We start from the raw sequence: 115,755 nt of genomic DNA on the forward strand, positions 1-115,755 counted from the left end.
AGTCCTGTAAATAACGTGCCAAATTATCGAAAAAAACCATGTACATTAATGAAATTATCGCATGTCCTTGAATTTTAAAAATTCAGCAGTAAACACCATGAATTTTATTAACTTTCTCAATATTCCTATAACAAAATATTCTAATATCTTATAAATAACGGAACACAAAATAAATACTTGGAAAAACTGAGAAATGTTAAAATTTGTGATACTTACCGTTAATCTTCAAAATTGCAGGACAAATTGGAATTTGGCCAAAATTCATCGTAGATTCGTAGTTTTTCACCAAACAATCCATTTCTCATGCATTTTCATTTTCGATCAACAGAAAACTACAAAGATGAAAGAGAGTTAGAGAGATAAGATGAACTGATGAAGAACCCAAGGAAAATTGGCGCTTTGAGCCCAAACGACGCCGTGTGGCCGATGATAGCTGCTGAAGTCAGTTGAACTCCATTGGATTCAAGCATCAAGTGATCGTTGACATAGGGTTGCATCCACGTTTTCCTCATCCAAAACAATCAAAATCAAAGCTGAAAATTAAGATTTTTACTTTGATTTTTCTCAATGAGCTTGAGAATTTCATTCCGATTTATTTAAATATTTATTGGCGACACACTATTAAGATTCGCTAGTTCGCTACAATCATATTTCAAAATAATCTCTAAAAATATTTCGGATTTATTAAAATACTTATATGTGATTTTGGAAAGTCGCGTGCTAATTCGTGGCGACACACCTATTAAGAATCGCAATAGCTAAAATATTCCCACTACATTTGCAAATTATGAAAGGGAAATACTCTAATAGTATCATGATAATATCAGTTGATAACTATTTTAAATTAATAGCCGACAACTATGTCAACAACCTATGTTATGGATATTCACTAAATGTAGTTGACACATGTCTGTTAACATGTATATTTACATATCAACAGAAGACATACGCATACATTTAGTTGGCATACAAATGTATCCGTGTTGACATCTATAACGTAGGTTGTTGACATATATGTCCGTTATCAATTTAAGATAGTTGTCAATCTAAATGGACCCAGTTTATAATTTATTCATTATTTGGCGTATCTTATCATTCTATGTGCGATTTTCCCATCTAATAATATAATTGAAATAATATGATATTTAAATCACAAATTAAAATAATAATTTCGAACTAATAATTAAAAGATAAGAAAAAATCAGTATAATAAATTCTCAAATTAATGACCAAGAAACTTGACATGATCGCATTATCAAATAATATTCGAATTACTCATAAAACACCATTAAAACGAAGAAAAATAATGTAGTATGTCGAAAATGAGCATTATTAGAAACTAGTAGTCTTGTGCGATTAAGTTGGCGGTACTGTCAACCACCTCAATGCAATGCGCCAGCGCCAACCTTTCGTCGTGTATCCCGACCACCAACGTCTGATTCGTCTTCTTCATCGCGATTCCTTTGGTACCCTAACGAATAGAAAAAATTTGGAGAAAATTAAACTTAAAGAAATTGTACTAAAAATATAAAATTTGATTAGAGTGTTGAATGGACAATAATGGCTAGATTATAACCATAATGTTTGTGCATCATCTTTGAGACCTGAGGAAATCTTGTGTTAAAATGGTATGACACATCAATATCAAGTTTGTGTATATCTAATTAGTGTAACATATGTTGTCTATGTGTGTGGATTATATATACATATATTTTATATTTACAGGAGATGAATATTTTGATTGAAATTAGCCATAATAAATAAATTTTTTAAAAAAGTACTATTACCTTCTCTCCACTAATTACATCTCTTTGATTTCCCTGTATAAAAGTATACTTAGTGCCACCAATGCGTAGGCCTTTTTGAGCAAGTTTTCCTGGTTCCTCAAACGCTTCCATGATTTCAACTATTTCTTTAATTTTAAACTGAATTTAATTCCACTAATCAAACAAAAAATCATTGTATAATTCAACTGTAAACTGAATTTAATTCCATAAATCAAACAAACAATCGTTGCATACTTCACACCTTCCAAAGTTATTCAAATCAAGACATAATATTAGCACATCATAACAAAATAAAATAATTCTCCTATATATATATCGAAATCATCCATTTCAATTACTAGATGTCCTATAAATAAAACATGCCAAATTATAGAAAAAACATGAACTTTAGTAAAATTATAGTCCTTACTAGCAATGGCGGACCTACATGGAGGCATATATAATTAGGGATGTCAGTTGGGCTAACCCGCCTGAGTTCGGGCCAATCCACTCGAGTTTTCGAGCTATATGGGCGCGGGTTATTCGGGTTTTGAATTTTTTGGGTTATAATTTTTCGACCATAACCCTAATCTTCGAGTTTCGAGCTAACCCACGGGCTATTCGGGTCAAAAGTGATCTTACGTGCTACTTTCTATCAAATCCAATATTCTAACTTATAAAAAAACAGATTGTCGCAAGTAGTAAAGTATTACCAAAGTGATCAACAGAAAGAAAATAATAACAATAGAAAATAGAAACAAAATACATAAACATATCGCTTAATTAGTAGCACACTTGAATCTGACTACAATTAAATGAAAATCATGCATATCAATGGAATTGAATGACATTTTTAATTATATACCCGAAAAATAAATTTTAAGCAATTAAAAAAATAGTATAAATAGTAGTATGTCAAAAAATAGTACTTCATATCAGCCATATTTCATATAACCCTAACCTTCAATTTGATAGAGGAGACATAATTATCATATATACTTCATATAGATATATAACCCAAAATTTTAATCATATTTTTTTATTTTAAATGCTCAACCCATGGGCTAACCCGCAACCCACTCGGGCCAGCACGCATAACCTGCTGACCCGAACGAGCTTGCCCATGTAGCCCACTCGAGTTATTCGGGTCGACCCGCGGGTTTCGGGCTAGATTGACATCCCTATATATAATGTTGATTTTTGAGGTATACGTGTTTCAAATTAATGATATAGTTGAATTTATAAGTTAAGTGTATTGAAGAAAGTGATAAAAATTAAAGGATGGGTTGTCTTAGAAAATGACAATTTCACACAACTGAAATCTGTGGAAAATGTCTATCATTCCCAATCCAATTCTCGTGATTTTCATTTTCGATCAACAGAAAACTAAGAAGGTGAAATAGATTTAAATAGATAATTAAGATGAAGAACCGGAGGGAAATTGGAACTTTGAGCCAGAACGGCTCCGTTGTGGCCGATGATTGCTGCTGAAGCGAGTTGAACTCCATCGGACTCAAACATCAAGCAACGGTCTAGATAGGCTTGCCACGTCGACATTTTCTTCTTTAAAAAAAATAGACGAAAATTTAGATTTTTTGCTTTGATTTTTCTCAATGAGCATGCGATTTTCCTTCGAATTTATTTAAATATTTATAGGCGATTTTGAAAAAGTCTCATGTATTCGTACGTAATCTAAGAATAATATCCGCAAGAATCATATTCATACGTTTGAAAACTTTCTTGTTCATGCGTAATTTATTAAGAATCATATAGAATCACATTTCGAAATATTATACAGTATTCTCTAAAAATAGTGTACTTTCTTTACAAACAAGTACTCCAGATATTACAAATATTACTATATTTGAAAATTATCAAAGAGAAAATACTCTAAAATTAAAGTGGTGTCTAAGATAAAATTAAAAGTTCATGCTGATATTATCGTTGAAAATTGTAATCTAGTAAGAATCATGTTTTTGAAATATTACAATCTCTGAAAATATTGTTTTTGTAACAAATAAAGAGACACAACAAATATTCCCACTACATTTCTAAAATGAAAGTGGTGTCTAAGATTTTGACCATTGTATATGAGACAACTAAAAAACTAAAAAGTTGTAATTTTTATATTTTAATTTTAAAAATTATCTTATTGATCACAACTCAATGAAATATTATGGTTGAAATGATAATTGCATAGATTATTTTGTAAATCAATTAATAAAGAGTATTTCGGATATCAAGTTATACAGACTAGATTACAAAGTAAACACTATGGTGGTGATAGGTTGCCAAGATAAAATAATACCAATATATAATTTAGGATTGAGTTGTGAGATTATTTTAATCGGGAGTTAGCTATGACTAATTATCCCTTAATTATTCATCTAAGATTAAATTGTGAGATTAAACTTCATGAACCAAACACACTACGGACACGTTTGGTTCAAGAAATGAGATATCACAAGATAGTTATAATGAGACGGAGTTTTCGAGCCGGGGTAAAGATAATGTAAGATAGTGTAAAAAGTTGGATATTTATAGAGTTGTTTGGCTTATAAAACATCTTTGGTTTTGTGTCTAGATAAAAGTCGAAAAGGCAAAATTACCCTTACATATTATTATCATTATTAGTATATGTTTTAGTTCATTTAATTGCCAATGCTTTACTTAATTTTGTAAATTTAAGATTGATTTATTAAATTTCATCATTAGTGGCAATTTAGGGCAGATTAGTAATTTAGCAGTACTGGTTAATATACAATTCTATTTATATATTTTAATTAGCTACTACATTAATACACGATTCAAATGTTTTAGTTAATTTAGCTTAGTTCAGTCATTAAAAACTATGACATTAGTCTTGAAAAAAATGCAAGCTCGAGAACTCAACAGATATTAGCCCAAACAAATTAAACAAGAAGTTGATGGAGCAAAAGTCTAACAAATTAATCGAACACTAAAACACAAAGAACATTTTATTTTTGCAAAAAAACATATGAATTAATCCGATCATATAAAATCCAGTTATCTTCATTATTTCAATTTACATAAAATTAAGGCCTATTCTATATTGATCCTATTTAAAACCTCACAAAATTACCCCAATCCAAGAAGTCAAGAACATAGGAAAAACTTTGGCTCAGATTCGATTGTGAATCGTCACAACCCACAACCACCACCCACTCGAATCAGAATATCCAACAACCGAGTTAGCCTACGGCAGCCATGGAGCCACTACCACCAGCGGCATCAACTGCCGCTACACGATGGAGAAAATGACGATTGTCATCGGTCGATGGCACCATCGGAAAAATATGTTGCGAGATGAGAGGGCTGACAAAGTAGAGAGGGAAAGGCCGGTGAAGTTGGGAGGGGAGAGAGGAGAATGGAAGGCAAACAATCGAGAGGGGGATAGAAGGGCACACCAAATTGAGGTTGAGAGAGAAGTGGAAGAGAGAGAAGAGGATATAATGGAGAGAGAAATTTTAATACAACTAAACTTGCTTTATCGCAGGGGAGGCAGAGATTAATAACTGGACTATACAGTGAAAATAACGCGGTTCGAGATGGGCCGACAAAAATTAACAAGTGCCTCACTTTTTTCTCATTTTGCAAACCAAACATCAATATTACACTGTTTAAGCAATATAAATTGTCTTTAACTTGACTAAACATATTAACCAAACGACTCCTACAAATTTAATTCTGGATACAATCTTACAAACCGAACACCCCCTATATATAACTATTGCTAGATTATTTCGTAGATCAAACTAGAGAGCACGCTTTTAGTTCATAATACTAATTTGAAAACACGAAGTGGATCTAAACACTATTATAGTGAACTAAATCCTTCACAGAGTAAATCATTTGAAGTAAATCGCTCTTATAGCAAACTTAATTCGTGTTATCTAGTTATGCATTTAAAATTAGTTATAAAGGATCATCTTCATGATTTCACGTCTTGTTGTTTTAGCAAAGAATATATAGTTTACATAATACTATATGTAATACTCCTGGGCTGAGCTTCAGATGGTTCTGGGCCTAGGCCGGGCTCGGGATTACAAAATTTTCCAATTGAAGCCCATCTTAACTAATGAGTCCAGCCCATGCCCATGCCCACTTCATTTCACTGGTGAGCCGGGCTTGGATCGAGCTGAGCCGGCCTAGTTGACAACTCTAGACGGTGGGAGTATTTATCATTACTTGTAAAATATTTAAATTACTAGTTGATAAAGGCAGTTAACATTACTCATCACTACAAATCTACTATAAAGTAGACAACAGTAGAGTGAACTAAATAGTCTTCTTTTTAATTCCAATCCGATTATATTTTTCCTCATACTTCATCAATGTTTATAGCTAGTGCCTATGCACTTTAAAAATTTTCACGAGAAACTCGAATCCTTCCTTTTTTAAACCAGAAATTATTTATTCATGAACTAATAAATTTTTCCTTCTCTACAACAATCGAGAAGAAATAGGTATAGATTTGCGTGGGAGAGAGAGAGTGTGTTTGTTAATGGCGACGCAGACCAATTTCCAGATGAAGGTGACGGAAGGACAGCTCGGTTACGTTCTCCAGGATGTGCCTCATATCACCGATTATATTCCCAATCTTCCCGTACGTTAGTGTGTGTATATTGTTTGCATTGATGATATGCGTATATGAATCTGTATCTACTGTCTTCCGCGTAGTGCTGGATAGCTGTATTTGTTTGGATGTTGCGCGATCGCGCCTGCTGCGTGGTAGTGTGTGTTCTGGTGGATTCGTATGTGGAGAATCGATTCGATTCTTATGAGTTTAGAGGGCGAAATGATTGGGGATACTGAGCGAATGTTAGCTCAGTTTCAGCTGCAGGATGTTGAAGTGTTTGCAATTGCAGCACATAGTGACGATTTTATTTAATCTGCTTAATTAAGTTGCTGATGATTTTATTCTGTTTTATTTGATACGAGTATTTGTGAGATGCAGTTAACTGCTGGATTAATGCGTAGAGCTGATGCTATTTAATGATTTTGTTTTGTTTGTTTTAATATCGTGCTTTTGGCTTGTATTGATGGGGCCCGCATGAGAGTGTTCAACTGTTCATGATCTCGTGGAATTAGGAACTAATCTGTTGTTGCATTAGTTAATGTAAAATGTGGATTTAAGCTAGAGTGCATAAAGGACAATTTTATTGTAGCATATGGTTATTTTTTCGTTTGAGATAGGCAATTACTACAATTTTTTTAAGCTAGGAAGAATAAGACTGGGACATGAGATAAAATAGGAAGTACAGAGAAACTGAAGAAGTGAACATTGACATTGGTTCTTTAATTGTTTGGCAGACATATCCCAATCCGCTACGCTCGAATCCTGCATACTCAGTTGTCAAGTGAGTTAACCACACTTTTCTCCTTCTCAAATGTGTGCCTTCTGGTTTGATGTTCCACATCTGATCCTTTCTCTAAGAAAAAATATAGAACATATTAACACTTTTTTTTATGATTTCAGGCAGTACTTCGTCGACATGGATGATAGTGTACCTCAAAAGGTGGGCACATTTGTGTTTTAAAGAAGGTCTTAATTGGAGTATATTTTTCTGTACCCCATACTAGTCAAAAGGTAGACTGTTTTTACCGTTCTCAGACCAATTATGCTTCTCTATGAAGATTGTTGTTCACAAGGATACTCCAAGAGGGGTACATTTCCGGCGAGCTGGTCCACGTCAAAAGGTAAATGTTCCTTTTTCTTGTATTCAAGTCATTAAATTTTGGGAACTCCAGTATTTGAATGCGTCAATGTCAAACAGGTGTACTTTACTCCAGAAGAAGTGAATGCTTGTATTGTGACATGTGGAGGTCTCTGTCCGGGCCTAAACACAGTGATCAGGGAGATTGTGCATAGCCTTGATTATATGTACGGTGCCACCAAAGTCTTGGGAATTGATGTAAGTTTTATTTGTTGCTAGTTGCAATGTTTAACAAGGTGTTACAAATAGGTTATAAACTTGGTATGGTACTAAATATTCTCAAAGTACTCTGGCACTAGTTTATCGTGTCTTCTTGTTTGTGATGCGTATTTATTGTTGTAAGTTATTATACATTTGATTAGGAAACTACATTATTGCTTTGACCACTGCTTTATAAGGTAGTACTGCTATATCCTTTCTATTTTATGTACTCCTAATGCATAATATATTCTGTTAGGGAGGTTACAGGGGATTCTATTCAAAGAATACCATTCCTTTGTCACCTAAGATTGTAAATGACATACATAAGCGTGGTGGGACCATCCTGGGAACTTCCCGAGGTGGTCATGATACCGTGAAGATTGTTGACAGCATTCAGGACCGTGGATTTAATCAGGTAAGTCTTGACTATACTTTCTATAACTAGAGGGATTTCTGTTGATGTGCCATTCACTCTATCCACTTAGCAATGCACTAGATATCTGCTGCACTGGACTTCATTATGGAACTGATGAAAAGATGATGATCAGGTTTACATAATTGGAGGGGATGGCACCCAAAAAGGAGCAGCTGTAATATATGAGGTGATCTGATTTAGTTCCCCTGCTAAGTAGACCAACAATTCATGATTTTACTTTGTTTTTCTTTGTTAATTCTAATGAGTTATGAAATGATTTTGACTTGACCCTCTAACTATCTTTTCTAAATTATGTTTTATGAGAATTTATAAACTTTTGAGAATCAATGTTACGACTTCTTTAATAGTACCTCAAGTATACTGCCTTCTATTATACAGGCCGAAGTTACTGACTCCATAGTCAGTTTTAGTGACATTTTTCCAACAAAAATCTTCATACTATGTGTATACTGAAATTTTCAGGAGATTTGTCCTTTCCCTTTTTTTTCGTTTTCCAGGAAATTCGTAAGCGGGGTTTAAAGGTTGCAGTTGCTGGAATTCCCAAGACAATTGACAATGACATACCGGTACCTGTTATTTATCATTTATCATTTATATGGTTGTCACTTTTTTCTCTGGATCATCATATGAATTATCTAGATGATGCTTTCAACTTGAAGGAAAAAATTCCTGAGTGTCAAAAGCCTTAGCTAATATAAAATCGTGTGAATGCACAAGTAACTTTTCTTCACAATCCCAATACCTATTCTCTAAAGACCAAATATTTGGTTAATCTCAGCTAAACCGCACCTTGTGTTCCAAATATCGTGGTTAACGTATGATGTTCTTCTTGCACTATAATCCATGTGAACATAAACCGTGTTGGTTCTAGTTTATGAGATTAACTTTATCAGAAAGTGATGGAAATTGGAGGTTATAATGTTTGGTGTATTCACTAGAATTGTTCACTTTGGGTACTGACAAGATTCGGTTCAACTGGATTCTCATATCAGGTTATTGACAAATCATTTGGTTTTGATACTGCTGTGGAGGAAGCTCAGCGTGCCATTAATGCTGCACATGTTGAGGCTGAGAGTGCAGAAAATGGAATTGGTGTAGTGAAACTTATGGGCCGCTACAGTGGTAAAAAAAATTCCTGCAATTATACCATTGACTGATATAATCCGATATTTTATGCTGTGTTTATTATAATTTTTATTGTGACCAAGTATAAGGAGTAAAATATACAAGAAGAAGCAAGATAGATATCCCTTTCAAATGACAGAAAACTGTTGATACTTGAGAAAAATCAACTCGCTCCTTCAAGATCTAAAGTTATTTTGATCATCTTGCTAATAGCCTCTAACTTTGATCAATTACTTGTATAGGATTTATTGCAATGTATGCTACACTGGCCAGTCGAGATGTTGACTGCTGTTTGATACCCGAGTCCCCATTTTATTTAGAAGGACAAGGTGGACTTTTCGAATATATTGAGAAGAGGCTTAAAGAAAATGGACACATGGTCATTGTTGTTGCTGAAGGAGCAGGAGAGGATCTTCTCGCCGCTAAAAACGAACAGGATGCTTCAGGGAACAAGCTACTTCAAGATGTCGGTTTGTGGCTTTCTCAAAGAATTAAGGTGTGGATCTTTCTATATTTGTTCTCTGACAAAATGCAAATAACTGGATGGAAAACAATTAACCAATTCAGAAACACTTTTCAGCACAAATATATACACTATCGAAAGCTGTAATAGTTTTTATCCTTTACTTTGTTAATTTGGTTTTCCCAATTATAGGAACACTTTTCAAAGGAAAAAAAGCTTCTCATCACTCTAAAATACATAGGTCAGTTCAAAGGATTATCTACTTGTCCTATCTATTGGAAATAAGAAACTAACCCACTGTTTTCATAGATCCCACTTACATGATCCGTGCCATACCGAGCAATGCATCTGATAATGTGTACTGCACACTTCTTGCTCAAAGCGCCGTTCATGGAGCCATGTCAGGTTTTACAGGCTTCACAAGTGGCCTTGTGAATGGCCGGCATACATACATTCCTTTCAATGTAAGTCACAATTTCTTAAGACAGCGGTCATCATAGTTTTGTTAAAATAAGTTGTACGTCTCTTTCGAGTGTCAGGAAGCAGCCTTGACTTATAAGGGTCTTAGTTTACATCATTTAAGTGAAGAAATTAATTTTGTTTACAGTTAACATTGTGTTCTCTTATGCTTAACTTCCCATTTTTTAAATAATGAAGTTTTTATGCTGAGGACTTGTTATGATATGGAGATGACATCAAACTGTTTTCTGCGCAGCGTATTACTGAGCAGCAAAACAAGGTTGTGATAACTGACAGGATGTGGGCGAGGCTTCTCTCTTCGACAAACCAACCGAGCTTCCTCAGCCATAAACTGCTTGACAAAGCCAAGAAAGAACAAGGGCCTCAATCTCAACTGATGGACGATACGACAAATATTGCAGATGCGAAAACAGGTAATAAAGAAAAGAGCAATAAATAGAAAAGTGGTTTGATCCTCTCTCCTCGACTACCTCTCCCCTGTTTTGCATGATCTGGCTGCAGCTTTGATTTAGGATTTGTACAATAACATGTTAATGGGGTCGTGTATGAATACTTTTCTTCCAACTTTACCAGTGCCTTGGTTTTTAAGCTTGTATTTATGTGTCAGTATTTTAATTGTATAACACGTCGATTGGTGTCTAACAAATGAATGTTGATTATATAAGACGTTAGTACTTTTGAATTTCTATGTTGGATTTCTTTTATTTCCTTGAGTTTTGAGTCTGTATAGTTTGTTCGTATAAAATAAAATTTGTGTGAATTTGAAAACGATGTGCCCATTGCATTAGTTTGGTTGTGTGCTTATAACATTGACTCCAATAACTTGCTCCATAATTTAGAGTGGCATATTAATTTGAACTTTAGTGTTAAGTAATTAATTAATTTTTTATATCCATATGAGGTTTAAGTAGCCACATGTATGGCTGGGGAAAAAATACTGAAATGCCGAAATACCGACCTTATCGTACCGAAAAAATACTGAAAATATCGATTTTTCGGTATACCGTGATTTTCAGTACGGTATGATACCTTATTGAAATATTTCGGTAAGGTAAAGGTATGAATTTTTATATACCGCGGTATACCGCGGCATACCGAAATTCGGTATATACCGTAATTTAAGGTATATACCGTAAAATATGAATATAATAATATATAAAGTATTTTATATATTTTTAAATTATAAAATTTATTGTGAAATATAATATAATATGAATAAAATATACTAGTATTTAATACCCCGTATATTATTAAAATTACTATAAAATATAAATAGTGTTCTAAAAACTCAAATATTCAATTTTCATTGATATTGAAAGTAAGGTATACCGCAAAAGTATGGTATACCGAACTTTGGTACGGCATACCGAAAATGAGGTACGGTATCGGTATGAAAATTCTCCATACTGAAAATAAGGTATACCGAAGTTCAGTATACCGAAAATTTTAGTAAGATAAAGGTATGATTTTTTCGCATACTGAATTTACGATAAGGTATACGGTATGGTGGTTTCGGTAAGGTATATCGTACCTACCCACCCCTAGCCACATGGATACTACATCTTGCCAAGATGGTTAAATCATTTTTTTACAACAAATAAAAAAAAAACTAAATATTCGACTTCAAAACCAAAAATGAGAAAATTTTGTAGTAATTTTTTCAGTTATATCCATCATTTATCATGACCAATGAGAAAATACATAACCAACTACTTAATTTTGGAGCCACAAACATTCCAAATCGGGGTTGGGTTTCAATTTTCAAAATTTGAAAGTAAGTAACTAACTATAGACAGTCAAATACATTCATAAAGGACCATTATTTATAATTCAATATGATTTAATGTCAAACTAATGTGAAGCCAAATACTCCATCTAAATCAAATATCTTGAGTACATATAACGGCAAGATGCAGCAAAGAGACGGCTTCATGAAGCCTTGGTAACAGCATGATCGAACAATGGCTGTCTACCGTTTTTTGGCAGCAAGAACACGGGCAGATAGGGAGGAACCACAAAAGCCAGCACCAAACCAAGCAGTATGAAAACTACAACGTACCAAGCCTCGTGGGGAATACCCATAAACAGTTCGTCACAAACTGCAGCAAAGATGGAGATCGGTCAAGACAATCAAAGCCAGCTGTGTTTTTATGGAAATATATAGTATAATCGAAGTGCAGAAAATAGATATAGAGGTAATCTGTGAGCACGTAGAAACATTGTGAAGAAGCATATGCACAAGAAACATTGCAAAGAGATGGTGTGAAATTGGTAATTTTGGTAGAGCATAATAAGGCTGCAGTAAAAAGTTCTGGAGCACAAAATTAAAAAAAGAAACGATGCAGAAGTTTCTCTTGGTGTAGAAAACGAAGAGCATTGGAATAGAAAACTGGAGTACCTATATTAAAAATGATATATTCCGTTTCCTGCTTCCCTGGTATCGCAACAACCCCTTCAGGTTCCACGTTCACGAGAACAGACATTTCGCCCTAAGCCAAAAATACCAAAGTAGTGAACATCAGCATACAAGAATATGAGGAGACGCATTTACAGGTAAAACAAACCTGTTCAATCAATGAGGTGATTCCATCTGTCTTGAAAATTATCTTTTCAGTGTTGAGCAATTTTCTTCCTTGATTCAGACCCAAATCTGGAGCACCTCTTTTTAGTTGCAAAGAAAAACTGGCTGGTATCTGTTATTCCTTCAATGTAATTAGGTGATGTTGTCAATGAATCCCAAACGGCATAACATTTGAAAATGGCGCACATACAGAAGAAGGATATGATATCTTCACTTCATACCACATCTGAGGTTTTAATCCATGCAAGTGGTAGAAGCGAGCCCCATTTTGTAGCGCCAATACTTCCTTGAAAAGCTCCACACCAACGCGCAAAACTTTATCGTCAGTCACGCTGAAAACATAAAAATGTTTTATTTACAAACTTTATAGTCAAAGATTATATGATTATTAGTGACCCCCTAATTAACTACTCCTAGTGGAATAGAAGTCTGTATCATGTTGTTGTGATGACGAAAACTACAAACCAAATGAAGCCAAATCAATTTCTGTTTCGTCACCATATCCATCAGTATCTTAGTTTCTGTTATTCATCAGTGTAACAGGAGTTGCCAGGATCCAAAAACAGTGTGATTTCTTAGTTGTTAGTTTGGCATAAGAAGATAGTTTAAATAAAACTTAGAAGCAAATAAAATCTCACATCACTTTTTATACAACAGGTCTATCTGATTCTCACAACTATGCAAACCTAAGCATAAATGATGCGAAGCATTTTTCCTATACTTTTCCCCCGTAGACTAAACATTTCTATGTTAATTATAACTCACCAAGTCGTGCTTTGAGTGTAGTTTCGGGTGTTAGAAGCTGGAAGTTCGTCGGAAATGCATAGCTGAGATTCCAGAGAGTTCGCCCGGTCGGGCGATTCTGAGCTTCTAAAACGCCCGGTCGGGCGTTACGCATGAGGATTCCAGAAAGTTCGCCCGGTCGGGCGATTATTGACGACACAAAACGCCCGGTCGGGCGTTTCCCCACGATACCTCCAGAAGCCTTTCGCCCGGTCGGGCGATTATCCCTTCTAATTTCGCCCGGTCGGGCGTTTGGTGGTTCAACTGTATTTCAGCAGTTTTCTCGGCAGTTTTGCGGGGGAAATAAAAAGAGAAAGGACGGATTTAAAAAAAAGGGGAAGACAGAAGGGAGAAGAAGGAAGAAGAGAAGAGAAGGAGGAAAATCTACCCGACACTCCGACGATCCGACTCCGCCATCCAATTCTACTCCGAAAGAGCATGCCTTCTACGGTTTTAATCATTGAATTTATCATGTATCAAGGCTAGGCTCATTTGTTGCTCCAAGTTGTGAATTAGACTCGTTAGAATGCTTCTACACTTTTGAACTCACGTTTGATATCATTGATTGTGTTTAATGCGTAATTCTATTACTTTAGAGGCATCTGTTGTGATAGATATCTAATCCTTGTTTATTGTCTCTTTAACATAGACATGGATGGATTAATCAATTGTTATGCTATCAAATTAAAATTGTTCAGAGGATAATTTGATAGTGGATTAGGTAAGCTCGTATAGTAGTTGATGTTAGATTCCCGCGCTTCCGCAGGAGTTGAATGCCTTCGAAAATTAATTCATGGAACAAGTGTTCAGCTGACTGTGAATTATACGTCGCAAACATGTTCAGTGCAAGCGATTAGGTTGATAAGTTAATCCCAAATTTGTGTGTGATAAATGTGTAGAATGATTCGAGTCTAAGGAGCAACTTGGAGTGACCTGTTTTTCTCGTGTTTAAAATCCTTGCGTAGTTAGTTTGTTAACTTAGTGTCATTAATCATCAAAACCAAAAATCGAACCTTTTTATGCTTTGTTTAGTGTTAAGTTTTAATAATCATTCCCTTCCCTGTGAATCGACACCTAAAATACTACACACGAAGCTGTATTCTTGCAGTTAGTGATAATATTTGGGTAATTAAATTGAACTTGCGTGCGAAATTGATCTGTTTTACAAACCAGTATTATCCACATCAAGTTTTGGCGCCGTTGCCGGGGAAGGCAATCGATTATTTAGCTTATAGTTTGTTTGTTTTTATTTTGTTTGATTTTTCTTTTTGAGTTTTATAGGTACATTGTTCGTGTTCTACGGTGTGATAGCCATCTACCACGTCCGGACTTGAAGACGAAGGAGTGTATTCTTTTAGGTAATTTTTAGCTAACTCTTAGTTTAGTTTTAGGTAGTTTTGTTTGCACACTAGCACACACGTTTTATAGGACTTACCCCGAAGTTGTCGAGAGGTCTCGCTTTCGGTAATTAGGAAATATTTTATGCTTGTGCTTGGTGTATTTTCTGTTGTGTAGGTAAAAATAAAAATAAAAATAAAAAAAGTGAATGCACACGCGATCACAGGGTACACCACCGTTTGGGTTGCTCTGTTATCAAAGAAGAAGAGTTAGAGGATCGCCTACTGAAATCTTCCCGGACTATCCGAGTCCAATTAGAGGCAACTTGTTCAGCGAGCCGAGTACAGAAAGAGATTCAGAATCAGAAAGTGAGATGGCAGATAACAATGAGATACCACCACCTGTTGTGAGGTTTGGCGATACACTGAGATCGGGAATTGAGTACCCCGGAGAGTTTGCTTATGCGAACAACAACATCAACATTCCACCTCACTATATTAGTTTGGTGAATGGGGGGAATCTTTTCCATGGACGGGATGATGAGGACCCGGTGAGCCACCTCAATGCCTTCTACGAGTTGACGAACTCTCACAGACCCCCGAATGTGGAACACAATCTAATCAAGAGGGTCTTATTCCCATTTTCTCTGAGGGAGAAAGCAAGAGCTTGGTATGACTCTATCCCGGGCTACAACATAGCAACGTTCCAAGAGTTGAAGACGTTGTTCCTCTTGGAATACAATTCTCCTATGAAGATTGAGAAGTTGAGAGAGGAGATCACCTCTTTCCGACAAAAGTATGACGAGTCCTTCGCGGAAGCATGGAAGAGATTCACGGAATTGATAAGGAAATGCCCAAGTCACGGACTAGCTCCGGGGCATGACCTTTTGAAATTCTACAAGGGACTCAATAATGAAGGCACGGGACTAGTTACTGCAGGCTCTAATGGAAACCTGGATGACTTAACGCATGAGGAGGTGAGAGCCTTATTCCAAAGGTTGGCTAACAATCAACGGAACTGGCACAACCCAAGGAGAGCAGCGGAGAAAGGAGGAGACACATTCGGTGCTACAAAGGATGCAGAGAGAGTATCTGCAATTGAAGCTCAACTGGCGGACATTAGCACTCAAATGTCGTCGATGACAAAGGCAGTTAAATCTCTTCAACTGACTCCTCAACCCCAAGCTGTGACGGTGATGAGATGTGGGTTGTGCCAAGGCGGGCATCATACTGATCAGTGCCCAAGTCTTCAAGGACCACCTGTGGAAGATGTGAACTATATTGGCAACAATCGCCAAGGGTTCAATCAAGGCAACCAATACAACAATCAGCAAAATTGGAGACCTCAACAAACGGGATGGAATCAGGCTGGTCCTAGCAACAACTCGGGAAATCAATGGAGGAACAACACTCAACCGCCGGGTTATGAGAAGAAGCCAACCGTCGAGGATCAGTTGGGGCAGATTCTCTCTTTCATGACTAAGAGTCAAAAGGAGAACGAAAATTTCAAGGAAAGGACGGTGGAAAAGTTTGGGCAGATGGATGCGACAATGAGGAATCTTGAGACGCAGATAGGGCAGCTTGCCACGGCATCACACACGAGGATTCCTAACACCATCCCGAGCAATACCGTACCTAATCCGAGAGGCAATGAACAGTGTAAGGCAGTGGTCTTGAGAAGTGGTCGTGAGTTGGATTCAACACCATCAATGGACGGCCAAGGTACTTCCGGCATCTCACACGCAGGGGCGGATGAGATGTTAGGCTTGCATTCCTCGCACGCAGGGGCGGACGAGGCATGTAAGGGAAGTCCCGCGTTGGTGCAGGGTGCCCAACATGGTCAAGAACAGGCTGCATCCGGCAGCAAGGAAAATGGTGTAGAAGCCGAGTTAAGTGAGAAGTTTTTGGCAGAAAAGAAGGGAAAGCAGAAAGTAGAGATGGGATCAAATGGACAGCTGATGACAAGTCCGGCATTAGACCCGAAAAGCAAGTTCAACTTCCCTGATCACATTCCTCCTCCACCATATCCACCGAAGAGGAAGAACAGAGCTCCAAAGGAGAAAAGCTTCGAGTGGATGATGAACGTGATTCGAAAAGTGAATGTGGATGTATCGTTGGTGGACCTCTTCACTAATTTCCCCAAGTTCTCCAAGTTCTTTAAGGACATGATGGCAAACAAGGAGAAACTTCAAGACGAGGGAATAGTGGCATTGAGCATGAATTGCTCACAATTGATTTCGGGAATGATGCCCATGAAGAAGAGGGATCCGGGAAGTTGTGTGATTCCTTGTGAGATAGGCAACACAATTTTTACCAAATGTCTATTGGATCAAGGATCGGGGATCTCACTGATGGCATTGAAAACAGCACGTGCCATTGGACTGGAGAACAGAATGGAGCCCATCGACATTGCTCTACAACTGGCTGATCATTCCATTGTGAAGCCCACTGGAATAGTAGAGGATGTCTTGGTCAAGGTAGACAAGTTCGTCATCCCCGTTGATTTCATAGTATTGGATATGCCCGAGGACAAAGAGGTACCTATTCTGTTTGGTAGACCGTTTCTTGCCACGGGAGATGTGTTGTTAGGAGCTAAAGACAACTCTGTCACGTTTAGAATTAATGGTGAGCAAGTGACCATTAATGTGGAGAAAGCGATGAAGCATCCTAGTGATGCAAAAGCGTGCTTTAGAGTTGATGTCCTCGACAAGTGTATCTTTGACAAGATGCGTTGCTCGGCAAGTATAGAAGGAAGCGTTTATGATAAGGGGAGCTTGGAAAGAGACTTTGGTTCGACAATTAAAGTTGATTTTGATTTTGATGAAAGTGAGGATGCTCAAATTGATCGACCAAGTCTAGAGAATGAATGTGTGGTGGATACTTTCGTGGCGGATGTGCAGCCCTCAATTGAAGTACCACCAAAGCTAGAATTGAAGCCACTCCCGACAAATCTGAAATACGCATTCCTTGGTGAGGATGAATCTTTACCGGTTGTGATATCGGCGATGTTGAATGATGAAGAGGAATTGAAGTTGATAGAGCTACTGAAGTCACACAAGAAAGCTCTAGGTTGGTCCATTGCCGACATCAAAGGAATTAGCCCCGCAATATGCATGCATAAAATCTTGATGGAAGATGGAGCTAAGCCGGTAAGAGAGAGACAAAGGAGGTTGAACCCACTTATGCAGGAAGTGGTTGAAAAAGAAGTGAAGAAATTGCTGAAATATGGGATGATCTATCCCATTTCCGATAGTGAGTGGGTTAGCCCGGTACAATGTGTACCAAAGAAAGGGGGAATAACCGTGACCGTCAATGAGAAGAATGAGGTTTTGGCAACTCGATTGGTGAACTCATGGAGAGTTTGCATGGATTATAGAAAGTTGAATACGGCGACGAGAAAAGATCACTTCCCGTTGCCATTTCTGGATCAGTTGCTCGATAGGATTGCGGGTTATTCCCATTATTGCTTTCTTGATGGATATTCGGGGTACAATCAGATTGCAATTGCCCCGGAAGATCAAGAAAAGACGACATTCACATGTCCTATTGGAACTTATGCCTTCCGCCGGATGCCTTTTGGTTTGTGTAATGCACCGGCTACATTCCAACGTTGCATGATGGCAATTTTTTCTGATATGAATGAAGACATCATGGAGATCTTCATGGATGATTTCTCCGTCTTTGGATCCTCATTTGACTTTTGCTTAGAAAACTTGAGACGGGTCCTACAAAGATGTGAAGAATCAAATCTCGTGCTCAATTGGGAAAAGTGTCAGTTCATGGTCAAGGAAGGCATAGTGTTGGGACACAAGGTGTCAGAGTTGGGGTTGGAGATGGATAAGGCGAAGATTGATGTGATCTCAAAGTTACCTCCCCCAACGAATGTGAAGGGCATCCGTAGTTTCCTTGGACACGCGGGATTCTACCGACGTTTTATAAAGGATTTTTCAAAGATTGCAAAGCCACTTTGCAACTTGCTTGAAAAGGATGCCAAGTTCGTCTTTGATGGGAAATGCCTTGAGGCATTTGAATTGCTGAAGAAAAAGCTAGTCGAAGCTCCTATTATTATCACACCCGACTGGTCAAAGCCGTTTGAGCTGATGTGTGATGCTTCGGACTATGCTGTGGGGGCCGTTCTAGGCCAAAGGAGAGACAAGGTTCTACACGCTGTCTACTATGCTAGCAAAGTACTCAACGAAGCTCAACTGAATTACACCACGACAGAGAAGGAAATGCTAGCAGTAGTGTATGCTTTTGAGAAGTTTCGTGCTTACTTACTTGGCACGAAGGTGGTAGTGTTTACGGATCATTCGGCTATCAAGTACTTGATGAACAAGAAAGATGCAAAGCCTCGGTTGGTGAGGTGGATCCTTTTACTACAAGAGTTTGATGTGGAAATCAAAGACAAAAAGGGGACCGAGAATTTGGTAGCCGATCATCTGTCTAGATTAGAGGGATTGGAAGAGACGGAAGATGAAAGAAAGAAAAGGATAAATGAGAAATTTCCCGACGAGCAAGTGTTGCAAGTGGAGGCTCGGGAAACATATGTGCCGTGGTTTGCCAATTTGGCAAACTACCTTGTCACGGGCATTATACCAGAAGGGTTGTCATCTAACCAAAAGAAGAAGTTTTTGAGTGACACCCGCACATATGTTTGGGAAGATCCGTTTCTCTTCCGGATTTGTAGTGATGGAGTGATTCGAAGGTGCGTTGGAGAGCATGAGCACCTTCAGATTTTGTCTGCATGCCATGATTCGTTGTATGGCGGCCACTTTGGAGCACGACGAACTGCTTTTAAAGTGCTTCAGTCCGGATTCTTTTGGCCATCGATCTTCAAGGATGCAAAAGCCTATGTAGAACGATGTGACAGTTGCCAAAGAGCCGGCAATATCTCGTGGAGGAATGAAATGCCGATGAATAATATTCACGAGGTAGAACTTTTCGATGTTTGGGGAATAGACTTCATGGGACCGTTTCCCAAGTCTAATGGGCAGCAATACATTCTCGTTGCTGTCGACTACGTATCTAAGTGGGTAGAGGCAGTGGCCTCGGCAACCAATGATGCCAAAGTGGTGTTGAAATTTATCAAGAATCACATCTTTAACCGCTTTGGGACACCACGAGCCATTATCAGTGATGGAGGAACTCATTTTTGCAACAAATTGTTTGAAAACCTCCTAGGAAAGTATGGTGTCCAACACAAGGTTGCTACCCCTTATCATCCCCAAACAAGTGGTCAAGTTGAAGTCTCCAATCGTGAGATAAAGCGGGTGCTTGAGAAAGTTGTAAGGCCGTCTCGGAAGGATTGGGCTCAAAAGCTAGATGATGCTTTGTGGGCCTATCGAACGGCGTATAAGACCCCGATTGGAACTTCACCATACAAATTGGTATTTGGGAAGGCTTGCCATTTGCCGGTAGAGCTTGAGCATAAAGCTTTTTGGGCTTTGCAAAAGCTTAATTTGGATTATGATGCTGCAGCCGAGAAGAGGATGTGCGATATGAATGAGATGGATGAGTTTAGGCTTCATGCATATGAGAGCGTTGATCTCTACAAAGAGCGTGCTAAGAGGGTACATGATGCAGCCATTAAGCCTCGTCAATTCCATGAGGGACAACTGGTCCTTTTGTACAACTCTCGGCTTAGACTGTTTCCGGGCAAGCTCAAGTCAAGATGGTGGGGTCCCTATGTGGTGCACAAGGTATACCCCTATGGTGCTGTGGATGTTCGGGATCAGAAGAATGGTAGCATTTGGAAGGTGAATGGCCAACGCTTGAAGGCCTATGTTGGAGTTGAAAGTGGCACGGAGACAGAAGAGGTGGTCACACTAGAGAATCTGAAAGTGTAGACCAAAGATGAAGAAGGTCGAGCCAACGACTATAAACAAAGGCGCTGATTGGGAGGCAACCCAAGTTTTTTTCTTTCTTTTATCTTTTGGTTTCATATGTTGGAGGTTTTGTTTGCTCAATTCTTTCCTCCAACATTTATTTTGAATTGAGTGTTCTTTTTGTAGTTTTTGTTTTTTTTTGTAGGAGCAACTGGGAGTTAGGATTGGAGCTTAGGAGGAAGCACACCTGCAAAGGATTTTACACCCACCCTCCCACCCGAATGCACTATGGACGTCATGCCAAGTTTGGGGGAGTTTCCTTTCCCTTTACTTTATTTGTCTTCTTTGCATGCATTGAGGACAATGATGCATTCAAGTTTGGGGGGGGTTATGAATGATTTGTGTTGTATGTTTTTTGGGTGTTTTGCGTGATAAAGATGTTTTGAATCTATGTAGTTGACGGGTGCATGCTTTATCTTCGGCTTTCTGGTTGGGAAATCTTGCTTAATTTTACTTGAACTTTGAAGCCTAGGATGAATAGAATGGGTGCATGGATCTTTGTGAAAAAGCATGTCGTGATAACATCCGATTTCTTGAGTTGAGGAGAGTATGAAAATCGCATGACTTGTGGAAATTATGTTGGATTGATTTGCTTTATCGAGTGAAGTGCTTGCGTTCGTTTGTGTTAACGATTTGGGAGGATAAGGCACTAGGATGAACTCCATGGCCAAATGATCACATGCCTAGTCCATCAAATGATCCCCTAGAAGCCACCTTGAGCTTAATTTCTTATTCTTTGTGTAAACACTTAGCCAAACACTTAGCCACTGAAATAAGCCTAATTTTAGCCTCATCGATAGACCTTGCTACTATTTGGGTGCTAAATACAAGTTGAGCTTTGTGGTTTGAGTTTGAGTGTGGGTGGTGAGTTGTAAAGAGTAGACATTTCTAGACTTGATAGAAGGTGAAAAGAATGAAGTTCTAAGAAAAAAAAAAAAAAAAAAAAAAAAACAAGAACAAGAAAAAGAAAAAGACGACCTCCAAATTCACAAAAGTCGAGGTCTTTACAAAAAAAAAAAAAAAAAAAAAAAAAATAAAAAAAAAAATAAGTTTGATGAAATAAAGATAGAGCTTCTATAATTGTGCGATGTAATCTTGTCTAGAATAGATCTCAAGTTTGGGGGAGTTTGAGTTGGGTTGTAATTTTTGGTTGTTCGATCTTTGGAAGGATGTTGTAGGAGGGAAGATTTTGGCACTCAAATGTGTAGCCTTTGAGCTCACTATCCATACTTATCCTACCTCGTCCCTAGCCACATTACAACCTTGAAATAAGACCTTGGACCTAATCGTTGATGCTTGTGGATGTGTGTAAATAGCTTGGTAGAGTTAAAGAAGTTCGGTTTGAAATCTGCGAGTCTATGAGATTAGTAGTGCTTGATGAATCAATGATGACGGTTTGAGTTGTTTGATCGTATGCTCGGACTTACTTTGAAGTGCATCTTGACTTGAAAATCTAGGGGGATGAGTGATTGTTCTTGAGAGTGGGAAATCTCGATTGGAAATGTCGGGGGTTTAGATCTTGTCACTCACGTCCCTACTTGATTCTTGTTGATGAAAATCTCTTTGCGGGTTAGACTTGGTTGAGTTTTTGTGCTTAAAATGTATCTTGCTCGGGGCGAGCAAGAGCTTAAGTTTGGGGGTATTTGATGCGAAGCATTTTTCCTATACTTTTCCCCCGTAGACTAAACATTTCTATGTTAATTATAACTCACCAAGTCGTGCTTTGAGTGTAGTTTCGGGTGTTAGAAGCTGGAAGTTCGTCGGAAATGCATAGCTGAGATTCCAGAGAGTTCGCCCGGTCGGGCGATTCTGAGCTTCTAAAACGCCCGGTCGGGCGTTACGCATGAGGATTCCAGAAAGTTCGCCCGGTCGGGCGATTATTGACGACACAAAACGCCCGGTCGGGCGTTTCCCCACGATACCTCCAGAAGCCTTTCGCCCGGTCGGGCGATTATCCCTTCTAATTTCGCCCGGTCGGGCGTTTGGTGGTTCAACTGTATTTCAGCAGTTTTCTCGGCAGTTTTGCGGGGGAAATAAAAAGAGAAAGGACGGATTTTACAAAAAAAAAAAGGGGAAGACAGAAGGGAGAAGAAGGAAGAAGAGAAGAGAAGGAGGAAAATCTACCCGACACTCCGACGATCCGACTCCGCCATCCAATTCTACTCCGAAAGAGCATGCCTTCTACGGTTTTAATCATTGAATTTATCATGTATCAAGGCTAGGCTCATTTGTTGCTCCAAGTTGTGAATTAGACTCGTTAGAATGCTTCTACACTTTTGAACTCACGTTTGATATCATTGATTGTGTTTAATGCGTAATTCTATTACTTTAGAGGCATCTGTTGTGATAGATATCTAATCCTTGTTTATTGTCTCTTTAACATAGACATGGATGGATTAATCAATTGTTATGCTATCAAATTAAAATTGTTCAGAGGATAATTTGATAGTGGATTAGGTAAGCTCGTATAGTAGTTGATGTTAGATTCCCGCGCTTCCGCAGGAGTTGAATGCCTTCGAAAATTAATTCATGGAACAAGTGTTCAGCTGACTGTGAATTATACGTCGCAAACATGTTCAGTGCAAGCGATTAGGTTGATAAGTTAATCCCAAATTTGTGTGTGATAAATGTGTAGAATGATTCGAGTCTAAGGAGCAACTTGGAGTGACCTGTTTTTCTCGTGTTTAAAATCCTTGCGTAGTTAGTTTGTTAACTTAGTGTCATTAATCATCAAAACCAAAAATCGAACCTTTTTATGCTTTGTTTAGTGTTAAGTTTTAATAATCATTCCCTTCCCTGTGAATCGACACCTAAAATACTACACACGAAGCTGTATTCTTGCAGTTAGTGATAATATTTGGGTAATTAAATTGAACTTGCGTGCGAAATTGATCTGTTTTACAAACCAGTATTATCCACATCAATAAACACTTCTAACTAGCAAATGAATTAGATCACTTACACATTTCCATAACTGTCTGATGGACTACTGAGTAGCCCGATCAGAGAGCATACAAATAACCACTTGAAGCATTTCATGTTTCTCGTCAGTCGAAGTTATTACCTGAAAAAAAGAGCTGAAATTCAAAATCTGGTGTCCACAATATAAAAAAACTATGCAGTGCAAAAAAACACGAATGCTTATTTACTTTGAAGCAGTCTAATTACAAATGTTTACGCCGACTATTGAATCAAACTATGAGATGAGATTACAGATTAGGAGGAAAATATGGATGCAATACCAACGGCCAATGATCTGATGAGAGCATACAAAACTATCCTAAAAAATATATATTAAAAAACATTAACATCTAAACCTTATAAGCAATCTACAGATATACCATATCATATCATAACACAGTTTCTTTTTGGCGGCAATAAAATATTTTCGTTGTAATATTTCATTAACTGCGATAAATTTCCATAACGTGTTTTTTTCGCATCCAAATTTCAGTGTAAATCAATGAAACAAAGAATAGCATAATTCAGGTGAGAGATTGAGTGACGCGCCTACAAAAATCTCTCTATTTCCTTGGACAAGCCTCTATTTCAGATATTGCAAAAAGAAAACAGCCACCAAAAAAAGGAAATCCGGAAAAATGACTTGAAAAAAATGAAACTATGTACACTCTTTATCGGGTGATTGAGTAACATATTTACCTTGAAAATTCTGAATCTACAGCATGTGCCGCAGCTCCAGTCACTCCGTAAGCTGTTTCCTCTGAGATTTGTGTCAATTGCAGGTGAGTTTAGGGATTCGAGAATAGATCAGGATGAAATCGGATGAATTTGTGGAATTGATTGACGGGGAAATGAGAAATTTAGATGCAGAATCATGCGTGTTTCAAGCCCTTCAAATAATCATAGGTTTGAAATAGAAATAGAAATAGAAATAGAAATAGAAATAGAAATAAAATTTGAAAATCAGCCGACGAAGATGAAGTGGGCTGACAAGCGTAGTAATGAAATAGTGGAGCGACCCATTTGTACTTTTTGGATTGGCTGGGCCAGCCCAACCCAGTTACGGATGTCGAGTTGACGGTGGAACTGACCCGATAAATATTGGTTCAGAATCGTATTGCGGGTTATAATTTTATTTGAACCTACATTGCAAGTTTCGATTAAAAAATCAGAACTACTTAGTACTCTTCTTCATACTTCAGTTATGATTATACCTTATTTTTTAAATGGAAAATGTCAATTTCAAAATCCATACATTCCCTATTTTCGAGATTAGAATAAACTTACTAGTATAATAATGGATGTGAATTTGTTCGTGAGCGTCGGGCATGCACCAACACCTAAGAACAAAACACTCAAACTAATTCAATGAGTCTACGTTAGGGTTGATCCCACAATGTTGTTTATTTATATGTGAAAACACAACAACATAATTGTGTGTTGATCTGGTTTAAAAATTTAAAATTGTTAATTACCAACAACATGCCTAAGTATTCCCCTTTCCCTTTTTTTTTAGCACGCAAAAAAAAAGGAGAAAATTAAGACAGTAAATTAGCCCACCGCTCATATATATAGAGAACCAAAACCGCGCCCAAGTCTAAACAATCAGAAGCTACGTCGATGTGAATTTTCTCCCAACTCTGATTTTTCTCTGGAATTCGCAAAATGGTAAGATTGCACACAATTTCTACTCAGTTATGAAGCTTATTACTTCTAAAATTATTAAGTTTAATCTATTTTTTCGCATGATTAATTCTCACACTTCTCATATTTGCCGTGGAGTTCAGTTCTCATTTGCAGCTATCAACGATACCGATTCTCGGAATACCTGGCAGCCGTTAGCTCCGACGAAAGAAGCGCAGGCAAGAATTTGTGTCAGCTAATACCAGTTTATGTTTGTTTTCGAGTAATCTGCAGCTTAATTTTGACATATTATGTGTTTAATCGAGTGTTCATTGTACTGGAATTGAAGCCCTAATTCTGTAGAGACTGGGTTGCATTGAACTTAGAAAGTATGGGTTTCATGCAACAGTTGTTGTTTGAGTGGGGAACGCTGAGTTTGTTATTGGAGGGAGTATTGTTACTAGATTTGTCGCAAGGTCAATGTAATGCCTCAGAGTTTATATTATGTAAGTAAGGTTAGGGCATTCAGTGTCTTAATAGTACAGTAGGCAGAGTATGTGTTGATTCCCTAATCGGCTAGTTTGTGTAGTAAGCAAGTCTGAGAACAACTCCCCTCATTGGACTGGAAAGCCCTGGAAATCATATTCAATCGGCTCTATTTCATTTGACTATTTATCGACATTAAAGAACAGCATCAAACTATACTAGCAGGATACCTAGTTCACGAGAATCCTGCTAAATTTGGAATATATCTGTTGCCTTGGAAGAATTTTGCACACAAGACTCCTAAAAGAATAAATTGACTATACCATTGAAAAACTGATAGCTTCTGCAGCTACTCCATGGCTATTCATGCTACACTTTGATTCTAATTATTTGCTGATATCTTTGTTATTATTGTTAAACTGCAGCAAATTGTACTTAGCATACGAATTTTGTGCCCACCACCCCTTTATCATTCCCTTTATGGAGAAAGGTTATAGAAGAATTATATATTTATCTATTGGATTTGCTCTTTTTAGGAATTTCATCTATCTCAGTTGTATCATGATGGACTTTTGAGATTACAAGCTAAGGACTACGGAAAAGCCCAGGAACTTTTAGAGTCAGTATTGAAAGATCCATTGGTATCAAATGCTCAGGTCGTTTCTCTTATACAATTATTTAGCTTGCTGCCTTTTCATTTTCTTTGTTGTGTATGTCACTTCTGCTTTTGATTTGTGTCAATTTATAGTTTCCGTGTGTGTTTTTTCAGGAGGAAAACACTACAAGTGATGGCCATCTTTTACAGCTCAGGTTCTGATGAACACATATATATTTGATTCATGATACCATCTAGTCACAGGAAAAGGCTTAAGAATATCTACAATGTTGTTGGGTTTTAAGAGGCCACTATATGCCTCTTCTTTGTCCACATTATTATTATCTGGCTCAAAGAACCACCCTTAACATTTAAATGCAATCCTAGCTATTGACTGTTTTTGTCTGAGATGTACATGATATTTCTTTCTTTCACTCTGTCTTGTTTTCTATGTCAAAACTTGGTCAATCACTTTATGGTGCTTCAATATATCTTAACTGCCGTTGTATGCATTGGCTATCTCTTATTTTGCCGTCCAGTACTTGTTGATCCCAGTCTAATTGTCTGGATGAAAGCTGACAATGCTTGACTGTTGTGAATCTACATGCAGGATCTTTTAAGCATCCATGACATTATACAACATATCTTTAACTAAAGCTGTTTAGCTGTGTGCAGATTTCTGGCATTGAAAAACCTTGCATCAGTTTTTCTTGAACAAGGCCACTCCTATTATGAGAATGCTTTGCACTGTTATCTTCAAGCTGTAGATATTGATAGTAAAGATTCTGTTATCTGGAACCAATTAGGGACATTATCTTGCTCAATGGGGTCATTAAGCATTTCCCGCTGGGCTTTTGAGCAAGGGCTGATATGCAGCCCTAGTAACTGTAAGCATATTTTTGTCACATTACTCCAGTCTTATCTTTCATATGCATTTTGTGTTTCAAATTTTATAGTCTTTTAGATCATTACCATCTTTGCAATTTTTATTTTTTTTAAACTAATGTTTCAGAAACCATACTATTTAATCATTTTAAAATGCAGGGAATTGCATGGAGAAACTCCTGGAAGTTCTAATTGCAATTGGTGATGAAGTGGCCTGTCTTTCTGTTGCAGAACTGATATTAAGGCATTGGCCATCTCACTCGCGTGCTTTGCATGTAAAAAGTACAATTGAGGACTCTGAACCAGTTCCATTTACTCCGCGAGGTATAGATAAACTAGAACCAAAACATATACGCCTGAAATTTCCGGTAAAGAGAAAAGCAATAGATGAAAATTCAGATAGGACAACATCAGTTAAAAAGTTGAAGCAAAATATTGAAGTTCAACTTGCAGAGATGTCCTGGATATCTCTTGTTAGCGAACTACTGGAAATTTTACACCGACTGTCTTCACATGGGTCCGAACGTGAAACTGGGAACTATATATCCGGTGATGCTAAGTTAACCATACATTTGCCTCCTTCTGCGTCTAACTCAACTTGTTCCCTTGAAAATAAAGGACTAACATGCATGCCAGCTAGTGCAGGCATGTGTGATCGTAACTCTGTAAATGAGAAGGAAGTAGTCGTACTAGAGGAACAACCTCAAGAGAGAAGAAGCAGTCGGCTTAAAAGTCGTAAACCAGGCAAAGAGGATTCAGATTTTTCCACCAATAAAGATGTAGCTAAAATTGTGCAGCAATTTCTGCTGCCTTATTTGATGGATGGAACCAGAACTATAAAATGGAAGCACAAGTCTGATCCATCTTCTCATAGTGCTGTTGCAGTGGCTGATTCATTGGACTTGGAATCCACTGATGTTATTGAATTTATTCAGAATTCTTCAAATAATTATGGCGCTTACCATACAGGTCACTTGCTCTTAGAGAAACTTGCAAATAGAAACGTTACATATCATGGTAATGTTGCAAAAATTTTGGACCTGGAGAAGGTTATTAGGCACTGGGGTAAGGAAAGAACTCCTGAATGCAGTCTGTTTCTGGCTGAGCTATATTATGACTCTGGATTACAGTCTTTTGAGACATCTTCTACTTGCAGTTCCATGTCAGAGGCATCCTACCATCTTTGTAAGATAATAGAATCTGTAGCTCTGGAACATCCTTTCAGTGCCACTGGGATGGATGGGAAAATTGATTTCCCTATGACTGATGCTTATGAACATAAACAACAGTTTTCAGTGGAAAACTTGTCTTTGTTGAGAAGCAACCATTGCTTTTGGGTGCGTTTTTTCTGGTTAAGTGCTCGCTTGTCTCTATTGGAAGGTGACAAAGAAAAATCACAGAAGGAACTTTCTGTTGTCTTGGCTCTTTTTCTGGATAGGGACAAAATGAACATCACTACTGATCCTATTTGCTTGCCACACTGCAAAGTTATGAAAAAACTGACAGTTGATATGGTCCTTCATGAAATAAATATGATTGAGGTTGATTATTTGTTGAAAAAATCAGCCCAGGAAATGCTTGAGAAAGGCATGCATGCAGAGTGTATTAATATACTTGCACCTCTCTTATTATCAGCAAAGGATGTCCATTTTGATCAGTCATACGACTGGGATAATGAAGGCAGAGGAAATAACTCAGTTGAGCTTTCTGCATTGGATGTTCTAATCAAATCATGTGAACTGGCAGAAACACTGGATATTGATGTCTATATGAATTCTCATAAAAGGAAACTCCAAATACTATTAGCTGGAGCTGGTCTAGCTGGCAGTACTCCTGAAAATGCACCCAATTTAAATACATTTTTGTTCTCTAACAATCAGCCAAAAGAAACCTTATGGAAGCAGTGGATTACTTTAGTTACCAAAGAGGTGGAGGCCATTTCTCAATCTGCATCAAGAATCAAGAGCATCATAACCCGAGATGAGAATTATGTATGTACTTTAAAACCTTTTGTTCCAGTAAGACTGGTTAACTACCTTGGGAGTTGCATTACTTGCAAACCAGGAATAGGGGCACCTTTAGAGGAGAAACTAAAAAACCTATGAGTTATTCGTTTGTAGTATAATAATTTCATTTGAGGCCTCACTTCTAGGTCAACAATCATGTTAGTTTCCTTTTATTCAGCTGACCCTGTTAATCCATCTGCTTCTTCATCTTCTTTGTCAAAGTATTCACTGCAGGAAGCAAACAAAAGTTTGTCATAATTGACAATATCAAACTCTTTTCTGTGCAGAATTTTTTGTTACAATATTGCATGGACAAATTTTATGTCTTTGCATCTTTTTTTTCTCCAAACTCACTGACATGTTTACCATATTTCCATGTCCTCCTTACTTAACATCTGACAATTTCTTGCAGAAAAATATTCCTGCGGCAGTTATAGCTGATATCCAGTCTTTGTTAGTTATGGCTATGTGCAATATTGCTAATTTATACTTCGCCAAAAAGTCATCTGGGATTGGTGTTCCAGAGTCAACTGAGCAAAATGAACAATGTTATTTTGTGGATGCTGCTATTGCATTCTGCAAACTGCAGCAATTGAATCCCAATCTTCCGATCAAATCTCAAGTGAGATGTGCTCCTACTTTTGTGAACTTTTTTGCCCTATTTGTTTCCCTCAAGAATTTGCATTCTAACTATTTCTGACATTTCATCAGGCTGAGTTGGTTGTGGCAGTTCATGATATGCTTGCAGAGTTTGGAATATGCTGTTCACAAGGAAATTGTGAAGAACAAGATGGGACATTCTTAAAACTTGCAATTAAGCATCTTTTGGCCTTAGATATGAAGCTCAAATCCAATAGTAACTCTCTTAATAAGGGACAAGAAACAAATTTGGATCAGACTTTAAAAGATGATCACCTCAATATTTCTGACCCAGTATCTCCAAATGAATCACATGTCAATATGCTCAATATGGCCGCCAACAAAACTGATGAGGATGAATCCAATTCTTTAGGAAAAGATGCTGACGAAATTCCCAGTCTGGACAGCATTTCCTCTCACTTAGATAAAGAGAAACCAAGGGAGAAATGTGATTTTCAGCTTGAAAACATGTGCACTAATGGAGAGATGGAGAACAATCAAATTATGGAGGGTGAGAACGAGCAGCTAACTGAAGATGAACGAGAGGAACTTGAGCTAACAATTGACAATGCTCTGGATCAATGCTTTTACTGTCTGTATGGTTTAAATTTGAGATCGGATTCATCTTGCAATGAGGATTTGGTCAAGCATAAAAATACAAGCCAGGGGGATTATCAGACTAAAGAGCAGTGTGCTGAGGTTTTCAAATATATACTTCCATATGCAAAAGCTTCATCTGTAAGTAGGTCTTTTTTTCTCCCTATCTGCCTTGCTTTCTCCACAACAGTTGAACACTTGAACCTACTCCTTTAAATGTGCAAGATGACCGTCGCGGTCCTGAAATTCTTTGACAAATTCTTCATCTTTTAACTTTCAGAAAACTGGGTTGACTAAACTTCGGAGGGTTCTAAGAGCCATACGCAAACATTTCCCTCTTCCGCCTGACAATGTTATGGCTGGAAATGCAATTGATAGGTTCTTAGACAATTCTGAAATATGTGAGGATAAACTTTCAGATGTGGCTGGTTCTAAAGGGTTTCTGGACACCATGATGAAGATCATGTTTTCACAGAATGAACCCTTCAATCACCAGAACTCATCAGGGGAAAGGTACTCAATTATAGTGATTATCCAGTTACTTGACTTATCATCATGACATGCAGTTACATGTGTCATTTTTATTCTTTGTTTGCAGCTCTGACCCATACCTAGAAGTTTATTGCAATTTGTATTACCTTCTTGGACAGTCTGAGGAAATTAGTGCAAGTGATAAGTGGGCAGGTTTTGTTCTAACTAAGGAAGGGGAGGAATTTGTAGAGCAAAATGCAAAACTATTCAAATATGATTTATTGTACAATCCTATGCGCTTTGAAAGTTGGCAGAGGCTTGCAAATATATATGATGAAGTAAGGTTTTGACTTTCTTGTTTTTATTGATTAGTGTAAAAGCAGAAAGGTAGCCGGGGTAGCTGTTAAACCTTGATAAATATCAACACTGTATCTTAATTTTATGGCTTGCAGGAGGTGGATTTGTTGCTGAATGATGGCAGTAAGCAAATTAATGTTTTAGGGTGGAGGAAAAATGATACTCTACCTATGAGAGTTGAGGCTAGTAGAAGAAGGAGCAGGCGGTGCTTATTGATGACACTGGCTTTGGCGAAGGATGCAACCCAACAGGTTCCATTCATATATATCACCAATTCTATTAACAAATAGGTGGTCTATGAAACTTGTGGATTTCCTTATTTATGTTATGTTAAATGTTGTTTTCTGAAATGGATAATGACTTCTTTGTTCTTTTAGTGGAATCTTTTTTCGGATATTCTAATGAAATTTCTTCTGAGATTTTACTTGTTGATCAAGCTTGGGTGTATGATATTGCATTAATAACTCCACACGGTGACTGCCTGATTGGTTTCAGGGTGAGATACACGAGTTGTTGGCCTTAGTGTACTATGATGGTCTTCAGAACGTGGTACCATTTTATGATCAAAGATCTGTCGCACCCCTAAAAGATACAACATGGGAGATGTTCTGCAAGAACTCCATGAATCATTTCAAGAAAGCCTTTAAACACAAGTATGTATCCTTTTTTTTCCTGATGCATGACAAACATTCTGCATAATGTTTAATGGACTTAGTCGTTTAAATTTTTTGGTTCATAGGGAAGATTGGTCTCATGCATTTTACGCTGGGAAACTCTGTGAGAAACTTGGGTACTCTCTTGATAAATCACTCTCGTACTATGCCCAGGCTATTGCCTTGAATCCATCAGCCGTAGATCCATTCTACAGGATGCACGCATCACGGCTAAAATTTCTCTGCAAAGCTGGGAAACGAAATAAAGAAGTTTTAAAGGTATCTAACATGGAGGTTAGCATATCGTAGAAAAACTGTAGAAGATATTTGCCCCTGAATACAAATTAAATTTATGTTTTGAGTATTATTTTGATGTGCACCTGTATATGTGTGTATTTCAGGTTGTTGCTGCACATGCCTTTTCTCAATCAGCTAAGGAAGATGTGACTAATATATTAGGAGGATCTACTGGTGAAAGTCCAGATTCATCAGTGAATGTCAAGGATGGAGTATCCAATAGCGATTCCGAGGGGGTAGAATTCCAGAAATTGGAGCAAGTGTGGGATCTGCTCTACAGTGATTGCCTTTCTGCCCTTGAAACTTGCGCGGAAGGAGACCTTAAGCATTTCCATAAAGCAAGATATGTGCTTGCTCAAGGGCTGCACCGCAGAGGTGGAGCTGGGGATCTAGAGAAAGCAAAAGAGGAACTTTCTTTCTGCTTTAAGTCATATCGTTCATCATTCACAATAAATATGTGGGAGATTGACAGCACGGTCAAGAAAGGAAGGTTTGAGTGCTTGTATACCTCTGATATAGTATAAGTTGAAGTACCTTTCCTAGGTTTTTTAACTATCCAAGAGGCTTAACCTTCTAAGTATCCTGTATCAGCACATGAAATATTCTAAAAACAGTTGGATAAGCCATCTTAGGTAATACTGTATGCAGTCTCTTTCAGTTATGCTGATATCTATTTTTGTATTGTCATAATCCAGACGCAAAACTCCAGGTCCAACCGGGAATAGGCGAATTCTTGAAGTTAACTTAGCTGAAAGTTCCCGTAAATTCATAACATGCATCAGGAAATACATCTTGTTTTATTTGAAGTTGTTGGAGGAGACTGGAGATATCAGTACCCTTGAACGGGCTTATATCTCTCTGCGAGCAGATAAAAGGGTATTGCTGCCTTAATGCCCATTATTTTAATTTCTTAGGTTTTATTAAGATGCGCAAGATGAGGAGTTCTTTTGAGAAATATTTTGATTATACCACTGGTTTTTGTAATATTTATGTCATTTATCTGGTGCTTATTATGAGGCCAAAGATGCACACATGCCATACATGCAAGCATAGGTTTATAATATGCAGCCACAAATGATTTCTAAAGCTAGAAATTCAGCATCTTGAAATAAAGAAGCTATTATTTGGAGATTTGGAAAGAATTGTTGTCAAATTAACTTCTCATTTGTTCGATAACATTATTATTACCTGTTTCAACTCATTCTTCGGACCTTTGCTCTCCATTGTCTATCATCAGAAATATATGGAAATCCATGGATATATAATTGAGATTTTGTATAGTTATTTCAACAGCTAATATACACCTTTTTCAGTCCCAAACAAACGTCTTTCAGCGGCTAGCTTTTCAATCTGGCCACAATATAAGCACTTATAGTACCAAAAAAGCTATTTTTCTCAATCATATTTTGACTGGGAGTTGCGTTTTCTAATCAAGTAATTGTTGCAGTTCTCCTTGTGCCTTGAAGATCTTGTGCCAGTGGCTCTTGGGAGGTACATTAGGGCCCTAATTAGGTCTATTTCTCAAGCTGGTACAGACTCCTCCACAGCTACTGAGCATGTGGCAAATTTACTGGAGAAAATATTCAATTTGTTCTTGGAGCAAGTCAACTTGTGGTCAGATATTTGCAGTCTTGCTGAGCTCAAGAGCCCAGAATTGACAGAAAGCAGCCTCTTTGGGTGAGTATGCTACAAAAAAAATTCCCAGAATAATTCGAGATACAAATGTGTGTTAGGTCTGTTGATCTGTGTGTGTGTGTGTTTGTGGTCTGTGGCCGTCTTCGTGAGATCTTTTATGGTTAATATGCTTTCTTCGAGACATGCTCAGTACATGTGTGGCCATTCCTTTTGTGGTTTTGCAGATATGTCTATCAATATATACAGCTACTGGAGAGAAATATTAAGGTAGAAACACTTGAAGGAATAAATGAGAAGATCCGGAAGCGTCTGAAGAACCCAAAATTGTCAAATAGTAACTGTGCTAGAGTATATAAGCATGTCTCTGCTGCCTGGTGTAGATCTCTTGTTATTAGCATGGCTCTGATTACGCCACTGCATTCAAGACCCTCAACTGAGGTTCATGGTGTGAACTTATTGGGTGGAATGGAAAGTGATCAGGTGCTATGTGTTGATCTGCAAACAGAGGAACTATGGAGTTCAGCATTCGAGGATCCAAACCATCTTAAAACTCTAGAAACCAAATGGAACCCTTCGTTGTCCAAGATCAAGAATGTTATAGTCAAACGAGTTTCAGATGAAGATTTGGAAACTGCATCCACACTGCTCAGGTCGTCCTACAACTTCTACAAGGACACCTCTTGCGCGTTGCTTCCATCTGGTATAAATTTGTATATGGTGCCTGCTCAGCTGGCTACAGAAACATATGTCCAGCCTGGCATCGATGGGCTCGACATACTAGACATGAATACTTCGCGGAAGCTTCTCTTATGGGCTTACTCACTCGTGAACGGCCATTGCATAAATGTCTCACATGTTATCAAGTATTGCGAAGAGAATGCAAAGGTAGGTTTTAGTCCCTCTCACTCCATTAACCATTTCTGTGAGTTAATGCAAACAAAATAAAATCCAAATTTATCTCAGTTTTTTTTCGAAATTCCCTTATTGCTTATGCTATGAATAGTCATTACATGATCATTCAGATCCATCATTTGTTTCTGCCATTCCCTTATTTGTTTCTGCTATTGTTTTTTGCAATACATCACAGTCGAGGATTAGGAAAGCTATTGGAGGCTCATCAACTCCTTCAACCACCCCCATAACACCGGCTGCCACTGCTGCTCATGCAGGTTTCTCAATCTTTCAACCCGTTCTTAAATAATTGGTATAACTACTATGATCTCCCAACAAGAAAAACATGCATTGCAGGTGGAGCTAAAGACGGGATTGGCAGAACCAACGAACCAGAAGTTCACACACCATTGCCCGAAAGCCACTGCAGCCATAAATTGATATCATCCGCTTTGCCGGAGACTTATAAAACACCAAAGGGAGCATCCACTTCGTCCGAGCATGAGAACGTGGAGGGTTCGGCTGGACCAGAGGACAAGCTCACCATTGCAGCAGACTCTGAGCCTATGTCAGGAAACAAATGTGATGTTCCCTCTGCATCATCCCCGCCTCGTGGGGAACTGAATAGCCTGAATGATGCATCTAAATCTGACTGAAGACTACCACCCAAACTAGATTGCCTTAGTCTTGTTGTTTCATTCCTATTTATTTTGGTAACTAACAACTAGCATATAATCTAGGGTGTGGAGTGATCGAAGTACTTGAATTATTGTATATAATTATATACAGTTAGCTCTTATAGAGTTATATGTGCACGTACGTATACAATTACTTTCTCTGAGGAAGAGAATTTATTAAGCTTGGTTGCATCTCTTTTTTTACGACCGTAAATGAGAGAACAATACTCTTCCCATCTATGAAAAAATAACTTGATAGTAGGTGAAATCATGTTTTAACGTAAAATTGATATAAATTTTGTAAAATAGTAGGGAAGTTACAGAGAGCATTTACAATGTTAATAATAGAAAATGTTACCTACATTAGAATGTTTTATAAAAAATAAATAGAGATTAATGTTGTAAACAGACATATAGAGAGATATAGAGAGAGAAGAGAATTAGGGAAGTAGAAATGCGTAAGACATGGGAATATCCCATTGCTATATTTACATGACAAAAGGAATATAATATATATAGCTGCACAACACTACACAAGGCTACAAAGAAATGCCTCAGCTCTATCTAGTTTTTATCACATTTTCTCTCTCATTCAACTTTCTACTCCTGTGTCAACCCACTATTCTCTACACCACTACAACACATTGCGATAGAACCCACGAATAAAAAATTGATGGGTGTTCGTGTGAAACATACATATTTGCTCCATAAAATCTATGAATGCCAGAACAAGTCGAAGTCGTTACTATACAACGCGCGATCCTGAATTTCCAGATTTGCGACATGCCAATTTACGAGCTTAGATTGGATACATTTACACAAAAGAAGAGCCAACGGAAAAATCCACCATTCACTTTCATCCCTGCAGTCACAGAAAGCACAGCCGTATCAGAACAAACAAATTCTTGCAGACGCCCAAAAATCATGTCCAAACAGCTTAAAAGTTCAGCTCACATATTCCACGGCTGAAAGTTTGGGGTTGTTTTACTTGATTGTGTTCGATAGTGAATATAGCCACATACGAATGCAACACCCTGGGGCCAGGCAAGAAAGAAACCAAGTAGTAAGAAATTGGGTACATTTACATGTCTGAACAACAATAACGTGAATGACATCGAGTTGAAAAAAACAAAAGCTACTCACGATGTTAATGAATGATGTGATATTCCACAGAGCATATACACGTGCAAGACCTGCTGATCGCCTAGGTCCATGGCTGAATAAGGCGTTGATTCCAGCAGGAAAGGGGAGCAAAATCCCGAGGGGCATGATAAACAAAACAAGAAAGACGTCCGCTAGGGAAAGTGAATACAACTGGAGCAAGGTGAGCAACACTAGACTAAAATCTCCTAGAAGCAGGATTGAGATCACCAAACCCACAAGATCCTGCAGTACAACGAAGCAAAGCATTTTCAGGAAGGATAACCTAAACAAATGCATAAACATATTGACTCCTGTTATTTCCTTTTCCTGAAATTGTATGTGTGTGTGTGTGTGTGTGTATGAGAGAGAGATAGAGACCTGATGGCCAACAGGTTTGGTGTTGTGAATTAGAAAAGAGAGGATAAAGAGTAAATCTCTTTTCTCCTCGAGCACCTTCAAACTGTCAAAATCTAGAACCCCACCATAAATCTTCCCCCTCAAGTTCCCTTCGGCACTTGCCTGAGTTCGTCCTAAGAAACTCTTATTTGAACTCCCATCTTTAAGATGAACACCAACAGCACTGATTTATCCATCCCAAGAAAAAGGGAGCAGCGTCAGACAAACAGGTTCAACTTAAAATACACAGGTTTGTATAATTTCAAATAATATATTCCACTAAAACAAACAATATGACTTCACATGCATGGAAGGATGGAAATGGTTGCAAGTAAAAACAATATCACGGCACATAAGGAACACATGAAAACAAAGGTCTGCATCAGCGCAGACAAATAACCCTCGTATTTACATGTGTGCTTAACTGCTTAAGTGTTTGATAAGAGATGCATACCGTGAATGTTGCTCATCATCTCCAGATTCTCCATCATGGCATACAAAAGACACACGGTTGAATTCTTCCACAGAATATATCAGAAGTCCATAATGATAGTAACCATCAGTTGTAGCCTGAAACCAAGCAAGATCCACATGCAAACCATAGAGCCTCAATTCAGGATTTGCAAAAGTATCAAGCCACTGAAGGACTGAGCGAAACTTCGATCTTAGGCAGCCCCTTCTTACTAAGCGCATCTGTGCATTCACACCAGCCACAAAGCGGTACCAAGTAGTGGGTGGAACAGACTGACAGAAAGACCAGAAGATAATAAATGTAAATAGACAGTATCTCTCTTTCCAGAAAATTGTTCGTTCAAAAAATTCAAAACAGAAATGTATGTAGTTCCCTGGGGTTAAATAACAAACCTGACTCATCAGACTAGTAATGATGTTGTCATTATGAAGAATAAAAGGAGTCATGTAGCTTCCATCTCCTCCAAATAATAGAGACATAGGAAATCTTTGTAGGAGACGAGGAGGAAGATCACTTCTCTTCTCATCACCACCAAGAAAAAAGTCAATGTATGCCAGCATTAGATCCGGAGTTGCAGCAACCTACAGTTAGGCAAATGGTTAGAAATAGAAAGGAAGTTTTTGCACTAGTCAAAGCCCTGTGCCATCCACCAAAAAGAGAAAGAGCAACAGAAGAAATAGAGTCCCAGCAACCGAAGGAAGGTTATACGGATATCATAACAAGTACTGAACAATTACAAAATATGAACAACATATCTCAGTTTAATACGAAGTCCAACCAACCATAAGATACTCGTAAGATTTACCTTCAGCCCTTCATATAGAGCACGCGAACGACAAGACCGTAAGCAAGCATGGTCATATTCAGATCGCACATATTCTCGAATTTTCTGCAGCTTCATTCTCCGGCGCCACTGCTGCCATGACCATGCAAAAGGATAGGCAAGAATGCAAAAAATACTGTGAACTGCACCTTCCCACCACTGATATGCAGCAAGAGCATTGATCTCATCGACAAAATTGTTAAATGCACCTTCATATCTGCCATATTATAATAGCATCAAGTTACCAAAAAACAAGTGAGAGCAAAGCATATGGTGTATTAACGTTAGGAGGCAAATTGCAAAGGACATAGAAATAAAGGCAGTTCAGATACCATTTTGTCAAAGGAAGTGGCAGTATAACATGTTGCTAGAAGAAAAGGAGCTTACACAATTTCTTTGACTTGTTCGGGGGGTGTATGAGGAAGATACCAAGGTTCACTAAAGGTATTTGGACCCATGAAGTACATCCTGTGCACATGACTCTGAGACTCCTCCACTCTGTTAGTTTCTAGCACCTGATTGGCAACCATAACATCAATTACATGATGTCCAAAATGGTGGGCAGGAGGATATAAAAAATAAGCATTTTACTATCCAGGTTCACAGATACTACCTCATTGAGAGACTCCAAGAAAGGGAATGAATGATCTATTTGGGAACCCTGTTGTGTGGGAGCAGGACCAGGTAACTCATCCACACCAATGAACTTCATTCGTGCAACACTTAGAACTAAAGCAAGCAGAACTAAAAGACCCAAAAGCAGGAGGCCAAACAACCATGGTCCGCCAAATGTATATATTAGTTCTTCAAGAGCGGTATAACAATTTGGCATGTGATATCTATCAGAGATACACTTGTAAGGACAAGGTGTTTCGGTAATACCACCTGTAACAAAATAAGGCAACATAATTTGGCGTCACGAATCTGAGAAAATGACTAGCATAAGAGACCCAAATTATAGCATATCACTACCTCTGTCCCACAATAGGAGTCACATTTAGTTTGGGCACGAGTTTTAAGAAATGTGAAGAAAAGTTGGTTGAATAAGTTAGTGAACTCTGGGTCCCACTTATGTATATTAGTTTTATAATACATTGTGAGTGGAATAAATTGGTGGAATGTGGAGCCTACTTGCCATTTATGGTAAAGTGAAATATGACTCTTGTTGTGGGACGGACCAAAATGGCAAAATGTGACTCTTATTGTGGGACGGAGGTGGTATTAATTATTAATTTGAATGCGAAAGAAACTAATATTAAAATTATAACAGAAAAAAAAGGATGAAGTATAGTAGGTAAATGTGAAAAGACGGCATGAATGTCCCATGATAGGAGCTCTTTTCAATAAAGAACAATATCTTATTGATCTAGAGATACCTCGGACATAAATATAGGCTGCCCGATTAGGAATCTCATCAGTTGGGCATGGAAAACAGAGGGATTTCTCAGACCCTGTGACATTTTTATAAGTGCCAATTGGACATTCCTGAAAAATGAATGGAAAGGTCAACTGGAGAAACAGAAAAACAAGGTAAATTATGACCTGACATCTAGAAGCATTTCTCAACTCAACCACATCAAGCCAAGTGTGTGAATGCACTAAGAAGCATACAGGTTGTATTAACTATTAAAGCATACTTCATCTGTCCTATGTAATACACGCACGGCCCTCTTACCTGATAGGAATCAAACTTAGGCTCTAATGCTGTATTGTCGAATACTGATACTCTATAGGAACATTCATAAAGTTATAGTAGACAGTCTCCCAAACATTGCTTTCCAATGCAACATCATAGAGATAAAAGTGCCTTCATTTCATCAAATCCCATCAATTACATAAAGACCTCTACATTCAAACAAAGATTACTTTAACAACCAAAAAATTACAACAAAAATTCATTAATTGTCCTAGATTATCAACATGATTTTCTTGCTGTTCAATTGTTCAAAACAGCAATGTTTTAACTTATAATGAATTGAAGAAGAAAATGACTTGATCAAGTTTAACCTACCTCGCAGAATATGCCATAAAGCCCTTTCGGGCAAGCTTTGCCACTGATACTTCCATTTTCGCCCACATGACCTTGTACACCACCTAATCCACCCCTATGGAAAAGATATCCATTTGAATATTATTGAAAATAAGAAGCCATACAACAGATGGTAGATGTGAAATCAGATGCTACTCACGGGAGAAACACATGAAAGATATTTTCCACACATTTTCATTAATACTATTCATCTGGGAATCATCAAACTATGGAATAACAGCAGCAGGAACACCAATTCGATCACCCATATATCCAGGAATTTACACTTAAAAACATGTAGCTTCAGAGCATAAGACAAACCAACAGTGTCCAATCAACACAGAAGGGCTAATGAGAATAATATAAAGAGGTCTACCACCTCACCACCAAACATCTTGCTTGGTCAGTTCAAAGCAGAAATCCACTTGAATTAAGTACAGATTTGATGATGTTCAATGTTTACACATTATGCATAACCCCCACAAAATCACATTTACTGCGATGAGCAATTTCATGTGTTTATATAGATTGAGTCATCAACCATAAAGCTCACTTTATTCTCAAGTAGCCTTCCAAAGTCATTGTTTGTACATATTTGCCAGGCCCAGTACTTATCTCAAATATAAAATACATCTTATAAGTCAAACAAAAGAAAATTATTAAAATGATAAACATGTCTGGTACTCTAAACAAAATAGGTCACCCCTAAATGACTGACATGGTCGCAACCTAGATAGATGTATAGACACAGATAAAGATTTAGGTGTTATAGCTCCTATAAATATACATGATACATTTCCCATCTTATATTTACACAGGACAGCAGTTTCCTGGATTATTTTGTCATATATTAAGCATAATTACTTATATAGCAAACCATTTTCAATTTTGATGTCCCAAAAATTAACAAATAGATTGTGTAATTAAGATGAGCCACCAATAGATTCATTTTTCTTTCTTTAAAAAAATTAACTGAAAGGAAAGTGTAAATAATTCAAAATGTATTGCTAGATAACAACAAAATATGGAATAATAAAAGCAAAACTTCACATGAAAAGGTTTCATTTGTACTAACATGGTATGTATTGTTCCATTCACTGTCGCTATTGGCCAGTAAACATCTCCGGTGGAAATATCTGACCAGTGAAAATGAATCCTTCCACCACCACCTCCTCCGCCACCAGTCAGGCTACCATGACCTCCAGCACTAGATAAATTGCCAGATTCACGAAGATCCAGATAGCGCAAAAATAACAATATAGTACCCCCAGAACCACCTCCAGGACCAACAAACTTATCAATAGAAGCATTATTCTTCTGGAGACTCGTGAAGCTGTCTCCATCTGCTCTAACAGAACCTTCAACATATAAAGTTATCAAGGGATGCTCCAACGAACCCATCACTGCATAAGACAGGCAACCAAATTCAGAAGCACCCTTAAATATGGGATCCTAACAAACAATCAGATTATTATGATAGGAACCAATTAAATGGATAGTTTTGAAGAAAAAAAAGAGAGTATTGAACATCAAACGAACAGTCCAGAACACATTATAGAGCAACAAGCCAGAAGATAAGCACAAGAGGGTAATTCAAGAAACCAACCAGGTAAAAAGCATATATGTACTGACTTAATAATGCAATGTCTAATATACACAAACACAATGGTAAAATGTTTTAACGTGCAATTAATAACTAAGGCTGAGAGAGAGTACGATAACAGATAGCTTATGTGGTTCAAAGTTCAATAACTTGGTTCTCACCTAAAGTACCACCACCAGCAGTTGATATTTCCAAGCTATCATTTCCACTTCCACTGCCGAGTTCGCAAGGCAAATTAGCATCTCCATACGTTATGCCACCATCAACACAGATGTCATTATAACAGCCCATTCCACCTCTACCACCGTGCCCACCACCACTACCAAGACCATTGCTCAAGACTTCTCCTTGACCTATTCCACCATGGCAGCCTACAAAAATATCAAATCCTAGAATGTTAAGATACATGGGAACATGGCCTGATCACATGTATCTTAATGCCAATAATTCAAGCAGCTCAAGAATGGAGAAGAACATTAAAGATTTCATAAAATAATTAGGTACTACTAGGTTGAGAGAATTTCCTCAGATGCTCGAGATATAGGGGACATTTTTCATGACAAATATAATCTTACCCATTCCAGATGTGCTTATAACTCCAGTGGGCTGAACGTTGATGGTTCTGGCTCTATGGAAATGCACAACAGAGCCTTGAACAAAACCCTCAACAAGTATATCCTCAACACGACATATCTAAGTAACAATACAAATTCATTAAAAATCTATGCCAGCAGAAAGAGAACCTCATGAAACAAAAGCAGGCGATATGCTCTAACAGAAGACTCAACCTGTAGGGTAAAGGCCAGAGAAGAGTTCACATTACAATCTTCAGGTGGATGGATCAGCTCGCTGGGACAATCTTGCGAATCACAATAAAGTTTTGGTGTCCTGAAGAACAAAAGCTTTTAACTCTCAACCAAAATGAGAACACCATCCCTAATGTTACTTTAACAGGACCCAGAACTTACACGGCCTCATCTGAGGAGTTCTTCAGAGGACCACGCAGAACAGATCCAGGTCCAACCTTCATCCCAACATGAGCAGAGAAAGGTTAGTTTGCATAACAAGATAAGGATGATGATTATCGAGCGATGTTATAGGGTCAAATAGAATAGAGGACATCTTTTTATAGTTTCTATTGAGCCAGTCGCACATTAACAGAGAGCAAGACGATAACCCATGTAGAGAATTAGCCCTTCGAGTTCATAAACATAAGTAAAATATTGAATAGATGATTAAGTCATAAATTATTCCTTACATTGATGCTATAAAATAATGATAGAACTAGCCGTTGAGCTTCAATGCAATCTCCTGGTCCAGTCAAATTTAATAAACCTTGCCCGTGAACTCCCAAGTTTGCATTTGAATGGATAACAGATGATTGCTGTCAAAGAGAGGGAAGATAAGTAATCCATGCATGGATATCAAGATCATGACAGTATACATAATGGACAGAGTACTCACCCTGAGGACTATGAGATTACTAGCCTCAAGTGACGATGTCTCGACATTCTCATCCCCACCACCATCTATTAACATCTTCGAGTTCCACATTAAAAACATTTTAACTGACATACGAAGAGCCCCATAAACCTAGAAAAGAGTGAGGTGTTCAAGTATACTTTAAATATCAAATAGGAGTATGATAAATTCATTACTAGAGAACGAAAATCTGGCATAAGCAAGGCATTCCTCCCCAATATGCTGATAGAAGTGGCAGGTAAATATATAAATAATTTTCTAGGAAATGCTTGGAAGTAGCAAAAACATAAAGGAGACTAGCATGTCAATAACTCATGGAGTACTAATTTCCTATGCATCATAAAACCAGTTACTTACTCTAATCATTGAATCACTCATTAACAGCTCTTCTGCCAATAGTTCAAACTCTGACATTGAATAATGTGCAAGCCCAAAACTCAACACTCCTCCATGCAAGAGGCTGATTTGTCCTTGAACCTGGAAGCAAGAACGTGGCTGAATTAGGCTCTTATTTTCATTAACAGTGACTAGTCATATTTTACTGTATTTGAAAGACCATGTACTTTAATAATTGAGAACATACTAAATAACCCCAACTTCATTACCTGGACACGGCTCCACAGCAGGGGAACAGCAGCCTTTGCCTGGTTTCTTATATAGACATTCGTTAAAAACGGTTGAGGAAAGTCCATAAGGAGTGTATCTGTATATGTTGATTTGTGATGATTGCTCACGGTAAGGCTACGAGGAACAGAATCATAAAATGTTCCTGCAGCACCTGCATTTTCAGGGCAACCAATACTGCTTCCACCTGCAACATAAGATATTAGAGAGAAATGTAACTGGATCAATATTGCCTCAGTGCTTATATAGATAAATGTGGTTGCAGAGCATACCATATACAGAAATGACCGGGTCATCATGCCTGCTAAAAATATCTACAGAAATTCTGCCACCACCGCCTCCAGCAAAACCACTACCCCCACAAGCACTTATGCTGCCACTTCCAGTCCTGCACTTTACAAGAAGTGATGTGGTTAAAACAACTGAGCTCCAAATCTTCCCGAGATAAAAACATATAGATATCCAAAGTAGACAAGAACATGGGTTCATGTAAATACTGTATGAAACAACACAGTGTAAACTACATGGCATGGATATTCATAATTCATCAATTAGAAATGTTGATAATTATTTGAAGGAACCATAAAAAATACATTGATCTACGTGATTTGATTTGATAGTTTATAATGACTTTTTACAAGTAAAAAGGAAATCAAACAGAGAGAAACAGTACTAGACTAATTATTAGAGGATGAGGTATCATTACGAATAGGAAGAATATAACTAAAGCCTATTGATTCAGAAAAATGGATACAATAATAAATATTCCATAAGTCAGACACCGAAGTGAAAAATGTCCAGGGTACATACTACAAAAAGTAGCCACCACGTCATGCCAAACTAGACCTTATCATAATAGTCTAATAAGATCTTTATGATTACTGAAAATGGTATGAGAAGAGGGATAGTAAACTCTACACTATAAATACCCTGCATAATCATTTGTTGTTTTCTTCTACTATTCATCTTATTTATTTGTTACAAAATAAATGACGGAAATAATAGTACAATATTTGAAACAACTAGCAATGGAAAATATATTCTGAGATGAACAATCTTGACTGGCTAAAAGAATCTTCACCAGCACCTAAAATTAAGCTAGCTGGTTTATGGAAAGGAACAGAACCACAAGGACCAGAAAAGAATCTAAAACAATCTATCCTAAAGGTATGGCATCTTAGAAAGAATAATACTAGCCAAAAGTAGAATAACCGTCTACACTCACTGTCAGCCACCAACTATAATTACAGAATCACACCTAGACAAACCTATAAAGTTACAGCAAAGTGAAGTTATTAAATGAGACACTGATGCAGTAGATTCCATATCAATATGTAGCATGCCTCGATGGAACCCACAACTCAAAAACAACTAGGCCTACAAATTTCCAATATTTACAAAGCATATTGAACCAATATCGAGAAGCTGTTATTCAAACCATAAATATCTAATGTAGATTAGCAACAATGGATCGGATTCTTCAATCACAAAATAGCTAATATGATTAGCATGAGATCACACTTTTTCAAATACAGCAATAACAGGTGAAAGGCAATTGAATTTACATCTTATGAGCCTTGATGTATATGCTGCCTCCAGACCCTCCACCTCCTTTCGGACCTGCATCTCCGCCACTGGCCAAAACACTCCCATTGACATCCAATAATGCCGTCACCAGAAACAAGACCCTTCCCCCTCCACCACCCCCATAATCAATTTCCTTACTTGTCGTCCCTCCTTTACTCCCATAACTCCATGGCTTCCCCAAACTCGACCACGCATAAGCATCCCCTCCCCACACATCTTCAGGGTTCTTACTTGTATCCTTCAAACACGCCGCACCTCTTCCTCCATGGCCCCCGCCCGCTCCATCCACCCCTTGCGGGGTCCCACTAGTCTGTGCCGGTGGCGTCCCCGCCAAAGCAGTAGTATTCACAGTAGAGCCATTTCCAAAAAACGCATTATCCGCAACTAACTGGAAGGTGCCACAGTTTATCGACGCATTCTCACCTAAAGTAAAGTTACCCGTAACATTTATAGCGAGCTCACATCCAGCAAACGACGAGCAATCCACAGTAACATTCGCCGCAATTACAAAATCACCCTTCCCTTCTACATACACATCCTTCGTTATGTTCAAGCTGGAGACTATCTGGCAAATAGTATCCAAACTACCAACTCCTCCGAGATCGGACTCGCACGAGAGCGACGGCGGGTGCGGCGGCGGCGGAGGAGGCGCCGGCGGCGAGTAGTCCTGGTGGAACAGCAGAAAATCCGAGTCGAAATCCAAGTCCGAATCCGAATCCGCACCAGCAACAATCGACCTAGGGTTCCAGCAGACTGACAGCAACAGCACCGCCGCCAATCCTACCACCAAATGAGGCGAAAGCGCGAATCGAAGCTTGGAATTAGCCATCTACCGGTGAGAATAGCCATACACCGCGCCGCCGGAGGTGGAGGAAGCAGGAAAGGAATGCATCTACCTGAAATTCTCCTCGAAATCAAATCGCGCCGGGAACCGCCGCCGAAATAGAGCTCGCGATTTCCTAGCAACACATAGCGAGCGAGTGTGTGTGCCAGCTAGCGTTTGCCTGCAGAAGCTGTAGATACAGGCTTGTTGTACGTAAAGGTGGGAGGGGTGGGGTTTGGAGAGGAAAGGGGCAGAAATATAGGTAGAGAGAGAAAGGGAAAAGGAAATGGGATTGTAGATAGAGAAAGTTAGCAGGGTGTGATGTTTAATTTTGGGTTGGGGGTGGTGGGGTGGGGTGGAGTGGAGAAGGTGGCGACATGGCAGTTAATTTTCTTTTTATTTCAATAACATTTCATTTTCATTGAATATTGTCGTAAATGATGTAAATTACCTAACCTTATTTTTTTGACTATCTTCTTTTGTTTTTCCATTTTCTCCTTCTATTTCGTGTTCAAATCACCGGATAAATCATAAATTAGATTAGAATGTTTGTTAAAATTTCGATCTATCATTGAAAATAATAGAAAAAAATCACAAAATTTAGATTTCTCTAATTATCTCACTAGCAAGCTTATCAATAACAAACATAGAAAGTAGTAGTAATCTTTACTCTAGTATATATATACTCTTTTTGTCTATAAATAAATATCTCATTTTAGCTTGACACACATTTTAACAAATGTGAACAAAATTAAATAGAAAAGGTATAATTTTATAATAAAATAAAAGTAAAATATTATTTTAATATATGTCAGATATTAATATGAATATTTAATGATGGGGTATGGATATGTAATGTTATAATATCACATGACAAATTATGCGTCGTTTAAAACTTCGATTTCATATAGCGATACTTATTGAATTATTGTTTTATTTAAGAATAGTAATATCACATAATATATGTACAGATTGCACTTTGGAGTACTTTTTCCATTTTGAACAAATAATTACCTCATTTCACAATTTTACTTTTTAGTTTAACACCCTAATTTCCACTTTTGTGGGGTGCAATTTCTTGTTATACGAGTATTTATTAATAGAGTGAGAAAAAGGTAAGTGATCCATAAACATAAAATAATGTGATAAAAGTGGGTAAAAAACATGTGGCCCTAATTAAATTGTGTGATGCGACTTAGGGCTTCCCCATCCGTGCTCTTGTCACGTGGATCCAAACCTATTTTTTATTATCTGTTTTTAGTCAAGAGCACAACACCCACATTCGTCATCTTCCGCAAGGACAAGCTCAAGGGTCCCACCATTCTATTATTCAATTTAAATAAAAACATTTCCAAAAAATTAAAATGCATTAGAAATATCCGAAATACTATTACAAATTACAAAAAAAAATAAAAATTACATAATTAAAATCCTAAAAATTAAAAAGTACATAATTAAAATCCTAAAATTTTAAAATTACATAATTAAATTTATAAAATTAAAAAAACCCACTACTCGTGGCCGAATTTCGCCTAAATGTGCTTGATTAGGTCTTTTTGTAGCTCAATGTGGGCTCGAGTATCGCGCATTCTGTTCCTTGTTTCGATTCTCTCGCCCCCCGTCGTATGCACACCTCGGCGTGGGGGAGACCTCGCGGTTGAGCTTCCGGCTTCATCCTCGTCGTAAAAGCTAGCCGCCATCGGTCATTCGTCAGTTATAATCATGTTGTGCAAGATACTACACGTGTACATGATGTCGGCGATATTTTTCACGTACCAAAGCCGAGACGGGGCCTTCACAATATTGAATCGGGCTTGAAGGACCCCAAAAGCTCTTTCGACGTCTTTCCGAGCGGACTCTTGACGCTGCGCAAAAAGAACCTGTCTCGGGTCTTGTGGGTTGCTCAGCGTCTTCACGAAAGTCGACCACCTTCCTTGGGTAGATACCATCGGCGAGATAGTAACTCATGTGGTATGCATTTCCGTTGACGGTGCAGTCGATCGTCGGTACTACACCATTCAAAACATCATTGAAGAGTGGTGAAGAATAGAGCACGTTCAAGTCGTTGTTGGATCCGACAATACCAAAATATGCATGTCAAGGCGGTAGTCGGCGACCGCTTCAAGGATAAGTGTTAGGCCTCCGCCTTTGTGCCCGCTTAAGTATTGCCCCCTCCAAGCAGTCGGGCAATTCTTCCACCTCCAATGCATGCAGTCAATGCTGCCAAGCATGCCGGGAAAACCATGGGTTGTTTCGTGAAGACGAATCAACCGTTGGCAATCATCGGCGGTGGGTGCCCGAAGGAATTCCTCACCGAAAGCTGAACGAACGCCGTCGCAAAAATTTTTAAGGCCAAGGATTCCAGTTGACTCACCGACATGCAAATACTCGTCGAAGAGGTCAGCCGTTTGCCCGGTAGCAAGTTGTCGGATGGCACACGTACAAGCGTGTAACGTGTTGACAATATGCATAAACAAGCGTTTTGACATGCGAAAACGGCGCCGAAAGTAATCTTTAGGAAACCGCGGCTGGTCGGAAAAATAATCGGCAACGAGCCTTTCGTTGGCTCCCACCCGGTCACGATGGATGTAGCGGCGAGTTGATCTAGTTGGTCGAGGAGGAGGGGCGGGGGTATTCGCGGTGACATAGGCTTCATAGGCAGCACGATATTGTTCATAGTATTATTGTTCTTCGCGCTCCGCTTCCGCAATGAGATTGGTGAAATTCATTTGAGAGGGTTTGAGTGAGAGAGGAATATGTAGATAGGTTGTATAAAAAATATGAATGAGAGATGAATGGGAGATGATTTGATGTGAAAAATGGATGATAAATGCGTGTATTTATATAGATGATTTTGGGAATTAAAAAATTCAAAAAATTCCAGAAAAAACGGTAAAAAACGGCCATATTTTTTGGAATCTGAATTTTTTTTTTTTTTTTGGCATTATTTTCGATTTAAAAAAATGAATTTCCAACGGAAATGTCGTTGGTCAATCAGAACACGCCACGTCAGCTGCTTGCTGGCACTGACGTGCTCGATACATCGAGCAGCGCCGCGCCAGCGGCGAGCAGGTGGTGCCGCGCCGCTGGCACGGACGGACGAGTGTCCACTCACCGCTGCGGAGGCTCTTATGGCATTTTTTAAAATTTTAAACACCTCATTAAAGTTGTTTATTTCAATAGCACATACATCTAATTAATATTAGATAATATGTCTAGTCGTTTTATTTACTAGTAAATAATAACGATATATAATTACATAGCATATGTATTTTCGTTAAAAAAATTCCAAATGTTAAAAACATTAAGGTAGATTAATGAAAATAAAGGCGTGCGGGACACATAATATTTTTCCATACTATCTACACCAAGCAAATTCGATTATAGAGATTTATGAATATTTAGCAATAGTCAAACGACTGAAATGGCAATCATTTCCAAGGTGTCGAAATTTAAATAAAAAAACACACACGTCGCACTAATTAAAATAAAAAAATAGAGGAGAACAAAAAAAAGAGTGTCAATTTAAACAAGTGGCATGTTTGTCAAAAAAAGTGTCACAAAATTGGACGTTGACGCATGAATTGTATATGGTGTTATTCGTTTGTGTATAATCTTAGAGCGGACGTCCACACGGAATTCCCACCGGCGTGCGGGAATTCCGTAGCGGACGTCCGCCATTATGTGTCCCTTCCACGGATACGGAATTCCACGAAGGAATTCGTAGTTCCGTGGCGTTCCAGCGGAATTCTCGTTTAATGCATTAAATGTTTTTTTTTTCGGTTCCTATATATACATTCCGTTGAACTTCATTTCATTCGCACCACTTGTATTAATAAGTTTCTCTCTCTCTAAATTTCTTTTATATATCCGTAATGGTAGTGGTGGTGGTAGTGGTAGTGGTGGTGGTGGGCATTATGAACACATGATGCAGATGATACACGCACGTGTGCGGGGGGCCGCGGAGTGGGAGGAACAAGCGACCTCGGCGCCGGTGGTGCCTCGACCCATCCATCGTCGCACTATAGTGCCCCGGGATCACCTCGTTGCTCACAGGAGGTTGTATGAGGATTACTTTGCGCCAGAGCCACGGTTTAGGGAGAACCTATTCCGGCGATGGTTTAGGATGCATCGGCCGCTCTTTATGCGCATCGTGGGCGCTTTGGAGCGTCGATACGGGTATTTTAGTGTGCGGGAGAATGCGGCTGGTAAACCCGGCCACACGCCGATTCAGAAGTGCACTGCCGTAATTAGGCAGTTGGCATACGGAGGTTCGGCCGACATGTTCGACGAGTACCTCCACATCGGCAAGACGACTGCGCGCGACTGCTTGAAGTATTTTTGTCAGGGCATTAAAGAGATATTCGGGGATAGGTATCTTCGGAAGCCTACCCCTGAAGATTGTCAGGCTCTGTTGGATATGCACGAGAATCAGCACGGGTTTCCGGGGATGTTAGGCAGCATAGATTGTATGCACTGGGAATTGAAGAACTGCCCCGCTGCCTAGAAAGGGATGTACACTACTGGTTTTAAGACCAAGAATCCCACGATGATCCTTGAAGCGGTAGCTGAATACCGGCTGTGGATTTGGCATGCTTATTTTGGAGTAGTCGGGTCGAACAACGACATCATCGTTCTCCAGTCGTCGCCCCTTTTCAACGACCAGTGCATGGGCGTTGGTCCGGCCGTCAACTTCGTCGCCAACGGCAACCAGCACAACATGGGCTATTATTTGGCGGATGTGATATACCATATGTGGCCCGTCTTTGTGAAGACGATCAGGTGCCCAGCAGATGAAAAGAAGATATATTTTGCGGGTCGCCAGGAGGCAGCGCGCTAGGATGTGGAGCGGGCATTCGGGGTGCTACAGGCCTGATGGGCGGCAGTGAAAGGTCCCGCACGGCTGTGGTATGTTGACAGCATCGCCGACATCATGTACGCATGTATTATCATGCACAACATGATTGTCGAAGATGAAGGTCCAGCACTGACCGATTGGACCAACGATGACGCGGATGCTGCGGGTCCAAGCCACGGCGTGGCCACTGGCAATGTCCGCATGGGGATACCCCACGACGATGTCGATCGAGTATGTGCATTAGCCGATATACGCCAAAAACAAGCCCATGTTCGACTCCATAACGTATTATTGAATAAGTGTGACAGCAGAGGGGCCGTCGTTGATGTGGGAGTGGACATTATTGAAATGTATTTTTTAATTTGGCGAAATGTACTTTTCTTTTGTTTATTAATGGAATATTTTTCCCTATTTGTGTCGACTCTTTAATTCAATTTCTTACTTCCGGAAATTGTTTAATTTGTGAATTTGTGAATATTTTTTATTGCGGGAATTCCTTCGGGAATTCCGCGGGGAATTCCGTCATTGTGCAGTGGGAAGTCCGTATAACATGACAGGAGGTGTTTTTGGGAATTCCGCCGGGAATTCCGCACCACATGAAATCAAAATGGTGACGTGTATTATTATTTTTGTTATAAAAATACCAATTTAGCCGTACGCCACCTACACCTTTGCTTCAATATAAAGTAGCTTGTGATTATCACAGGCTTATTATGAAGAAGCAGAAGAAGAAAGTACTAGATTTAATCATGGGATATTGCATAATTTGGAGATTTGTTATGAATACGTTTTGACCTAAATCATCAATAAATTATATAGTATGTTATAATTAATTAAACATATTATGATTGTGAAGAGGATGGCAGTGTTCATTTTTTTTACTTGTGATTTTATACATTACTTATGAGAAGATTTATCAAATTTATATATTGCATACAATTTACGAGATTATATATTTGTTTTTAATTAACCTCATATTTACGAGAGTATAATCTAGCCTCTTCGAATTTAAATTGAGCTACCAATATTACTTAGTTATAGTAATCTACCAATCTTAATGAATTTTGAATTACTTATTTGCCCTCTACACTTATACTATGTAGTAATTAAATAAGGCGGCTATAAGTACTACTCCTACTACAATTTTGAAGATTCAAGAATATCCATTTACGATACTCTTATTTATCCTTTTTTTTCTGTAAGTACATGAAATATTTGAAGTGCACGTGCTATGTCGTTTATTGAGGTAGTACTACAAATATCCACGACTTAAATTGTTGATAGTCGATAGTATATAAATGTATACGTTTCAATCAAATGTATAAAATAATGGATTCAAATCCCACCGCTCACTACGAAATTTTTATCCTTAATCAACAAGTCTAATCAAGCAGTATTAGCCGAGTTCCGCCAACAAAAAATTTGCGAGTTCGATACACTTATTGTCAAACAATTAATAAATCATACTCCCTCCGTCACATAAAAATATATGCACTTTCCATTTTTGTCCGTCCCATAAAAATACGTATTTCGTTTTTGGAAAGTTATATCATTTAAATAATGTAGGTTTCATTATCGACTAACTCTACTTTGACTATCATTCTCCTCATCTCTCTTACTTTACCATACTATTCTTATCTCTCTCTCTTACTTTATCAATTTTTTCTTAATTCTCGTGCCACATCCAATGCCTATATTTTTATAAGACTATAGTAATAACGAAGATTATAAAACTATAGTAATAACGAAGATTATAACTACCCTTTGTATATATATATATATATACAATAAAATCCAACACAATCCAACACTACATGTCATATTTAAATATTATAAAAATCATAACCAAAGCGACAAACCAGTCGACAGTGAAATCTTGTTTCAATCTTTGAAGATTGACCATCCTAAAAAAACTGATGAACTATATCATAGTCTACTATAGAAAATGTAATACAAATATAAAGGTGGGTTTGATTTATTTAATTAATTTGATAAAATATAATATTCTGAGTATGAATATTCCTGAATGCATCCTTCCATGATGTCATTTTGATATTATTTCACTTTCACGTCACTAATTAACGATATATGCGTATAATGTCAAAAATATAGTATAATGCTCAATACTCTCTCCATAACTCCCATTTGGGACTGAGACGGATTTCAGAAAATGTGACAAAAAAAAGTTAATAGAATTGATGTCCCAAATTATAGTCGGAGTATTTGTTTTAGAATGAAATATGAATGTATCGAATATCTAGGTTCATTCATATACTATATGGAGTAGTAAAAATGGAATAATCCATGTAACAAGGAGTATCTAGAATTGATAAAATGAGAGTTTTGATTGTAGATTTTTTATGTATTTAAATCTCGTAACTTCACTAACTATGTTATCAATCCACATTTTCAAACGTTTAAATTGAACCCTGTTAAAATTATTAAATCTTGTTCCACATTGACTTGATGACGATCCTGGTTCATCTATATAAGTGTGGATAACCCTCCCCTTTACAATGTTTTTTAAGGGGCGAGTGACTCATTTCTAATATAGTATCAGATCGGGTCCAAGTCGATGATGAATTTTATCTCTTTATCTCTTCTCTTGTCTACCAACTTGATGGAAGTCCGATATGTCAATTCTAATAAACTCTCAAACAATTTAAGATATTGTAATAGCTGAACAAATCAAAATCAAGTTCTTGTTAGAAAAGGTAAAGTGATATTTATGTGATGTGTGACTTAATTACTACTCCTCAATAGAATAGTTAAATTTTCTTAAATTTTCTTAAACAACCATGTTGAAAACTAAAGATTGAGCGAGTGAAAAAAGGTTGACTTTTAGATTGTAACTCAACCAACTACCACCCTCTCTTGCCCAACTACCTACCACAAAAAAATGTTTAAATAAATGGTGGGAAATAATCATAATAGCAGTAATACTCCACATAAACAGTAATACTAGTATTAATTATTTTTGCAATTTAAAACACTTATTGAGTTGCTAACTTTTTAATACATCGATGAACATTATAAAGAAGATACGAGTAGTATATTATAAATTACTTAAATCATGTAATTTTAAAATAAATGAGATATCTATCCTTAATTTACATAAAGGGGAAAATGAATAGTATGTCTGTAGCTTTGCTACCTAACATTTTTATCCTATTCTACGAAGAGAAAAGTTGGGAATTAATATAAACACAGGGTTAGAATTGTCATTTAAAATATTTCTTTCTAAGTCACACGAGAGTGTGTACTTAAAGAAAATGTAATTAAAATATGTTAGTGAAGAATGAATCCATCTTATTACTAGAGAGAAAATAGTTTCTAAAATTAGAAAGTGAATAACTATGTAAGAATAAAAAAGAAAGAGTGCATACTCTATAGGCCGAATGGAGTATAAATAAACTAGGTATTTTTTGAGTAATAATATTAGTGTGTTTATTCTTCATAATGCCATAAATATAAGGATGGCAGTTTTACTTTTGATATTTTTTTATCCTTTTCTATAATACTCGTGTAACATTTTAATTATGAAAAATATACTCCTTAAAATGGAAGGCCATGAAAAAACCTTTATTTTTAAAATACATTTAAAAGGAATAAGTTACGATTATTTAAAGTTTTAGCATACTTAAAAAATATTCCGTTACTTTACGTAGATCAAAATATAATGTATACTCTGTTATCATAGACTAATAAATTTGCTAATCGGTCCTCGCACTTCGCACTTCAATATTAAAGAGAAAATTTATTACTTATTATGTAAAATAATAAAAAAAACTGTATCTGCACAGTAACAAGTAGATGTAACTGTGCCTCTCACAATAAAAGTCATTTTTGTCATTTTTGTCCGACTCACAATAAAATTACTATTTCACTTCTATTATAAATTGTAAGTAAATTTCACATTCCACTAATTTATTTCACTAATATTCTACTCCCTCCGTCCCCCAAATATCGTCTCACTTTGACCCGGCACGGGTTTTAAGAAATGTAATGAAAATTGAGTTGAAAAAATTAGTGGAACGTGAGTCCTATTTTTATATATTAGTTTTGTAATAAAATATGAGTAGAAATGAATTAGTAGAATATGAGGTCCACTAACAAAAATGGTAAAAAGTGAAATGAGACAAATTTTGTGGGAACGACATAAATGAAAAAATGGGACAAACTTTCAGGGACGGATGGAGTGTTATAAAACTAATACTAAATAATTAAGATTCATATTCCATTAATTTATTCAACATACTTTTTCATTCACATTTGCTAAAATCTATACCTAAATCAAATAAGACTATTATTATGGGACGGAAAAAGGTACTATATTATTTACACTACAAGTTGTTGTGTTTGATCTCGGCTGTTATATTTGTTTGCTTGTATTTTTTCTTATCGGTGTTTTTTTTATAAAAAAAATTATCTCCTATATGAAGGAAATTACAAATAAACTCCTATAAAAAGAAGGAAATTACAACTGATGTCGAAAGGACTCGAACTCGACATATTATACAATAATTTCTAAGGCCATCCGCAATGGGCGGACGATGGCACGCCCGATGGCGCGCATCGTCCGCGCCATCGATCGTCCGCGCCCATTGCGGATACGGACGATAGGTCGCGGACGATCGTCGCGGCCGATACTAAGGGCGCGGAGGATGGCGCGCCCGATGCCTATCGTCCGCGCCATCGTCCTCCCCATTGTGGCGTACACGGACGATGGCCGCGGACGATAGGCATCGTCCGCGCCATCGTCCTCCCCATTGTGGCGTACACGGACGATAGGTCGCGGACGATAGGTCGCGGACGATGGCATTGTTCGGACATTGTCTTCACGTGATGAATTCTTCACGTTTCGGGAGGACGGCATCGGCAAACCCGGCCTTACACCATTGCAAAAGTGCACGGTTGCACTCCGTCAGTTGGCCTATGGCACCACGGCGGACCTTTTCGACGAGTACCTCCACTGCGGGGATTCTACAGGCCGCGATTGTCTGAAGCGCTTTTGCCGGGGGATAGTAGAGGCTTATGGCGACACATATTTGCGCAAGCCGACTGCCACTGATTGCCAGGGTCTGATGCAGATGCACGAGACGGCGCACGGGTTTCCTGGGATGCTCGGGAGCATCGACTGTATGCACTGGCAGTGGAAGAATTGTCCGACGGCGTGGAGAGGCCAGTTCACAAGTGGATACAAGGGCAGCCACCCGATGTCATCGCCGATGTCATATATGCGTGCATAATCATGCACAACATGATAGTCGAGAATGAAGGCGGAAGCATCACCGATTGGAATGAAGATGATCGTGCATCTAGTTTGGCCGGCGCGTCGACCGAGCCACCCGATAGAGGGTTACCGTTAGGCTTCAACGAGGTTCTATCTAGACAGGCCTCAATGCGCAACCAACAGGATCATGCGCAGCTCATGAACGACATGATCGAAGAAGTGTGGGCTCGCAACCGCCGTTGTTGAGTTCGCGTTTTTTTAATTCGCATTGTAATGTATTAATTTTTATTCAATGAAATGAAGTTTTTGAAATTCGTATTTTAATGTATTAATTTTGTTAAATTCGTATGAGTTTTGTAATAAATATTAAAAAAATGATGATGTGGCGCGCCATAGGGCGCGCCTTAGGGCGCGTCTTAGGGCGCCCCACTGCAGGTGAGGAGGTAGGAGGATAAAACTGCTGACGTGGCGCGCCATAGGGCGCGCCTTAGGGCGCGCCTTAGGGCGCCCCATTGCTAATGCCCTAAGCTCCTTGTTGTTAGGGCAAAAGCAATGGACTTATCGGTGTTAGTATTAAAAGAGTCAAAGTAGTATTGTACAATTTAATTATTGGGAAACGCAAAATTAAATATATTTACAATGTAGTTATGATATTTTTAGAAATATGTGAGAAGTCGTTTTCAATCCTTCTGAAACCACGGTGGTGTGGCTAAACTGCACTTTTTGAGGACAGCTCTCATCTCAACTACCCCGTAATAAACAAACCCACCATTCAATGGTAATAACCAAAATAAAATAAATAATCATAATAATTGCTTTTCGGGATATGGTCCTTTAAGTTTGGAACACGCAACTCATCTTAAAATTAAATAAATCTGAATGTAAATGTAAAATAGAGGAAAAGGTTTGATCACAGTCTTTAAACTGTGTGCATATTTCTTGCACGTTGAAAAATATATAAAAAAATTGAGAAAAATATAAAGCTATTCACAGGAAATTTGGATTTTCAAAAGCTGAGGTGGGGCTGATTTTATTTTATTGTAATATTTTTGTTGGATAATGGGTCCATTAGTGTTTGTTTTCAAAGTTTGAAAATCATGGGAGCCAAACAATACCCAAATTTGGAAGGGAACAATAACAAAATAAGAAAATTAAATTGGAATCCAAATAGAATCGAACACATTGAACACATGATCTAAGCAATGAGAAAGGAGTGCAACACCATTGGACCATTGTGATAGCTTTGACATTAGTTACTCTTAAATAACAATAATTATAGAATTTTGGGGGTACCACCGTTCCCCCTTGTCCTTAATTGACTTCGCCAGTACCCAAGCAGGGTTCAACTGTTTGGCAACTCGATAGAACGATTATTGCAATAACAATTTGCGATTTTAGGGTTTCTAAATAAAAATTATTATTATATTTTTTGTAAAATTTTATATTGTAGATCACAATGATACGAAAAAAAATTTAATATTATGAACGAGGCTACTATATCTAAAAAATTAGTCTTTTTGGTTGATTTTACTTAAGTTCATTTTTTTATTTATGTGTGTCAGTTTTATTTTATCAAATAACCTTAAAGGAATCATTTGGTCTATTTTTAGGTCAATTTAATGCAATCCGTTGTCGGGTTCATGCATTCGTATCCTCTAGTATTAGTGATGGAGAGTGTATGTATGTAGTGTATTGGCATATATACAAATGAGAGGAATGAGGGGTTTAAGTTCCCTAAAAAAGTTTTTTAAAATTATCAATTTTATTGAATTTTTTAAAAATATATTTATCTCTTATTAAAGCGATGTAAATTAAAATCAAATTGTTACGGGATTGGAATACTAGGAGATGCTAAAATTAAACAAAGTAAGAAAATTACTAGCTCAAAAAGTTTTCGCATCCTGCATTACATAATGTGTATCAGCTAGTACACTTTATATTTGTAGGGTTCCTTTGGTAGATTATTTATATTTTGACTCATTATGAAAATAATCATGATATGCATCTAATTAGTGTGTTTGATAGCTTAATTAAAACTTAAAAATTCACCTCATATTTATTGCAAAAGATAAGATACCAAGTTAAATTTTGTGTGATTTAAATACCCTCAACATTATTCATACACAAATTGGAATAAGAAATATGGAAGACATTTTAGTGATTTCATCTCAGTATCTAGGTCCATCCAAAATTGTTAGTATAACTCATCAAAATGACAAATTAAATTTTTAGGTTTCAAAAGTGTCTTACATCCGAACCTAAATAATACTCACTCCGTCTACGAATAGGAGTCTCATTTTTCCATTTTAGTCCGTTCACGAATAGGAGTCCCAGTTCATAATTACTATATATGGTAAAAAAGCCTCACATTCCACTAACTCAATCCACTCACACAGTCACACATCATTTAAAACTAATATATATATAAGTGAGACTCATATTCCACTAACTTTCTTCCACTCACTTTTCTTAACATTTTTTAAAACCCGTGTCGGAAACAAATGAGACTCTTATTCGTGGAAGTTCTATTTGAATTGAAGAAAAAAGAAAATATGTTAAATAAAGGTTGAATAATAGGAGCGATCGAGAGCACTCGGCGGAGGCGGGTAGGCTATGTGGTGGTGGAGTTTTCTTCCATTAATCAACAAAGTCCCACTTTCATTGGTTCTAAAAGTTGGTCCATGCATTCCTCAAACATAAAAAAAATTAAAAAAAAGTTGGGCCATGGATTCGGATTTAGAAAGTATAGTACATAAAGCATATTCACGAGTAACATTTTAATCTTTATCTCTCTTTCCCTCAAATGAATGAATATGTAATAATCCGAAATTAATTAAATTAAATCTTACTACTAAATCTAAGGGTTTCTATACACTTTTCTCATCGCCGCGAATGTCCGAAACCAGGAAAAGACACAAATATTGGTTAGAAACGATAATACACATATGACATACCAACTTCATTTAGGGGCGGACAAAAAAAATCATTGAGAGAGACTACGTTTTCTAATTTTATTCAATAATGTTATTCAGATCATTTAAAGATATTTTTGCATAACATTTTACATAAATTTTGGATAGATTTGAAAACTTTATACAATTTGCATAACATTCAAAGATATCGTAGTCTATCTAAGTAATTAGAATAACCCAACTTGGGAACCCATGTTACCCATCATTACAATTTACAATTAGCTTTTCACCTCTATACCTAAGTCAGACGAATGGTTTGCACAACCTCGCGATTTTAAGACTGGCCTAACATGCCAACCTAGGTTCATCTGGAACAAGAGCTAAGTCAGACGAATGATTTGCACAACCTTGCGATTTTAAGGCTGGCCTAACATGCCAACCTAGGTTAATCTGGAACAAGAGCTGTTTCGGATTGGCACGAAAACATGATCTTTAACTTTTTGAACCGGTCTGGTTTGCCCATACAACCATTCAGAAATAGCAGTGACGATGTAATGATAATTATCAACTTGAACTTGACAACAAAAGGCAGAAAATTTGGGCTTTCAAGGAGTATTATTAATTTTGTTTTTCCTGATATAAGTCATTCAAGAGAGAAAAAAAGAAAAAAAAAGTCATTCTAGAGAATGGAATGAATTTGCTCAAAATTCCGAGTTTATAAGAGCATCCACAACGGTGGCGCTGCTCGCCACCGCCGTCCGCGCCGCTGGCACGGACGCCACCCGCCGCCGCTGCGCTCGCCGTGCCAGCGAGCAGCTGTCGTGACGCGCCCTCATTCGTCAACGGCATAGCCGTTGGGTTTAAATAAATTTTTTTTAAAAAAAATTGGTTTTTAATTAAAAAAATCGATAAAAAATAAATTTTTTTTTCACTTCTCAAAAAAATTATATCCGTTTATAACCGTTTTTTCCCACTTTTTAATTTTTTTAAAATTTTTTTTACCCCAAAAATACACACTTTCATCTATAAATACCCTCAATTTCACTCCCAAAAATTCACATCAAACTACACAATTCTCATCATCATTCTCTCATCTCCATTCTCATCTTCATTCTCTCATACCCTACAACATCACTATGTCCGGCCAAGGCGATAACCCTACGGGCTCCCACGGTTGGAACCCCGAATGGTTCGGTTCACAATCGTTTCCTAGTCCGGAAACGGAATATTCGGCCCCTCCTCAAACCCAAGATTCGGCCGTTCCGGGTGGCTACCGTCCATACCCAATCGACGACCAAGGTGCCTCCGAAGGACGATACGGGTGGACACCGGAGCCTAGGCCGACCGCCCCCTCCCAACCTCCGCAAGCTCCTACTCGCGGCCGCAGTGTCCGCACACCGTACACGCCGGCGGAGATGGATAAACTCGTTGTGGGCCCTTTTGGCCCAACTCAATATGGCCGATAGGTCAACTATGACCCCCACGCAACTTCAAACGCACGAGGGCATGATAGTGGGTCTCAAAAAACAATTGGGGTTGTTGCCGCCAAATGAGTAGTCTTCCTCGGGTAATATTAGCCAATAATTATGTAATTTTTAATTTTTAGTATTTTAATTATGTAATTTTTAATTTTTAGGATTTTAATTATGTCTTTTTTATTTTATTTGTATTTCGTAATATTTATTGTGATTTTTAATGAATTTTAGTATTATGGAAATGTTTATGTTTAATTGAATATTAAATTAATTGTGCTCGTCCTTGCGGAAGAGCACAGTTGTGGGTGTTGTGCTCTTGCCAGAGAGCAGACAAGAATAGTACCGCCCGAGCCCACAACCGTGCCGCTGGCAAGAGCACGGTTGTGGATGCTCTAATGAGAGTCGAACGACAGCTATAAACCAAAACCGGAAGTCTCAATATTAAGAGACTCTTAAATCAAATGGGATTGATTTCAAGGTACATTCACCTCCAAGAGCGAAACCAACTTCATACGATTTGCAACCAGCGTCTCAGAATGCATAACGATATATAGCGTCAGCAGCTCCATCTTCATCGTTGCTGATGCCTATGACATTCGCTACAGCTTTTGCCTTCTCTGATCCGTTGCTGAGAGCAACACCCAAAGAAGCCAACTGCAGCATCTCCACATCGTTTTCCCCATCCCCAATGGCCATGACCTGGTATTCAACAAGAAACACCGATGAATGCAAGACTTTGACGAAAATTGCAAATATAGATAATAAGCATCTTAAACTGGAATACTCGATCAGAATCGTGCTGACTTGAGATCTCAAGATATGAGGATGAGCGATATACCTCATCCGGAGTAGCACCAAGATGATCAAGAAGTATTTTTACGCCGCTTCCTTTAGATGTGCCAAGCGGGACAATTTCAAGCATATCCGGTTGTGCTTGGACAACAGATGCACGATCACCTGTAGCTTCAGCCCAATATGGCCTTATAGTACCAGCAACTCCCTCAGCAGTATCTAAGAAAAGGAGCTTCTGCAAACGATCGTGGTATTGCACTATGAATAACAATAGTCGGGTGACAAAAAGTAAATGGAAAAAATGAATATGCATAAACAATAGCCATTAGAAAGGGTGCAAAGGTTAAACAAACCTGTATCTCAACGCCTGCCATGAGCTGCTCAACTGATGGTATTATTTCTGCCTATAATGAGAAACCATATGTGAACTCACTAACATAAACAGCTTAGAAAATAAAGTATAAAAACGTATATATAAAAAAAGTACCTTTGGCTCGTGGTACACAGTATGAAGTGAGTCAACAAGTTGGTGTTCAAACAATGTCAAGCACCTATCCTCAGTAAAGGCAATAATCGGAATTTTATGCTCGAGAGAGTAGAGAAGTGCCTGCAAGCAGAAACGCACAAATTTTCTCAAGCTACCTGATGGAAAACAAATTGCGAATTCTCTACACAGACTATACCAAAAAAATGTCCTAAGTTAGTAAGAATTAAAAACGAAAAACCGCACACTCAAGAAGAATGCGGCTCTGTCAGAACTTAGGTAAGGTTGTAAAGAATAATCAGGCAGCAGACATAAATCAGCCAGATAACAAAAAAAAGATCAACTGTAAGATTTGCTTGATCTCAAGATATAAATAACCAAATGAAAGAAAAGGCCACTTATTCTCGAACAAAAAAAATTAGCAGCTTATATAGAAACTTAATAATAACAAGTGTTAGAAATTGCCAAAAAAAAGTAGAGATTTTAAACAGCAGGACATTTACATCGACATGGAAAAGATATGTACCCACCTCTCTGCAGACTGTAGGCTCTAGATTCTTTCTGAATATTTCTCGTCCCCGCCTCCCATAGACAAGCAATCCCTGGAATTCATAATGGAAAGCATATGAGAGTGTATAGTTGATACACATGATAAAATTTCCAACCCACAAAGCAAATAATTAATATCATAGGTCAGGTTCCCAACTACACAAATCATGTCAGTATTTTATCAAATATACATAAAATGATTATGTTACAATACAATTGAAAATGATGGTAAATTGGAAGTTGGAAAAGAAAATAGTAGTAAAAGAAACCACTCCCTCACAAAAAGTGAAAAAACTGACAAAGGAAACCACCAATGCACATGCTCAATCGACATATTTAAAGCTAGACCTGTACAAAAACTCCCGGTGATAATTCTGAAATGATGCCATCTTTGCCTGCCAAATCGGCCTTCTTAAAAATACTCATCACAGATGGGCGAGTCTGTATCATAGGTTAAAGCAATGAGAAGATAGCAGCATCGAGCAAGTTGTGCCCAAGCAAGAACTACAGATGTTCAACCAGGATGTTAAAAAGGAAAAGGTCATTCATACTTTTCCAGTGGCTATCACTACTTTTACACCCCTTGACGAGGCTTCTTTCAGAGCTTCTGCTGTTGATGAAGAAATTTGACTTTTGCTGTTGAGAAGCGTACCTTAAATTGTGAATATTGAAAATACATAGTGAGACATCACAGTGATATCCCGTTTGTAGAAACTGAAAACCAAATTGAAAAAAATCACTTCATATCCTACCATCCATATCGCAGAAGATGTAGCCAAATTTTGGTTTGTAAAACCGGAGACTGCCAGCTCTCTTCCTGTCTTTTGACAATTCAGAAATGTGATTTCTCTGGGATATCAGAAATAGAAATAGAGCTATAAATGAATGGCAATTATGGCATAAAGGTATCCACTTAGATGTTTACTTTAGAACAGCACAGCCCATGAGAATTCACTCAGAATATTACCATCTAACGGATGATCACATGAAGCACCATTGGCTTCAGCATCATACGCACTGTGGATCAAACCTTTCCCCTTCCAACCAAGACCCTTCAGCATAAGTTCCTCTTCATTCTCCATTTCCTTTTCTGCTTCATCACTTAGCTCATGATCAAAACCCAAAAGATGTAGCAGCCCATGAACCTAGAATATAAAAGCCATTATGATAGTTATAACAAATTTTTACTTCATCCGTCCACAAAAAAATAGGCTCATCTTTTCATTTCTGTCCGTCCACCAAAATTAGTCTCGTACTAAAAATGGATAGTCACTCCTAATTTATTATCCACCTTTTATCTTTCTCTTTTCTACTTTATTCACATTTTCTCTTTCTTTCTCCTATTTTACCCACTTTATGATTATAGAATAACAACATTTACAAAAATAAAAAAATAAACAAAAATTACACAAATTCTAAAGTGAGAAAATAACAACTACTCCAGCAAGTTACAAAATAAATAAATCAATTAATAATAAATGAGAAACAAAATAGATACCAAACACAAAAAAGTTACAGTAGATAAATAAATCAATTAATAATAAACGAGAAACAAAATAGACACCAAACACCAAAAAGTTACAATAGAGGGGATTCGAACCCATGCTTACTGGGTTCCAAGCCGATACCCTTACCAACTGTGCTAGCAAGCATACTTAACTCATGTCGTATACATACATATAATATAGTAATTAGTAAATCATCAAATGGTTGGGACCGGACCCCCAAGCTATAAGGTAGGTCCGCCTCTGGGCAAAACTACATTTTTTGTTACACAATCTAATCACCTATCTCTCAACTTTGTGAATCTAGTTTAACATAAAGCATGTGCAAGTGCAACCACACCAAAGACATGCTAGGGAAATATCATCAAGAAACTAGTTTTACCAATATGTTTTTCGAAATAAAGGTGAATCCATACAAAGACCAGTAGGAATATTATAAGAGCTTGTCTAATGTTCCTATGTAAGTCTCAAGTGCCTGAAGATGAGCGTATCTATTAAGAAACAATGGTCATATCAAATCTAAAACAAAAATATCAATTTTTAGCCCGTATATTCTTCCAATTTTCAGAATTTCAAAACCAGTAACTAGACAGACGAGAAGTTAGTTGAACATGCTCAATTAGTCAATCCAATGGTGATCCTTCAACCACTGGCCCCTTTTCTATCATTAACAAAACCATTGAATAGGTACTGTTAAACCAACCATGAGGATACGAATTTCATCAATAAGAGTGTGTCCTCTCTCCTCTGCCTGCCTTGCAGCCGTCTCAACAGAAATTACGATGTCACCCAACATTAGCTGCAACACAGATGCCTATCAGGTTTGCTACTTAATCTTGTCTACATACAATAAAGAGATTTTAGTGTTGCTTACAATAGGAAGCTTGAGCTCAGGGATGTGTTGCGACATTGAAAGGACATCTGTCGCGTGATCTTCGCCTCTCCAGTCTTTATTTAGTTTCTGAATGAATTCGTCGTTGCAAAAAAGTACCGACAGCTCAACACTCTCATAGCCGCCAACATCAGTTATTACAGTGTCTCTTGTTGTATATTCTGAATCGTTTAGACGTTCAAATGCCAATTTCATTGCCATTGGAACATTAAGCCGCATGATTTCTGTTATATCCTAAACATGAGTAATAAATTACAATCAAAAGTCAAAATAATCATTTTACTGCTGCATAAACAACATAGCTGCTCAAATGCTAATTTCAGGCATGATTTCTGTCATATCCCGAAAATCAATAATTCAACTAGCAAAAGTTTTACAAAATCATTTATCCCTAAAGAAACGTCAAATGCGAGAAACGCATCTAATAAAAACGGCTGAAGGAGAAGAGCAATCGAGCACAAGCACAAAAACAGTCGATTTACCAGAATTTCAGGATCTTCAGGCAATTGTTCTTCGAGGCAAATCTTCACGCTCAGCTCCAGCTCCTTCTCCTTGGTCTTCTTCGCCGCCGCGACTCTTCTCCTCCTAACTTTCCGATATTCTCTCCGCTCTGCCGCCACCACAACACCTCCATTTCTGCCGCCGAAGCGCGCGATACGCGAGCCACCATCGCGGACAAATATCCTCCTTCCGGAAATAGATGCGACCTCCGCGCACGACGCCAAAGCGTAGAATCGGCGATGAGGCGGCGCATGAGAGAGTCTTGAAGGCAGGGCGGTAATGGAGGGGAGCACGCGAGAGATAACGCGCGCCGCCATTGAGGAAGGAGGGGGGAGAGGTTCGGCGCGGAGAAAAGGAGAGGCGAGAGAGCATACAGTTCAGTCAGTCGGATTTTTTTAGGATTTATAGTAGTATAAGTATTTAATTATTAATTAGGAGTATTAGTTATTGTTATTAATGAGCTGCTATGTCATATCGACGTCGCGGTATATAATTTTCATGTTTGAGCCTTGACCGCGGCGGCGGGATATTAGTCGGTTTATTCAAGTATTAGTACTAATATTAAAAAATGAAAATAACTGATGGAAATAGTAAAAAAAAAGAGAGGGTATTTATTAGTAAATTCTTAAAATTCCCCAAATTCTGGTTGTAATTTGCAAGTATCGGCCGGCAATTAATAATTATCATTAAATCTAATTTTGTTATTATCATTAATTCTAATTATGTAGCTAAACTATAGCTTTGTACTACTAAACTAAGGTAACTAATAACTAGATTTCAGTTTTGTATGTTAAAAATATCAATACAAAGACATAAATTTATCAATCTTGTTGTGTTGATAAATCTATGTCTTTTGTGTTGATATTTAAATTTGGATGTTAGTATTGATATAATTATATATTTGTTACACATAATTAAAAGTTATTAGGTATTACTGCAAATTACAACACAATCCACCGAACTAATATTTTATTATGACCTTGAAACCAAACTATTGATTTATTCAGCAACCAATTAGTACAGGAGTATTTATTTAGTTGGATCTAAGATTCTAAATGGGTGATAGCTTATTATAGTGGGGTTTATTTATTGAATGTCAATCTTTCTCTCGCAAGTGAACTTTGGAATTACAGTTCAGTAACTCGATGGGGGAGCTTTGTAAACAAGCTGTTTGATGAAATGCGCGAGAGGGATTTGGCGTCGTTGTATTCGACAATTTATGCTTCACTGAAGTTGAATTACAGCTTTAAGATCAAACATTGTTTCATGGTGAATTGGGATCAACTGAGGCTGCTTTCAGGTACTAATATTTTCACTTTTGTTAAACAATGTTGCATTTCAGGTAAAACCATAATTTCATGCATATGTTAACACGATAAAACAATCCTTCATGAATGGCCTATTAGAAGGTGATGTAGCAGTACAGATGACTCCTAGCGAAAAACGGTTATGATTTGGTCCATGTAGATCGTCTCCTTGATCTCATCATCCACTGCATCAATAATGGCATTTGTATCTCTGTAGTGTAGGTGTGCTCTTTCTGCTAGGTTCATATGATCTCCATAAGTAACAGCTTCTCTCCCTGTAGTCAATTCGAGTAGCACCACTCCGAAGCTGTAAAATCGGTCTTTCTGTTCACTTTCGATGTGTAGGCATACTCTGAAATCCATGTTTCAAAAGTGAGGCGTTTATTTTTGGCATGAGGACGAGGACAGATGGGAGTATATACTAGTATTAGAAATAAACAATCAGTTAGAGATGTTGGGTTTGTGTAACGCATACCGGGGGGGGGAATGTAGCCAAAAGTTCCTGCTATACTCGATGCTGTTTCCGTGTCTCCCTGTCTGCTGAGCAATTTTGAGAGTCCAAAATCTGCTATTTTGGCATTGAGTTCCGAGTCCAGTACTATATTTCTTGACTTGATATCTCGGTGTATGATAGTTGGGGAGCAGTCATGGTGCATATAGTGTAGTCCTTGTGCTGCTCCAATGGCGATATGTAGCCTCATCGGCCACTCCAATTTGGTGACTGGACAGTCACCAGCAGATGATATTTCCCTGTTCTGCCGTGCAGCCATTGGTGAAGGCTCTTGTTCTCGACATATTGGTAGACGAGAAGCTTCACTTCTTTGCTTGAGAGATAGCATAGAAGCTTCACTATATTGTTGTGCCATATAGTCCCCAGCGTCTTGATCTCTGTTAGGAATTCCTTCTCCAGTCCGTGGTCTGATTTTCTGGGATTCACAATGCTCTTGATAGCAACAGCAATGCTTCCTTCATTCACGAAAACTCGATATACCTTTCCTGAGCCTCCATACCCAATCAGGTTTTCATCTGTAAGAATAGACAAGATTTCCGTTTTATTGAACTTCAACCTCTGAAATGTAATCATCTTCCATTCGTCTTCTTCGCTCACAGAAGGACTGGACGGCCAGATTTGCCCGCGTCTTGAATCAATGATCTTATGCCTCTTGAGCAACCATCTTCTTACCAAGTAGAAAAGTATTGCAAATACTACAACCCCGCAGCCAACTATCACTACTACCATTATCACAAAATGCTTCTCTGATTCATCGTGTTTGGATTGACATTTCAGATATTCCTGACTTCCTGGTAGACCATTTTTCGGGTCTTCAGAACAGAGGTTGGAAATATCAAAGCAGTTCTCATGAAAGAACCGGTTCACAAATTCGCATGGCACCTTCCCTGAGAAGTTGTTAGAACAAAGCCTGAGTACGCTCATCGACCTCAGGTGAACCACGTTTTCTATGCCTCCAGACAGCTGGTTTTCAGACAAATCCAGTGTCCTTAATCTCTTTGGTTCAGTTATACTTTTTGGAAACTTGCCATATAAGTTGTTGTGAGTAAGATTTAGCTCTTGCAGCCTGTACAAATTCATTTGCTCTTGCAGCCTGTACAAATTCATTTGCTCTGGCAGTTGGCCGGAGATGGCGTTGTGACCAAGAAGCAGATGATTTAGACTCATTTGGAACAGCCCAGTGGGGAGTTCCCCGCCAAGCAAATTCATCGACAAATCCAATGACGTAAGTTTGAACAAATTCTTTACATCATCAGGGATCGATCCATTCATGTAATTTTGAGAGAGATCAAGAACTTCTAACCTTACTGCTTCTAGAGGGGCGGGTATCGCCCTGACCAATCTGTTTCCATTTAGCCATAATTGCCTCAACCTTTTATGCAACAGCAGCTCACCCGGGATCGTCCCAGACAATTCGTTCATGGACAGGTCCAACCTCACTAGTTTTGAGCAGTTGTAAAGGCTGGCAGGTATGTCCCCATACAAGAAGTTTCAAGTCAGGTTGATAGAATCGAGGTTTTTAACAGACGTATCGTTGATGGGATTGTTCCTCTTATGTTGGTTTCTGCTAGTTTCAGGCTGGTGACTGTTCCAAAGGCACACTTGACTTCTGTCCAGTCGCACGAGGATGAGGTCGAATTACCAACGTAGCGAGGGGGGAGCATCCCAGTGCTTTTTCAAGCTCAAAAGAATAGCTTGCTCAGAAGACAAGTCTTGTGAGTTTACTTGAAGGTGTAGAGGAGTTAGCAGGATGAAGAGGTGTCATGGCTGCAAAATTTTTGTATTTTCTTGATTTACATATATTTTCCAAGTCAAGTCAATGCATAAAGTATATGAGTCTTTTTTAACGGTGATGTCTTACTATATCTACGTTGACTATTGTAAAGTGGGACGAACACGTCAATATAGATATATGGAGTATCTCTCAAGGAAGAATTTTTTTTGTAGTAGTAAATTTTCAATACAAACTTTATTATGTTAGACTGTTCCTACTAGTTGCTTGCTATTGTCAGTATAATGTTGAACTGATTTGTAGTACTACAAAATACACAAAATATAAACTGATGTTGCTTTCAGGTTTTTTTTTTTTCAGTATAATGGTGAAGGGTTTGTTGAATTTGATTGTGAATTCGCGGGAGAGTAGAGTTCAGCTCACGGTTTGTGATTACAGTACTAAGTAGTAAGTACTCACTTTCATTGATATTGGGCCTAAGGTTTGGGCTTTAAAATGTAGATGTGAGCTTAATACATAGGCCCATTATTACTCTATTTGGACTGTGGTTAGTATTTTAATTTTTAATCTATATTGATATTGAGCACTTGTTTAACACTCCGTATTATTAATAGTAAGTTAAATCCTCTGCCCCTCATATGCTAAGACTTCATGGATGACAAATTAAACACTTCTCCCACTCATTAATTGCTGCAAAAATAAAACAAAATGAGTTCGAATGAATAGTTTGGTAATTTATAGATAAATTGTTAAAGTTGATATGCAATGACCAAAGTTCATAAATTAAAAAATAAAAGCACCTAAAAACATAACAAAATCCAATTTAACCAATGAGCAAATTAATTTTCTACACTATCACGTGGTATCGAAATCGTTTATCTACTCCACAAACTTAAAAGGCGTGTAGCCCTTAAGCCCTCTGCTGAGACCTTCAACCGCACCACAGCCGGCGGCTAAAGCCACGAGCAAACAAGTCACGTTGATCGTTTGAAGGCCGAGCCACCGCCACGTGTGCCACGGGATCTTGTTCGTGGTGATGTACAACTCGATGGGAAAAAACACTGTCAGAGGCCAATACCCCACAGCCCCAAGAAGGGCTAGAATGTCATTGAAGAATGGAATTATCATTGAAACTAGGGTTGCAAGTGCTACAAACATAGTCCTCCAAATCAATCTGAACAAATTTATGGTCAATTTATGCTTGCCAATGCCAATGCTGTATTCTGCATTGATGAACTTCGATTTCGGGAATCTCCTCCTGCTACGTTGCTCGACCGCCTTAAAGATGGGCTGCGCGCACACCTATATAAATGTACGATCGAGATATTTAATTTAAAGCAGCGACGTACCCACACTTAGAACAAGGGGTACAAGTGTACTAAAATAGCATTAGTGATCTAGTGGCAGAAGGTTCAATTCTTTATCATAACCCACAAATAAAAAATCATGGATGCGCCACACATATAAATGCTTTACAAATAATAACAATGGGTCTTTGCTAACCTGATACGCCCCGACAAGATGCGCCACGACGCAAGCGTTGGCAACATTGACCAACCAAAAGGGCTCGTAGAAGCCGGTGAGCATATTCCCGGGCGCATGGTTTCCGAGCGCCGCGTAGCCGAAGCATCCGCACATCATGTAGAACGCGGTCGTGGTCGCCACCGCAACGGCGTTGGCCCTTTTCATCACTACGTTTTCGGGAGGTGTTGCTTTTAGTGTATCCTTAAACAAAGCCCAAGAAATATATTTCTAAGCAAATGTAATGAGACACAAATCAAATACATAGCCACATTTTTTTTTATTCTTGTACTATATGTTTACCTGAATTTCAATCAAGATTATGGAATAACTATATGCAAAAGCAATGTTACCAAAGGCTCTGAACACTCTCCACATCTTCTGAGAAGGAGATAAACCTATACCGATCTCGATGCCACCAAGGCTGGTCCCTCCTCCTTTCCCTGTCAAATTAATACAAGAAAATATTTGTCACAACAGTTTAGACAATTTTTTCCTTCTAATTTCTCACTTTTCTAAAATAAGTTTTTTTTTTTTCGGTTTTCTTATTTAACACCGTGACCATCATCAAATGCAAAAAAATAAATAAATAGAAATTGTACCTGAAACGAATTTTGCAAAGGCGAGGCCTGCGCCTATGGAGGAATAGGCCAAAGACATAACAGCTGCAAATAAAGAGAGGAATGATAGTTTATCGAAATTAGGGATTTGTGACAACAATACTTCAACAATTCCCATTCCAATCATGTATTCAATGTGAGAAGCTCTGCATACAGCTTCATGCCCTTTGATGCGAAAGCACTCTGATTTCTCAATCGCCCTATATATATATATTTAATTCCATCATAAATCATTTCATATTAAAAAAATTTGCATGGCGCAAACTGTCGGAAAATCATTATGGTCAATTTCAGGTTAATTTCGCAACTTTTAAAAATGACTAATTATATCACTTTAATAATTTTTCTCAATTGTTCTATGATTTCAAATTTGGAGAAATTATGTATGACGTGACAGACGGAAAATACTATGAGAACGAAACGTTTAACTACTTAAATGGTGTCGGTTAATATGTCAAGTGACTCAACTCAACTCAACTATATCTTTAATATTATACATATATTTGTCACGTCAATAAATTCAAGACACATTACGCAAGGATATTTCATCATTGGGCAATTGAAAAAATACGATATAATTAATCATTTTTTAAGTTGCGAAATTAATCAAACTTGATAGTTTTGTAGCTTAAAAAGGAAGAATAACATCATATCATTATATCATACACTATGCTTAACGATGTTGTGATGGTGTAACCGACCAGCAATCCACCTAAGATGGCGTATTGAACCGTGGCACACATTCCATACATCGCCTCACCTAAATACCCACAAAAAAAAAAAAATATTTGGATTAATTTGAATTTATTATTTCAGCTAGCTTTGCCAAAACAATAATAAAAACTAAGCATTTTTACTTTAAATCCCACCAATTCGGGAAAAAAAAGATCGATTTATACCTAATACTACAAAATCAGACTACGGAATGATAAATCACTTTCCAGACTTATTTCTGATTCATCATTTTGTAGCCGGATTATGCAACTAATCGCACTTTTTCCCAAATTGATAGTTTAAAAGTGCGAGTTAAAGCTAAAGGCGTGTTTTTAAATAAATATTGAAAGGTGCAAACACAAATTATGAATACCGAAGTTATTTTTGATGACTTGTGTGTACGTATGACAAGGCGCGCCGGTAGGAGTTCTATAGCAATCTGCTAGTAGATTCGATGTGTACAATGTTACGGCAGAGAAGACGACGAGAGTTGTGGCGCCGGCGATCCATCCCAACTGCGCCATGCCCCAAGCTAGTGATAGAACTCCAGACCCTAACACTGCTGTGATAATGTGTGCACTTGCTGTCCATAGATTGCCTAGTTTATGTTCAAAGTGTTAGATTCAATTGCTAGTTGAAAATACTCCTTTGTGCATAGTCCACTATACATTATCCAACTTTGACTCAATTTGGGTTTAAGAAATGAAGTCGTATAAAGGAAAGTGAATGAAAAAAATTTAGTTTAAATTAGTAGAAACAAGATTTTCACTTATTAAAAAATGGTAAAAGTGAAATGAGACATTTTTTTATATAGACATCCATTTTTGGCGAAATCGAAAATGGTGGATCATGGAGAATGATGTAGCTAAAGATTTTTGATTAAATATTAAGCATTTCATTTTCGTCACTTTTTTTTAGCTTCAAGAGTGAAAGATATAGAGAAGTCAAATGTAGGATTACAAAATTAAGGATAGAGAAGCAAATAAACATTTTGGTGTTGTAAAAGATATCCAAAAAATTAAAATAATAGTAATGCAATACCTGTCCTCTTAATTGAGTTTTGAGATTTATCTGCTTCCAATCCAGATTCAATGCCTTCAACTTGTGTATTCTGATCTCGATCTCTCACCTCTTCCATGAATTATTATGAAAAACGAGGGACTGCAATTATAGCTAATTCATCATAAAATAAACACGACCGAAATACTCCCTAAAAACACTGTTACAATAATTGTATGTAAAAATTAGTACTAATAATCACGAAATCTCTGAATTTGGTGAAAAAAGCTTATAGTTAGGTAGAAGAAGCTTTGAGCAGAAGCTCCATATTCTTATAGGTATATCAAATCTACGATGGCATTTAACAGAATTATAGACGTTAATTACGGATAATATATATTATTACCTTTTGAATTGGTAGATTCTGTTTGGGTAGTAGACTGAGCCCTATAAAACAAGTCAATTGTCTAAAAATTAAGATTTGTAATTTTTAACGGACGATTTAAACTAATTATGAATCTGTATTCTGAGAATTTATCAAATAACAAAGCTAAAACTATTTATTAATAATGTTATATGCAATAACATACTTTCGCTTTGCATCCATTTTTATATCAAATTGTTGTGACGTATGCGAGTCCTTGATATGAATCGTATCACCTAAAAATTTTCTATGGAACCCCATAATAAATTATTGAATTAATTTTTCATTGAGTGCTATAGTGAATTGGGTAGAAAGTATAGGGAAAGAAAACCCTAAAGTATATACTAATTCCATGTTAATAGAGTCATTTTCTATTTTGAGAAGTTCTAACATAACTGAGTCATTTATATTTTTGACAAAAAATAATACTCTCTCTTACTCTATTTTCTCACCATCTCTCTTACTTTATTCACCATCCACTTAACACATTATTCTTAAACTTCATGCTGAAAAGAAATGTCTCAATTAACAAATAACGGATGGATGAAGTATCAATCATTTCACATTTCTTAAAACCTGAACCGCCACAAAATAAGACATTTATGGCCTGGCCGGGAATAAATTATATTCCTCCTTTTCTTTTACTACTATGTTCGAAAGCATATGTCAAGCATTTCACATTTATTTTCAATCTTACAAAGTTCAAATTTTGAGTCCAATCAAGATCTTCAAACACAAAAAGCACCAACTCTTCTACCAAGAGTTGTTAAATCTACCAAGATCTTCAAAACACAAAAAGCATTTACTTCCCTTGATAAGATAAAAACTATTGCACTTTCTTGGGTCGATCTTATATACAACGTCCAATATAAATGAAATAATACTGAATCTTGAGATAGCCAAAATAATACTACCAAATTCTGTTAAGATTTCCTTTTACTCGACCTTTTAGTAGTATTTGTAACAAGATTCTTCAAAATAATGCAATATGCATTTGTTGGTCTAAAAGAAGTAAAGAATGTCAATGGATGCATGTGGATAAAATTAATATATTTAACAACATTTTAATGATATTGTATCGTAACTCAAGGTACTTAAAAAGAAAAGTTTTCCAAGGGAAATGTGAACGGAAAGAAATGGTACAATAATTGGCTGAATAAATCTGGGAAACAAAAAAAGCTTGATCATGACCTAAAAATTCCTTGTCATAAGATCAAAACATATGTCTAATTGAAATATATTAGTATGTTAGATATATTAAAGTGTCAAGTTCCTGAGATAGCAAGCACATTTTAGATTCAAAATACAGACAGAGACCAATCAAGATTATCAATAAAACCTAAAGGACGGATGAAGCTGCTTTTATTACAAGTTTCAAGTGCTCTTATCATCAATCTCCGAGCGTGCGTGGATCACAATGCCAAACCCGACAGCCATCAGCGGATAATCCTGCAGAGTCACAAAAGAAGATCAAGCTATGTCACAATAGCATCATAAAAGAAGAAATACAGTATTTGAAATTGAATAGTACCCAACATCAATTGCAATGGAAAATAATGTTTTTTTCAGTCTTAAATTTTTACGATTTGAACTCAAACTGCTGAACACAGTTTCTCAACCCAAAACAATATCTTTTGTAGTCATAGCTGATGAAGGAGCTGTTAAGCCAAAACACTAAGTTATGAGTGAGCTATGCCTTCTATTAAGTCATCTTCCTAAGACATGAGCTTTTTCACCAGGAATCATTCTTGAAACACCCATTTTGATGTATAGCATTTCAGTTGTTTTACATTTAATAAAGTGTGTGTGCGGGTGTGGCTGTGCGCGTGTCTCACAATGCCATAATACGGATGTTCCAAAGACATGACAATAAGAGTACAAAAACTGAAGAGACATCATAATAAGTGGATAGCATTCGTACTGAATCTAATTTAGTGGGGATTTTAGATTTTCAAAGAATCAAAGCTCATCACTATCTCATGGCTAGAATATATGCACCAAATTTAAGGCACGCCAGAAGGTCTTACCGATAAATGAAGTGATACTTAAACAAAAATTAATCAAATTCAAAAAACAAAACTGAATATGCAGCTTAACAAAAGCCTATCTCAAACAAATCCAGTATTGGATCCCCAAAGCGTGACTAGTGTAACAATGCAAGACCAAAACAATCAATCAACAGTTACATGTAATAGATGCAAAATGAAAATCATGATAGTACCTCACTTACCAGATAATCTCTTCATCATTTGTACTCGAACGTTGGAGGAGTTGGCGCATCAAAGCTCTCCAACACCTTCGTCTTACTTCCATCACTTGGCGCTGCCTCTTCCTTCTGACCAAAAAGGCCTCCAAACCATGACGAAGAAGATGGTGATGGTGATGGTGATGGTGATGAGGAAGAAGAAGAAGATCCTGCACCCATGCTGTCAACACTTACTGAAGGCTGACCAGGCATTTGACCGGGATATCCAGGCATACCAGCCACATTTGGAACGGGATCCTCCATGGGAGGTAAGTTTTGTGGTGCACTCATCACTTTGTTCAACATTATCCCAGCTCCCTCAATCAAAGCAAGTAAAACGCCACCAAACAATGCTGACCGAGAAGCAGCACCCATTCCCTGACGCATCTGCAGAAAGCCTCCCGTTGCTGCACCTGCTATGATCGAGTTCCATGGATCCTCTTTCTGCCGCATGTACACCATTGTACAGTCAAAGGTGGAAAAGAGCCCACCCCACACTGCAAAACTCCCACCAACACGAGGGGCATTCATGCGAACTGCTTGAGAACCCCCGATCAGACGCTCACCTTTGGGAGAGTTATAGGTACCTTTCAAGAAATGGAAGGCTGCACCACCAACAGCTCCCATTCCAAAAGCTCCACCTACGTCATCAAGGATACGATCCGGGCAAGGCTCTCTAGATGTTTCCGGAGTGCCCATAGATCAATTCCGGCAAGCCAACGAGATAAAAGGTACACAAGTAAATTATTCCTTACACTTGTTTCCGGAAAATCAAATTATCCCAATCGCCTCCCCTATAAATTAACACGAATTAGACCACTTTCAAAAGCAAAAGGTATATGCATGTTTGAATGATCATATAATGTGTAATTATCAATTCCAAACAACAAAGATCAAACTACTTTTCCATCAAATTCATTCATCACAACACACGCACAAAATATAGTTATAAAATAATTGACTAAAAACTCAATTGATTATCAATTCAGTGAATCCCTAAACAAAATAACACACATCAATTTCGCTAAATTCAAGACATTTAAAGTACTATTCGTTTCATTGAAAATAATCCAACAATTTTTAAAAATCACAACGAGCTGAAAAACGACAAAAATGGAGATCAGCAAAAACAAAAACCCGTGGAGTGAAGAAATCTAACATAGTATTTGATATCACAAAAAGTTCAGTCCACCAATTAATTATCCGATAAGTTAATGGGAGAAATATAGCTAAAAATAAACAGAACATCATAAACGATAAAATAATGCATTCGTATATTACGCGGCGATGAATTCAATAGCCAAAACAGGAAAATAAGAAAGAAAGAGCTAGGAAGCAAGTAGAATTTACGTCGTTTGGTGGGGTTTTGGACGACACTTCAAGGGTGAAGGGTTTAGGGGAAAGCCGGTAACAGAGATTCGAGAGGGGAGAGAGAGAATTTATCATTTGGATTTGGGCTTCACAGATTTAGTTTTCGATTTCGGCTTCGCCTATATTTTTTTACTACTGATAATTTTATGATAATTTTCGAAGTTACAAGAATTTGAATAGGGTTTCTGATTTTTCTGACAATTTGCACTACTTAATATTGGTAAATTTATAGAATTAATTTATTTATGTAGCCTCGAGAAAAAAAAGACCTCAAGAATTATTGACCTTATAGCATATTTTTGTAATTGGTTGGGTTAATAACATCTTTTGATAAATTGCGAAAATTTTATCATGATGTATTTTAATAGTCAATAATTCAGGTTGCTGAAAAAGCCACCATTAATATTTTATATCCATATGAAAACCTAAAAGAGCGTGTACAAAAATGAGACACGAAACAATATGTTGATGTTCAGCAATATATGTGGAATAGTATCAAACGGCAAGACATTTGCAATGTAAAAGTACAATAATTATTTTTTTCAACAAAAAATGTAGTACTATAATAAACAAGTAATTTAGTTAGAGCAACTACAAATTGACATTTGAACAATCCACCATTAAGAAGTACAACACCATCTCCAAAAATGTCTCACAACAGCATGGGAAGTTTGCAGAGCCACACTATGTTCTACCGCTTCTTCTTTCCACCCTTTCCAGATTTAGAAGAGCCGGCTGCAGCTGATGTGGCAGCCTCCTGTTTCTTCGTTCGACCCGGATGTCGAGGAACCAGCTCTGCAACTTGAAGCATCAGTTGCTTCCCTGCAACACAACAGGAGATCGAATTAGCAAGTCCAGGACAGAGCTCATGGTACCAATCCCCATGACAGAAAAACACACATAACAATGACATAATAAGAGGCATTACTTCAAAATTCCACTAGACAAAAGCCTAGGACAAGTTACTCCAGAAAACAGTGGTGGAACAGGAACGAGAGTGAGAACAAACACCTCTCTTCTATTCAATGAGCAAGCACAAAGGGAATTGTGTTGAAAACTTGAAATAGACGGGGTTAATTTAGACCTTTCACAGCAACTACTTTGAGATATGAAAAAAATTGGTTCGTCAATTTCACTAGTCGAAAAAGTACCCAGACAGCCATGGTGGTGCAGATCAATAAAACAACCCGATTAGATACTTATGTCCTTCACTGAGATGATCCTCTAAATAGGCAACCACATATCCTCGAAACATAATTCATCGTTAGAGCTAGAATGTGCCTAACATCATTTTCATTGTCTGCCTGCGTCCTTTCATGAATACTTAATGAAGCACTCTCAATAAGAGATTTTGTGTTTCAAATGTAAGTGAATACAATTAACCATGTTGTGCAGAGCAACAAGGTGGAGAGCATGCCTGTGACCAGTGAGTTAGTGACACGCCTATAAGAAAAAATCCCGATTCCCTTTAATATGGCCGCCAGAAAAATTACTCCTCGAGCAGCAACCCACAACTCTAATACACTGTACCAATCTTATATCATAATAGACCTTTACCATGCTATCATTAACCACAGACAAATGAAATCGAAATATAAAAAAACAGTCATCCCAAATTCCAAATTAGACAGAAAACACCATAGCAAAGGTAAAAAAAAATGCGGCAAACACACAACAAGACCAGAGGGGGCTACTTACTCGAAGTAATAGCTGGATTTGAGAAGCTACCATCTGCCTTTTTCAACATCACTCTCACTCTACCTCTTTGCATAAAATCTCGAGGGTATGCCTTCTCAGTCTGATGTGAAAGTGAAATCCAATCAAACCAATCCAATTTACATCAAAAGATAAACTAACAACAACAAGAAACTAATCAGAAGAGCATACCTCAATCACACAGGGGATTTTCAGGTGAGTGCAGCAATCGTAAACCTCGGTGCATGTAGGGTTTTCACAAGCTTTGCTGGCATTGATTCTCCGCCCCTCAGCTAGGGTTTTCTTCGAATTTATGTAAATTGGGTACAAGATCACCCATTTCTTGATATTCTGCAAATCGACATCCATAATTTTGTCCTGAAATAAGATGACAGTAAATCAATTCAATATACCATAAAGTAATCCTTGAAATTTGTATCGATGAGCACACTAAACTGATCAATGCATGTCAATTCTGAACTTTTCATAATTCCTCTATCAGAATCTACTCTGGCAAAAAATCGAGTTATACACAATTACAGATCAATCGAGCCAGGCAAATTAAATTCCCGTTCAACAGTACTGAATCTTCTCAACTACGTCATGAAGTAATCTATAAACATTGACAGCGTGATACTCCCATCAATTATACACCACATCTTATTCATTTGATTTGGAACGGAAAAACAAAAACAAAACCGAAGATCAAAGAATAAAATGTAGATTTTGCACCGATCGCTCCGAAGAAACAAGGAGAAATGAATTGGCGATTTACCTCAGGCGGCAGCGCGAAGTGGGTTTTTGAGAAATCTGGAGAGGAACGCCGGTGGTGGTGTGAGACGTTTTAGAGAGAATTGGTAGTCTTTTATGTTATTGGGCCTCGACTTTGGACAATAATGCTTCCAACTTAATGGGCTTTTATGATATTGATATAATAATATTGCTATAGCTAAATGGGATTTTATGATATTATAGTTAATAATCTTTTTGGCTTATATATAATATATTTGTGATATTATTATTTTTAGATTTTTTTCGGAATTATAGTTAATCATGATGAGATGAAACTTAACAAACAAAATTAAAACAAATCATGATGATTGATGAAGTTTAATTTTTTTTAAAGAAATAAAGTATTTTTGGTAAGAAAGAAATAGTACATTAATTAAAAAAGGCTGCATACGTACTTTGGACACAATTGAGCATTAATTTGATTTTCTCTATCCGATCCCTTTGAAAATAAGTTGTAATAAAATAAGTCTATTTATAATGGAAAAAGAAAATAAATATATTGAAAAATGGAAAAAGAGAAAAAAACTCAAAAAGAGAGAAAAAAGAAAAAGAAGGAATCATGGAAAATAGTTGGAAACGTCGTTTTTGCCTTCATTTATACTTGGACCATAAATTTAATTAATGGTCCTGCGCTATTTACAAGGACAACAACCTTACATAGCATTTTCCATATTTTGATTTTTTTAATTTTTATATCAAACAATTGTATATCAATAATTACAATAACATTATATTGGAGATTGAGAATATTGCTTTGGTTTATTGGATAAAAAAAGCAGCATTTGATCAAAACACTGACGTAGCAATTGTATACTAGTGCCTCCGTCTATAAATAGATATTCTACTGATTTTTGCTGCACAGATTTTATGAATTAACGAAATAGATAAGTATGAGTTAAAAATGTTGATTGCATATAAATAAAATGAAATGAGACTTATGAGTTAAAAATGTTGATTGCATATAAATAAAATGAAATGAGACTTATGAGTTAAAATTGTTGATTGCATATAAATAAAATGAAATGAGACTTTTATTACGGAGCATATTAAAATGGCAAAAAGATATTCATATTGTCAGATGTAGGATGTAGGGAATTATTTTGGTTATTACAAAAATAAATTATGTTTAACGATGAAAATAAGTAAGGCCCATGTATGATCCATTTGCCTATTATGGGCCTTGCGTGGGCTTGATCTTGTTTTATCATTGATACAAATACTACAAGTTAATGATTTTAAGTTTTTTAGAATTTAATGAATACCCATATCATAAAATTGATGGAGGAAACTTTAATTGTATATAGTATTTTACAGAAAATCACATGCATATAGCAGAGAATGATTATAAGCAGAAAAAGTGAGAATAACATAAACTACATTACATAAAATCATTCCACACGTACTATTTTTGTCCACAAAAATATTCTTATTCTTATCTTTTAGTCAATCCAATGAATTACTAGTATTCATCTATAATTTCCGTGAAACTATATCGTCCACTATTTTCGTGAAGGAATGTAATATAGTACTCCATTCCATATCAATATCATTCCACACATAAATTATTGACCTACCCAGCAATCTATTATCGGAAATCTGATTGATATGATAAAATTGTTAACAATATGAATACTGTAGATATTCATTTATAATCCCACAAATATTGGAACACAGCATACTGTTTGATTATAATTTTTTCACAAATACTACCTCTTTTCCACGTTAAGTGTCACATTTTCACATTTCAATCCGTCCCACAATAAGAGTCACATTCAACCAATCAATTCTACTCACATTTTATTATAAAACTAATATATATAAGTGAGACTCATAGTTCACTAACTCATTCAGCTCATTTTTCTTTATATTTCTTAAAATCTGTGCTAATAACGTGAGAGGAGGTAGTAGTTATATATATAGGCATGAGAATAATTAGTAAATTTGTTGAAAAGAAAGAAAAAGAAAAAGTAAAAGCAAAGAAAGTGACCTGACTTACCCTTTGGTCAAAATGTTCAACCAATGGATGCATAGTAAAATGCGAGAAAAGATAAATAAATTCAAAGCCAACCCTATATAAAAGCCCAGGCGAGGGTAAAATGCAGTAAACTGAGTCCATTCCCTCCCTTTTTACTTACTCCATTTCTCTCTCGCTCTGCAATTCACCGATCTCTGGTACGTAAACACGCCATGATTTATGAAGTTTTTTTCTGCTTGCTTTTGCATTTAATCAAAATGCAACTAAGTTAACTATGTTTTTTTTTCTCGCATCATCTGATTTTTTAATGCTCGTCGTGTGTGTTTTTTTTTTCATTTTTTATTTACTTGCTTTGACTGATTAGCTTTGATTGATCTTGTTCGTGTATCTTAACCGGTGAATTTGTGGATGCGACGGTGACTCATACCAATCGGTTGCTTTTTACCAAATCGAGTATTGATTTGCGGTTGATCTGTGTAGTTACTTTAATTTTGCTTTATTTTCTCGAAATGAAGAGAATGCATGTCGATTTTAGTAATTTTTGTGCTGCTTCGGTAGTTTCTATGCCGGAATTTTACTCTTGACGCGAATCAATGCCATATCTGTTTGTTATATTGTTAGCATTGTATGCTAGATATATACAGTGGACATGGAATTTGTTTCATGATGGTTTATGTGTGATTGAATGGTTGAAATTGACTTCAAGTCACGGATCTATGTGGTTTATGGAAACATGAAGATATCTTACCTACTATAGTTGATTTCAGCACTGTTTTAATGAGAAAAATTTGCCGATCAAGTATAAATATCCATGAGATGTGCTACTTTCTTATAGAATTATTTGCATTACACACACTTGTGCATTGTGTACTGACATTTCCTTTGTCCTTCCTCTAATGACGGGGAATCAAATCAATGGTGACAGATGGAGCAGGTGATTCTCATTCTCACTAATTTCCGCATTAGTAATGTTATGTTATTTGTGGTCTCATTTATGATTTATGGTGCAGTATGAAAAAGTGGAGAAGATTGGCGAGGGAACATATGGAGTAGTGTATAAAGCTCATGATCGTGTAACTAATGAAACCATTGCGCTGAAGAAAATTAGGCTGGAGCAAGAGGATGAGGGGGTGCCAAGCACTGCTATCAGAGAGATTTCTCTTTTAAAAGAGATGCAGCATGGAAATATTGTGAGGTATGATGAAAACACAGTTTGGCTTCTTAGGAAATTAGATTCTCACAAAAGAATATAACAAAGAAGTGAAAGCAGGGAGTTCAATGCACACATATATGCCATTATCTGGTTTAGGTAACCTCATTGAAAGTTCTGTTTCATCCGTATGACATTATACTCCAGATAACCTTATTTTTGCTTCATTATACAATGTAGCTATCTCCGATTTCCAGGTTTGTGCTCTAAACTTCCTCTCATGATGGTGTTGCAGGTTGCAGGATGTGGTGCACAGTGAGAAGCGTTTGTATTTGGTATTCGAATACTTGGACTTGGATTTAAAGAAACACATGGATTCTTGTCCAGAATTCTCACAGGATCCTCGTCTCATAAAAGTGAGTTGACTTCACTTCAATCTGCCTTTTCTTTTATCTATGGAAGACTGCTGTATTTAAATAGAGTATTAAATTTGAACCATGCAAGTATATATATAGAAGAAATTTGTCACTCAGAGACTAGATAGAAATAAGTAAATAACAATGTGTGCATGCTTTCATAAAGTTATAATACGTCATACAGTGTTTTGAATAGTCTTGTGCTAGCAAATTAATATTATTAAGTTGGCTTCACTCTTGCAGACGTTTCTGTACCAAATACTATGTGGAATTGCCTATTGTCATTCTCATCGCGTACTGCACCGAGACTTGAAACCTCAAAACTTGCTAATAGATCGACGTACCAATTCACTGAAACTTGCTGACTTTGGACTGGCCAGAGCATTTGGTATTCCTGTCAGGACATTTACACATGAGGTAGATTCTTCAAAATATGATACTATTATGGCAGGCTTTTCTACCAAAAAAAAAACCTTTTGACTGCCTCAATCGCGTGGTTTGTAATTGTGACTTGTGAGAATTGTTTCTGATCTTCTAAAACATGACTTCATGAGAACCCCAAGCTTGGAAAACCGCTTCATATTCTATGCTGGTCTTTATTCAACCTTATCCCTTTCCAAAATCACTGGGTGTATATCTCAAACAAAATTGGGCCGGAAGTTTCACATAATAGTCGATGATCATCCTAAAACTGACTCAAGAAAGGATCTCTTACAAATTGGCTGACACATTTTTTCTCTTTTGTAGGTTGTGACTCTATGGTACAGGGCTCCAGAGATACTCCTAGGATCGAGACATTATTCTACTCCTGTTGATGTGTGGTCAGTTGGCTGCATATTTGCTGAGATGGTAAACAAGCATGCATTGTTTCCTGGGGACTCTGAAATTGATGAACTGTTCAGAATTTTTAGGTGATACATCTGGAACAACAAATCATTGTTCACAATCATCAACTTTTCCTTCCACTACCGAGTTTCATTCTATACCAAAGTTACCTATTTATGCTTTGTATTAACATAATGCAGGGTCGTGGGCACCCCAACTGAAGACACATGGCCTGGAGTAACATCCCTGCCCGATTTTAAATCATCATTTCCAAAGTGGCCATCCAAGGTGATTAGTCTACACATCTAAATTTTCTGCCCCTTACTCTGAAACTATCAGATTATTGAAGTTTTAATTGATATCTCTATTTGCAGGATCTGGCAACCGTGGTACCAAATCTCGATTCATCTGGCCATGACCTTCTTTGTGTAAGATGCTTAGAACAATATTAATGCAAATTTTCTAATTTCTTCACATAGTATTACAACTTCAAATGAAGATTACATTGTTCAATCCTTCACTTTGTTTTGCATTAAAGTGGCTTGCCTTTGGATATATCACTGGCATGAAATTTGATCTACATTCGTTTTTATTTTTAATTTAATTTTGACCTCCTTTTACATCTGCTAAGACTAGCAATCTACATTTTATATAATCAAATAGTAAAAGATAGTGTGATGTTAGGATAACTAATGTATAGTTTTTCTCTTACAGAAAATGCTCTGCTTAGATCCGAGCAAAAGAATCACGGCAAGGGCTGCTCTTGAGCACGAGTACTTTAAGGATATTGACTTTGTTCCTTAATAAGGTATTATCCGCATCCTGGTGTAAATGTATATTATTATGTGCATCTGTGAGATTATAATGGTTCAGACACATGATATCCGGGTGATTCTACCTCCCTGTTTTTGATTTCTCGGGTTGTTCTGGGCAAAGCAACTCTGGATTTAACAGTAGCTCGTTCTCTAACTTGCTTATGGCCTTTCTTGTGTGGTTGTGATTGCTTCATTTTTGTCTGGTTGGTTGTAGGATCGGGTTGTTGCAAGACGTTTTAAATTTGGTTTGCTCTATAGTGAAGTATTATAGTAAGTATTATGGTGTGCTTTTGCCTTCTTCAAGTGTTGCCTTATACAGTTTTTCAACATACTATTTAAAATAATCACACTTCTGCCATGGTTTTTAACACCTTTTTTGGAATAACTTCATTAAATCTACAACAAACTCACGGGCGAGGGGTGATCGTACATCAGATTTCAAAATTTAAACATGAATGGTGAATTGCAATAACAAATCTATATATTCCTTTGAAATCGACAACTCTTAGTCTTAGTCTTTTTTAAATGTAGAAATCATTGAAACTATTTTCCTCGATTCATCTCGTTACAGTTCAATCATAACATAATGGAATAGTTCTGATTCAGTTATTCTGCCTTTTTCTAGTAGGTTAAGATTGGTCCTTCACAAAAAATGCCTTGAGCCACATTCTCTTATAATTGAAAGAAACTTTTTCATCATCGAATGGAATATGTGAAGTGGACCATAATGCTATTTATGTGATCTTAAATGAATAATGAAGCTTCTCGTATATCCAATTGAAAGCAGGATCTGTATCAAGTTCATGCCGAACTTTTTAAAAATAAATGTCTTACTTGATGCATGTTTTAAAAAATGTAAAGATACGTGAATATAAAAAATTTAATAGAATTTAAATTCTACTTTTATAAATTAATTGGTAAGAAGTCCATTTATCAAAAATATTACAAATAATGTACAAGTAGTATGACCGAAAAGTTATTTTCATTCTACTGATAGTAACATTTACTTATTTATTGAAAAGTTATTTTGTACATATTTAGTTAGCAGTTTTTCATTCTACAAGTAGTAACATTCACTTATTTGGCATCACCATCTTCATTCCTCCTCATTGCGGCTTTGACGTAGGCGAGTTAACGAGCTTCTCTTACAAGCTGAATTACGAAAAGGAAAAACCGCGCTTAATTTGTAGACATACACGTGTAATCTATTCACAAAAACTTAAAACAAGGAAGACCTGAAAATAGTTCTCAAGCTTCCTCTTGAGGGTTGCATGCTCTTGTTTTACCTCTTTGAATGTTCTCACGCATCTACAATAGAGTATACACAAATTATAACTCCAAATAAGAATACTACATAATGAAGAAACAAATTAATAAAACCCTGCCAAAATGGTGTAATATTCTAAAATCTGGACATGTCACATATATGTATAAGCTTGGTATGTAAGAATAGGTTAAGAAGGGAAACAAGATTACCCATCTATGTTCTCTACTTTGCAGTATTCTTGAAATTGTGTGCATTCCTTCTTAACTTTTTTAGCACCAATGCTACAGACACAGAGTCACCTATCAAATATGATCAAATCTACACCAAAAATTAATAGAAAAATAAGGATTAGTGTCATGTATATACCTAGAGCTGCTGCCCTGGTATTGATGCATAATATTATCCAGTTTTTCGAAGTCCCAGGGAGTATTTTCTCTGAACCGAAGATGATCACTAAATGTTAGTAGAAAATAACAAAATTCAATGAGGTCGAATCTGATGATGTTATAGTTTTGCAACTTACAGTGTCAGTTGTATGTTTCGAATAAGGCGGGTCGAGTCTGTGTAAAATAGCTTGACCACTTCTTCTACAAAGTTAGGGTTAGCTTCATCTTGCAATTCTTCCAATTGAAGGAACTGTTCATCAAGATATCCCTGAGAGAGAAGCAGCAAGGATGCAGAAGTGGTATTGATTATGAGAAAGGGAAGGCATCATCTTCGAACTTATTGATGAATCAAATATCAGTTCAAAAAGAAGAAAATCGCTTTCTTCATGATTGTTTAAGGGAAAAATCTAACGGGGATGGTTTCCTCTTTCAGGATTTCTATATGAAAGGCCAAACAAAAGAAAGGTTGATTAACGCGATAATATACAAAACATTGCCACACTTCATTAAAAACAATATACTCCATATTTTTGACGTAAAGTAGAAACTAATCTAACTTAATAGAGCATTCCTCATGCAGGAAGCTCCAAATAACTCGTAAAATAAAATATATTGCTATAGCAAAAGGGGAAACTAACCTGATTGAATAGAGCATTTCTCAAGTAGGACGCTTGGCATTGCAGTTGATTGCACTTTTCCATTGTATAAAATATGAAGAAAATGCACAAAGCAAGTGAAAAAAAATAGACAGGATTTCTGGATTTAATGGGAAAATAGCCTAAGGCTGCATGCATTATATATAGGTGAGAAAATTCGACACGTAAGTGAAGATAAAGATCCAAAGAAGGTCCCCCATTTCCATATGTACTACTATTAGTGTAAATGGAGAAAAAATATCTTGCTTTCAAAACTTTGTAACATCTTGCAGTAGTTTTAAGATGTCCAGAGAGCTTGAATGTGTTAAAGAAGTATATAGCTTTAGCATGTTCAACAGTGAGACATACTTTAATGAAGAGCTATCCAATGACAATATGACATAGATAGATGGGGACAGCGAATTCAATAATGAAGTAATGACTAAATTTTTTTCATAGACCAACCACATAATCTAATACTAGTACTTATCTTACCACGCGCTTTAGTTTCCATACTAGGATAATTTTGATATTTTAGCTATTTAATCTGGGATATATAAATCCTACTACTAATAATAAGAAATATCAGTAGTTATACACCTATTGTAGAATTGAATCATTGGGAAACGAAGAAACTGTGGGAGTATGATGTATAAGAGCATCTCCAATAGCACTGGACGTCAAATAGCCATCAAATAGCCTTCACACTGCCACATCATCAGCACTACAATTCTCCTGCCACATCAGCTTGCCACATCAACGGGACATCAAATAGCCCTCACATAGCGTTCACACTACCTATCCACATCACTAATAACAATTATATAATTTAATTTACACTCGTATCAACATACGGAATTTAATTTACGAGACAAATACGGAAAATTCGAATAATAATATTAAAATTTAAAAAGTACATTAATTTAAAAAAAAAAGTACAATAATTAAAAAAATTACATTTAAAAAAGTACATTCGATGGCAGTCGTCTCACCGATGTGGAGGTATTCGTCCCACATGTCTGCCGCGGTGCCGTAGGCCAACTGCCTGATTGCCGCAGTGCACTTTTGAATAGGGGTGTGGCCGGGTCTGCCAGCCGCATTGTGCCTGAAGCGGAAATACAGATATCGCTGCTCCAATGCGTTAACAATACGCATAAATAAGTCCCGCCTCATCCTAAAACGACGCCTGAAATGGTTGGCGTCAAAACGCGGCTCCTCTGCGAAGTAATCTGTGAACAGGCGCTGATGTGCAGCTTCATGATCACGATGCACCACTTGTCGACGGTGGACAACTGGTCGTGGGCGAGGTGCCGCCGGCTGCATATAACTCTGCATCCATCGATCAACCTCACGGCTCGTATAGGCATCTAGCTCTTCGTTCATCATACGCTCGTACTCATCCGCATCCCCACCACTACCACCGGCATTACTCATTTCTTAAATTGATCTTGAACAGAAAGTAAGGTAGAGAGAATACTCGTTAAAACAAGTGGTGCGAATGAAAATGAGGTTCAACGCGCGTATATATATTGTTTTCGAAAAAAAAAAAATTTAAATCCGACGCCGGTTTGGCGCCGATCCGGGACGCACAATGGCGCCCGTGAGGATCGGCGTCGGAACCGGCGTCAGCGCGGGAATCGCCATGGCGACGCCGATTTCGCCGACGCCGGTTCTAATGGTTCGGCGTCAAACCGGCGTCGGCGAAAAATCAGCGTCGCGGTGGTGACGCCGGTTATTGGAGATGCTCTAAAAGAAGAGATGGAGGAAAGATTCTATCCTTGGGAACATACAAAGACATGCACGCATAATATTCTCTTACAGCTGAGGTTTTTGTCATCCCACCACATTGTCACACGTGTCCCTTCTTGTGCCACCTCCAAAATCCCCACCATACCACACAACACACGCATGCATGCACGTACACGACATTCAAATATATATTAAGCATAAATCTCTCTTCTAAACTCACTGGATTAGAATCTGATTCACGTCTCTAGATAGGATCTAATTACATAAAAGCGGATAATTAAACTGACAGTAGTTTTGGCAGCAAAAAAGGATCAATTTATCCATTGCTACTAAAGGATGGTTTGAGGTAGCGAAGACAAGACACAACCAAAAATTACAAGGTGTTAAAGATAACTAGATAAGGACATTTCAAATAATTGAGGATGCTGTCAGAGAAACTAGAAAGACCAAGTGGAAAAGACCTGAGGTCGCTCATATTCATACATTTGTGTCACAAGGAGTTCTTATCCTCATCAAACTTTTCTGAGTCGGTCATTTGTTAACAATTGGGATACCACTTTTAGCTGATATAACTTTTTGTATCCCTTTCCAGAAAATTAGGATACCCTGTGTGCCACTTCCAAGGGATCAATGAAAATATCACAGTTTCTCTCCCTCCCCATGACGCTGTCTCATAGCCATAATTTCTCTGGCTAAATCATATGATAAACATAGTATTCTTATTCTTATTACAATCACTTAACACCATAACCTTCACAATAATTAGTTAGATTTTACTAAACACAATCACTTGTGTTTGTTTGTGTATACTTTTCATGTCGTGCAGGTGGTGCATGTTTATGTGTAATGTGAAATTCAATAAGACTAAATACCAGCACAGAATCATCCCTATTAATTGATGGGCAGGCAAATCTAGCCTAGCCTAGCCTACAGTCAATAATAAGTGATGACATCCCACAGTTGTCCATGCTGTAAGGCCATCCACTACGGGTCTCGCCGGCGTCTCGCAGACGGGACCCCGGCGCGACGCGTTGCAGTTCGCCGTCCCGTCCCACGCCGTCCCGCGTCTCGTCCCGTGTCGCGTCCCGTCGAGCCAAGAGACGGGCTGTCTCGCCACGCGCCTAGGCGACATGGCGCGACCCGGCGTCGTGCGTGACGCCCACTCGCCGACCCGCGAGTGGGCGTCGGCACGTGCTGACGCAATAAATATTTTTTTAAAAAAATCGAATTTAAAAAAAAAATAAAATAAAAATAAAAGAAAAAGAAAAAAATTTTCTAACGGTAATAATACCGTTTTTTTAAAATTTTTTTTATTTTTAATTACTTTTTTTACTCTATAAATACTCCTAAACTCATCCTCATTTCACACACAACTACACATCTATTCTTCCTATCATCTAAATTTTCTCTCAATTTTTCATATAACAACTCAAGATGTCCGGCGACGGCAACTACGGCGGTTCCGGCTCCGGCGGGTGGGATCTCAACGCGTTCGGCGATTGGGAGACCATGATCAACACATTGGGTGGTTCCGGTTCGTCAACGCCGGGGATGATTAGCCGGCGAAGTAGTTTTTTTATTTTTCTTTAAATTTGTATTTTAAATTATGTTGTGTGTTTTTTTATGTTGTGTGTTTTTTAATAAAGTGTGTTTGTTTTAATTGAATTGAGTTGGGAAAAAAAAATAAAAAATGAAATTGAATGAATAGTAATTAAGAGACGGAATAAGGAACAGTTAAGGGACGGAGCGTTGCAGGTTCCGTCCCTTAGTTAAGGGATGGAGGAAAAAAGGACAGTGGGGCCCTCAAATAGTGGTCAAATAGTAGTTAAGGGACGGTTTAAGGGACGGTATAGAGACAGCATAGTGGATGGCCTAAAACTCCCCAAAAAAGATTCTGTATTTGGTTGGGGTAGTGGTATCATAGAGATATTTCTAGGCAAGTATGACGACTAGATAACTGAAACACGTCGGATATCATTGGCATGGAACCAGTGGCGGGTCCAGAAATTTCATATTGGGGGTACGATAAATAATTACACCGACTTTGAAGATTTAATATTCAATCTATCTTTTCTTTTGTTATCGATATAAAAGATAGATTACTTTTTAATATTATCACTCGAAAATGTTTCACTATTAGAAGTGAAAGTTCATGGATATTTATATATAAAAAAAATTATTTTTGTTCTGAAAAAGTTTTAAATATTGAAATAAAAATAAAACATATCATATTTTTTATATAATCCCAAATTTGAGCATCAAAATCATAAATAATAAAGATTTTCAATCATACATGTTTTATTGTGTAGTATAAAATAAATGAGAGAACAAATGTATATTATTATATTTAATCAAACATTAGATGAGAAACAATTAACAATTAATCAAGATTCCAACAATACATTATTTAGAATTAACACCGAGAGGAATCGAACCTGGGCGAATGCTGTGTCAGAAGAGCATATTACCAATAGGCTGCTGGCAGTTTTGGGGTACACTGGTACCCTTTTGTTCTTAATTAGATCCGCCAATGCATGGAACTATATGAAATTAGAATAAGCAAAAATGTTTAAATTTCATAGAGCTACGACAATGAACCACAATTAACAGGAGGGATAAACTACTAAAATGAGGAATCCAAGAGTGTGAAATTTTAAGATAAACAAAAGTCACCAATGATTAGAAAGAGAGAGAGTGTTTACCCTTGGATAAGAAGCCTGGAATCCTTATCACCACTGCAGCAATCCCACTATAAGGCGCTTAGTGAAAACAGAGTTCATAAATGTTCCAGGAATAATGAGCCCATGAGCAGTCTCTGTCCACATGTTGATGTGGATGAGATCATGAGAGTGGTCACAAAACCAGCTTTTTTAAAGAAACAAATGCTTTAAGGCATCCATAAGAATGTGATTTTGATTCACTAGAGACAATGGATTCTCTTTTCCTCTGTGTTGTTGATAAGGAACCCCACTGAGGACATGATAATCCTCACATATGTTCAACTTCATTCCACAACAAAAGTAAATATGTAAAGAAGTATTCCTTTGCATCCAATAAGCTTCCAAACTTTAAACCCCAGACTACTGTTAATGATGTTTCTTTGGATTTGGAGACATAATCATGTTTCAGCACGCTCAAACCTCCTTACGTCTCGTTTCTAGGTGTATACAAAAGTAAATCAGATCCATCATATTTGGGCCTTGGAATTTTTGGACTCAACTGAAATCTACTTATTTGCTTGCTGAACTTTTGTGGCTTGGTGAAGGATTATATTAACACGATTCACATTCAAAGTAAGTGTCATAGAAATTCATTCATCTGCATAACCATTTCATTGACACACCCATAGATTCTCATCAAATTGTATGCAAGTAGACAGTAGTCACAGTACCCTAAACCTCAAAATATCAATAACCACTCTCCTTCCCACACTTATATAGCTTCATTTCTCAACCAAATTATTCACTGACTAACAGATAAGAAACCAAACCAAAAATATAAGATGGGGAGTATGGAACAAATTCAACCCTCATGCAAATCAAATATGAGATGAAATATAAACTGGAGAAACTTGATTAATTCTTGAAATCAAATAAGATTAAATCATATAAGATGGACGAACTCGTCCGCCCCAGTGTGGACACCATTAATAGGGAAATGCTAAAATTGTTTGAAATGATGAGAACAATAATGTTTCAAGTCTACCTAAAAGACGCTTTTGACACTCCGAAAATCTAGTTTCCACATCACCACTAATTTCAACAGAAAGATGGTCTCATTAAACAATCACAAAGTTTTAAATGTTATAAGATTAAACAAAAATCGACCAAAAATTTACAATTTAAATTACCATTTTTTTTGGTTTGCCGTTTACCAAGTATTCTAAGCAAATGATTGCACAGGTCAGATGCAAAATGACAATAGCGGTTGCAGAAGTGTAAAATCGCATATCCATTCCAAACCAATAATCTTCGATATGTATTGCATGCGGTTTCTTCAAACAAGATATGGGGCTTTTCCTATAAAAGCGCTATTTTTAACACGATTTTAAAGAATTAAACTGTCCTTATATACAAATTTCGAATCACATGGCGCCAGACCTACAGTCTACACACTGAAATCTCCGATCAAAATCAGCGTTATCCCAACAGAAAGCTCCGAATCTCATCCTGCTGATAACCTCCGGTGTCGTCTACTCGTCTCACCAGAGACCGGTAGCTTCCTCCGGGCAGGCAGGAGTCAGTCGGCTCTCCATCCAGTCAATGATGTCCTGTGCAATTTCTTCACGTTCGGGCTCAAACAGAAGGTCGTGCAGAAAGCCCTCGTAAAGTTTGATGTTCTTGAATTCAGATGGCGCTTCGTTGTACAGATCCTGGGAAGCCAACGGATCAGTGACCCTGTCAGCCGTTCCGTGGAGGACGAAGAACGGCACTGTGACGGAACGGAAGTTGCACATCAAGTACGAAGAAATGCGCAGAATCTCATGTCCAGTACGGACTCTGATTGGTCCGGTGTAGACCAATGGATCCGAGTATTTGGCCAAGAGAGCTGCTGGATCCCTCGAAACTGGGATTCCCCTTTTGTTAGCACCTTTGAATTGAAATCTTGGAGCCACCAACGAGAATATTGGTGCAACGGCCTACACAAAGTGGCAGCAATAATCAACTTTATTTTTTTTAGTTCTTTAGAAATCTATTCAAGAATGAAAATATATGACGTGCACCAACAATGGGATGGGCCGGCTTGACGCGCAAAGCAGGTGAAGTCAGTATGACTCCTTCGAGCATTTCTTCTACGTGGGAATACGAGGCAGCCTGTTCGTACGATCAGATAAAGTAAGGAGGATAGTTAAGTATATAACGTAAAAAAGGATCTCGGGTTTGGATGGCCCATACGTACCTTCAGGACAACTGCCCCTCCAGTCGAGTGACCAAACAGAAAGCACGGTACACCTGGGTTCTCCGATTTGACCTTTTCCAGGAAAGCCGTCTTTCAAAAGAAGGGAACAGAGATGGTTAACAAAATAGCATATTCTGAAGTAATATGACACCATCACAAAAGAATAGACTGCTTGTGACATGGACAGCTGAACTTACAGTATCTGCTACAACATGATCGAGTGAAGGTACATATCCATGCAAACCATCGCTTCCGCCATGACCTACCAAAGAAGAGTTGAAACTTCAATGCAACTTAAGCGGTGGCAGAACTTCAGTCATTAGCATTTCGTTTATCACAGTAGACAGATAAAATCAGAGCAGACCACAAACCAACCAAGAAAGTGGGTTTGGATTCTCAATTTTTTCAAGACAAACTGTTTACATTTATATTTCGTATGGGGCATCAATACTACTATGTAGTGGAGGAATGTGGCTAGTATTACACCTGGCTTGTATAATTACTATCAATTGGCTAAAGCCTTGGTTGAAAAAGAAACAGAGCCTGTTATCATTCTTAATTAGACAAATTATTATCCGCAAGAAAATCTAAGAGAAAAACAAGTTGTGCTGTACTTTAGTAATTCGGGAGCAGCAGATGTTTAAACTTTAAATAATACAAGATCTAGAAGATGGTTGAAAACACTCTGAGCACTTACCTATCCAGTCCATTGCATATGCCCCAAACTTGTAGGAGACTAGTTGTTTAGCAAAATTGGTGTAGCGCCCACTGCAAGGAAAATATTTTATGGTTAGTATTAGTGTATTACTAATCATAGCTAGCAACAACAGCTAACTTTCATCTATGGCAAAAGAAAGAAAAAGATGAGGTCAAGCAATAATATACCTGTGCTCATTTAGCCCATGTATGATGATAAGAATGCCCCTGAAACATAAGACACTTATGAGTAAAACATAAGAACTGCAAATGAAAGACAGGCCGTTGCCAGAAAAAATTACAAAAAGAGTAAACGTGTGTAAACAATAAGAAGTAGGATCTAGACATTTCATTTTAAAGTAAAAGCCTCAGGTTCTAACATCTAAAGAAAAATTAAAACTTTGATGCCAAGTATAAAAGGTAGGTGTATACATAGAAAGTATTGAAGCTTCAATTATAAAATGTAGAACCAGAACATGTAATTGGCCGGAAGTATTACTCTGTTCTAGTACTATGTTAACAAAATTCATTTCCCTTGCAAATGTTTTACTATTATATCTTGAAATTATATATATGCATAATAGCTCATGTCTACACTGCTCTTCCATAAAAGAAACCTGGCATAGTTTGTTATAGGAAGCTCATTAAAATGGAATTGATATCTATAGAGGCAGAGAGGATCACACTTGAGCACAAACAAACAACACACATGATAAGTTTCTATGACTAAAATCAGCTTGTTTATGTACACAAAGTCACAAACCAACACAATAACAAACTTTTCCATTTGTATACGAATCGAAGAAGCTATAGCACAAATTCTAATATGTATAATAATCTTCAATGGAGAAGACATTTTCACCAAAACAGGACTAAGGTAATGCAAAAAGTATTGCTCAACCAGTCTAATTCCAAGTCTGCATCAAATTGAACACATGATCAAGTAAAATGCTTAATTCACAGCTCATAATTCTAGTGCTAGCAGAAATTCCACAGCGTAACTGTCCAATTCTTATATTGAGATTATTGAATACAAAACCTCCAAATCAACTAACATTAAACCTTCTTCTCACAGTCACGATTCAAGCATGTCAAAGTTTAACAAAAATTTATTCAGCTGCGTACTGCCAGAGAAGTTGCGTGTGGAAATAGACAGCAAGCGAGAATAAAGCAATTCGATAAGCAAAAGCGCGAAAACAAAAAATTCCCCAATTCGACATCACACACCAATCAAAACGACCTAAATTATACCTCAATTCACCGGAAACCGGCAGCCACGATCTACAGAAGAGCGCATTCCGCTTCACTCCGAAGAACAACGACGTCGTCCACGAGCACCAGCTACTACCCTCCGTTGCCATCTCAACCTCCTCAGCCAAAGCCCTGCGCCTCATCGTGTCCTCCTCGTCTCTCCGGATTCCGAATTTCCGACGCCTTACCGACGAAGACGCCGTCCGGGGGGAGGACGGCGGCGAGGCGGCGGCGGAAATTCGGTGGAGGCGAGGTAGGAGGAGCAGGATCCACACAAAAAACGAATAGATTAGCAGGAGCGATCTGCGGAGAGAGTCGTAGGAGAGAATCGACTGGCGGAGGTTTTTGAAGACCGGAATTATGCGGCCGCTCGCGCCGGATGTCAGCTCTTCCACCGGCACCGCCGCGTCCATTCCCCTCTTCCTCTTTTTTTGCGGTGAAATTGATATATTGTTCGTCTATGGAATTGTTTAGAGAGAAAAAAATGGAGCAGAGGTCTACGCAGAGGAATTGATGGTTGAATTTTGACGCGTTACCGGGATTACTATATAGACGAAATTTTGATGGTCTACGGTTTCAGTTTTACAGTGATGTCAAGTTTGAATATCCGAATCCCTTTTGATCTCCAGGAGCGAATCACGTTACAATCGGACAAACCGACTTAAATTCAATATGGAGTAGTATTAAAATAAGAAATAAATATATTTTATTTGTAAAATTGGAGACTTTATGCACATTTTATTGTCAAAAGGAAGTAAATTTATTGTACTTTATCTTTTCACAAAATGATTTAAAAAAAACGGTCTCGTTACAAATTAAAAGCATTTATTGGTTTATTGCCCTGTAAAAATAAAATGAATGAGACCTTTGTTATTAATCAAGCACCTTTAAAATATGGAAATAAATAATGAAATTCTGATAGATAAATTTATTACTCTGTTATGTTCAGTTCCAAATAAAGCAATGATTTTTTGCACTGAAATATTTGAATAAATGGTAAAGTAAGAAATATAGAATAATATGAGAAAGAATGAAAAATAATTTTTGACGGAAAGGGGAATGCATCACTTACTTTGAGACGTTCAAAGACATTTAAATCACTTATTTTGTGATGGAGTGATCAATTTCATAGGATCAAAATGACATCATTTAATCATACATGTCATCACATTAGTAAAAGTAGTTTGTGTTACTATTATTTATGCACATTATCAATATTTTGTATGTGTATATGAACTCAACATCACATTTATCTGAAAAAAATATCGTCTTCAATTTTATCATATCATAATACTACTATTTAAAAATACCGGATAAATTAGAATTTGACCATAATTTATAATAATAGAGACAATTAAATCGTACACTCCCATATTAAATCTTAATCTTAATGTTAGACTTACTCTTCCATCCCAAATTCCCAATGCCATTTTATTTGGAACAATTAGGGTATAGTATGTGTAGTGTGTGAAATGCATGTAGTGTGTGAAGTGTATGCACTGGCCATTGCGTGTATATTTACCAACCATATCAATTCTTCATTTTGCCGATTTGGAATTCAATTATAATATAATTCCTTCCAATCTAATTTCATAGAATTCCAATTCCAATTCCGTGTATCGATCGGACCCTTATTGACTTCAAGCAAACTGAATAAATTTATAGTCACATAATGCATACATTAATTATAGATTTTAATAGCTACACGTGATTATAGAAGAAATTTCACCTCTTATCATCAAATGGCACGATAATAAAATTCCAATTTAATAAGAGCTGAGAAGAATTTGCAGGAACGACTGCAGTGAATTGCAGGGGAGGCAATCGCAGGGAGAAAGCTGCATCAGAAAATGTGAAGGAGGTGTTTGGCGGAATTTAAATAATTTTGGATTATTAAGGCCATCCATAATAGGCGTCCAGCGACCGCCCAGCCGCCGATTGGAGAGAGAAACCGCGCAGCGTTGGGCGGTCGCTTGGCGCTGGGCGGTCGGCTGGGCGGTCCGTTCGGCGCTATTGCAGCGCCCGGATCGCCCAGCGCACCGCCTAGCGCGTAAATTAAATTTTTTTTCCGAAACACTATATATACGCGCTTTGCTCGTCATTTTCATTCGCACCACTTGTTTTAACGAGTACTCTCTCTATCTTAATTTCTGTTCAAGATCAACAACGGGAAATGGATCTCAACAACGAGCCTAGTTCCAGGAGTAGCGGGTCACAAACTCCGACGATCCCTGTGGGAAGTGGATGGGGTCAGGTGCCCGGGTACTACAACATGTACCCGTGGCAGCAGATGATGCCCGGTGCCCCAATGGGGGTGAGTCCGCCGGGGGGGTTTCCGCCGATACCGGGGTTGGTACCCGGGATGCAGATGATGCCCGGGGGAGCACCGGCGACACAGTGGACTCCGGGGGTCGTACCGGCGACACAGTGGACTCCGGGGGTCGTACCGGCTACACAGGGGACTCCGGGGGTCGTACCGGCTACACAGGGGACTCCTGGGGGGTCCCCGGCGACGGCGGGGGATGTCTATCGCCCCAGTTTTGATTTTTCGATTGGGTCTTCGCACACATCGACCCAAACACCCTTGGGGTTTGATAGTTTCTCCTTAGATGAGTTGGGGTTTGATACTCTCGGAGCTCCGGAGACTCTAGTTCAAGGGGGGGCAGTGCCGGGGCGTGGCGCCCCAAAGAAGAAGGGCAAGAAAAAGGTCGGCGAGTCGTCGCAGCCGGGTGAGGAGGAGGTACGGAGGAGGTGGACGGACGACGAGAACGTCGCGCTCAGCAAGGCGTGGGTGAGTGTTTGCGACGATCCTCTCGTTTCGAACGAGCAAAGGATCGTCAACATGTGGGGCAAGATAGCAGCAGCCTACCAGAGATTTTGCCCGGAGGGGAGGCCCCGCAACGGGGAGGATTGCCGGAAGGGCTGGAACCGAATCAGGGCGGCGGTCTCCCGATTTTCGGGTTTGTACACCAACGCACTCCGCATGATGAGCAGTGGCCAAACGGAGGATGACTGCAGGAGAATAGCGGAGAAAGCCTTCCCACTGAAGGGTTTATACAAGGACTTCACCTACTTGAACTGCTATCTTGTACTGAGCGAGTCCGAGAAGTTCCGAGTAGGTGTCGACTCTGGCTGGCCGAAGAAGCAACGACTGAACTACACCGGCGATTACAGCGGCAGCAGCGGAGGTTCCCACGACCTCCCCGAGACGACGCAGGAGTTCCCCACGCCGCGTTCGGTCGGTGGCCGACCTCGCCCGATTGGGCCCAAGCGCGCTCAGCAGGCGGCGAGAGGGAACGCCGGGGCTTCCCAGGAGGTCCAGTCGGCATCCCCCCTTGGCCAATCCACCCAGGAGCTCAAATTCTTCGCTCGCGCCCAAACGCGCGCTCAGTTGATCAAGACGATGGCCGAATGGCGGGTGGCGACGGATCCCGTGGAGAAGAGCGTGCTTCAAACCTTGCTCATGAGCTTGCAGGACGAGTTGGAGGCTATACGGAGGGAGACCGGTGGCGGCGGCGGCGGCGATGGTGGCGGCGGCGATGGTGGCGACGGAGGCGACAGCGACGGAGGCGACGACGACGGAGACGAGGAGTGAATTGTCACTCTTTTTTATTAATGTATTTTTTTTAAAATTAATGTACTTTTTTAAAATTATTGTACTTTTTAAAATTTTAATAGTATTATTAAACTTTTCCCGTATATGTCTCGTAAATTAAATTCTGTATATTGTGTGATTGTTAATTATGTCATTTTATATAATTGTTATTAGTGATGTGGCTGGGCTATTTATGATGTGGCTAGGCTATGGCTGGGCTATTTATGATGTGGTAGGAGGATTTTTAGTGCTGATGATGTGGCAGTGACTAGGCTATGGCTGGGCTATTGATGGGCTATTCCTATTGTGGATGGCCTAAAAGATAGACATGTCCGAAAAGGAGGTGAGGATTTCCTGTTATTCGGGCTACAGTAAAACGGTGCTATATCTGACGTGTCACCTTTAGCGTGGCCCCATCGGTCGTGAGGAAATCAATGCCTTCAAATAAAGGTCGTATAGAATGATTTATTCAAAAGATAGGTCACCAATATTTAAATTTTAATTTATTATTATTGGTACCGGGTTTTGTTCATTTAGGCAGAATTTATAATGTTTTTTAAGTTTATTGTGGGATTTGGAAGAGCTCGTAATTTTTTTGCAACACTTGTAAATAGTAAATACTGTAAGATTTAACCCCTCCCATATCTTTACAGACAAAATTCGAAAATTGTGGTAATTTATTTTAAAGGAAAAGAATAAACCTTTTGTAATATATATGACCATATCAATTAATTCTAATTAACGATGAAGCAATTTTAAGAAGTTACTACTACAGTAATTTAACGACGTATTTATGATGGAAATTGAAAGTATTAAAAATAATCATCAAAATAGTCAAAATAAAATGAGAAATTAGAATCAGGAGGAAATCAATCCAATTAATTGGGGTTGATTATTGACTCTAACCATTAAACAATTTAACTCCAATATAGTCTTACTTGTCCACAAATATTTTCTTTTTTTCCACGCAATTAATTTTAATTAGACTATCATCTTTCGTCACCCAATCTCGTTACAATTAAAATGAATATAGCTCAACAAACATGTGATGATGATGTGTATGTGTCAAGATAAGATCATAGACATAAACTAATTTATCGAATGAGGTAAACGAAATAATATATTACTAAAATAGGCCATGTTTTGTGGATATGTATAAGGTTGTGGTTTGGAGAAACCTATGATTCTATTCATAAATTATTATTGGTGGGCATGTGGGAAAGTACTTCACTCGTGGTCCATTATTTCTTTGAATTAAACTATATGATCTCCAACTTCCATATATTTAATCGTATTTAATATTATGATAAATTGATAATCATGATTTTTGTAACTCTCTTTGGTCTCGCATACATAGTATTTAAACACAATATAATACGTTGTTGTTCGGTTGTTCCTAAATTAGGATTCGGTGGTTTAGCCTAAATATAATTTTACACGATAAAATCGAGGTCTATATATTATCGACGAAGAAATTATCTCAATTAAATTATTTGTCAATTTCAAGAATTATTTGATGATTTCATGATTGAATATAAAAATATTCTTTTTTGGAGTTTCACTATCAAGCCTCATGAATTGGTTAGTTATTTATTTTGGTTTTATTAATCTAACATCATTTTATTTTCCCACATTTTTAACACAGAAACAAGTCTTAAAATTGAATGCAAGTGTACGAATAAAAATCATATTTTCGTAAATAAAGAATATGTATCAAATTCATATTTTTCAATTATTCATCTAAGGGTCCCCACCTAAGTCCTATCACACAGAAAAAAAAACTAAAATAAAAATGAGCTCAGATTGAAATACTAAAATAAATAAATCTGATTTTGAGCTTGGAATTAGTTAGTGCATTAGATTTTGTCAAATTGGCATTGGGTGGAGTCGTGCACGTCACAAATGGCCACAGTATTTGGCACAGTTTTTACAATCAAAATGCAAAACTTTTGCCGTAGATCGAATATCAATAATTTGAATCAACTAAACGTATTTTTTGAATAAATTTTTAAAAAAATCTAATCTCTACCAAATTTTTCTGTGCCAACCCTATGTTTATTACTACTTCCCAAATATTGTAATAGATGCCTATGTTGTTGTTACATATCTATATCTTGACTTTTGGGATTAGGTTTATGATCTAACAACGCGTAATTTTTTTGTTGTTGGAAAACTTCGATTCTTCTAAATCCGACCGAAATTTTGGGCCGGGCCGTTTGTGCTGCATTCACATTATGGCCCATATTGGAGAAAGCTCTTCAAAATCCAATCAACATTATGCAATCATAATATGGCCCATGGGCCATACTTCATTTATTTCACACCGGCAATGAAAATGTCGATCATCTTTAAACATGAAAATCCCCTTTTAACATTTGTGTTTTCTAAATTTGAAATGTAATTTTGAGACTATTGCACACGTGATTTTCCATTTACATACATTTTCTTTATGTATAGCTTTATATTTCACTTTTAGTAGTGTTGGAAAAAGGGACGTCATTAATATGCCGCCCAACATTCATTGTGGGTGGTGAGTCCCTAAGTCTTGTAGAGTACCAAGTGAAGTATAGTCCCTAAGTTGTGTAGAGTTCCAATTATTGATGTACTAGATCCTTCTATTTCACCCTATAAATACTAGGGTGAATGAACTTTTGAAAGGACAAGAAAAACATACAAGAAATATTCTCTATCTACTTCCTATTCTCTATATGCCTTACCAACTTATCTATACCACTCTCGATAACCATCTTTAAGATGGTATCAGAGCAGGAAATCAACAAAAAGCCTCAAATGGAGGTCAACCAAATACATACTCTCGAGCTATTGATCGAGACAATCTCAAATCTAATTGATTTGTACAAAACCAACCCAAATCAAAACCAAAAATGCTACCGAACGAAGAACCTCGGTGTGAAATCCAATCCTACTGCAGCATCAGCCACAAGCCCTTGCCTTCCTCAGAAACCCCCAAATCCCAATCAAGTCCAGCGAGTCTGCGAAACTGCTGCTCCGAGGAAGACCAGCTGCGTCTGCGAATCTGCAGCATCGGCGAATCTGCTGCTCCGAAGAAGACCAGCGAGTCTGCGAATCTGCAGTATCGGCGAATCTGCTGCTCCTAAGACCAGCGGCGAATCTGCCACTGAGTCTGCCAGTTTAGATGTTGGATTTACCGAGAGAGGCCAGTTTGGCACACTTGCAAGAGTACTTCAGTCAAATCCTCCTCCAAAAGCTGTTAAAGTTACTATGTCAAAGAGAATCCCCTTGGCTGGAGAGGAGCTTGCTGCATATGAAGAAGAGCAAAACCTAAAAAGAAAAGAAGAAGCTCTTAAAGCTACTCTAATCAAGGAAGAGGAATCAAGAGCTACTCTTGGAGCAGAACAAGCTTTGGGTGACCCAATGATTATTGATGCTAAAATCAAACAGATGCAGGCATGTTCAGCGTCGCCGGCGGAGGGTGAAGGAGCGTCGCCAGCGGAGGTTTTGCGGTGGAAAATGAGGAAGAAGCAGAGGAGGCGCGAGGCCAACGCACCGACGGACAACGCCTATCCACCTTCGTCGATGGAACCGTCGGACTCCCGCTGGCTCTTCTGCCGGTCAGCAAGTCCGGCACCGTCCTCAGCCTCGGAAGCATGTCGTCCTCAGCGTCCCTACCGTGAAATGACGACGCCTTCTCCGACAAGCGCCTATCCATCGAAGAGCATCGACGGCGGCGGCGGCTTTGCGATGAGAAACGGGGAAGAAGCGAAGGAAATTGAAGGGGAGGCGGAAATCAGAAAGGGGGCGTCTATGGCTGAATGGAGGAGAGGATGTGTTAATCAATCCCTCAATTTGCAAAAAGGCCCCCCCAGCTTGTTAGTATCCCAAAAAACACCCCATCCAAAAAATACCTCCAACAATCCCCCCCAGTCAAAGCCTTTATTTCAAACTAAGCCCCATTTGACCAAGAAATTCCAAAACCCACCCCAATCTGTCCCAAGTTCCAGAAAGACACCCCAAATTTTTGAAAAATCCAGAAATACCCACCTCAATTTCGAATTTCAGCCTTCTATCTTTTGTTCAAACTCATACCAAGCTCTAGCGTACTCATCATCCGCAAACTTAGGACCCAAAGACTGCCACTGGATTTTTGATTGTGGGGCAACCGACACAATGTCTTTTGATGCATCAGACTTCCTCAATATTTCTCAATCCACAAAAAGTTTTGTCCAAACAGCTAGTGGGGAGTTAGCACAAGTAGAGGGGGCGGGAACTGTCACTATCTCACCAACTCTTCGCCTCTCGAACTGTCTTTATGTTCCTTCATTGTCCCACAAACTTTTGTCTGTTAGCCATGTAACAAGAGATCTCAACTGCAAATTGCTAATGCAACCTCATTTTTGTATGTTACAGGATATCAAGACGGGGACGATAGTTGGGCGTGGCACTGAGCGACATGGATTGTACTACGTGGATGAGATAGCCCAACAGAGTACTGCGATGCTAACTCACGGACTAACCGACAGACAGATTTGGCTCTTGCATCGCCGGTTAGGACACCCATCCATAAGTTATCTTCGTTTGATCTTTCCTGAGTTAGTTTCTTCTACGCATGTTTTGAATTGTGAAACTTGTGTTTTAGCAAAAAGTCACAGACATTCTTTCAAATTAAACAACACTAGAGAAAAATCACCTTTTGCTTTGGTTCACTCTGATGTGTGGGGCCCTGCTCCGGTTACTGGAGGACAAGGTTTTCGATATTTTTTGTTGTTTATTGATGATTTTTCGCGTATGACTTGGATTTATTTTTTGAAAACAAAATCAGAAGTTTTCGACAAATTTACTGAGTTCTATCGTCTTGTCCAAACCCAATATAACTCTAGAATTCAAATCCTTAGATCGGATAATGGGAGGGAATATGTGAACTCTAGAATGAAAACCTTCTTCACCGAAAAAGGCCTTGTCCACCAAACATCGTGTGCGTATACACCAGAACAGAATGGGGTAGCCGAACGAAAAAACCGATACATTCTGGAGATCACCCGTGCACTCCTAATCGAATCCCACATTCCTAAATCCTTTTGGCCAGAAGCTATTGCAACAGCTGTTTACCTCCTCAATCGTCTTCCAACAGGAATCCTAAACTTCAAAACCCCCCTAGAGGTCTTCTCTTCCCAACACTCGACACCTTCATCTCTCAACCTCGAACCCAAAATTTTCGGTTGTTCCGTATTTGTTCACATACCCAAACATGATCGTGACAAATTCTCACCATGTGCAGTAAAATGTGTCTTCTTGGGTTATGGGAAAAATCAGAAAGGGTATAGGTGTTATGACCCGTCAACAGATCGCATGTACGTAACTATGAACTGCGACTTTGTTGAGAGTGAGTACTTCTATAGCCAATCTAGTGGTCAGGGAGAGAGTGAGAATCCAAGCAGTGACGCACTAAATTGGCTACCTCTGTGGGGAGAAACTATTCAGGGGGAGGATACTCAGGGGGAAAACAACCAAACTACCCTACCAAACCAAAATCCTGTTGTTGACAATGGTCCAACAGAGGAAGTTAGCAGTACCACTGGGCAGTCAAATCCACAGGAACATAACATGCCGCTTCAGGACACTGCCAAGCTATCTGACCAGTCCTTGAATCCTGAGGTAAATGCTTCTGATCCCAATATCGGTACCCTACTTGAAACCACTGACAGTGACAGGGAAAACATAAGTGGTACAAATGAGCCACCAACGGAACAAGAGAGAGAGCACGGCAGATTGCCCCAAAGAAGTACAAGGGGCATTCCTCCTCGAAGATATTCGCCAGACTGGAAAGGGCGGAAATCTAGATACAGTATTGCCAATCTCACCCAGGGACACCTTACCGAAATGGCTAGGGCGTTCGAAGCTGCACTTTATGCAGAAGAAGAGATTCCGCAGTCCTTCGAAGAGGCAATGAAACACAAGCACTGGAGGGAAGCCATGAAGAAGGAGATTGATGCCTTGATAAAAAATGAAACGTGGGAAAAGTGTACTCTACCTCCGGGAAAGAAACCAGTAGGATGTCGGTGGATCTTCACCATAAAGAGGCATGCAGATGGTTCAATCGAGAGATACAAGGCAAGATTGGTTGCTAAGGGATATACTCAGGTGTATGGAGTAGACTACGAAGAAACTTTCTCCCCTGTCGCCAAACTAAATACAGTAAGAGCACTTCTATCGGTAGCTGCATGTAAGGAATGGCCATTATACCAGTTTGATGTTACAAATGCCTTCCTCCATGGAGAACTTGAGAAAGACAAAGAAGTCTACATGGAGGTCCCCCCAGGTTTTTGTGAAGAATTTGGAAAAGGACAGATGTGCAGACTGAGGAAGACTCTCTATGGGTTAAAGCAATCCCCCAGAGTGTGGTTTGGAAGATTTTGCCAGGCAATGTTCAAACATGGCTTCAAACAGAGCCATTCAGATCACACGCTATTCCTAAAGAAGAGGAACGATAAAATGACATGTCTAATAATCTATGTTGACGACATGATCATAACAGGAGATGATGCCGAGGAGATCCAAAATCTAAAGGAGAATCTTTTCAAGGAGTTTGAAATGAAGGACTTGGGAGCTTTAAAGTACTTCCTAGGAATTGAAGTATTGAGATCCAAGCACGGAATATTCCTAAGGCAGAAGAAATATGTTCTTGACATGTTAGCAGAAACGGGCCTACTGGACTGCAAACCTGCTGAAACGCCAATGGTACCCAACCATGGATTGAAGATTGTGGATGGAGCTAAGCCTACAGACCGTGAAAGATATCAACGGTTAGTAGGAAAACTTATCTATCTCTCTCATACTAGACCCGACATCACATATGCAGTTGGAGTGGTCAGTCAATTCATGCATCAGCCTCAGGAAGACCACATGGATGCTGTCATGAGAATTGTGAGATATTTAAAGGGAACAGTCGGTTATGGGGTATTCTTAGAAAAAAAGAAAGACTTGGAAATTGATGGATACACCGATGCAGATTGGGCAAGCAATCCAGTCGATAGAAAATCCACTGGAGGATATTTTACCTTTGTTGGAGGAAACCTAGTCACTTGGAGAAGCAAGAAGCAAAAGGTTGTAGCATTATCAAGCGCAGAAGCAGAATTTCGAGGGATCAGAAGTGGCCTGATGGAGATACTTTGGCTTAGGAGGTTGTTAACAGAAATTGGCTTCCCACCAACACGAAAAAGTCAGCTTTTCTGTGACAATAAAGCTGCAATTAGCATTTCAGAAAATCCCGTGCAGCATGACAGGACTAAACATGTTGAGGTCGATCGTCACTTTATCAAAGAGAAACTTGAAAGTGGGATTATCGAGTTCCCATTTGTCCGATCAGAGGAACAACTGGCAGACATTCTCACCAAGGCGCTGAGTCCTACAAAATTCAAAGAATTCATTGGCAAGTTAAGTATCGGGGATACCGTTACTCAACTTGAGGGGGAGTGTTGGAAAAAGGGACGTCATTAATATGCCGCCCAACATTCATTGTGGGTGGTGAGTCCCTAAGTCTTGTAGAGTACCAAGTGAAGTATAGTCCCTAAGTTGTGTAGAGTTCCAATTATTGATGTACTAGATCCTTCTATTTCACCCTATAAATACTAGGGTGAATGAACTTTTGAAAGGACAAGAAAAACATACAAGAAATATTCTCTATCTACTTCCTATTCTCTATATGCCTTACCAACTTATCTATACCACTCTCGATAACCATCTTTAAGAAGTAGTAGCATGCCATATCATTTTCACGGACAGCAACAATATAGGAGATGAAAAAAATTAATTGCATCCCCATAACTATATGCCTACCTATTTTTGATCCACTAATTAATTGCTTGAAGCTTTTGTTTCTTTCTTTAGGAAGGGAAGCTTTTGATTCTTGGTTCATACAATTTTGAATGCACTCAACTTTCTGCTTTACAGTACTGGATATAAATTGCATTCAAACCAATTGAAATTTCATTTTTTTAAAAAATTATCTCTTTACAAGTATTTTCAATGCAAAGGAGACGGTCGAAATCCTTTGGTTTTACACTATTATCGTCAAGTAAATAGACGACGACCATTGTCCGTCGATAAAGGCGACTGCCACTAGCTACAACAAAGAGACCGTTAAGGACATTAATTTTTAACTCAATTAAGGAAGCTAAATTGTGTTTCTAAATATACCATGCATCAACGCTTCAAAAAAACATCCTTATTGTTGGTGTCCCGACTAAAATTAGAGAACACAAAACGTTTTTTTTCGTCTTAAATTGTTATTTTTTAAAAATAATTGCGTCTCAATTTTTGTATCCTTAAAAAGAAGTTTTTTTTTTGCAGTGGGACGATTTTTTTAAAGATTTCAACGAAATTGACCATTATTAATCTTGAACATTCACATATATGAATATTTGTATGATAATATATTAATGAGGTATGACCATAAAATCCATACGTGGTTTGGTGGTTGAGTGATCAAAAAACGTCTATAGAAAAGCCAAATTAAGTTACTGCTTTTGGCTACACATCAAGACTCATGTGAATTCGATACGATGCTAAAGAAAACTTTATTTTCTTTAAAATAGTTATACCATAAATTTCGTTTGGTTACTTTCTCGTGATGGATCTGTCTCCTTTTGGTCTCACTATATACTAGTATGTCAAAATCCAGGAGATCAAATTTAGCAAAAAAACAGACCCAAAAAATTTAATAATATTACACAGACATTTTGATGTATTAGTTTCATGATATTGTGTGTTCATCAACAAAAGCAATAGTTCATGGCTACAATACAATATCCGTGAAACTACAGATTAGTTTAATTACTAATTTCGTCATGAGTAGAGTTTTTTTAATTTGCATTAAGTTATGCTGCTATATATATCTGATTTTACTCAGGGTTTTCAAAATTTCCTTAAATAGGAAGTATGACCTTAATTATTTACTAATACTTCCTTCGTCCCACTCTTAGTGGAGCATTTCTTTTTCGGAGGGAATTTTATGTAGTGTTATTTTGTGAGTTAAATGGAGAGAATAAAATAAGGGAAATGAAAAAAGGAGAGAGAATGAGTTTCCATTTTCAGAAATGTAGTATATTGTTTAGAGTGAGACATCATAAAAAGGAAATTGTGTCACTTAGAGTGGTATGGAAGGAAGGAGTATTAAATAAGCTAACTAGCTTGTTAAAATATTTCCCATCAAATATTGAGAAAAAGAATCTGAATTATATCTATAAAACTATTAAAGAAGAATCAAATACGTGATTTTGGTAGTGATACATTTTGAAGAAGTGGAAATTCAGTTTTTAATCTAATTCCTTACATATATCTTCATGATGAATCTAGTTGAATCTCTCTTTTTCTATAAACCACCCATGCTAAAATCTTATCCACATAAAATTTTTAACAATCACTCTAAAAATATATAGCTTGTGTTACTATCTTACATCAATATTAATGAACCTGTCTTTTGAATTTCCACTATATACTTTCTACAATTCTTCATGCTTATTCCACCTATTTCAACCTAACCAACACCTTTTCAACAATTAGACAAAATCCCACACAATTCTCTATATAAACAATTGAAACTCAACAAACCCTACTTCTCACCCATCCATATTCTCTTACATCCAAAATGGCACCCAATATGGACAACAACTTTCTCCAAAAAAACAACAACAACAACAACAATCAGAAGCCTTCGCGGCTCTCAATGGAGAGCCTCCAACGCACTATCTCCGACATCTCGTTCGAGTTCATGAGCCAGGAAGCCCTAGCCGGCTCAGAGAAGCCCGCCCCGCCCTTGCCCCCGATCTCAGAGGTCGAGGATGCAAAGTGCGAGTGCTGCGGGATGTCAGAGGAGTGCACCCCGCAGTACGTGAAGAAATTGCGCGGGACCTACGGCCAGATGATATGCGGGCTCTGCTCAGAGGCGGTGAAGGAGGAGATGGAGAAGAACGGCGGGAAGAGAGAGGAGGCACTGCACGCGCATGTGAGCGCGTGCGCTAGGTTTAACCGCCTAGGCAGAGCATACCCGGTGCTCTGCCAGGCAGAGGTCATGAGAGACATTTTGAGGAAAAATAGGGCAAAATCGCTTAGCCCTAGGGATAAGGGAGGTACGAATCAAAGAGGGGGAATTGCTAGGAGTTCGAGCTGCATACCGGCGATTACTAAGGAGATTAATGATTGTAAGAAGGCCTAGCTTAATTAATGTTGACTTAATTATGTGTAGTTAATTATGATCAATTAATGTATGTGAGATCGATGTCAATAAAGAGAATGGAGATTAATTAAGGTTTTTAATTGGTTTTAGTGTTGTTTGGTTTGATTTGATAGTGCAATTTTCTGATTAGCATGTTCTCCGTCCCAAATTAAATTAATGGAGGCGTTTTTTTAGCATTAAAGTAAAAAAATCAAAATGATTGATTTTTTTGTTAAAGGAGAAAATTGACTTAACCGAGGATATTATTTTTTGTATGTTTAATTAGATATTAGTATTTTATAATTTATCAGGCCAAAGATTACTGCAGTTAAACAAAGGAGTTGGATTCGATGTCGATTTAATTTGGGTCTTTTGAATCAGCATATTCTAGTTAACCGAAACGGATCCAATACAGATGCCCAAATTTGTTGGGTTGAGACTTCTGTGGGCTAATGGTGTTTATTTCATAAAATGTAAAAAGTTAGTTGACCATAAATTCTACACTTTTATATATATATATGGAGTATTAGTTAAATGTGAATCAATTTGTTAAAGATAGTAAAAGTAAAATGTGACATGTGAATATTATAAAATGATAATATGAATCATTTATGAACGGACGGAACGAAAAAGAGTTTATACTTATAATTAAACTTCCTACATATAACTTTCGACATTAATTAAAGAAAATCGTGAAATAAGATAGATGTAACTAATTAGTATCAATAGGAATTTGAAACGAGATATATATGAACATGGTCTTATTATGTTAAAATTTCCATATATTACTATAATGTAAACTTATGTTTGGTTCGATCACACGAATTAGTATTAAATTCAACTCTCCAATGTAATGTTAGAATATACCAATACAATCACGAATATCTCATGTAATATCCATTCCAATTTGTGCATAATTGATTGCTACAAATGAGCTATCATCCTCTTTAAGTGGCCCTAAATTTTTTTAGTGTTCACATTCAATAATTGGCCAATCATAAACTGCAACACACACAACACATATCCATTAGAATTAATAGTAATAATTGGTGTGAAATCATTTCAAGTTCTTTGATTACAAAGATCTATGGTGGATAAATCTCCCAATTAATGGATGAATATACAGTGACAAACACAAAATATATTATATTTTAGGCGATTCAGATTATTGATAAAGACTTTTGCATAATAATTTACACAAAGCAACCAAATTTAAGTATTCGATTATCTCTTAACTCATTGACTTTATGTACTTGTTCGCCATTTTCATTTTTCACGAAAAAAATCAATTCTAGTTGGATCTATACCCTATATATGTGTGTGTATAGATAAGTAAAAATGGTCCCATATTTCTCAATCCAAAAAACTTTACCTCCCCATTATAGAAGAAGGTAACGCAAAGTTCAATGTTCCAACCCTATAATTGAGTCTCACTTGCACTTTCTATTCGCTTTAGGGTTTTAAATGTGAAAATAATGGACCACTCTTGGTTGTTTTTTTTTCATGAGGGAACATCTTTTTAGGTCCATGAACTTTGTCAAAGTATCATTTTAGGTCCGTGAATTTTAAAAATATCATTTTAGGTCCGTCAACTACAAATTAATATCATTTGAGGTATTTTGAATTTTTTCGGACTAAAATACCCTTAAGGCCTTCAAAGGGCAATTTGGACAATTCTTTCGCCACTCATCTTGCGTCAAAGACCTAGAGTCCAATAATTTTTTTTACTGCTATTTGATTCAATTACCATCCAAATTGAATTTAAATATAATTAAAATTTGCCTTAAAAAATATGTGTTAATTTTTCAATTATTAGATGACCAATTATTTAGGGATAGTGAATTGGGACTTGATACTTTATTTTATTTTTTCAATCTAAACTGCATTTTAAGAACTTACTATAGGTGATTTGTGAATTATATTAGTTTATTTATTTTGGAATTAGATAGCTATATTAATTTGGATTGTCATTTGGAGTATTATTTATATGAATTTCATAATGGAGATCAATTACCATCCGAATTGAATTTAAATATAAAAATTTGCCGTCAAGATGAGTGGAGAAAAAATTTCCCTTTGAAGGCCTTAAGGGAATTTTCGTTCGAAAAAAGTTCAAAATACCTCAAATGATATTAACTTGTAGTTGATGGACCTGAAATGATAATTTAGCAAAGTTCGTAGACCTAAAAAGATGTTTCCACTTTTTTCAAAAAGTAGCATGTGAATTCAATCATACTTGAAAACGGTTAAATCAAAACAAAAAGAAAAAAAAATATTGCTTATAGGGAGGCTGTTGGTAACAATTGTCCATGAGCACAAAATCACTATTTAAAAAATTTGTATATATAGTTTCGATATATTTGCAAAAACAAAATCCTGTGTAATTTCGCTATGAAGTCCACTATTTTTTTTTTGTTAAGTTTCTTTCTTATAATTCATAAAATTTACAGTTGAAGTGCTTCTTATTGAAAATACTATGTGATTTTAGATGGAAACATTTATGCAATTAATGAAAGTGATATCCCAATAATTCTGAAATTTCAAGATGAAATCCGACGTTCCACAACATTAATTGTACATAATATATTGAAGGGATATTAATTAGTAACAAATTTTTTTTATCGATGTGGATAATTAGTTGCAGTGATAAAAAAAAGCGAAATAGTAGTTGATTAAAAAAATGTTTATTAGAAAATATGTTTGTCGACATTTCCTGATAAATAACAACTTGATAACTAATAAATTGAACATAGCCGGGCCCAGACAAGGCCCGTATCTTTCAAATAATAATTGGGCCACTCAGTTTCAGCTGGCCCGTGTATAGACATGTCCCCTAATATAATGAATCTTTAACTAAAATGTTTGACAAAAAACAGAAAAAGCTAATTTCTACAAGAAATCAAAGAATATTTTTTTTTCGAAAACAGAAAAAGCTGGATTCTTAGAAAAGAAAAAGGAGAGTAAATAAAATTGAGTTGTGATGATCTGATGGCTGATAATGTGCACTATGTAATTAATATTTTATTTTATCTTGTAGATTATAACCCATACCATTTTGTTGCCAATGTGCCTCTTATAATTAGATTTTTTAAAATGAAATATATGTTGACCTAATTGTGTAGGTCATTCAAAGGCCAGAGGAATTAAATACTTTATTATCTCTTGACAATGACGAGTGTAAATAATGTATTTTATAGCTTGAAAAGAAGTGCAATGTTATTTAATATTGGACTTTATTAAGTGAAAGTGGGTAAAATTTAAGATCTTTTCTTGACCACGCACACAAACTAGTGAAAGTGGAACACTATCCTTGTTCACACTACAATTTTGTAAACAAAAATTGCCTTTTATTTTGTTTAATGGACAAATCTTGTTTAGTGGGATTGGGTCACGCCTACCTCATCTCACCTAATAAATGGTTTATAATAAAAATGACTATATTATAGTATTTCAAATATATGTTCAATTGTCATTGGAACTAATTGTGTGAGACTATTTACCGGATCTAATGCTCTAGAACATTAATACGTGCAATTCTAAGGCCATACCTATTAATTCTTATAATTAATTTTGTTGGTGTACGTTTAATTTTATTTGATTCTAACATGGATACTAGACAAATATGTGACCTTCAAGTTTTGGTAGATTTTAATAAAAATATACAGTCTAGTCTAGCTAAGTCAGATATGGCTCATAAACATTTACTAATAAGAAGTTTGAGCCAATCCGACCCGACCCACTTCAGAAATTGGCCAAGTCGAACCTCAAGTCAGGCGGGCTTCAAAGGACCTAGGCCACCGCACCCCATCTTATTTACAATATACCGGAGATCAAGATCGAAATTATTTGTATTTTTTCAGTGAATATTTTATTATTGTACTTAATTGAAAGTAATAATTGATCACATTTATTTAATTTTTAAATGACTAATTGTGTAACTATTTAGGAGGATCCATAATAAATACTTTATTCGTCTATAAAAATAGTGTTGACAGTGGACGATGCATATTAAATTATTAATATGAAAAATTTGTAGTAATATTTTGGTTAATCTATTAGTATATACTAGTGAAAAATGAGAGTTACCTTTAAGAAAAGTTTACTATAATAAATAAAAATTACTAGTATTTTTTACATATTAAAATAGAAAATGACTATTTTTCTTACGGAGCCATTAAGTAATTAAGGAGTCATATAAGAATACAACAAGCTAATGATTACTTAGTAGGAACTTGATGGCTCTTTTGTTTATCTACATAGATATAAAATATAATTTATTAACTTTAGATGTAAAATTAATAGGCTACTATTTTCTTCTATCCATGCGCTGGACTAATTTAAATTAAATCGACAAAAAGGTGAAAACTAAAATTTTAAGTGAAACAAGCTAGGGCACTATGTTTTGGATTGTTGTGCTCTTTACAGCACATAATGGCATAAGTTAACTTTCCAATATCACATGAAAGTGGCTCAAGTACTGCATTACAACTTCATCGTGCTCAATATTTAATTAAACTATATAACATATTATATATTAGTACTTACAATATTGATAGTATTTGGATTATTTTTTTTAATCTTGGATATACATATAGCTGCCATGTGTTGATGCACATCTGATTTATACTTTGATGTTATCACATAATCAATATTGTAATAGCATTATTTGGATTTTTATTATTATCGACTTGATAATAGAGTTCTACAATTATAAAGTACTCCATTATCTTACTGGTTTATCTAATTTTATTACTGATTAAAATAATTTTTAAAAATTAATTTCTTAATGGATTCAATGTCACGGCCCACTACTGACTAACCAGCCCAAGTAGCACTTGATTCCCCACTAGAGTAGTTAATGCTCGGTGCCAAAAGTCTTGAATTTGAGTCTACTATAACACGACATTTAACCATAATAAAATAGAAAAAGGAAAAAAGAAATGGAATGAGACTAAATGGGCTAATGGGAGTAAACCTTTAACTCTATTTGAGTGATATTTTCCATTGAATATCCATTTATCAACACAAATTAAATTTGAAACTATTATAATCATAAATATATGACAATGGCGGATTGAAGAAATAAAACTCGTGAAATCAGAGCTAGCAAACATGTCATTAATAGTGGTTCGAAAAACCAAAGTTAATAATACTGGAACGTTACATGCAATGTTTATAAGCCGACGATGGAATTGGCATATCCCGCACGACCCCACCTCCATCATTCCTTGAAATCGCACGTACACTCAACTTAGAAGCGATAGGCTAAATGGAGTAGTAGATGTAATCCAAACATGAAAAAATCATATGGTAAGTGGGGATATGTATATAGAAATTATAGAAATGCTTCTCCCCACATAAAATAAATAGAAGAAGACGATAAAAAATAGTAGAAATAAAGAAAGCATGCTAAATTGACAAAGACAGCACACTGTATAGTCCTTCGAGAAAGAGAATGGGAGGGTCCCAAAAAGCACCCATATTTTGATTAGCAAAAAGATATTCTACTTTTTAATTATACACATACACAAATATATTGTTCTTTTTATCGAATGTATTTTCCCTTTCACTCTGTATAAACTTTTGTACAACATATATGTATGTGGAGTATCTCTATTCTTTCACAATCTCAGTTTCCACTACTTTATGCTTTTATTAGTCTGAACCACAGCTGACACTGTTTTGTCACAGTGTTCAAGAAATCTATTGAAATACTATATCTAATTATTGCCTATGGAATATTCAAGAATGTTATGAATTTCGTTTTTATAAGTATTGTGGCTTGTTGTACAATTTCTGCAATTGCCCTTCGTAATTATTTACTACTCCATTTCCTTAACTTGGCTCTTATTCTTTTTGAGTTCTTCTATTTCACTATGTAATTTTCTTTTTTAGCAATTAGTTGATGTTATAGGAGTCACACATCTTTAGGCATAATCCTACCCTCCTAAATAACTACTGTATATCAAAAAGAAACGAGCCAAGTCTGGAATAGACTAATACCACGAAATTAATCAAAATGATGTTATTTTAAATATAAACTTAAAATTAAATAAAAATTTAAACTCAACTTTCTTAATCCCCTTCCTCTCTCTCATTTTGAACTTCATGAGCTCAAAAAATAAAGTAACAACAAAGTTACTCTCTCTATCACACCCTCACAATAAGCCTGTAAAAATGAAATGAGTCAATTCAGATGGAAAGAAAGCGTAATTTTGTAAT

At 37.4% G+C, this 115,755-nt stretch overlaps 13 protein-coding genes, 1 long non-coding RNA gene and 1 other non-coding gene across 20 annotated transcripts; 5 read left to right on the plus strand and 10 right to left on the minus strand.

Moving 5' to 3' along the window:
• Nucleotides 1-6,063: 6,063 nt before the first annotated feature.
• Nucleotides 6,064-10,895, plus strand: LOC121752383 (ATP-dependent 6-phosphofructokinase 6-like). Its single transcript, XM_042147421.1, has 13 exons — nucleotides 6,064-6,393; nucleotides 7,101-7,147; nucleotides 7,267-7,306; nucleotides 7,425-7,487; nucleotides 7,565-7,702; nucleotides 7,962-8,120; nucleotides 8,254-8,307; nucleotides 8,639-8,707; nucleotides 9,134-9,263; nucleotides 9,509-9,762; nucleotides 9,922-9,970; nucleotides 10,039-10,193; nucleotides 10,445-10,895. Exons 1-13 carry the CDS (start codon nucleotides 6,292-6,294, stop codon nucleotides 10,646-10,648), a joined length of 1,464 nt encoding a protein of 487 aa, XP_042003355.1. The 5' UTR covers nucleotides 6,064-6,291; the 3' UTR covers nucleotides 10,649-10,895.
• A 936-nt stretch (nucleotides 10,896-11,831) lies between these two features.
• LOC121752384 lies at nucleotides 11,832-24,699 on the minus strand. Its single transcript, XM_042147422.1, has 6 exons — nucleotides 24,456-24,699; nucleotides 23,758-23,859; nucleotides 12,981-13,122; nucleotides 12,774-12,902; nucleotides 12,608-12,698; nucleotides 11,832-12,308 (listed from the first exon to the last, which is right to left on the minus strand). Exons 2-6 carry the CDS (start codon nucleotides 23,832-23,834, stop codon nucleotides 12,139-12,141), a joined length of 609 nt encoding a protein of 202 aa, XP_042003356.1. The 5' UTR covers nucleotides 23,835-23,859; nucleotides 24,456-24,699; the 3' UTR covers nucleotides 11,832-12,138.
• LOC121753470 lies at nucleotides 15,672-15,778 on the minus strand. Its single transcript, XR_006040444.1, has one exon. It is a non-coding gene; the product is annotated as a small nucleolar RNA R71 (small nucleolar RNA).
• A 588-nt stretch (nucleotides 24,700-25,287) lies between the features above and the next one.
• LOC121751552 (calcineurin-binding protein 1-like) lies at nucleotides 25,288-35,749 on the plus strand. The gene is made up of 19 exons (XM_042146305.1): nucleotides 25,288-25,424; nucleotides 25,544-25,618; nucleotides 26,402-26,521; nucleotides 26,635-26,675; nucleotides 27,136-27,347; nucleotides 27,505-29,336; nucleotides 29,764-29,973; nucleotides 30,063-30,728; nucleotides 30,868-31,100; nucleotides 31,186-31,396; nucleotides 31,511-31,666; nucleotides 31,911-32,068; nucleotides 32,155-32,347; nucleotides 32,470-32,855; nucleotides 33,061-33,241; nucleotides 33,813-34,042; nucleotides 34,225-34,885; nucleotides 35,088-35,169; nucleotides 35,249-35,749. The coding sequence occupies exons 1-19, from the start codon at nucleotides 25,422-25,424 to the stop codon at nucleotides 35,545-35,547; spliced, it is 5,949 nt and encodes a 1,982-aa protein (XP_042002239.1). The 5' UTR covers nucleotides 25,288-25,421; the 3' UTR covers nucleotides 35,548-35,749.
• Nucleotides 35,750-36,023: 274 nt separating this feature from the next.
• Nucleotides 36,024-46,874, minus strand: LOC121751713. The gene is made up of 22 exons (XM_042146510.1): nucleotides 45,706-46,874; nucleotides 44,413-44,528; nucleotides 44,122-44,327; nucleotides 43,874-43,993; nucleotides 43,499-43,627; nucleotides 43,293-43,418; nucleotides 43,003-43,058; nucleotides 42,823-42,922; nucleotides 42,610-42,727; nucleotides 42,196-42,405; nucleotides 41,507-41,834; nucleotides 40,414-40,507; nucleotides 39,779-39,887; nucleotides 39,016-39,287; nucleotides 38,790-38,917; nucleotides 38,385-38,619; nucleotides 37,972-38,160; nucleotides 37,562-37,851; nucleotides 37,090-37,291; nucleotides 36,712-36,954; nucleotides 36,523-36,602; nucleotides 36,024-36,430 (listed from the first exon to the last, which is right to left on the minus strand). The coding sequence occupies exons 1-22, from the start codon at nucleotides 46,554-46,556 to the stop codon at nucleotides 36,283-36,285; spliced, it is 4,350 nt and encodes a 1,449-aa protein (XP_042002444.1). The 5' UTR covers nucleotides 46,557-46,874; the 3' UTR covers nucleotides 36,024-36,282.
• A 14,570-nt stretch (nucleotides 46,875-61,444) lies between these two features.
• Nucleotides 61,445-66,140, minus strand: LOC121750657 (endoribonuclease YBEY, chloroplastic-like). Of its 2 annotated transcripts, none has more exons than XM_042145232.1 (12): nucleotides 65,733-66,140; nucleotides 65,233-65,484; nucleotides 65,062-65,157; nucleotides 63,821-63,998; nucleotides 63,606-63,674; nucleotides 63,405-63,505; nucleotides 63,202-63,294; nucleotides 62,835-62,906; nucleotides 62,308-62,427; nucleotides 62,174-62,224; nucleotides 61,867-62,055; nucleotides 61,445-61,727 (listed from the first exon to the last, which is right to left on the minus strand). In XM_042145232.1, exons 1-12 carry the CDS (start codon nucleotides 66,066-66,068, stop codon nucleotides 61,560-61,562), a joined length of 1,725 nt encoding a protein of 574 aa, XP_042001166.1. In that variant the 5' UTR covers nucleotides 66,069-66,140; the 3' UTR covers nucleotides 61,445-61,559. The 2 variants fall into 2 exon arrangements, with proteins under 2 accessions (XP_042001166.1, XP_042001165.1); XM_042145231.1 differs by having other exon boundaries at nucleotides 65,233-65,474; nucleotides 65,733-65,869.
• Nucleotides 66,141-66,944: 804 nt separating this feature from the next.
• On the minus strand, nucleotides 66,945-69,142 carry LOC121750472 (LRR receptor-like serine/threonine-protein kinase RGI1). The gene is made up of 2 exons (XM_042145009.1): nucleotides 67,534-69,142; nucleotides 66,945-67,410 (listed from the first exon to the last, which is right to left on the minus strand). The coding sequence occupies exon 1, from the start codon at nucleotides 68,989-68,991 to the stop codon at nucleotides 67,756-67,758; it is 1,236 nt and encodes a 411-aa protein (XP_042000943.1). The 5' UTR covers nucleotides 68,992-69,142; the 3' UTR covers nucleotides 66,945-67,410; nucleotides 67,534-67,755.
• Nucleotides 68,665-69,280, plus strand: LOC121750473. The gene is made up of 3 exons (XR_006039882.1): nucleotides 68,665-68,794; nucleotides 68,956-69,038; nucleotides 69,147-69,280. It is a non-coding gene; the product is annotated as an uncharacterized LOC121750473 (long non-coding RNA).
• An 856-nt stretch (nucleotides 69,281-70,136) lies between these two features.
• On the minus strand, nucleotides 70,137-73,296 carry LOC121751451 (amino acid permease 8-like). The gene is made up of 7 exons (XM_042146205.1): nucleotides 73,198-73,296; nucleotides 72,530-72,754; nucleotides 72,109-72,202; nucleotides 71,425-71,642; nucleotides 71,126-71,265; nucleotides 70,805-71,026; nucleotides 70,137-70,603 (listed from the first exon to the last, which is right to left on the minus strand). Exons 1-7 carry the CDS (start codon nucleotides 73,292-73,294, stop codon nucleotides 70,181-70,183), a joined length of 1,419 nt encoding a protein of 472 aa, XP_042002139.1. The 5' UTR covers nucleotides 73,295-73,296; the 3' UTR covers nucleotides 70,137-70,180.
• Nucleotides 73,297-74,787: 1,491 nt separating this feature from the next.
• LOC121752924 (mitochondrial import inner membrane translocase subunit TIM17-2-like) lies at nucleotides 74,788-77,368 on the minus strand. 2 transcript variants are annotated; one of them, XM_042148026.1, is made up of 3 exons: nucleotides 77,175-77,368; nucleotides 75,801-76,618; nucleotides 74,788-75,028 (listed from the first exon to the last, which is right to left on the minus strand). In XM_042148026.1, the coding sequence occupies exon 2, from the start codon at nucleotides 76,521-76,523 to the stop codon at nucleotides 75,825-75,827; it is 699 nt and encodes a 232-aa protein (XP_042003960.1). In that variant the 5' UTR covers nucleotides 76,524-76,618; nucleotides 77,175-77,368; the 3' UTR covers nucleotides 74,788-75,028; nucleotides 75,801-75,824. The 2 variants fall into 2 exon arrangements, with proteins under 2 accessions (XP_042003960.1, XP_042003959.1); XM_042148025.1 differs by having other exon boundaries at nucleotides 75,810-76,618; nucleotides 77,175-77,366.
• A 292-nt stretch (nucleotides 77,369-77,660) lies between these two features.
• On the minus strand, nucleotides 77,661-79,819 carry LOC121750552 (signal recognition particle 19 kDa protein-like). The gene is made up of 4 exons (XM_042145109.1): nucleotides 79,666-79,819; nucleotides 79,083-79,268; nucleotides 78,894-78,993; nucleotides 77,661-78,017 (listed from the first exon to the last, which is right to left on the minus strand). Exons 2-4 carry the CDS (start codon nucleotides 79,257-79,259, stop codon nucleotides 77,887-77,889), a joined length of 408 nt encoding a protein of 135 aa, XP_042001043.1. The 5' UTR covers nucleotides 79,260-79,268; nucleotides 79,666-79,819; the 3' UTR covers nucleotides 77,661-77,886.
• A 1,960-nt stretch (nucleotides 79,820-81,779) lies between these two features.
• On the plus strand, nucleotides 81,780-90,350 carry LOC121751088 (cell division control protein 2 homolog A-like). Of its 3 annotated transcripts, none has more exons than XM_042145804.1 (10): nucleotides 81,780-81,854; nucleotides 82,583-82,591; nucleotides 82,668-82,852; nucleotides 83,103-83,223; nucleotides 83,467-83,640; nucleotides 83,971-84,134; nucleotides 84,249-84,336; nucleotides 84,423-84,476; nucleotides 84,763-84,856; nucleotides 90,335-90,350. In XM_042145804.1, exons 2-9 carry the CDS (start codon nucleotides 82,583-82,585, stop codon nucleotides 84,850-84,852), a joined length of 885 nt encoding a protein of 294 aa, XP_042001738.1. In that variant the 5' UTR covers nucleotides 81,780-81,854; the 3' UTR covers nucleotides 84,853-84,856; nucleotides 90,335-90,350. The 3 variants fall into 3 exon arrangements, with proteins under 3 accessions (XP_042001738.1, XP_042001737.1, XP_042001736.1); XM_042145803.1 differs by lacking the exon at nucleotides 90,335-90,350 and adding an exon at nucleotides 85,078-85,161; XM_042145802.1 differs by lacking the exon at nucleotides 90,335-90,350 and having other exon boundaries at nucleotides 84,763-85,161.
• On the minus strand, nucleotides 85,743-87,389 carry LOC121751089 (histidine-containing phosphotransfer protein 4-like). The gene is made up of 6 exons (XM_042145805.1): nucleotides 87,155-87,389; nucleotides 86,654-86,784; nucleotides 86,497-86,565; nucleotides 86,340-86,411; nucleotides 86,099-86,171; nucleotides 85,743-86,015 (listed from the first exon to the last, which is right to left on the minus strand). Exons 1-6 carry the CDS (start codon nucleotides 87,308-87,310, stop codon nucleotides 85,995-85,997), a joined length of 522 nt encoding a protein of 173 aa, XP_042001739.1. The 5' UTR covers nucleotides 87,311-87,389; the 3' UTR covers nucleotides 85,743-85,994.
• A 2,477-nt stretch (nucleotides 90,351-92,827) lies between the features above and the next one.
• On the minus strand, nucleotides 92,828-96,339 carry LOC121750495 (caffeoylshikimate esterase-like). 2 transcript variants are annotated; one of them, XM_042145031.1, is made up of 7 exons: nucleotides 95,747-96,339; nucleotides 94,685-94,723; nucleotides 94,497-94,567; nucleotides 93,997-94,061; nucleotides 93,800-93,889; nucleotides 93,622-93,714; nucleotides 92,828-93,539 (listed from the first exon to the last, which is right to left on the minus strand). In XM_042145031.1, exons 1-7 carry the CDS (start codon nucleotides 96,157-96,159, stop codon nucleotides 93,102-93,104), a joined length of 1,209 nt encoding a protein of 402 aa, XP_042000965.1. In that variant the 5' UTR covers nucleotides 96,160-96,339; the 3' UTR covers nucleotides 92,828-93,101. The 2 variants fall into 2 exon arrangements, with proteins under 2 accessions (XP_042000965.1, XP_042000966.1); XM_042145032.1 differs by having other exon boundaries at nucleotides 93,628-93,714; nucleotides 95,747-96,338.
• Nucleotides 96,340-108,888: 12,549 nt separating this feature from the next.
• LOC121751161 lies at nucleotides 108,889-109,634 on the plus strand. The gene has a single exon (XM_042145878.1). It carries the CDS (start codon nucleotides 108,967-108,969, stop codon nucleotides 109,531-109,533), a length of 567 nt encoding a protein of 188 aa, XP_042001812.1. The 5' UTR covers nucleotides 108,889-108,966; the 3' UTR covers nucleotides 109,534-109,634.
• The last annotated feature ends 6,121 nt before the right edge of the window (nucleotides 109,635-115,755 follow it).

The sequence above is a fragment of the Salvia splendens genome, chromosome 10, assembly GCF_004379255.2.
Source record: "Salvia splendens isolate huo1 chromosome 10, SspV2, whole genome shotgun sequence".
Taxonomy (NCBI): domain Eukaryota; kingdom Viridiplantae; phylum Streptophyta; class Magnoliopsida; order Lamiales; family Lamiaceae; genus Salvia; species Salvia splendens.

Bases quoted from the DNA above. Each gene is read 5' to 3' on its own strand.
- LOC121751451 (XM_042146205.1), bottom strand. From the start codon at position 73,294: ATGGAAGAGGTGAGAGATCGAGATCAGAATACACAAGTTGAAGGCATT. The intron at 71,266-71,424 runs GTACAATTTCTA...TTAATTTGACAG, and splicing joins CTTTGCAAAATTCGTTTCAG to GGAAAGGAGGAGGGACCAGC. The intron at 71,027-71,125 runs GTAAACATATAG...GCTTTGTTTAAG, and splicing joins TAATCTTGATTGAAATTCAG to GATACACTAAAAGCAACACC.
- LOC121750495 (XM_042145031.1), bottom strand. From the start codon at position 96,159: ATGGACGCGGCGGTGCCGGTGGAAGAGCTGACATCCGGCGCGAGCGGC. The intron at 94,724-95,746 runs GTATAATTTAGG...CTTATGTTTCAG, and splicing joins CCGGTTTCCGGTGAATTGAG to GGGCATTCTTATCATCATAC. The intron at 93,715-93,799 runs GTACGTATGGGC...TCGTACGAACAG, and splicing joins GAGGGGCAGTTGTCCTGAAG to GCTGCCTCGTATTCCCACGT.
- LOC121750657 (XM_042145232.1), bottom strand. From the start codon at position 66,068: ATGGCGGCGCGCGTTATCTCTCGCGTGCTCCCCTCCATTACCGCCCTG. The intron at 62,907-63,201 runs GTCTAGCTTTAA...TATGAATTCCAG, and splicing joins CACCGGGAGTTTTTGTACAG to GGATTGCTTGTCTATGGGAG. The intron at 62,428-62,834 runs GTGGGTACATAT...TTCTGCTTGCAG, and splicing joins AGCCTACAGTCTGCAGAGAG to GCACTTCTCTACTCTCTCGA.
- LOC121751552 (XM_042146305.1), top strand. The intron at 29,337-29,763 runs GTATGTACTTTA...AATTTCTTGCAG, and splicing joins TAACCCGAGATGAGAATTAT to AAAAATATTCCTGCGGCAGT. The intron at 34,043-34,224 runs GTGAGTATGCTA...GTGGTTTTGCAG, and splicing joins ACAGAAAGCAGCCTCTTTGG to ATATGTCTATCAATATATAC.
- LOC121750472 (XM_042145009.1), bottom strand. From the start codon at position 68,991: ATGAACGAATTGTCTGGGACGATCCCGGGTGAGCTGCTGTTGCATAAA.
- LOC121750552 (XM_042145109.1), bottom strand. From the start codon at position 79,259: ATGGATGTCGATTTGCAGAATATCAAGAAATGGGTGATCTTGTACCCA. The intron at 78,994-79,082 runs GTATGCTCTTCT...CTTTCACATCAG, and splicing joins AAATCCCCTGTGTGATTGAG to ACTGAGAAGGCATACCCTCG. The intron at 78,018-78,893 runs GTAAGTAGCCCC...GTTGTGTTGCAG, and splicing joins AAATCCAGCTATTACTTCGA to GGAAGCAACTGATGCTTCAA.
- LOC121752924 (XM_042148026.1), bottom strand. From the start codon at position 76,523: ATGGGCACTCCGGAAACATCTAGAGAGCCTTGCCCGGATCGTATCCTT.
- LOC121751161 (XM_042145878.1), top strand. From the start codon at position 108,967: ATGGCACCCAATATGGACAACAACTTTCTCCAAAAAAACAACAACAAC.
- LOC121752383 (XM_042147421.1), top strand. From the start codon at position 6,292: ATGGCGACGCAGACCAATTTCCAGATGAAGGTGACGGAAGGACAGCTC. The intron at 6,394-7,100 runs GTACGTTAGTGT...ATTGTTTGGCAG, and splicing joins ATTATATTCCCAATCTTCCC to ACATATCCCAATCCGCTACG. The intron at 9,971-10,038 runs GTCAGTTCAAAG...CTGTTTTCATAG, and splicing joins CATCACTCTAAAATACATAG to ATCCCACTTACATGATCCGT.
- LOC121752384 (XM_042147422.1), bottom strand. From the start codon at position 23,834: ATGAAATGCTTCAAGTGGTTATTTGTATGCTCTCTGATCGGGCTACTC. The intron at 13,123-23,757 runs GTAAGTGATCTA...TTATGTTTTCAG, and splicing joins TCAGACAGTTATGGAAATGT to CGTGACTGACGATAAAGTTT. The intron at 12,903-12,980 runs GTATGTGCGCCA...AAGGAATAACAG, and splicing joins AGATATCATATCCTTCTTCT to ATACCAGCCAGTTTTTCTTT.
- LOC121751713 (XM_042146510.1), bottom strand. From the start codon at position 46,556: ATGGCTAATTCCAAGCTTCGATTCGCGCTTTCGCCTCATTTGGTGGTA. The intron at 43,994-44,121 runs GTAATGAAGTTG...TCTTGCTTCCAG, and splicing joins TGCTGTGGAGCCGTGTCCAG to GTTCAAGGACAAATCAGCCT. The intron at 36,955-37,089 runs GTCTCTATCTCT...GTTGTACTGCAG, and splicing joins CCAAACCTGTTGGCCATCAG to GATCTTGTGGGTTTGGTGAT.
- LOC121751089 (XM_042145805.1), bottom strand. From the start codon at position 87,310: ATGCATGCAGCCTTAGGCTATTTTCCCATTAAATCCAGAAATCCTGTC. The intron at 86,785-87,154 runs GTTAGTTTCCCC...CTTCTCTCTCAG, and splicing joins GAAATGCTCTATTCAATCAG to GGATATCTTGATGAACAGTT. The intron at 86,566-86,653 runs GTAAGTTGCAAA...TCTTCGGTTCAG, and splicing joins CGAAACATACAACTGACACT to AGAAAATACTCCCTGGGACT.
- LOC121751088 (XM_042145804.1), top strand. The intron at 82,853-83,102 runs GTATGATGAAAA...ATGGTGTTGCAG, and splicing joins CAGCATGGAAATATTGTGAG to GTTGCAGGATGTGGTGCACA. The intron at 84,337-84,422 runs GTGATTAGTCTA...CTCTATTTGCAG, and splicing joins TTCCAAAGTGGCCATCCAAG to GATCTGGCAACCGTGGTACC.